Consider the following 127,539-nt stretch of genomic DNA (forward strand, 5'->3'; position numbering starts at 1 on the left):
TTGTCTCAATATAACTCAAGCAGAGACTACAAACATGGGGTATGATAACCAAGACCAAATAAAGAACACAAAAGGATGAGATTAATAGGTGTGTGATTGTCTCAATATAACTCAAGCAGAGACTACAAACATGGGGTGAAAGGCAAAGATTTAGCCTTTTTCTTTGCAACATATCCAAAATATTGATTTTTTTGGAGTACCACCTCCTAGTAAAAAACCCAGATTTTTGGAGTACACCAAACCTCCTTTGATGGAAAGTTCCTTGCAAGGTTAGAGGATTGAAGGAGGACATTATAGAAAAAGAAACAAGTGAAAAAACCAGAAGGGGAAGGTTTCTAGATTCTGCTATCTATGCAAGATTGGCCCAACCAGATTTTTGGAGTACACCAAACCTCCTTTGATGGAAAGTTCCTTGCAAGGTTAGAGGATTGAAGGAGGACATTATAGAAAAAGAAACAAGTGAAAAAACCAGAAGGGGAAGGTTTCTAGATTCTGCTATCTATGCAAGATTGGCCCAAGTAGACTGGCCCTAAAAGAGCAACAAGTTCATCCATCATCTCCTTTTCCAACTCCCTTAACCCTCTCCTCAAGCCCAGATCCCATAAATTATCAATAAAAACTGAAGAGTTCACTTTTCTTTTGTTTTCTGAAAGGGAATAAATAGTAGGGAACTTATCTCTAAGGCCCCGTTCGCTTTTTGGGAAGTTGCTTACCTAGGTAAATGCACATTATGCACTTACTTGACTCAGGTAAGTGCATTTATCCATGTTCTTTTATTTCTCAGGTAAATAGGAAAATGACCATTTTAGCCATAAAAAGCCATTATTAAAATGGACAATTTTGTCTCATCCCCAGGTGGGAAAGTTAAGTGATAAATCTGAAAAAATAAAATGGGTATCTTGGTGAATGGGAATCAAAATCCCATTGACCAACTTTCCCCCCTTCTCAAAATCCCCAAAAAAAAAACCCGAACAGGCTCCAAGGGGAATCTCCAACCCAATCATCTTCCCAAAACAACAATTTGTTTCTTGCATAGGCATCAAATTTGAAATATGGAAGGATGGAAGGCAAGATACCATGAATAGCTTTCCAAGGAGAACATTGAGAAGCCCTAGGGTCAGACCCGCATCCCAACTATTGTCCTACCAATCCATGTATGCTAACAATCACTCTATGCCAGTCTATCCTGTTCCATCAACAGCCTCCATAACCATTTTCCCAACAATACTGTATTCCTTAATTCTTGGTAAGCGATAGTAGTAATCACTTTTGCCTCTTAACAATTTGGCTCCCGCTAAGGAGGAAATTTCCAAGCCTATAGTTGATTTCAGTGGTTCTAAAGACTAAAATGCACCTTGATTAGTTGATCAATTTTGTTAGGAGAAACTCTGTCGAATAAATTTAGAAATTAAATGGAGTTTACCTTTTTGGATATGATGTAGAAGTAAGAACTTCAATCCTCATTACCATGCCTCAATGAGTGAACTTCCATTCTCATATGAGCTTGTCTCCTTTTCATGCTTATTCTGGGAATAGTTGCCTATAAGCTAGATCCATTGCTTGATCCCCAGTAGAAATGTGCCAGCTGTCTTCTGACCATGCAAATAATGTGTTGTGAAAATGCTGCTTTATGTTCTCTCTTGAGTGAGGGATTCATGAATAGGGGTGGCAATTTTTCACCCAACCCGCTGAACCCACCCAACCCACCCACTATCTAACCCACCCAACCCGCCCATTTAAATGGGTTGGGTTGTGGATAATCGTTGGGTTAATCATTACAAACATTAGTATTAAATCCTTAGCCTTTTTTTATTTATTCATTTGAATTAAATAATTTATAATTAATGCATTAATTTTCTATTAATTATTGACTAAATTTAGTTGTCTTGAATCAACACACTTCACCCAACATGAATCCAAATCAATTTGACCCAAGTCCGGACCAGTTCAATGCGGTCTGACCCGATCCAGGTCGACCTGAATCTGAAATAGACCTTGGACAAGATGGCTTGGTACTGCTTGCTTTGCCTGGTTTGGGTCGTCCGGTTCAACCATTATTCACACAGCCAGGGTCGACCCGACACAAGCTGATCTGGGTCAACCCGAATCCGAAATGGGTATGATCGGGCGGGGTCCAAACCCTAAACCATCATGCTTGCTTTGTCCGGTTTGGATCATCCAGTTTGGTTCATATCCGTTCAACCTTACCCGAATCCAGCCCGGTCCGATTTACTTATTTTGACCTGCTTCGGGCCAATCGGTTCGGCCCCAAACCCGTGCACAAACCTGATATGAGTCAACCTAAGTCAATCCACCATTGACTGAACCGGTCCAGTCTGGTCTGACTAGATTGAACCAGCCTGGTCGGGGTCTGGTCCGACTGGACTGAACCGGATCTAAACGGTTCAACCACTCTTGAACTTTATGTGATTACCTCGAAGACAATCCAATTAGATAGTTCAAGTTGGTCTGACTGGTTTGAACCTATGTGGTTCGTCAAATCAAATCCGAAACCCAAACATAGTTAAATGGCTTTGCTTCTTGTATAAAAATAACATGCATGTAATGTGATTTGAAACTTCACCACTTGTGTAAATAGCAACTACTATTACCACTAAGCTATGACTAACTTATTTGTTAAAGAAAGCTAGTTTTTTGTTTTAAGTACATAAATATAAGATTAATGGGTTTGGACGGATTGGATTGGGTTAAAGCAGGTTTGGGTTGAACCCAACCCATTTAATTTTATATAACTGAGTCATTAACGGGTTGGCGGGTTAAATGGGTTGGATTGAAACTCAACCCAAACCCAACCCAACCCGCCCAATTGCCACCACTATTCATGAACATGTGGGTGAATCATGGAGTGGTTGTTTGTGGATGCAGGCAGTGCACATTGGTCTAGGGCATTTGGTGCAATGCTATTAGGGATCTAGCAAATAGGTAACTGGCAGAGGTCTGGGTTGACTTAAAACATAGTAAAGAAATGAAATACTCACAAAATTTTGCTGAGAGCTGCATACTAGTAAGAAAAAGGATAAAAATTCAAAGCTGCTTCAGTGGAGAACAGATTTGGTCCTCACAGCCTTTTGCAGCCGGGCATTGGGAACATCTACGTCCTCCTATTTTTTTATGTCATGGGGAGATATTCCCAATACATGGCTACAAGGGGCTGTAAGGACTAAATCCGATTTTGCGTCAGTGGGCATGTCTTCTGTTATGTCTGTAACATGCATTGCTTTGTAGCTAGCTGCTTGGTAATTCTTGTTCTTCAGAAACCGTCAATTTCCTTTTTGTTGTGTTTGTAACATTTTTGTAACCTTTGCATCTCTCAACAGGCACAAAAAGCAGAAAGGGATGCCACAGATCTGAAGGGCTCCATGAGAAAGAGAATGGAATTCCTTGATTTGGATTGATGACATGTCAGTCTTGTGCAATTTTCCTGTCATGTGTTAATGCCATGTTGTCCGCAAATATTAGCGCGGTTGGTTGGTACTCGAGAAACTACTATGGGGAAATAATGTTTTGCTCCCATTTTCCTGTAATCTTGTTATTCCCCGAAGACAGGTTTGGTAAGCTCTCCTGAGCGATCCTGGCTGGCTGATTAGTTTAATGCAGTTAGAGAATGATGTCTTTAGTTATTTTAAGAGTTCGAAACAAAAATAATGGTTCGCGTTCGTTTCTCATGTGGGAATTGGCATTTAAGGGCAACCTATTGGAAAGTAGGATGAACAAGCTACCCTGCAATACTGGTTGGCTCCAATTAGCTACTTAAGAAGTTAACATTCTTTTCTCTTCATCCTGAAAGGTGAAGCAAGTTCCCCTTAAAAGTACTTTTTCGTTTCTTTAGAGTGATGCTTGATTTAACTATTTAAGGGCGAGATGTAGAGTAGAGATATGTTGACAATGAATTTTCGTACTCCGATACTCTCAGATTCCACCGTGTTAGCACTCTGTTAGATAACTTAAGAAAAGGCTCCCATGCGACTGTTATGTGCGTTTTTAAACGTTTATAAAACTCTAAACTGCTTTTGTATTATTTTATGTGACCATTTTGTAGGAAATTGATAAACTACAAGTCTATAAATTGAGGAAATACAACAAAAATTTAGAAAATTGCAGACAAAAAAAGAAAAAAAGAAAGTAGAAAATGTAGAAAAAATGCAAAAGGATAGAGAACTTCAAATGGGCATTTTCATAATTATGTCTTTTATCATCACCCCATTAGCAAGTAGGGGACAAAGTATTGGACTATGATAGTTCAGGATGGTTTTTTGTTCCAAATAAAAGTTGGGGGGGGGGGGGGGGTAGTGTAACTATGCCCAAAGATGAAAGTACTAGTTCCAAGGTGGTTAAATGGTTATCCGTAGGGGTTAGCAAATTGAACCAACCTCAAATCGGCCTTGAACTGACCTTACCCAATCTGTTATAGGGTAGGGTCTGGTTTCAAATTTTTGGAATCAACCACCACTCAAGCAAGTTCCGGGGTCTAGGGTTTATCCTACCTGAACCGACCTTGGTTGGCCTTGGTGGAACCTGCCTTGGAACCGAATTTTCCTTGAAATAAACCCCAAAATATTTTTGGGGATGTGAATATTTGAGCCCAAACACGGATGGTTAGAAAGGCCATGGTCCCATATGACCATTGAATTACGTAAGTTATTTGATCATTTGTTTTCGTTTTAATATTTGAATGTGCACAATAAATAAAGTAAAAGATAATATTTACAAATTTTAAATTTAAATTGTAAGTTTTGAACCACATAATGATAATCTGCATACTAAGTTACTTAATTTGATCAATAATATAGTATAAGTTTTAAACTATATATTATATTTATTAACAATCAAATTTTTAAAGAACACACTTTTTTTAAGGGAGTGGGGAAGTAAGGAAAGAATAGGTTCCATGAGTAGACCTCGGAACCACCAAATCCAGAACCGACATTCACAATGTAGGTTCTGGTTCCAAAAACCTAAAACCGACCCCTATAGGGTAGGTTCCAGGTTCTGCCATGGAACCGAACCGAACCGAACAGACCCATGCTCACCCCTAGTTATTCTTATAGTTAGTCCCGATCGTGATACTCATATCCGGGATATGGTTGCATGTGTTTTTTGCAGAGAGTTTCTGAATTTTTTTTTCTTTTGGCAAATGAAAAATCAATATGCTATGTTGTCTGTTTTGAAGCCTCCAACACATGAAACATTTCCCCACTTTAGTTTTTTATGTGTTATAATATGGTGTTTGAAATATAGGCAAAGTTTGCATATCAAGAATATCAATAATGTGAACCTTGTTAGCATATTTTTTCCAAACAATGAAGCCTTTTTCCATATCAAATTGCCTATATAAAAATAATAAAACAAATTAAAATAACTTTTCATGAGATTTGAACCATGACAACCTATAAATCTATAATAGAATGATATATTATCAAACTAAAATCTTAATTTTTTTTCCGTAAAAAGGATCTATTAAAAACATCATGGAAACATTTGGGTCCCCTTACTACAAATTTCCCAAAAACTTTGAGCTAGGTTCCTAGGGATGTAGGTGCTATTCACAAAAGAGTTTTGGAGTCTACCTCGCTTTGCTAGATCATGCGTTGGCTTTACTGTCTCTCTGCTTACATACAGAATTTTAATATTATCAAAAAAATAAGAGTAGCTTAGATATATGTTCATATAGAGCCTGTAGATCCCACATGATATTTTTCCTAGTTCCTTTCAGATTCATAAGAACCACCTTGGCGTCCGATAGCAAAAAACCTGCTTTAGCACCCATACAAAAAAACTTGCGCAAGCCTCTAATTACTGCCCAGAGCTTAGCTGCTGCTGGTGATCTTGCCATGCATGGTTGTCCTTCTGCAATGAGAAGAGGAGACCTGTGAGAGAACATAAACATTCCAGTGGATGCAGTTTGCATGGTGGTGCTCCATGAACCATCCACTAAGATGATTGGGAGGTTTGTGAGAAGAGCCTGATGCAAGTTCCAAACTGGTTGCAGTTGTAATGAGTTCAAAAATTTGAGCTCAGTTTCTTTAAAAGTGCAGTAATGTTCAGCCTTTTGTAGATTTTGAAGAAGGTCTGGTTTCACTTTATTAAAATTTTGATCATTTCTTACATCCCATAAACTTCTGAAGATAGCACAGATCTTTGCAATATAGTTGTGCTTTAAAACTTTGTTCTGCAAGTGAGTATTATGTTGCCACCACCATTGGATTAGATCCTCTTGTCCAGAGCTTAGAAAAGCCTCTAGCACAAGTCCAGCTTGGGCCTGCATCCAAACAACCCTTGAGAGAGGGCATTCCAAGAAGATGTGCTCTTGGGTTTCTGGAGATTCCTTATAGAAAGTACACAAAGTGTCCTCTCTTCCTCTACAGATCCATATTTTTGTTTTTGTGCGAACAACTTTATGGAGGAACTTCCACATGAAGATCTGACATCTATGGGAGCATGAACTCTTCCAGATTATGGACCAACTCACTATATTTGATCGAGTTTGTAACGGGGTTTCTAGAAGTGAGTGATAGGCTAGATTCATAGTGAATTCCCCATTCTTCATATCTTTCCAAAGGAGCCTATCAGGTTGCTGTAAAGTCCTTAAAGGAATGCTTAGAATTGCTTCGACACTTCTATCTTCAAAATAGTTGTTGAGGAGATCAACATTCCAGGTCTAATTGTCTGTGATTAATTCACACACTTTTAAGTGTGGAGGTTTTGGACTCAGTTCTTTTGACCGGGACATTGCTCTCTAGTTGGGGCACCCATGGGTCTAAGAATGCTGAGATAGTTCTGCCATCTCCAAGCTTCCAGAAAAAATGAGCTTTTAGTTAATTTTTTAATTTGATGATACATTTCCACCAAATCGAGTCTGTGGCTTTTGCTTTCAAGTCAAAGAAGCATTTTCCTTTGATGTATTTTGCCTCTAGTTGCTGGGCCCGAAGGCTGTCCCTGAGGTTTAAGAGTCTCCAGATTGATTACAACATTAGTGCTTTATTCATCAAAGAGAATCTCCTTATTCCCAGTCCTCCTAGGATTTTGGGAGAGCAGATTATAGACCATTCCATGTTACAATTTGTAGTTGTGTTAGATCTCCCTACCCACTAGAAACTTTTTTGCAGTCTATCTAGTTTTCTACAAATAACTATGGGGAGGAGGCTTGTTTGCATAGTGTACACAAGGATGATTTGGGTTGGGAGGAGGCTTGTTTGCATACTGCTCTGATGAGAGTAGTACGGCCTGCTTGGGAGAGTATTTTTGTTTGCTAGTGTTCTATCTTCTGAGAGATGCAACCAGCTAGATGTTTTGTTGGTGTAACTGGACCCTTTTTCTCTTTCTACTAACCAAGTTCCAAGGTATTTGGAGCTATAGTTTATTATTTTCATTTTAATTATTCTGCTCAGCAGCTTTTGGTGGGTTCTATGCATATTTCTACTGAACATGACTCCAGATTTTGCAAAATTTATGTGCTGCCCCGAGATTTGCTCAAATAGCTTGAGAGTGGTTTTGATCTGGTGGAAGGACTCAAGGTCAGCCTTGCAGAACAAAAAACAATCATCTGCAAACAAGAGGTGGGTTATGGGCTTTGAGTTTTTTGCAAGTTTTATCCCCTGGAATTTTGAGAGACTCTCTTCTCTATGTAGGAGGGCTGAGAGGGTCTACATTTCAATGATGAAGAGGTATGGAGAGAGGGGGTCTCCTTGCCTTAAGCCTCTTTTGGTGGTGAACAAGTCAAAAGATGATCCATTTAACTTGATTGAGAAGGATGGAGTGGAAATACATTGCCAAATTAACTCACACCAAGCTCCTGGAAAACCATTTTTTTCATAGATTCTATAAGAAATCTCCAACCCATTCGATCAAAGGCTTTAGCCATATCAATTTTCAAAGCTGCCCACTTCCCTTTCCCTTTCTGTGTTTTGAGTTGGTGGATGATCTCTTTTGCTAAGATTATATTATCTGTGATGCTCCTTCCTTTGATAACGACTGCCTGATTTTGTAGAACTAGGTCTGAGAGTAAAGGCTTTATTCTATTGGTCAGGATCTTTGTCAGGATTTTGTAAAGCACATTACTTATGCTAATTGGCCTAAAGTGTTCTGCTTTCTCTGCACCCCTCTTCTTTGGTATGAAAACAAGACTGGTATGGTCCAGCTGTTGTAGCAGTTTTTTGGAGTGAAAAAAATCTTTGGATCATACTTGTGATTTCATCACCAACTAAATTCCAATAGTGTTGGAAGAAAAATGTTGTATATCCATTTGGGCTTGGAGCTTTGTGGGGGTTCATTTGGAACAAAGCTAACTTGACTTCTTCTTTCTGAGGGGGTAACAGGAGTTTTTGACTCTCTTCAGCTGGGATTTCCTTGAATTGGAGTGCTTCTAAGAGAGTGGGGTCAAAATTCTCTTCTTGCCCTGAGTTGCTTAAGAAATGGTTTTTGAGGAGATTTGATATGACATTTGAACCAATGACCCATCTGTCTTGGCTTTCTTTCAGACTTTCTATAGCTCTCCATCTCCTTCTAAATTTTGTGTTTTGGTGGAAAAAATTTATATTTCTGTCCCCTTCTGAGAGCCATAGTTCTTGAGATTTCAGTTTCCAAAATTGCTTCTCAGCAAGGAGCCATTTATTATATTGAACTTCCAAATCAACTAGCCTACTAATTTCTTCTTGGTTGGACTAGGCTAGTATAATTTCTTGCTTCAGTTGTGATAGTTTCTTGTGAATATCCCCATAGGTGTTTTATTCCAAAATTTGAGATGGTTTTTCATAATTTTGAGTCTAGTTGCTATTGAGTGGGCTTTGGAGCCCACAATTGTTTGGTTCCAAATTTCCGCAACAATGCTGTCACAATCTTCCAAATTTCTTCAACAATGTTGTCACAATCTTTGTGATTTACCCACATTGGTAATAAATTTGGAACAAAAAACAGTTCCATTTCTAAAATCTTAATTGGATTGGAAGGAAATGAAATGGATCCAAATTCAATTTTGATATCAATGGATATGGTTTTTTAGATCATCATCATCTAAGCCTTGTCTTAGCTATATGAGGCTGGTTACATGAATCCTATTTTTATCATTCCTTTCTCTTTAGTGTAGAGAAAAAAAGACACTTCATGATGAATTTGGCAAAATCTATGAACCTATTTTTCTATATTCAAATCCAATTTAATCAAATTAAACACTTATAGTTGGATTCAGACAATCTGGCACCATTAGCATTACATGATACAATACCAATCCCAGTTTTGAGCTGAAGTCTAACCCATTATAGTCCTTTATAGTATGCCTGCCATCATGATGCATTAGTTGCGGGTCAAACTCCTTACCCATTGAGGGTCCATCTGGTTCATGGGAATGGTCCATTCTGATTCTAGATGGACATAGCTCACCTTGCCTTAGGCCCGAGACTACAAAATTCTCCCTCACTCTCAATCCAACCCCATAAAAGCCAGGAAAAAACAAATCTAAAACTAAAACAATAATCTAATTATTGCATTTGACAAATCAATTAGATCCTAAATGACCAAATTTTTAATCCTCTTCAAGAGATCATTAATATGAAAATGGGTACTTAAGGCTCCATTTTCAATACCTAAATCAATGCCTCCAATAGTTACCTTGATTTTGGTGTAGTTCATAAAAATTAAATTTGATTGTATAATATTAACCCATATCTTCACCCATTACTTAAATATGTACACAACAAGTGCCCTTACACCAAGTAGACGTTAACGCTGTTGTGCTTGGACATTTTTGTCTTATTGTTCATTAATATTTTACCCCAAAATCCATGATGTTGGACTCAAATTACCCCTTACTTTTTGTGATACTCGTTGATTGGTTATAAGATTTTTTGGTACCATATCCTTCCAGCATCATAGTCGAACCCATATATATGATTTGTGAAATCACATCTCTAGACTCTAGGTACCATCTGTATTTAAGGAGTTCAATTGATATACTCTTGTATGCAATCCCTAGATAGGTTTGCAGATTTCATTAAAAAAGTGCTCAGAATACAAGATATTACCATCAGTATCAGCTAGAGGCCCAGAATAGTTTAAGGAATTGACACAAAAAAAGAAGAAAGTTCCAGATTATCAACCAATCTGCTAAAGGAAAGATACCAATCCTCATAAAAGTCTTGACTTGACTGTGGAAAAACAGCTTTGCTCAATTTCTGTGGCCATACTTGAAAAACTTTAACCAATCAAAAACACCACGATGGATTTGAATCAATATCGGTTGATTGGTTATCAGTTTTTTATTTTTTTCATACTCGGACTTACAAACAAAATTTGTATTCTAGTTCATTTTGTTAATAAAGTAATAATATTTTAGTTTTTAGTTTAATTTATTAACAAAAAAATAATATCCAAGTTCAATCTAAATTTGGTCGATTTTTTGGTGTTTTTTCTACAAATTTTATTTTTCAATTTCTATAGTTTCTATAATTTGAAAATATTTTTTTTATTTTGTATGCACTTTCTACAATTTTTTATATTTTTTGTAATTTCTGTGTTTTTATGTATTTTACATTTAAAAATATTTTTTGAACTTTTTCCTTTTTTTTCATATCTAAATATTAAAATATTTTATATTTTTCTATGAAGATTAAAATGATAATATATTAACAGCCCTTAGTCTCTTTAACGCCAAGTTAATGACATGGTGAGTTTTAGACATTTTGAAAAATTGTGGTGAGTGAGAAATGCTAAAAACTCATGTTGAGTTTTTGACAAATTTCCTATAAAAATTAATAGAAACGAATTCCAATATTAATTACATTCGATCCAATGGTCCATTTAAAGCCTTACATGGAAGGTTTAAGTACAACCTGGGCTGAACCCAGTCCTGGCCCAAGCCCAAAAAGTTTTGTAATCTGCTCTATCCGTCAAATGGAGTTATGGAGGGTTCCAAATTCACAATTGTTGTTGGGAGGACATGATCATGTTGGAACCTTGTTGGGAGGACTGGAGGAGATCACATCATCACAAATTCGAATGCGGATCTCCTGTCCACGTTCAAATCACGGGGGTAGTGTGATGTGAGTAGACTTGGGCTCTAGTGGGCAGGATATCCAGTGTCTACAAATTCACAATTCTGTGAGGGGGGGCCGTCTTTTTCAGCTGGAATTGCAGAGAATCCTTGACTAGATCTAATAAATAATAACGTCTTTTGAGCTACAAGATTGTCCCCCATAACTTCTCATAACACATTCCCACCGTGTATTAAGAATGTCTTGCGATGATGACATCGTCATTTTTGATATTATCATCGAGATGTTCCCAATACACGGAACGAACGACAAGGGGCAATCTTGTGGGGCTGATTTTATCTCTAGAGATTTACTTGGATGCAAAGTTTGCGTGTGGGGTACGTTAGCCAAACTATACACTGACTGATAAATAACACATGTATGTAAACTCAGTTGGGTTAATTTGACCACACTGGATAAACTCCTTGGTTAGATGACTTAGATCGGCTTTCAGGGCACAGTCCGAGCACAGATCCACTATTCTCTCTCTCTCTGCAAGCAATGGTGGCGCAGAGGGGGCTCATCATATCTCTCTTAGTAATGCTTCTTTGGGTTCTGAGCGTCAACGCTTCTGTGCACGATTACGCTGGAGAGAGATTCATCAGCAAGGGAAATGCTTTTGTCGTCCATGGAGGCAGCGAGGGTCTGTATTCTTCGGTACCAAACAAAAACGAGAGCTCAAACTACGGAAATGGAGATTCTTATATACGGTATTATATGATCATATCTTGTCTTCCACTAGTCTGATTTAGGTTCTTGTTAATTCGGTGCTTTGGATGTAATCGGTAAGCGATTCGATCTCTGTTTTGGCTAATGGAGAGCTATGCTTTTGAATGTTGGGTTTCTTATTGCAATGTAGGGTTTTAGTGGTTGTTCGGTTGTGATTTGTGGGAATCTAGTGCAATGCAGGGTCTGTGATGGTGGATCTGGATTTGTGTAGTTGTTCTGGGGAATTGCTTTGTTTAGTTGGTTATTGTGTTAAGTTGCGTAATATAGATTTGTAGGGCCTCAGATGGTTGAAAGAATGTGGGGGAAGTCTTCTGAGATCATGTTTTGATTCAAGCCATAGCTGCCAGCCTGGCTTAGTGACGGCACAGAATGTGGGGGAATGCGTTGGTTTATTGCTTTCTGGTTACATTTCTCAATGGTGAAACTAAAGTGAAAGTAGAAACATCTTGTTATGATTTTCGTTCATAGCAGGATAGCTTAGTCACGGCACAGAATTGCTCTCCCCATTTCTCTCAAATGAAAAAAACGTTACCAAAGAAATAGAAGAAACGGTAGTTGTGTTGATTGAATTCTGTTGATGTACAGATTTCAAGGTTGAAGCACAGTTGCTCTAAAACTAATGGGTGATGGACATGTCATGAACCCACTTATCTTGCCACATAATTGTTCAACTATGCGGCCTGGAACCATCTCATAATGTGGAGTTTTGATCGATCATGCATAGTTAATGAAATTTCAGATTTCTTATGCTTTTTTTTTTATTTGTTGCCATTACTTTTCCTATATGCCTCCTCAAATGAAAGCAGGATTCCAAAACCAAATGAAAGCCTTTACCTTTATATTTGGCAAATAAAAAGTAATCTATGGAGTCCAAGTTCTAGTCAATAGAAAAAGGAAGGTACCACAAATTATTGTTGTGACGTTGTTGCATGATTCATTATTTGACTTGTATTGATTTGATTGAAACCAGTTTTGAAAAGATTACTTTCCGGAGGCCAAAGGAAGCTGCTCAGTCCCAAACTGGCTTGGTCCATGCCATTGTTTTTGAGGTAGAAGATCGAGATACAATTGGTGGTTCAGCCTATGGTGGTCAACGAGCTATTTGTTGCACTTCAGATCTTGCTAAGCTTGGTGCATGCACAGAAGGGGATGTCATACACCGCCCATCAACCCGACATGCCAACTGGCCTCAAGTGTTTCATGTCCCTTTAAATGGAGATGTTGCAACGCTCCAACTAAAGTCCATACAGATCACAGAAACCGGGATGTATAACCTGTATTTCATTCATTGTGACCCAAACCTTAAAGGGTTGGTTATAGAGGGGAAAACCATATGGAAAAACCCTACTGGATATCTACCTGGGAGGATGGCACCACTGATGAAGTTCTATGGGTTCATGTCACTTGCTTTTGTAGTACTTGGCATCTTCTGGTTCTCTCAATATGCAAGATTTTGGAGAGAAATTCTTCAACTTCAGAACTGCATAACCTTAGTGATTGCATTGGGTATGTTTGAGATGACATTATGGTACTTTGAGTATGCTGAATTCAACAAGACAGGAATCAGACCAACTGGGATAACCATATGGGCTGTCACATTTGGGACTGTTAAACGCACAGTTGCACGTCTTATCATCCTGATGGTTTCCATGGGCTATGGAGTTGTGAGACCTACACTAGGAGGTCTGACATCAAAGGTGATTATGCTTGGGGGGACATTTTTTATAGCATCTGAAGTGCTCGAACTGGTAGAGAATGTTGGCGTCATAAATGATCTTTCTGGGAAGGCAAAGCTTTTTCTGGTTCTTCCTGTAGCCATCTTGGATGCTTTCTTCATTCTTTGGATATTTACTTCTCTCTCCATGACTCTGAATAAGCTTCAGGTAAATACACTTCTATTGTGATTTATCTTTTGTGCATTCTCCTCTCAAACTCATCTTCATAATATATTAACAAGCTTAGTATTTTTTTCTAATGGTTGTAAAGATCAAGATGCTTGTATGTTTTAAATGGAAACGTATTTCTTGATATGATATGATAGAGCATTTATCAAAAAAATATAATATAGTAGAGCATAAGACTTCATGTTTCCTTATTCAAAAATGAAAAAAAAAATCAATGTTGCCAATATCTGGTAAATGGACTTATTCCATGCCAAACCAAGTACTCAATATTTTGTAAAGTACATTTATTAGTGGTTTGGATTGTTGTTGCATACTTGCACTAATTCCAGTTGTTCTGATCTCCTTGGTTGGGCTTTTGGTTGAATAGCTTGAACATGTTCTTATTTGCTTTTTAGACTGAAGGTGTTTGCAAAAATATTTCATGGTATGTTTGCATTAAAGAAGAGTAACTCTTTAATCAATATGATTTGCTTTCAACAAATGCAGAGAGCTTATTTCTAAAGCTTTTGAGGAGAGGAATAGCTGATATGCGGTAGTTTTCTGCTTGTGGTTGGTAACAGGCAAGACGAATGATGGCCAAATTAGAAATTTACAGGAAATTCACCAATGCGCTGGCAGTAGCTGTTATTGTGTCTGTTGGTTGGATCTGCTATGAGGTAATATTCCTTTGGTGCATCTTATTACATATTGTTTCTATATGGAAAAATTAGCTTGTGATCTGCTGAATTCTACTTCAGGTGTTTTGTGACAATTTAATGTTGCATTTCCTCTGTTCTTTCTTTAAGACAGTTACAAGACTAGCATTGCTATTTGGGACAGAGTGCTGGGAAATCAAGAAACAATTTCGAAGAGTGTAGCTCATATGGGGATGTTGAGATGGATGAGTCGCATGATAGCATAAAAAATGAGTGCATTAGAGAGGCTTAGGAGCATCTTGAATTAGTGATAAGATGGTAGAAATTTGACTGAGATGGCTTAGTCACATGCATAGACAACCAGTGACTATACTGGTGAGAACTGACTCAGTGCAAGTAGAAGGCTCCAAAAGAGCAAGAGGAAGGCTAAAGAAAATGTGGTCTAAAGTGGTAAAAAATGATATTAAAACTTTTACTTTGACATAAAACATAACTTTTGATAGAGAAAAATGGTGGAATAAAATTTGTATAGCCTTCTCCAAATGGTTGGAATTAAGGTTGAGACAAGAGTTTAAAAGTGGTGACACCTCTTGTGGGTTGTGGGCCTCTTTTTCTCTGTCTGAGTGAAGGCCTATTGTGTCCAACATCATGTCTTCAGTTAAGATCATTGAGTATTGACAAAAGAACCGGTGCATATCTGCAGATAATTTGGTAAATAAAGATGGCATGTTTCTGTCTTTTCTTCTAATACATTTCTTTCCATTTTATCCTGATGACTAAAGAGAAGAATATGAAGAACAAGCTGAGTACGCAAAAATGTTTTGTGTGAAACATTTTTCTGTACAAAATCTTTCTATGTAGACCACCTTTTGCTAAGCTATGGAGTGAGCTACAGCTGGGTAGCTGACCATTAATGGCCTAGTTCAATTATTTGATCAGTTTTTGATGTTCCACATGAAGTGTCTTAAGGAGGTGCACTTGGTATCTGATAAAAAGTAAGATTCTCATCACAAAACTGAGATTTAAAACATTGATGTTACTACTTGAACCTTATTATGAATTTATTTAAGCTTTCTAGGCTTGTTTAAAACTTTTTGGTTTTGTTTCACATTATAAATGTCTTTGTAGACATTAAAGGTTTTGTAGTCTTGGAAAAAAATGCAGATCTTTTTTCCTTAACTTGGTTTCAATTACAAATGCTTGTTGGAATAAAAAACCATGATATTGATTAATTTTATTTGAGGCTGTTTTTGCCTTTAAGTTTATTTTTTTATGTAATGACAATTATTTATGTAGCTTTAGACTTATCAAAACAAAAATGTAGTTTTCTTATTGGTAAGTGTAGTTATTTGTTACTTTTCTGATTTCCTTTTCCCCTTTTCATTTTAGTATTTTTTTCCTTTAGCTCTTTTTTTTTTTTTGAAATGTGGGAGGAGCCGAGTCTGAAATCTTTCAGCTAATACTTGTTGCCTTTCCTGCACCGAAAAAGATACAACTTTAAGAAAAATAAGCAATTTATGGAGGTTCTGTCACTTGCCTTTCTTCTTTTTGGAGCACTGTTAGACATGATGGAATGTGCTTATTGTTAAGGAAATCCATGGAAATTTTCAGAAAGGTTATGATTGATGCTCTAAAGCATTGCTAGATTTTTATCTTTTACTCTGTGTATGTTGTGTCTGTGCACGTGTACTCAATAAGCTCGGTATTTTGGTTTTTGCTTGTGTTGGAAAAGTGGGTATTGGACCTGCAACATTCTTGTACTAGAGTCCCTTTGTTAATCCCCTGTATCATTCTTTTCTTATGGAGTCCCTTTTTAATAATACTCTTTTTTTTATCAGTCTTTTTAATAATACTCTTCTTCCCTACCATTTTTTAAATCCAAATAGGAACTAATACGAGAAATTGTTTTCCCTTCTGCAGCTTTACTTTAAATCAAGTGATGTATACAATGAGCGGTGGCAGAGTGCATGGATCATTCCTGCCTTCTGGCAGATTCTATCTTTCTCTCTTCTCTGTGTCATTTGTGTGCTTTGGGCTCCATCTCAGAACTCTACACGGTAAAAAATCCTAATCCATCATCCACTCTTTTTTTTTGATAAATATCCATCCTCCAATCATTTTTTTTGATAAATATCCATCCTCCAATCATTTCTTTTCTTAATCTTCTGCATTTATTAACTTGATTAGAGAAAGCTGGAGTTACAAGGTGAGGAGAATAACATTTGGGAAGAATTCCATCCTACTGTGACTTCACTTGAAGAAATCTGGCTTAAAAGCCAAACTTATATTTGAGAACTGGGTCCACTGAGTCTAGATATTCTTTTGATTGTAATAGATGAATGATAAATTTATAGGAGGGCTACCTGGAGCAAAGTGAGCTTTCGTGGAGAGGGCTACCTGGAGTAGAGTGAAGACTGTCATATGGGGCTGTCAATGGATTGGATCTGGTTCGTGACAGGGTGTAGGGGTCCTATTCTGATTATTAATCAGGACAATATGAGGGACCTAGAACCAAACCAATTATCCGTGTTAAAATAGTTTATTTTATGTTTCATTTATTATTTTCTGTCTTGTTAGGGTCTGTTTAGTTGGTTTAAATTCTTTTTATTTTCTGTTATTGTACTTCACTTATATCAAGGGCATAAGGGTCTTTCTCCCCTTTTAATTTAGACGCCCTATAAATATCAATAGATGCTGGCGCCGCCAGCATTGTTCCATTGTCGCCAATCTCACCTCTTCTCTTCTTTCTTCTTCTCTTCTCTCTTATTTTCAATCGGCTTTATTGTCAAGATGGTATCAGAGCGGGATTATTGACTGTGAGAGCAGATCGATCAAGTTTCTCTCTTCCTCAACTTGCTGAATTTGGGTGGAACAGAGAACTGAATCTGGGTTGATCGAAACTGATCTGCGACTGGTACAGCTCTTTTTTTTTTTTTTTTCTTTCTTTTCCTTGGTCGTGTACCAAGAGAAAAAAAAAAAAACGAATGAATCTGAACTACTGAATGTCGTCAGACCCTTGTGAGGTTTATACCTCTTCTGTTTTGGATCCGGATCGTGTGATCCTGTACCTGTGAAAAGGTGACTATAGGTCACGGATGACCTGTTTTCTCTGGTTTTTGGCTTGATTTCATGTGTGTAAGGATCTCTCTTAATGATAAATGCTCGTAGACCTTCTGGAAAGTTAGTAGGTTGGGACTGTTAACCCGTACAGGTCTGAAAATCAGTTTGATCATACATTTTTTTCTCAGATTAAGTCCAAAACCGAAGTGTGTGTGGACTGGTCACTTGTGTGTGGAGCAATTTTTTTTCCTGATATAAGGAGGGATCCTAAGTTGAGTGTTGAGATTGAAATTCTGTTTTGATCATGTCTGTTAGAGTGCTCAAGTCAGGGGTATTTTGGTCATTCTGGTTTATCTTCTTGAAAGTGAAAGGTCTATTGTATCTGAGTTTAAGTTATGTGTCCCATCTTATATGAGGGACAAAACTGTCTTTCTTGTAACTCCAAGTTTTATGAATAAAATCCAAGTGGGTCGGCTAGGAGAGTGATTTTTTCACATTCTCTCTTCTAGTCTGGCCGAACATTCTTCTCCTTCTTTCTCTTTTCTTTCTTCTTTCTTCTTCTCTACTTTGACCTAGAATCAACTAGGGTTTATTCACATGGTATCAGAGCCAGGTTCCGATCCTGGGACCTGTGGGTTATGGGCCCACAGGTCCACACACACAACCACAAACTCTTTCACACGGCTTATCTCACTTATAGCACCACCAACCCCAGCTTTAAATACACATTACACACCACACACTAAGGCTGAAATCACTCAGTCTTCACATCAAACACCTGGGCTGCACACTGCAAAACCATTCACCACCACACACTAAGACTGAAATCACTTAGTCTTCACATCAAACACTTGGTCTGCACACTGCAGAACTGATTAAACACAAGGTCTAGGACACAACCACCACCACCACCAATCACCACGACACAACCACCACCAATCTACTGCTGTTGTGAACTTCAGCAGTCGACAACTCTTCTTTCAGCATACATATGAAGAGAAATGCAGAGGAATACGACTGAAATGCATATCAGTCACACCGAGCATCACCACAACCAACTTTTGAAGCAACAAGAAAACATTCACAGTCCCTTACTTGGACAAACAACAGTAGTGTTCATACTGAATAGAGGGTTTAGTATACCACTTCAACGACTGGAGGCATTCTCACCTCTAGACCCACAAAACGACAACTCCTTTTCAGCCCCTTATCAAACCTCCACTCAGGTCAATCGAAAAAGAAGAAGACGATTGTGAAAGCTGGCGGCGAACCCAGAAAGAGAACAACAACAAGAAAGAAATAAGGATACGACCTTATAGCTCTGATACCATGGGCAAAATCTGTGGAGGTGTTCTTGAAGGCCAAGAGGAAAGTAAAACATGTGAGGGAGGAGAAACCTTCCTCTAATTCTCCTGGGTTCAGTGATTGGGAACAAGATGATGCACAGATAATGACATGGCTTTAGAATAGCATGGAACCAAAGATTAGTGTGAACTTCATGTTCCTAGATACAGCTAAAGAGATCTGGGATCATGCTAAAAAGTTGTACTCTGGACAAGACAACACAATTAGGGTATATCAGTTATACCAAGAGTACTTCAATTTGAAGCTGCTAGTTCCTTATTTGAGTCATCTTTCATCGTTAGATTGTGAGTCATGTCAGTTGGGAAAACATCATCGAGTCTCATTTAGTCCAAGAATTGATAGTCATGTCTCTAGTCCTTTTGCTTTAGTTCATTCTGATGTATGGGGTCCAGTTAAAGTTGTGTCATACAATGGGTTTAAGTACTTTGTAATCTTTGTTGATGACTTTTCAATGATGGCATGGATCTACCTTATGAAAGACCGTAGTGAATTGTTTTCTATTTTTCAGAAATTTCATGCTGAAATACGCACTCAATTTGGTGTTCATATGAAAATACTTCGCTCCGATAATGCCAAAAAATACATCTCCTCACCATTTCAACAATACCTAGAACATCATGGAATAATTCATCAAACTTCTTGTGCCTACACCCCGCAACAAAACGGTGTAGCTGAACAGAAAAATAGACATCTTCTTGAAACTGCTCGGTCCTTGATGATCAATATGCATGTCCCAAAGCATTTTTGGAGTGATGCTGTTCTTACATCCTGTTTTTTGATAAATCGGATGCCCATGTCAATCCTTGGAAGTCAATCCCCTTTCTCTGTGTTGTTTCCCACTTTGTCTCCATTTCCTCTCACCCCAAGAGTCTTTGGTTGTGTTTGTTTTGTTCAACACTTGGGGCCTGAAGTAGACAAGCTAGATGCTCGAGCTACGAAGTGTATTTTTCTTGGCTACTCGAGGACTCAGAAAGGGTATAAGTGTTATAACCCAAAATTTCATAAATCGTTTGTGTGCTCTGATGTCACCTTCTTTGAATCAGTTCCATTTTTCTCAGATGTCGGGGTCTCTTCTTCTCCCTCTGTGGTTCCTCTTCCTGTACCGGTTATGGACCCTCTCCCCGTAGCTCCCATTCCTACTGCAGATGCATATCATATGCCTGTTACTATAGAGAGGCCGCCAATTACTCAAGTGTATACCCGCAGAGGTGCTTCGGCCCCTCCTCCACTTCAGCACCTGTCGACAGATCCTGCTACTGCTCCTTCTCCCTCAGATCTTGATCTTCCTATTGCTTTGCAGAAAGGTAAACGTACTTGTACTTCTCATCCCATTTTAGACTATGTTTCCACTGCTCACCTTTCTGCTTCTCATTGCAAGTTTATATCATTACTCTCATCGGTTCCCATTCCCAAGACTGTACAGGAAGCCCTTACCTCCCCAGGGTGGAGGCAAGCCCTGGAAGAAGAACTCTCTGCTCTACAACATAATCACACGTGGGAACTCACCACCCTTCCTCCTGGTAAGCACATTGTTGGGTGTAAATGGGTCTATACAGTGAAGCATCTTCCTGATGGCAGTGTGGAACGATTGAAGGCACGGTTAGTGGGCAAGGGCTATTCTCAGTTATATGGTGTGGACTATATGGAGACATTCTCTCCTGTGGCTAAAATTGGTTCAGTTCGGGTGTTAATCTCATTAGTTGCTATGTATGATTGGCCTCTTGTGCAACTTGACATAAAAAATGCCTTCCTACATGGTGATCTTGTTGAGGAGGTGTATATGGAGCAACCACCAGGGTTTGTTGCTCAGGGGGAGGCTGGTAAGGTGTGCAGGCTCAAAAAGGCAATCTATGGACTGAAACAATCTCCACGTGCATGGTTTGGCAGGTTCAGTGAAGTGGTGAAGGCCTTTGGGATGAAATAGTGTCAGGTTGATCATTCTGTGTTCAGCTATAACTCAAAGGATGGGACAATCTTGCTAGTCGTGTATGTAGATGATATTGTCATAACTGGAAGTGACAACAATGGCATTGACAGGCTGAAAAAATTCTTACAGGACCACTTCAATACGAAAGATCTTGGGAAGTTAAAGTATTTCCTAGGGATTGAGGTTGCGAGGTCAAAACAGGGGATCAACCTATGTCAGAGAAAATATGTTCTTGATCTACTTGAAGAAACAGGGTTGTTAGGTGCTAAACCAGCAAAGACTCCTATGGAACTCAATGCCAAGTTAAGTGTGGATGCCGGTGAATAGTTTGATGATCCTGGAAGATACAGAAGGTTGGTGGGAAAGTTGAACTATCTGACCATTACCCGACCAGATATATCATTTGCTGTGAGTGTGGTGAGTCAGTTTATGCAACATCCTCGGGTTCCTCACTAGGAAGCTGTTCTGAGAATTGTTAGGTACCTAAAGGGTGCTCTAGGTCGTGGTTTGTTATACCAAAAGGGGGGAACTCTTGAGATAGTAGGATACACAGATGCTGACTGGGCTGGCTCTATATCAGACAGGAGGTCAACCACAGGGTATTGTACCTTCCTGGGTGGCAATCTTGTAACTTGGAAGAGCAAGAAGCAAACAGTGTTGGCAAGAAGTAGTGCAGAAGCAGAGTACAGGGCTATGGCCCATACCACATGTGAACTAGTATGGCTGAAGAACTTATTACAGGAGATGGGGTTCTCAATTGACAAACCCATGAAACTATACTGTGATAACCAAGCTGCTGTTCACATCTCATCCAATCCCGTCTTCCATGAAAGAACTAAACATATTGAGGTGGATTGTCACTTTGTGAGAGAGAAAATGATAAGTGGGGTAATTACTACATCTCATGTGAGCTCAGGAAATCAGTGGGCAGATCTCTTCACAAAGGGATTGTCTCGGGGAAGAATAGATTACATTTGTAACAAGCTGGGACTATATGATATATACTCTCCAGCTTGAGGGGGAGTGTTAGAGTGCTCGAGTCAGGGGTATTTTGGTCATTCTGGTTTATCTTCTTGAAAGTGAAAGGTCTATTGTATCTGAGTTTAAGTTATGTGTCCCATCTTATATGAGGGACAAAACTGTCTTTCTTGTAACTCTAAGTTTTATGAATAAAATCCAAGTGGGTCGGCTAGGAGAGTGATTTTTTCACATTCTCTCTTCTAGTCTGGCCGAACATTCTTCTCCTTCTTTCTCTTTTCTTTCTTCTTCCTTCTTCTCTACTTTGACCTAGAATCAACTAGGGTTTATTCACAATGTCCTTTGAGAATTCTGCTACTTCGGGGGTTTCAGGAAGTCAAAATGGAGTGAGCGGGGAAATGGATATGAGCTTCCCCATGGCTGTTATTCCTTTCGACGGTCTAAACTACCTTGAATGGTCTAGGGGAATAAAACTCTACATCACTGCTAGGGGGAAAATAGGATACATCAATGGGAAAGTGAAGAAACCGAAGAACGGAAGTGCTGAATATGATAGGTGGAACCAAGAAAATAGTATGATGATGTCATGGCTCTTGGTTTCCATGCTGCCACAGGTAAGAAAGACATCATGTGGACTGAAACTACTTGTGAAATATGGGAACAAGCAAAGTCCACCTATTCAGAGCAGAGACACTGCCAAGATATACCAACTGCAAGTTGAATCCACTACTTGCAAGCAGGGGGAGAAGAGTCTCTTGGTGTACTATTCAAATCTGACATCAATCTAGAAAGAACTGGATCACTATCAAAATGTGAATTGGAAGTGTGATGAAGATGCAAAGGCATATAAGTCTCTTGTCTCTCAACAACGGGTATTTGCTTTTCTCTTGGGGCTAAATCCTTCATATGAGTCTATCAGGGTGAATTGTACAAAGGGGGAACCAGTTGCCCTAGTTCAAGAGGTTTATGCCTTAGTCCAGTCAAAGGAGAGTAGAAGTGTGATGAATTGTACAGAGGGGGAACCAGTTGCCCTAGTTGTCCGGGGAAGTACAGATACTAATATCGAAGGTTCCTTTAAGAAGGGTGATTATCATAAGAGAACAGATGACCAAAGTAAACTTTGGTGCACTCACTCCCAGAAGACAAGACACACCAGAGATACATGTTGGGATCTCCATGGAAAACCTAAATAGGCACAGGATTTGGGTAAGAAGTCAACAACTGATCTGGGTAAGAAACCAATTCAGCAGAATCAGAAAAAGTATAACTCAACTAATATTGGCATCTCAAGAGACTAGCCCCATGGTAACTCAGGAAAGGCATCCCAGTTCTGACCCTAAGGAAGAGATTATCAACTCCTTTCGTGACCATTTGGAGTTATATGGTAGGACTCTTCACAAGATGGATTATAGTCCTACTCTTACCTCCTTTGCGTCTACATTAGGTAACACTGCCACTGCTTTCCATGTGTCATCTTATACATTTGATTCCCCTTGGGTAATTGACTCTGGAGCCTCAAACCACATGACCAGTAAGTCAAATTTATTTCAGGCATATAACCTTCTATTTGGGAGAGATAAGGTGAGACGAGCTGATGGTTCATTCTCCACCATAGCCGGCCAAGGAACCATTATCTCACCCACTCGGTCTTACCCTCTCTAATGTGTTGCATGTTCCTAAATTGCCTATAAATTTGCTTTCCATTAGTAGTATTATTCGTTCCTTGAACTGTTCAATTACTTTATTTCTATCTTCATGTGTGTTTCAGGATTTGGCCTCGGGGAAGATGAGGCCAAAACCTGAAACATGGTGGATGGTCTCTACGTGTTGGAGAACAAAGGTGGTCTCGTGGCTACAGAGTCCTTGAGTTCGTCCAGTGAGAGTCAAGCCTATTTATGGTACAGTTGTCTTGGTCATCTTTCTTTTGAGTCAATAAAAGTTGTGTTTCCAAAGTTGTTTAAGTTTTTGTCAGTTAGTCAGTTGCAGTGTCAGACATGTCAATTGAGTAAATATTGTAGAAGTTCTTTTCCTTTAAGAAATAAAAGATCTGAATTTCTGTTTCATATTGTCTATTCTGATGTTTGGGGCCCTGTTACTCTGCCTACTAAGGCTGGATACAAGTACTTCATTACTTTGATTGATGATTACTCTAGATATACTTGGGTTTACCCTATGCGATCTAGAGATGAAGTGCCTAAAATTGTGAGTTTCAATGCATGGTGTTCACTCAGTTCCAAACTGAAATTCATATTTTCTAGTCGGACAATGCAAAGGAATACTTCCATAGTGATCTCATGGAATTCTTTGCTTCGAGTGGATCTCTTCAGCGAAGCCCTTATGCTAGGACACCCTAGCAAAACGGTGTTGCTGAAAGGAAGAACCGTCACATTCTTGAAGTAGCTCGTGGCTTATTACTCCATATGAATGTTCAGAACAGTTTTGGATAGATGTTGTTCCAAAACAGTTTTGGATAGATGTTGTTCTGAAACCATATGCCATCTCGGTTACTAGAGTATAAGGCCCAACATCAGCTTTTGTTTCCTTCAACTCCGTTGTCCCCCATTCCAATGCGTGTTTTTGGGTGTCGTTGCTTTGTTCATAACCTATCTCCTACTCTGGGTAAACTTGATCCTCGTGCTATTCCTTGTGTTTTCCTTGGTTACCCTTTATCTCAAAAGGGCTATCGTTGCTATGATCCCACCTCTCGCAAATACTATGTCTCTGTAGACATATCCTTCTTTGAGAATCAACCTTTCTTCTCGGTTTCTCCTCAGGGGGAGAGTGGGGTTGAGGAGAAACACACCCAGGCTCAGACTCAATTACCTCTTCTCGATCATCCTCCATTCCGTGTCTTTCTTCGCCGCCACAAAAGCCAGCGGAGTTCAAGAACTGTGGAACTTGACACTATGCAACCAACATCATCGGATTCTCCGGAGGCAGATCATTCTCATCCGCTAGGTACACTTGTTCCTATTGATATGCCTGAACCTCTCAATGTTGATTCCCCTATCATTGATGATCTTGATGTTCCTATTACCAAGAGAAAGGGTGTTAGATCCTGTACCACTAATCACCCTATCTCTCACTTTGTGTTCTATGACCATATTTCACCTTCATGTCATGCATTTCTCTTGTCTGTTGATAGTATCCCTATTCCTAAGAATGTGGCAGAAGCTTTATCCAAACCTGAATGGACAGATGCAATGAAGGAAGAAATTGATGCATTGTACAAAATTGGCACTTGGGAGTTGGTGGATCTTCTTGAAGGGAAGAAACTAGTGGGTGTTCATAGTGAAACACAAGGCTGATGAAACTATTGAAAGGTACAAGGCCAAACTGGTGGCAAAAGGCTTTACACAGGTATATGGAGTGGACTATGCAGAGACATTTGCTCCAGTAGCCTAGATGAACTCTATCAGGATTCTTCTCTCATTGGCAACAAATCTTGATTGAGAACTTCACCAATTGGACATTAAGAATGCTTTCTTGAATGGTGACTTAGAAGAGGAAGTGTACATGACCCAACCTCCAGGTTTTTGTGCCAAAGGCAGTGAGCAGAAAGTGTGTAGGTTAAAAAAATATTTATATGGGTTGAAACAATCACCTCGGGCTTGGTTTAGTAAGTTTCACTTGGTAGTTCAAAAGATGGGGTTCCAACAATGCCAGTCAGACCACACTCTGTTTGTGAAGAAAGGTGGAAGTATATACTGATGTTGATTGAGTAGGGGCAATCGATGACCGAAAGTCTACCAGTGGGTATTGTACCTTTGTAGGAGGTAACTTGGTCACCTGGAGGAGTAAGAAGCAAAGTGTGGTGGCTAGATCCAGTGCTAAAGCAGAATACAGGGCTATGTCTCGTGGAGTTGCTGAAATCGTGTGGATAAGAAACCTATTAGGTGAGCTGGGCTTTGCAGTCAACAACCCCATGTCACTCTATTGTGACAGTAAAGCTGCCATCAATATTGCTGCTAATCTAGTCCTCCACGATAGGACGAAACACATTGAAGTGGATAAGCATTTTATTAGAGAAAAACTTGTGAGTGGAGAAGTATGCACTCCATATGTCAGCTTAGAGGAACAACTTGTAGACATCTTCACCAAGGGTCTTCAACATGTGTGGCGTAATGATTTGTGTGACATGTTGGGCATGATTGACATCTATGCTCCAACTTGAGGGGGAGTGTTAAAATAGTTTATTTTATGTTTCATTTTATTATTTTCTGTCTTGTTAGGGTCTGTTTGGTTGGTTTAAATTCTTTTTATTTTATGTTATTGTACTTTGCTTATATCAAGGGCATAAGGGTCTTTCTCCCCTTTTAATTTAGATGCCCTATAAATATCAATAGATGTTGGCGCCGCCAGCACTATTCCATTGTCGCCAATCTCACCTCTTCTCTTATCTCTTGTTTTCAATTGGCTTTATTGTCAAGAATTTGTGTTTTTCAACTTTATTAATTGGGACAATTGGGTCTGACCCAATTAGACCCAATTATACATGGCACCTATAATTACCGATGATAATAACAATTCCCGCTCCTCTATCTCCGTGGAAAGCAAGTCATGAAGTCTACCGAATCTTTCTTAATTCTCAGGTTTGATGTGGGAAGGTGTGACAAAATACGTTTCTAGGACTTATGGATGGGGCCAAGTCCACTTAAAGACCAATTCCCTGAACTCTTTTCCATTTCTCGTTTCAAAGGAGAGACCATCTCTAGGCTGGGAACACCCTCTCCAACTGGTTTAAACTGGAATTTGGGGTTTAGAAGAGGGTTAAGGGAAAATGAATGTTTGTCTTTGATTCTCCTACTTGAAACCTTAAAGCAGGCTTCTTTGGGCTCTTCCCTTGAGGATTCTAGAATTTGGTTGGCCTCTCCTGATGGCTTCTTTACTTGCTCATCCTTCTTTAAATCCCTTACCTCATATAGCTTTCAAGGGGTAGACTTTCCCAGTTAAAGAAAGTTGGAGTAAGCCTATCCCGCTCAAAATTCAAGCTTTCTGTTGGGAATTGTTCTTGGTAAGGTAAATACTTGTAACATGCTGTAGAAAAGAAGGCCTTTTGTTTGCCTCTCTCCTCGCATGTTCTTCCTTTGTAGGGGTAATGGCAAGACTTTATCTCATTTACTTTTCTCCTATCCTTTTGTGCTTAGAATTTGGGATTTTTTGTTCTCTTTTTGGCTGCAGGAGGGTCCCACCCCAAGATGTGAAGGGTCTCTTCAATCCTAACTTCTTGAGGCAGCCAAAGAAAAGGGGGAAGGTGGTGTGGGAAGAGAGGATAAGAGGAATGGTAGAATTTCCTTGGAAAAGAGCCGGAGTTTGGAAGAGGTGATAGACAATAACTGATTTTTCAGGGCCTGGACCAAAATAGGACAGAATCAGGATAGATTGGAAACCTCCAGAAGGCAACAAAGTAGAACTGAACTGATGGCTCTATTGCAAGGCCTCAGGTTAGCTAAGCAGCTGGGATTTAGGATGATTGAGGTGGAGTGAGATTCACAAGTAGTCGTATCCTGGGCTAAATCCAATAGGTGTATTCCTTGGTCCCTAAAGCATATTCTGAGGGAAGTGGAAACGATTGCAGAAGAAATGGTGGCTGAATTTAAATGGGTTAGGAGTCCAAATGGTTTAGCTGACACCCTAGCTAAACAAGGGGCTATGAGGCAAGAACTGTTTTGGGCATCCTTGTAATCTGGAATAGCAAAGTGGACTAAGAAGTTGTATTTATCATTTCTTCATTCCAAATTTTAATAAAATCACTTTTCTATTGATAAAAAAAAAACAATTTAGGACTTCATTTTGTAACTGTTTATATGTTTATAAAATATGTATTTTTAACCATAATTATCTTATGTACTGTTTATGAAATTCTCTTTTAGATATAAAATATAACAAAATAAAGGAGAATCTTTATGTATTATTAACTATATAATTGATTCAGGTCTGAATTGTTTAGGAACAGAAAGAACTAGTCTCAACCCAATTATTAATAGGGGCAAAATCATGGAACCAGAACTGATATAATTGGTTCAGTCAGTCGATTTTGTTGGGTAGACCCCAACCCATTGACAACCCTACTGTCATGAAAAGGGTTACGTAGAGTAGAGTGAAAGGTGCTAGAGGGAAAAAAGCTAACTGTTGCCTAAGTGTGAGCCTTCATGGAAAGGGATGCCTATCACCAGAGTGAGAGTTGTCATGGAGAGGGTTACTTGCCATTAGATTGAGAGCTGCCCAAAGTAAAGCTGTTGAGACATCAGCTGCGGAAGCATGGTGGTATGTTATGATCCTAAAGGTTAAATGGCTTGGCTTGTTGCATTCCAACTTTAAGGCTTTTGGCGAATTGGTCAAGTACGGAACATAGGCAGATCTCTTTTTATTCTTGGATTATTAGGCAAAATCTCTAGGGCACCATCCTAAGCATTAAAATTTTCTAAAATATTCTCCAAAAATCTTTTAAAAATTAGGCAATTTAAAGATGTCAAACAACTGCTATTTTAAGAAAACAAAATTACTATTTGTAGCAATTTACAAACTTGTTATTTATAATCATCATAATCCAAGCCTTGCCCCCCATCTATAGGGGTTGGCTACATGAATCCTGTTTTGCCACTCCGTTATGTTCAGTAGTAATTCCTGTTATAGTGTAATTTCACCAATCAAATAATTCTTGTAATTACTATTCATTATAAAGTTGGAACTTACTAATTATGGTGAAGACCATATCTGATAACAGGAACCCTAAGAGGAGGCAGAGATTTAGAAATAGGGAGATGAAACTAACAAGACTAACAAGGAAAAGATTGAATACATAAAAAATAAATAAATAAACAAACATAAACTGAATGAAGAGTGACCAAGAACAATATTGTATGATAGCAAAAGGAAGAACAAACACCAAAAGAACTTAGCTGTTAAGATCTAACCATAATCAACTTTACATCTAATTATTATCAACATAGTCTTCATGCTCTGATACCATTTTGTTTTCTAGTTCAAAATGACTTCTTTAAAGTATTCTAGGAACCAAAAGAGAACAGAAGCTAAAAAATTAGATCGAAGAGAGAGAGAGAGAGAGAGAGAGAGAGAGAACTGATTTATAAATCTCATCGTCATCATACCAACTGAGTGGTGGTTTGGTTGATACGTAAACTGGGTAGTCCCAGAAGATATGTGGTTTCGAGCCCCGCTATCGGCTCCAACCACACCTTTGAGAAGAGTTATTAAGATTGTTGCTGAAAAGGTGCTGTGCTATGCCAAGGAAAAAAATGAAATACGGCCCCTATGGGGGCACAAGACAATGATTCAATACAAAAAAAAAAAAAAATCTCGTCATCATCATACTATATGGGATGAGCTACAGGAATCCTATTTCACCATTTTGATTATATACTTAACCAAGATTGTCAACGGATATATCATGTTTACACCTAGTTTCTGGGGCTCAATATTTATGAATACTTATATCTTGTCTAATTTTCATTGTGCCTTGCACATATTTTTTGGTAGTATTAGTCGTTAGAGCGTACCGACTTATAAGTGTTGGTATTATGGTATATTCCGTGCAAGTGTCCATCTTACCTTTCGTGTCTGACACCACTACACTAAAGATGAAGATGATGGTGTTGTTTTTTCTTATAGGGAATGTATAGTTATCCGGCCATCATAGCTTGTTTACTGCATAGAATTATCTGCTCGAAAATGCATATGGCAGTTTTAATGTTGTTTCTTATGGGCATGACAGGTATGCGTACTCTGAGGATACAAGTGAGGAGTTCGACAAGGAAGATACTTTGACCCTCATAAAACCTTCCACTCCTCTACCTAAGGATGTTCAGAGCTCATTGGAAACCAGACCTCTGCATAGTAGTGATGGGACACAGGATGAGAATCTGGAGGAAGACAAAACAGAATAGGAGTCGGCCCACATCAATCATTACTACGCTTACTTTCGTTGTCTCTCCGACTCGTGTTGTACCTTTAGATTAGCTGCTTAGCAGATGCCATAGAGGGAAGATTTCAATTGGAATAGATGACGGGGAGATTTTTTTTCCTGCTTTTGTATCTTTATTTTTTGTTAATGTTTACTACATGGGTTCAAGTTGTACCGTCGTGATCATTGTATCGTTACTATGTGATTTTTTTTAAGCGGTCGTTACTTTGTGATCAAGCTTCGGTCCATTTGTCTGTCATTTTTTGCTTGGTAAGGTTACGATTTTATTTTTCCTTGTTTTCTTTTTCGTGCATCTAGCGCTCATCTCAGGGGAATTGGATTTTCACCTTCCTGAAAGAGATGGATGGCTCCAACGACCCATTCTTCAAAAGTCAAAACATGAAAATATGAAAAATTTGTTCCTTGCTTTTACCAAAGTTCTCTATTAATCAGAAGTTCTTGCCTAACAATTATCTAATTACCCTGAAAAAAAGCGGTATTGTGCAATTATCAATAATGCTTCATTGATTTCCCTTAGTGTTTTTTCCCTTTAAATTTAATAATACTAAATAAAATGGAGCACTTTTTCAGCCATTGATTCATCCATGATTCCCATGTTCATGATAGAACTGGCTTTTGTTGCAGACTTGCAGGCCTTTTTCGGTGGTGCCCAAAGATCAGCAACAACTGTCAAAAGTGGGTTTCAATTTTTTTCAAGGGTGGACTGAAGGTATTAAAAAAATTCAAGTGCTCATTAAACATTCTTACATTGTGCTTACCTGATCTAAATTGAAAGAGGACAAGTGGTTTACCAGTATATCAAATATAAATTTTGGGATCCATTGCGGTAATTGAAACTAATTCAGTCTCAAATAATTGTAATTCTTGACGATAACCCAAAGGCAATGCCTGTTATGACTTAAGAGTAGGTTAAGTATATGTTTGGCATCAATGCTGCAGATGCTGCTGATGTGTGGGTTGGAAGCATCGTTTTCTGATACATTTTTTGTTTGGAATCATTGCCGCCAAGTAAGATGTTTCCTTGAACAACAACTTTTTCTGTTTGGTACCAATGCTCCAAAAAACATTTTTTTGTACTTCTACCCATTATCCAGTGTCACATTACTGCCCTATTGACAGCAACAAGCTGCAGCTCCAAGAAACGCCAAATTTGGCAGTACTCTAAGCCATGCCTTCCCAATTTCTAAGGCGTGGCTTGAAGCACCGTTTTCTATGAAAAAACGGTTCCAAACAGATGGCTATTTCCTGGAGCACTGTTTTTTCTTATGTGGCGCTGATGTTGCACCATTTTTTAGAGCAACGGCAACGATGCCAAATGGATGCTAAGGGTATGCAACCTCCGGCAAAGTGAAATACAAGAGGTATAAGGGGATCCTCTATCTGATAAATGGTTGAATTAGCCATGTATCACAGTCTGACAACTCTCTCTCTCTCTCTCACACACACAAATAATACTTTAGTAGATAGTGCTAAGTAATGCCCTAATGCGAGGATTGATAATTCACTCTTTTGATTCTAACTGAAATATTAACATAATCACATAATTCATAGAGGCAGAAATCTGATCAAAGGATTGAGTTTGAACAAACAAGACTGACATGGGACCCAAGACTGATAGTAATTAAACCCAGGAAAGATACATCTTCCGTGTTGTCATTCCTTATTCTTAACAGTAGCAAGTGCATAGCATCCAGACTACAGATCACCCGAAAAAGAACAGCTCAAGTACAAAATCCCATTAGTACTAAAGATGTGCAATTTTCAGTCAGGTAAAGTGAGGTAAGAGATCCAATTTTCCTTTGTAGGAAAGAGCGATACAAGTTCAGAACGTTTTGCTAACTCAAAGTCCTCAAATTGAAAAGCAGGAGCGCAGGTGCACCCAACAAGAGAGTAATGGCTATCAACCTCCCTGGCTGGAGCCTTCACAAATGAATTTCCATCTTCAGAAATGATAATGTCCATTGTTGGGAATGAACCAAACCACACATTGGGGGCTACAGTGTATTGTGGTCGCTGGCCAGATTCTAGGTCATTCCCAAGGTTGGTCATCTTTATCATCCCATCATCGCTCATCTCCAATACCTGACAGAAAAGTTGTATTTTATTGTGGAGGGGGAAGGGGGAACTTCTGTTATTTAGGGAATCCTTTGTGGTTCTTCCAATAAAAAAAAAAAAAAAACACTTGTGGTTTTGATCTAATTCTAAAATATATTTAAGTTTTTGAAGAGAATAGTTGAAGAAGAAAGGGATATTTTATGGTAAAAGAATTTATATTGTTTCTAAGAGATAATATATTTCACATATCATAATCTAAATCTATTTACTTTTCCAGGCAATATTAACTACCAAAAACAAAATATAATGCAACGTTCTATAAGAAAATCAAAATTGCTACTTCATGTACTGATTTCTCTGAACTATCAAAAAGCATATCTATTCAGAACCAGGATGGTTGTTCAGTTTCACTAAGACCATCTAATTGGTAGGCCACCTTTCTACAAGCCATCTTATTGGGACCAAGGAACTTAATAAGGTAGGATGATCCATATCCCATTAACAAGTACTCCAATCTACTCCATCATATAAAAATTTATGGATCAATGATTCACCCATCTGAATTGTGGGTGGGAATGGCCTAATTCAGTTGAGCAAAACAAAATCCCATCCACGTACCGTGAGAGGCTCTCCCATGTAAAAGTGCCAGGTTTCTGCACATGGGATGCGATGGAGATGCGAAACACTCCCTGATGGAAGCAAGAAGTAAATGCATGTGTTGATAGGGCGCTCAATTTTATCTGCACATAGCACATAAGCTTTACTCAGATGGCAAAATGTTCTAACCACAAATAAGGTAAAGGATAATAAAGGAGGCCCAAATATGGAACATTTTTTGTCTTCAATCCTGAGAAATTATTGCAAAGACCTTGAGGCTAGGAAATATAGCACTGTCCAAACTTTAAATTGGTTGAAGCTTGGGAACATAATAGGTCCAAAACAAGCTGGTTTACAACCTTCACATTTGATCAATTATAGTAACTAGTCTAATAGAAACTGAGTTCCAAAGTTTCCACATCTGATGCAAATGTGATGTTACATATCTCCGTAATAATAAATCATGCCATCTCACATTTTCCCTATAAAATAAAATAATATCATAAGCACACTAGATACACAGGCAGACTCACAAACTCATGCAATACAAACAGAGCTCATCTGGGGGGATGTATGTAATTCAACATCAGAATCTACCAAAATTTTAAACTATAGAAACCAGCCATTAATCAATGGCTATCTATATATTTTTTTTCATCTAAAAAAAGTATTACTATAAGAAAGGGTGTAGCCCCATGTACAATGCAAGCATAACATGGCATAAACAGCTCAAGGCAGAATCAGACAAGGGGCCAGTGTACTGAAAATTTTGACTTCAGAGCCTCAGAGGGACGTACCTTATACATCATAAGCCATGTGGAGTTCTCAAAAATTGGAGGGGGGGGAGGGGGAGGGGAGAGAAGCATGGCTGCCCCAGCATACCCCCTGCCACCTGCTTAGGGCTATAGGAAAAAGGCATATCATCTAGCATCACTCCTAATTTCTATAAAAATGATGAAATTTTAACACCTTAAACTTCTTAAACATGCTATTCATCTAAGAATATGCTATCAATAATCTATTGCTAGCCAAGCCCAAACCAATGGTTTATTCATTTAAAGACCTAAGAGCTTTAACAGATTTTATCTGTTTAAAACAGCTGAGTTGCAGAAGCTACATGAGCTAACCATAAGAATGAACATCCAAATTATTTTGTGGATAGTTAACTAAAGTGTGGTAAGATGGTAAGCCCTGATCAGAGAACTTGATGAAATGCCAATCAAAACAGATAACAGAAAAATTAAATTAGTATGTGAGCACAAGTACCTATACCCATTTATCTACAATATAACTAAGACCAAAATCCAACACATCAGATTAAGAAGAATGTAAGCCAAAACATACTCAAACAGCTAGCAGTGAACAAACCTAAGTTCATGAACAAGTACCAATAAGGTCAAGAGAAACTTCAAGATATAACCAGAATCTATATCCAATTTTATGAACAAGTTTAACTTGTACTAGAAACAAAATGATTTTGGTCCAAATTAATTAAATGTTTCTACACTGATCATATAATTGAAGACCATCACGTTTTGCACTTCACAGGTTGATAACGCATCATGTCCACTGGATGGTTTAAAGACCCATATCAATATTATCTTCGACTTAATTCCCTATTTCAAGAGGTCTCCCTGTAATCAGACTATATTTATCACAAACATAAGCACCAAACACACAGAAGAATGAATAATCAAATCGTTCACATACAAGAAGACAGGCACTACTGCACTTCACAGCACTAAAATTTGAATACCAGAATCCAGCAAAAAGAAAAACAAAAGGTAGAAGGAAAAATTACATATACCCAGATCAAGAAACAAAACAAGTGTCCCATTAATAAGGACCCAGAAATGTACACCACCAGTAAGAGGAAAAAAATTATTTTCTTTTTGTGGATGTTCCGAAAGGAAGCTATCTTACAGATCAGTTTAAGAAAAAAAAAGTGGGATTTTCTTGGTGCTTACACTGCGGTGGAAGTAGAGATTTGGGGAGAATGATCGAAGAATCTCTGAAAGTTTCTGAGAAGAAACCTCCTTCCGGGTGAGGTTGCAGAGTCAACATTGTTGCAATCTCCGAAGCTTTCTTAGTCGAACTCATGTCTCCTCTCTCTCTCTCTCTCTCTCTCTCTCGTGTCGTTAGTGAAGAAGAAAAGAACGTACCTGGGGACTACTGCCGCTCATGAATACATACATGTATGTTCAGTTGTCAGTTGTGCATACTGCATAGGTAGCTGCCGCTCGCGGGGACTAATCACCTGTTCTCATAGAAACAGGAAATTCCTATTCCCATCAATCAGATGCTATACCGAGCGAGCTGAACGGACAAATTAATTGATTATATTTAAATGGATATCCGATCCGTTTATAATTGGATCAAATATGGATCCATTCCTGTCGAATGCCAATTTAATTGATTTTCCCTAATTGAAATATATGAAGATTTCTGGCATGAGAAATGTTGGAAACCTGATAAAGTTTTAAAAGTATTTTACCTTTTTGTTTGGTGATTTGGTTGTTTTCAGGTCGGAGACAAGTGGTGCTAGTTTTTGATGTCCATTATTTTGGGTTTAAGTGGGACCTTATTAGCTTCTATTGTTGCTGTTTCTTGTATTCTTCTGGTAAGCGTTTCGAGTTTAACGATGATTTGAATGGTCGTTGAAGCTCTAGTTTATGTTAGATTACTTGTCGGAGACATATCGGAACTGGTAGGTGGATATATCAAAGTTTGTGAAAGGTAGATAAGACTTAAGAGCTGAAAAGAAACCCTAGGAGGCTAGGTTACCTATTGAAGTTCCTTTTCTATTCTTCCGCTTGAAGAAAAAAACGAAAAAACATAGAACTCCAGATTTTGCCGTAGTATGTTTTCCTAAGAATCCTAGAATTTTGAGAAATATGCCTGTGGAGTTGGAGAACTCGTCTACCATTACTGTTTCTATAGCTTCAACAGAAGCTTGTGCGTCTTCGTCTGGCAACCAAGCAGCCCTGCCATCAACGACAACAAAGAAAAAGTGCAATCTTCCTGTAACCCCAGGTAAGATTAAAGATAAACATCTAATTAATATAAAAAAATTGCATCCCTTTGCCATGTTTCTTTCCTTCATTCTATTTTTTATTTGGGTTGCAGATCCAGAAGAATAGGTGATCACTCAGTCACCAAAAACTCTAATGACAACAAATAGATTCGTGTTCGAGCTCTGCAATAAGGGGTTTGCCCCGAGCCTTCATGTGTTCATCACGATCCGTCAAGAGCCTTGGGCGATCTTACGGGAATAAAGAAACATTTCTATAGGAAGCATGGAGAGAAAAAATGGAAATGCAACAAGTGTTCGAAGGAATACGTCGTCCAATCCGATTGGAAGGCGCATTCAAAGACATGCGGAACCAAAGAATACAAATGCGGTTGCGAAACTTTGTTTTCTAGGTTTCTTTTCTCTTCCTTAATTCATCTCTTTACAAGTTCAGGCTTTGATGGTGGTGTTAACGTTGTTCCTGTTGGGGAAGAGAGATCGGGGGAGAGAGAGAGAGGGAGAGAAGCAGTGATGTCTGGGGAAGATGAACAATGTTTTTCTCCCAATTGTCTGAATAGTTATTACAAGGGTAGTTTGGGGATTAAAAAATATTACAACGACGTATTTCAACAGAAAGCTAACAGAAGGGGGTCTTTGTCTCACGGTCATAGTATAGGGGGGTCTTTGTCACAGACCCCATAGTATAGGGTGGTCTTTGTAATTTACCCTTTTTTAAAAGAGCCCTTAGGCTAATTCATTGCACTAAATCGTCGTACAAGCATGAAAAAAAGGGGAGAATGATGGTTTAGTCCAGGGTCATAGTTTTTAGGCCCAAAGTACATTTGGGTAGGTGTCAGCTTGGAATTGATGCCAATTCATGGGCGGGCATTGGTGTGTAGAGTGGGAGTATTTGACATTTTGAATATTTATAGATTTGCAGTGGAAATCAGAAATCTACAATAGGCCTGCCCGTACTTTTCCATGAAAAAAAAAATAGGAGAAACTGGACCAAAAGGTATCCTTATACTACTCTATTATACCTATATGCGGGGTGAAGGAACCCCAAAATAACAGTTCTACGTATAGTGCTACTAACATACAAGACGAGTGAATTGTTGAAACTTGAAAGTCACAAATTGTAGAGCACGACGACATATATATAAATATCAATGTTAGGAGACCGGATCTGCTTCTCACATAGGGCGCCTCACAATGACCTTACAAGCACATCCCAATGTGCATTGAGAACATCTTTCGTACTTATGTATTATTATTTACGGAAGATGTTTCCAATGCACGGTGAGATGTGTCTGAGGTTGTTGTGAGGTGCTGTATGTGAGGAACAGATTCCATCGGTGCATTAAATTTTAATGGGCAGTTAATGATTTGAACATACCATTGGACAACCAATTCAATGTTTTCACTGCTTATTGTTCTTATGATATATGAGTGTGTTTTGAATAATTGATAAATAAAAATAGAGGTAAATTGTAGATTAATACCCTCTACTTTGGGGATAGTCTCATTTTAATATCCAAATTTCAAAATGTGCCACTGTAATACGTGAATTCCTGAAAACTATCAATTTAGTGTCCGGTGTTAGTAGTTTGTTAGTTATCTGATGCACGTGATGTCACATGTGATTTATAACATTTCTAAAATTTAAACTTACTTTTTAGAAGAAAACACTATTCATTGTCTTCTTCTTTGAGACTAAACTAGAGTAGCAATGAAGAAAGTCCCAAATCATCATTGTTTATAGCCATTACCTAAAAAATGTTTCCCCTATGGATTTTAATATGTTTTTTTGAGCTCGTGTCATTCTCAAATAAATAAACTTATTAAAAAAAATTATTCATTAATCACAAGGACCATTAACAATAGATGAAACAAGAAAAAGAGAAAGGAAAAATTCTCTGCTTACTACCTCTGGTAATGGTCTTCTCTTCTTCTCTGGATATGAGATTGTAAAGAAAAGACATTTTTGTCTTTTTATATATAACGTAACGTTAGTTAGCGATTGAGACTAGCCCTAAATTATAGAGTACTAATCTGCAATTTACCCTAAAATTAAAATAGATGAAAATGTATTGATTGTACAAGTATTTTGAGGTTAGGGAAGAGAGAGAGATGGTTAGCAATTAGGGGTATTTATGTTCAGTCCAGATCCCCTACACTTGTGCTAATGCATTGCAATAAGCAATGTAAATTATTCATCAATATTCAAGGGGGTCTATTTGGTCAAGTCATAACCATCCACCATCACGTTTGACTACTCTGAACCCAGATGGCATATTGGCACTTGCCCACATCAACCAGAGGTTTCTGATCCAAGGGTTGTAATTCATCCCACTTGATCAGTAATATTCAAAATTCAGTGATTTGCGAAGGGCGCAGGCAGTAAATGGTAGAATAATTTTGCCAATTATACTAGAAGCATTTCATATGCACAATAGAAGGACCAGACTCTATGTACTCATCTTTGACAATCCACATCTGCAACAACCCCCACCACCAAAAAACAGTTGATGATGGTTCAGTTAATAGTTTAAAACACGAAATTAATAATACTAAAACAGCCTGAAACTGAGAGAAATTAAATCACCTGCTCAAAAGTGCTGAGTGAAGCCAAAATGGAGGCACCGATCCACACACGCACTGTACTTCTACTTCCAGCTCGATCAGGAGCTAGCCACCAGTCTCACCCTGATTGAAGGAGGTGCCTGTGAGGCGCCCATTTGTGAGGAGTAGATCCCGTCACCTCCGGCAAAACCAGCCTACGTATACACACCGGAATTAAAATTAATTATATTCCTTCATTAGCTACTAGCTATTAATTTTGGATTGTTGACGACTTAATTTAGAATAAAAAAGAGATGATGATCATCGCTCGCTCACCTTTACAGAGCCAGATCCATTGTCACAGGCAATTATATATTTATATTGCACTGCTCGAGCTTCGTTGTAGATCGAAATTCATCATGCTTTATTGTAAGTTGTAACTCGACGGACAAGTAATTAATTAAGGCGCGGGAGGGGAAGTTGAAGGGACTAGAATGCTCACGTTTATTTTAATATAAACAAGAGAATGCCAAAAAAAAAGGACCTTTTTTTCCCTTGTTCCTCCTCCTTATTCACAAACGCTGCATGGGCCATTGGGCCTCCTCTTGCCTCGATCTCCTATGGGCTGACGATCAAAGTATAAAATTTCTCAAAAAAGCCCAACCGCAAGTGGATGGAAATTTTGATGAAAGCTGTTTAATGTGACAGTTCTGCTAGAGCTAGTGCTAGTGCTAGATGCCGCATACATGTGGGAGGAAAGGATTAACAAGCTAGGCCTTGCAAAAATTTTACACTTGGTTGCTGGGCTGGGTTAATGAAAACATCACATTTTGATCTTCTAAGTCCTTAAAATTAACAACTATTAAGAGCTAACGGCCTTAGATTTTTCAAAAATGCTCTTGATGAGGGCGGATTTGGCCCTCCAATGACATTGTGACACATGGCATCTTGAAACAATTAGGTGACATCCGGAACCATTAGACAACAACTTGCCTTAGCCAAGAAGATGGTGTCCCAGCTGGCGGCCTGGCACAAGCGCCGAACTAGCGACCTGGCACAGGTGCCGAACTGGCGACCTAGCACAGGTGCCGAACTGGCAGCCTGGCACAAGCGTCGATCTGGCGACCTGGCACAGGCGCCGAACAGGAACTGGCGACCTGGCACAGATGCCGAACTGGCAGCCTGGCACAGGCGCCGACCTGGCGACCTGCGAGACGTGCTCGCCGACAAATTCAGCATGCATATCGCAACACTCCTACGATCCTTGGAAGTTGGCCCACATACCGAACGATCCAGAGGGTGGTCAACGTGCATGGCGGTTGCCTCCAGGAATCTCGGACCACTTAGGCGACCTCTCAAAAATCTTGGATACGGTGCGTGAAGCCCACGCCAGACAATGCCTATATAAAGGCACCAACCCCAATGGCATGGAGGGGGGGGCAAGTAAGCATATTCTACCTCTCATACTTTATGATTTTTAGCTCGCATTCTACTATGAGAGTATTGACTTAAGCATCGGAGCGACCTTGCCGGGTTAGCCACCCCGGGTCCTCTGACATTGATTCCTTGCAGGTATCTAAAGAATTATGAAGCTCAACAATCAATCCAGCTCGGCGGTCTGGTCAGCTCGGCACCTAGTTCACTCCCAACTCGCCCTGGTCAGCTCGACACCTAATCTGCAGCTCGGCCCAATCAGCTCAGCACCTAGCCTGGCCCCAGCTCGGCCTGGTCAGCTCGGCACCTAGTCCACTCCCAGCTCGGCCTGGTCAACTCGGCATCCAGGTCCTCACCCAGCAAAATTCTCCACTTCGGCCTCTGAGTCATCGACCACTTGGAAGCAGACCGAATGACGAGGTACTTAGCCAAAAATTGATTCATCAATTGGCGCCATCTGTGGAAAACGCTACAAAAAGCTAAGTTCTCATCTTTTGAAAGGCTAAGTCCTCTTCTTCCAGAAAGCTAAATTCTCACCTTTTAGAAACTAAAGCTCTTACTTTCTAATTTCCATTTTTTATGAACTCAAAGACTAAGCAGGAAACTGATGGCCAATAGCTCTGCCGACTTTATTCAACTCGGATAAAGCCTCATCAGTCCTCTTTGCAATGTGCCCTCTACAAGATGAGTTCTTCGTGACTCCCACAGGAGTTGGCAGCCAACGGACTGCATGGACGCCCTTGCTGGTCGAGCCTTCGAGGGCTCCCACGCGAGCTGGTGACCTAAAGTCATTAGTGTTGCCCCCATAGGTTGAGCTCCCAGTAGCTTTTTGTAGGAGTGGGTGACCGACGTCACTAACGAGGCTGATGCAGCGCAGCCATAACTCTAAAGTGTCAAGCTGATAAAAGACCTCGGCACCACATAAGACTCAGTCGCCTCTTCGGCATGGGCAAAATCAAGGGTAAGGAGAGTGGATTGTGAGTCGCTCCCATAGCCCAAGGGCTAAAGTACCGAGCTGATAAAAGATCTCGTCACCACATAAGACCCAGTTGCCTCTTCAGCATGGGCAAAATCAAGGGTATGGAGAGTGGACTACGAGTCGCTCCTAGAGCCCAAGGCTACAAACTCTTGGACTCTTCCGACCTGAGAAGCAAATTGGATCGACGCTTACGAGCTCATCGAATTAGTCATTCCAGGCCAAAAGGAGCAATCTACTCCCTTCGCCGAGTTACTTTCAACTTGAGAGTGGGGGGCCAAATGATGAGGGTGGATTTGGCCCTCCAATGACATTGTGACACATGGCATCTCAGAACAACTAGGTGACATTCGGAACCACTTAGGCAACAACTTGCCTTAGCCAAGAGGATGGTGTCACAGCTGGCGGCCTGGCATAGGCGCCGAACTAGCGACCTGGCACAGGCGCCGACTTGGCAGCCTGGCACCCTATGAGACGTGCTTGCCGACAAATTCGGCATGCATATCCCAACACTCCCACGATCCTTGGAAGTTGGCCCACGTACCGAACGATTCGTAGGGTGGTCAACGTGCATGGCGGTTGCCTCCAGGAATCTCGGACCCCTTAGGCGACCTCTCGGAAATCTCGGATACGGTGTGTGAAGCCCACGCCAGACAATGCCTATATAAAGGCACCAACCCCAATGGCATGGAGGGGAGGCAAGTAAGCATATTCTACCCCTCATACTTTATGATTTTTAGCTCGCACTCTACTATGAGAATACTAACTTAAGCATCAGAGTGACCTCGTCGAGTTAGCCACCCTGGGTCCTCTGACATTGATTCCTTGCAGGTCTCTAAAGAATTACGAAGGTCAACAATCAATCTAGCTCGGTAGTCTGGTCAGCTCGGCACCTAGCCTACCCCCAGCTCGGCACCTAGTTCACTCCCAGCTCGGCCTGGTCATCTCGGCACCTAACATGCAGCTCAGCCCTTTGGTCAGCTCGACACCTAATCTGCAGCTCGGCCCAGTCAGCTCGACAACTAGCCTGCCCCCAACTTGGCCTGGTCAGCTCGGCACCTAGTCCATTCCCAGCTTGGCCTGGTCAGCTCGGCATCCAGGTCCTTACCTAGCAAAATTCTCCACTTCGGCCTCTGAGTCATCGGCCACTTGGAAACAGACTGAATGACGAGGTACTTAGCCAAAAATTGATTCATCATCTCTGATCTCACAAATCCAGGGAAGTTTGAACTTTAAACCATGATAGTCAGGACTGGAGTATAGAACTAAATTTTGTTATGCGTACGTTAATTCCTTTGGGAAACAAGAAACGATGCGTTCTTTCAACATTTAAATCCTAGAATAGATATAGTTCCACGCCAAGTGCTCTATTTTGTCACTCTGTTTAAAAATGCTCACAATGTATCGAACAGGGATAGACAGGGTAACAGAAGTTGGCAAAGTGTTGGATTGATGCCCTCTTGCTCTTGGAGACAATAGTGATGATGCATGCCTACATTTCTTTTCTTTATAAAGATGGGCATAAAACTTTTAAGGCTGAAATATTTAAGCTTAAATTTTCATCCCTGACCAACCATTGCTCATTGCTCTGCTTTTCATTTACATAAACAACAATTAAATATTTCCAATGACTGTGTAGTCTAGATGGTAAGTTAGCATTAATTAATTCCTCCCTTTGAGGAGGTGCGGATTCGAACCCATAGAAATGCAGGTTCTCAGCATCCTGTATGTCTGTCATTGTCTCATTGAAAGGAGCGGAAACTAAATGATATATCAAGTATTTCTGCCTGAAAAGAAAAAGGAAAAGAAAAAAAAATTATGTCTATTTTGAAGAAAACAAAGGAAGCATCAGAATTTGAGTTCTTTGAGATAGAGGTGGCTAGCGAGCTTTGAATTTTCTATACAGTCATGTAATGTAAGAAACCCATCAGAAATTGTGTGCATTCGTTTTTCCTACCTATATATTGATGTGTATCTAATTAACTAATTACTTGGTCGCATCTATGGAAGCACCAGCTCAAAAATGATTGTTAGTATAGCTTCGCCTTCTGTATGCTTAGATATGCCCAGTTGGTGGAAGCATCAAGCATATGTACACCGCCTAGACCATCCACTGAGACTGCAGACCGCCTCCTGTATGTCAGAAGAAAAGAAATATATATATATATATATATATATATAAGAATTGATTCAATTAATTTAATCCTCTAGACCAAGAACAACTCATAACTATGCTATGCTTAGTTTTTAATTTGCCTTTCTCAAATAAAAGTTAGAGTAATAATCTTCATAGGTAGGGTTGTGTAAAAGTATGGGCTTTGGCCTATTTGACATGTGCTATTAATTGCAACCGGTTCCACCAATTGGGATATAAGGCAGTGTTTGGCTTCACAAAAATAAGAAAATACAGTAAAAGTTGTGAACTGAAGCTCTATAGTGATATAATTCATGTGTTTGATATAACACATGAATTAAGGGAAGCACTCCTGACCTATAGGATTCATTATTCTCTAGTAGTTAAAAAAATAAAATTAAGCAAAGGGAAATAACACTGGTGGTTCATCTGAGATACAGATCCATCAGTACTTTAAGGCACATATAGCTAGCTAATAAAAACTTAATTAAAGCATGAATGAAATTAATTAAGAAAATATATAGAGAGAAAAAGCATTCGAGAAGGAAAAAAATTGCTATTAAAACTATACGAGCAAAAGGAAATAATAATTTGAATTCTATACCTTTGAAAGAAGTAGATAAATGTAAGTTACAAAGAAATTTCATTGCAAAAATAAATACAAGAAAAATCTAAACTTGCAAAATTATAGGAAAGCCAATAAAATAAAACATTGCCTAAACCAATAAACAACATAAATCTAATTCCACTTTCAACATTTGACAAACATAGCCTTTATTCAGAACCGGTTTTCTCCATTAATCCACTGATACGATTCATGCAAATAAGAAGAAAAAAAATGCCCAAATAAAACCAGTTTTGGTTGGATGGGCATCCTTCCTATTGTTTGGTTTTCCCAAATATATACGTCGCCTTATCCCTATCTATTTCTATTTTGCAATTCACATGCAGTTACTAGCTAGTTTATCATCTGTGCAGGTTTTGAATCCATGTCCTCCTCATGTTTACATTTCATTTGACTTGATATCAGGCAAAGATTTGAAGGAATTTTTGTTTTGTTTTTACTTTCATTTCTAATTATTTTTATTTTCCTGGTTTTCCGTGGAGGACGAAAGAAATTCCTTAATTATAGTGCATGCCAAATGCCATTGTTCCAGCAATGAGTGGTACTATGAAATGGTGAAGGCAAAGGTATGATTTTGATGCCCAGCACCAGCACCAGCAGGGTGCAGGAGGTTTGGTGCACCGGAAGGAGACAACAATGGCAACTGGGCATACCCATCTCTCCTCATTGATAATGATGATGGAGTAGTAGCTAATTGCAGTGATCTACCTTCATTGTTGGATCCCTCAACCTGCACCTCCTCTATTCTCCTGATGGCTTCTTTCATATCAGGCCGTTGTTCAGGAACGCTCTCCGTGCAAGCTGCACCGATGTGCAGGAGCCGTTCCATCTCACCAAGCGAATTTGTAGCGCTCGCAATTTCTGGATCGAACAACTCACGTTCCCTCTTCTCAGACATTGCAGATAGCACCCATTCCACCACATCTGTCCCACCCTTTCCATTGTTTAGATATTGACAAGGGAATTTTCCTGTTAGTATCTCAAGAATGACGATGCCAAGGCAGTATACGTCACATTTTGGAGAGACGTGGCGATATTGTAAGGACTCGGGGGCTTTGTAGGCGAACATGGCTTGCGCGCCTTGGGTGGGACTCACCACGGCGCAAAACCCATAGTCGGACAGTAGTGGCTCGCCGTCATTAGGGTTGAGAAGAATATTACTAGACTTGAGGTTGCCATGTGGCAAGTCAAGTGAAGCAAGTTCTGTGTGGAGATAACCCATTCCTCGAGCAATTCCTTGAACAATCTTTAGACGGGCAGGCCAGTTGAACTCTGCATGGGAAGGTCCACGATCGCCTGATATATATACATACGAAAAACAAAAAATGCATATGTGCATTTGGTTAACAAAGTATTTATGTATGGAGATTGCAGATTAATTTCACTCTCTCTCTCTCTCTCTATTGATACTGATCAATTTCCCAACCAAACAACAAACATGAATTGGAATAAGATAATCTAAATTAAAAGAGAATTAAGAAGAATAATTAATGAATATTAATTAATTTGATGATGATGGCAAAAGAAGATCAAGAGGCATATATTAATATTATATACCATACCATGTAATAAATATAACAAGCTTCCTTTGTTGATGTATTCGTAGACCAGCAGCTTCTCCTCCTTTCTATAATAGTAAGCCAAGGGAGTCAAGACGTTGGGGTGGCGTAGTCCCCCAATTCGCCTCATCTCCATGTCAAACCCGTCCTTTCCTACTCTATTCATATCTTTCATCCTCTTCACCACCACCGTCACCCCATTACTCATTACTGCCTTGTATGCCGACCCCAATCCGCCCGTCCCCAACACCTCCGCCGCCGCCTTCATTAAATCCGGTAGCCCGAAAACACCCTTCTCATCATTCACTATTACCAGTTCGCCCATTGATGCTGCACTTTTACCATTCTGTGACCCTCTTTTGCTTGATGAGTCTGCCCCTCTCCGAACAGAATCGCCCTTTTTGCTATGGACCGATGACGGGACATGCACTTCTACTGCGTGATCTAGGTTCTCCCTCCCCAGAACGTTGAACTTATCCTCCCTTTTTCTCAGGATGAAAATTGCACCCACCCCAAGCAAAAGAACCACCATAACCAACGTCAGCGCCGCAGCTGCCACATTGTTGTGTTCTGGTGCGTTATTTGGGTTTGATCTGTTCGATATTGCTCCGATTGAATCCTCCGCCATTGCATCTACACCACATTTCTTGCCCACTTGTGACCCGCAAAGCCCGCCATTGCCCGCAAAGCAACTGCTGCCGAATTTTGATAGGCTTGCTGGAATCTCTCCTTCCAGTTTGTTGTTTGACATGTTAAGGGATACCAATGATGGTTGTCCGATATCTGGAATATGCCCTGAGAAATGATTGTCCTCGAGATGCAGTTCAATGAGATGAGACAGCTTAGCCAATGACTCTGGAATTTTCCCTGTAAATTCATTTCCAGATAGCCAGACCTTCTTTAAGGAATCCATATTCAAGAAGTAATTGGAGGGTATTCCCCCCGAAAACCGATTCCCAGATAAGTAAATGACCTTCAAAGCAATGAGGCGATTGAAAGCGGGAATCGGGCCCGTGAAAGCGTTGTTCTTAAAATTAAGAGTACGTAGGCCCGGGATTTCATTCAAGGCTTCTGTATCAATATTTCCTGAGAGACCCATAGAGGCTAGCCGGAGGCCAGTGACGAAGCCATTAAAGCAAACTACACCAGCCCACGGGGTATTCCCAGTGCAAGGAAATGAATCAGTTGTCCATGAATCGAGTGCCTTAGTATTGACGAACGATTTTTTGAGTTTGAGGAGCGCCTCCACATCCGACGATGATCCTAATGCTAGACGAGATAAGGAAAAGAAAAGAAAAAGAGACTGACAAAGAAAGCGAACAGCGGCCATTGCTTGGCCGGAAATTTGCGTCCTCCCCGGGAAGGAACGGGCCGCTGTTCCAAGGGATGCAGATCAGAAATTCTTTCCCGGTGGGTATTTGGTTTTCTTTATCTTGTTCCATTCCCGTCGTGGTGTGGTTTTTGGAAGGGCTGTGATGAAGGAGGTGGCCAGTAGAAGACAAACTAAGAATAGGACGGGTTTGAGGCAAGAGAGAAATGAGGAGGACCTGCCTCTGACTAAGTCAGCGAACAAGTACTAAAATATTGGTTGATTAACGTTGGTAGAATTTTGGTGTGGTGGCTGTGGCCCCGCCCACCGACCCACCCTCAAATCTGATCAATAACCTTCAGCCCTCATCTATCTCATTACTCAATCATTAGGATTAGGCCCAGGGGCACAACTGGGGCAGGGCTCATCATCACCATTGATAACTTAACATTTTCTTGAGGCTCATGTGTTTTATACTTTTATTTATGAAAATTCCAGCACACTACACATTTGTTCTTATCGTAGATATATGCCTATATTTTTACTAAAAAGTAAAAACCTAGCTTACATTTTTTTTTCTCAAACGTCTCTCTTTATTTTCGCTTATTGTTGGAAGTTGGAATGCACCGCCCACCGCAGGAGCTTGTACATTGTACTCTACCGTTCCAATGTCTTTCTTTAATTACTCATTCTTTTTTATATCTCTATCCATAATTTCCGAAGTATTAAATTGAGCCAATCATATGAATCCTTTTCTGATAAGTGATCTCATGGGCTATTTTATTCGCTGATCGGCCCACATGGGCTACTTTGTTTGCCTACCTCTTCTTTAAGTGATCACTGGCTTATTTTGCTAGATTTATCAAACTTATATATTAAAACCAATGTTTTCAACCCACCGTTGATTCGGCCGGTGGAACCGTTCGATTGTTATCTGGTCAGGATTTTGGATAGGGTTCAGTCAAGACCTGTCAAATGATAAAAAATCGTTGATTTAGTCAAGAACTATTTGATCTAGCCAGTTTGACCTTTGATCCATTCAACCCGGTGATTAGGTTGTGGGTTGTACATTCAATGCATGTAAAATATTTAGGGGCCATAACTTTGCATTCCGATGTTTGATTGGGTTGATTTTTTTTTTTTGGATAACTTTTTGAGATCTATGCGTCCCAAAGCGCCCTAGGCACTTTTCCCTGCTATTTTCACAAAAAAAAAAACCTTTTTTGGCTTCAAATTGCAATTTTTAATATTTTTATAAATAAATAATTAAAAATTAAATTAAATATAAAATAATACATATAATATATCTAAAACATATTTATACATTATTTATTGTTAATATATATATATATATATACATGTGTATACATACATACATACACACACACACATATATGTGCTGATGTGGCATGGTCTGAACTATTCAACCTAGCCGATTGAACCAGTGACCAACAACCCGAAGGCACAAACAGTTCGGCCTTTGGGTCAATTTTTAAAACATTCTATTTTCAAATATTACACTACAAATATTCAAACGCTTCAATAAACATTTAGGTAGAGGTACAAAGAAAGAAAATCTCTGATACAGTACATTAGTTCTTGGTTTCTATGTTAGGTCATCCTATAGATATGTGATGTAGTAAAATTGGGTTGCAACATGGGCGGGCTCGAGTTAGGGATATGTTATAACTTGAATGGGCTCAGGCTTGATGTTTTGTAAATTTCTCAAGTCGGATATCCAAATTGCAGTACTGACCCAATTATAATGAGAACACAAGACTCAAAATATGAACGAAATCAATTATGAATCGGGACAATCGGGCCTGATCTAATTACAATTTATATCTTTAATATGATAACATGGAACTTCGTTTTTAATAATATAATCTTAATAAAAAATAATAACTTTATATGTTGATAAACCAAGTTCTTTTAAGTTTTAACTCTAAAAGTATCTCATATACACTATAAAATTTAACATTTAGACATAAAATATAACAAAATGAACTGAGACTTTTATATATTATTAATTACATAATCAGTTTAGGTCTTAATCGCAAGGTTTTAGAAACCAACCCAGAAATGGAACCGTTTTAGGCACCATTTTTGGTTTGGTGGTTCAACCATCTGGGTCAAATGATTTGACCCATGACATCATAAATAAATTAAAAAACAAAAAATATTTATATATAATAATAAATACCATAAAAATTAAATAAAATTCAGAAAATATAGGAAAAAGGGCATCATATGAAAAGCTAAAAATGTTTAAATATAAAAATAATAAAATAAAAAATCCAAAAAAATATAGAAAAAACACATAAATTTGCAAAAAAAAAAAAATGCAGATATGTTTCCTAGTGTATGAAGTATTATTTTGAGTTTTTAACCTTCTAAGGTTATATGATGAATTTCATGATTCATGCCTCACTTTTATGCAAAAGTAAACCTATAACATGTATCCCACAAAAATTGCAAAAAAGAAAAGAAAAAAATACAGATATGTTTCATAATTCCAAGTGTATGAAGTATCATGTATCCCACTAATCATATTAGTTTCATACTTTGAATTTAACCCACTAATCATATCATTTCAATGGAGTGAAACAAAATGATATTCCATTCTTTTCAAAAGTTGGATTATTTCAAATGAAGTATTGTATACCTTCATTTGATGACCTAAAATTAAAATAGCATCCTCATGAATCTACCCTCTTATTCTTTTTGCTAAAAGCTTTACTTTCACTCAAAGCTTTTATTTTTATGTTCTATGCATGAGATTCATAAATACAAAATATGAAAATAAGACAAAATGGTTTTCAAAGAGACTCACCTTACGCCAACAATTTTCCATAAAGTAATGGCCCATGGTGAGTTACATCAGTGGGTCAAAAAGCCTTTTATGACTCCCTCTTTAGGGTGTGTTTCATCTTTATCTGCATCTAGATGGCCATGTCCTGAATTTTCACCCAACATCTCATTGAAAAAATTATAGTCATCTAAAAATAAATAAATAGACAAAATTAGAATTCTATACACATTAGTCATAAGGTTCAAGACTCAAGGCTAGAATATAAAACCAATAATATGAGATGATATTAACCAAGTTACTTTCATCCCTAAATCTTTTGTTTGCTTGAAATTCCAATATTAGATTTGTTGTACCATCACCACAAAACATATTATCATTTTCAACATTGTCAAGTAGTGGAGGATTCTTGTCCTCATGTACCACCCAATCTACCAGAATATCAATATGATCATCTTCAATTAGGTCAAACTTTTGAATTTGTCTCATACAAGTTATTATCACAAATGAAAAAGTAAGATGTAGTGACATAAGAAATTAGAAATACATTAGATACTAATAACTAATAAATAATATGCATTATGAAACATAAAATATATACCCATCCATCAAACACAAGTTATAGTGAACATGGGATGTGATTCTACAGTAATATACTAGTTTAGCCTTTTGAACAAAACATGTGGTATGATATAAATACAAAGTTTAAGCTTCAAAGAATACAATAATATACTAGTTTAAGCATCAAAGAAAAGTAGAAAACAGGGGGATGCAATTATGCAGTAGCTCTCGACTCTAATGGAGTTTCCACAGCTCAATACTTATTGGCTGATATAAGTGGTGGTTTTTGGATATGATCATATGAGAGAAAATGAAAAAAAAATGCAAGTTTTTTTACCTAATAATCGTTGTTGTAATTCTTCCACAGTGGTCGCTGATAGTCGTAGCAAATCTTGGTCGCCAAAGGTTGGATGTTCGAAAGCATAGGTGTCGGTGTTGTTATCGTTCCCTTCAAGAGATGTTGGACCCGTGGAGTATGGATTTTTACCCCAAACCAGAGTCTTCCACCATGTTCGTCAATTGATGCTACAAATATTGGTCGCTGGCAAGTGGTTGTTCGGACTTTGGTTGAATGTTTAGAAGTTGGGACATGTTTGTCATTTTATTTTTTTGTTTTATTTTAGTTTTAAGATAAAATAATAAATCAAAATAAATTTAAATGTCAAACCGCTAACTGTTGCCCAAGTTGAACAGGTCGACAGTTCGACTGTCTAGGTCAATAATTTTTTTAACAATTTCAACGGTTTTGGACTAGACGATGATTCAGGGTAAAAATGGAACCATTCAAACGACCGGTTTCCGGTCTAAATGGTCCAACCATCTAGGCCAATGATGGTTCGAAAACCTTGTTTAATCGATAACAAAAAACCAGCCCCAACCTAATTATATTTGGGAAACAAAACTTAGAAGCAGAACTGAGAATCAGTTCAGCTCCATTGGTAGACCAATGTGATAACTCTTCCTTCGTGTGCATAACAGGTCATGTTTTCAAACAATTGAATAAGTTGGTTTTCTTTTTCTTTCAACTACTTAGTGTTCACTACTCTATTGGAAATTGCAACTATTGCTTGCATGTTTGACAGCATGGTTGGTTTTGTTTTTAAGAACAAAAACAACTATTATATCATTAAAGTTGTATTGTTTTTATTAAAATTATTTGGGAAAATTCATGATCAGTATCTTGAATTTTATGGGTTGTGTCAAGTCAGTCCCTGAAACTTCAAAACGTATATCTACAGTACCCTAAACTTTCAAATTGTGTCTAATAGGTCCCTATTCGTTAACAGATAAGTGAAATAACAAAAATACCCATTAGGTATCATCTAATTTTCTTTTTCTACCACTTCCACATAAACCAATTCATGAGCTTAGCAACTTGTAATGGTAGCACTTAAGATGCAACGATTGTGAAGGAGAATCTTTGCTTTCATTAATGTTGAGTTCCTACGGTCTTCTTTTGAATGTCTACGGAGCAAGAACTTCAACAATTGATCGGTGTCTGGTTTCATAACCCTTATCCTCCTTTCCTTCTTTTAACACTTAGATGAAATTAGTAAAGTGGTCTGTAAAACTTAGAGATGTAGAATTGACGAAGAGAAATATTGTTTTTCTTCAATATAGGCAATTTTTACAAGGAGGTGACATGGTATTTACAAAGGAAACCACCAAAACATATTCGCAACTGAATCAGTGACCGATTAATGGATGGTAACAAACTCATTCTCGAGAGTGAGGTTTATTGCAGCCTCATTGCATAACTTCTCAGGTGAGGTGCATCATAGCTTCAGTGCTATAGCAGCTTCATCGCATAACTTCTTGAGTGAGGTTCATCGTAGCTTTAGCGCAGGAGTAAAGTTCATCGCAAGTTGCTTTATTGCAACTTGCGTCATCTGGGTATTCTCTCTAATACCCCCCCCCCCCTTCAAGTTGGAGCATGAGGGTTAAAAATGCCCAACTTGGGTAACAAAGATGCAAGTCTATCTCGACCAACTGCATTAGTGAAAATATCTGCAGGCTGAGCTGATGTAGGTAGATGAGCAATAGTTATAGCTTTGGACTGAAGGTGTTATCATATGAAGTGGAAATCTATTTCGATGTATTTGGTATGCTCATGGAACACTGGATTAGCAGCGATGTGGAGTGTTGCCTTGTTATCATAGTACAACTGCATCGGTTGTGGATGAGAAAGACCAAGATCCGAGAAGATTTGCTTCAGCCATAATAGTTCACTGGTAGTGGCTGCCATTGCATGGTATCCTGCTTCAGTAGAAGAGCGGGCCACTGTTGCTTGCTTCTTGTTCTTCCATGACAAAGGAGATTGTCCTAGAGTTGTGAGATAGCCGGTGACGAATTTCTGACCGATTGGGCAACCTTCGAGTCACAATAAGCTCGCAATTGGAGATCACAATCAACCAGAAGAAGTATACCTTGTTCAAGTGTAGCTTTCAGATATCAGAGGACGTGCATTGCAGTATCCAAATGTCGTTGTCTAGGATCACTCATAAACTAACTTAGAATGTGAATTGAATAAGTGAGTTCTGGTGTCGTAATGGTGAGATAGAGGAGACGACCCACAAGTCGTCTATACTGATTGGGTTGAGCAATTGGCTCACCAGATTCAGGTCCCAAATGAAGTTATCGCAACTTCATCACATAACTTCTCGAGTGAGGTGCATCGCAGCTTCATCGTATAACTTCTTGAGTGAGGTTCGTCATAGCTTTAGCGCAGGAGTAAAGTTTATCACAAGTTACTTTATCACAACTTGCATCATTTGGGTATTCAGAGTAATGTAGAACCTATTAGAACCTATCACAAGTTTATCACAACTTATCATTTTGAAATTATTTAATGCGCACGTTATGTCTTGAGTGATAATGAATTAATAATAATAATAATAACCTATTAGACACATTTTGAAAATTCAGAGTAATGTAGAACCGAAGACTGACTTAACACAACCCCAAATACAAGGTAAATTCTTTTCAAAAACAAAACCAATCAAATGGTTAACACACGCTCTTAGTGAGTAGTGATAATATACCGGCAAAGTGGAGCAAAATGGTGATGTGCATGGCATTATTTTATTATCAAATTGGAAAGAATGGTGATTGATCCCTAATGGCTGAAGGCCGAGGTCACTCATTCGGTTGACTTTAAAACCATTGGCTCATCAGACATTAATTACCTTAATTATCAAACAGGATCTAACTTCATTCCACTAATGCAACAAAGCCCCAAGTAAAACTGATCATAACAAAAAGGCCCAAGATATATGTATGGTAAAAAAGATAGAAAGGTTTAATATGCTTTATTTGGAAGATATTCCCGATGCAAGGCTGTAGCTGTTCGAATGGACTTTGCTCTGACTGAATCCTGCCTCTTATTACAGTTGGTCTGATTATATGTATCTTTTTTTTGTTTTTTCTTTTGTCTGATTATATGTATCTTTTTTTCGTTTTTTTTTTGGACCAGACCCGGAGTCACCCATTCATGGGTTTCACTTCACTACAACAAGCTATCATCTAGCTGTGATGTCTGCTGTGTAAGGATGAGTGCTGAATCTGTAACTGTAAGTAGGTCTAGGTGGTGTATTGAGTAAGGATCTATATTTGGAATTTGGATCTATTATTTTAGAAGCTCATCAGTGGGCGGTTTCCAAATTGTCGCAGGGCCAATTATCTGAATTCGAGTTCCACTGGAATCGAGAGGGAGTGGTATTCTTCTATATTCCTAAGCAATAATAAGAGTAGTTTCGTAATATAATTCCTCTCCCACACACACAGTACAGTCTGTTTTCAGTTCAAACCATACCAGCGATTCGTTCTGGTTTTCTCTCGTTATATCTCCCCTTCCATTCCATGTACTCTATCTCCAAACTCTCCCCATACAGACGCACCTTCCACCCTAATTCGATCCCCAATTCCTAATCCTCGGCTCTCTCCTCTCCCACTGCCATACCTTTGATTCCCCTCATTGAGACCTGTCCGTTGCACTAAGAATCACTAACACTGTCACCCTCTTGACTCTCCCCTCCCTCCAATTTCAGTTTCCGAGAACCCCATAGAAGCGCTTGCTCTGATCATGGTGGAGACCTTTTTGGGCCGGTTCCACTTCCACTTCGACAATCGAAGGCTCGACTTCAAACGGTGGATTTCGGCGCTAATATCTTCGCACAAGACGCTCTTCACAGTCCTCTGGATCGTTGCCTTCGCTTCGATCTTTGTCTGGCAGCGGAGCATCGTCGATGGGCTCAGGATTTTCGGTCGGGCCCACCCTGCTCGGCCGATCCCGAGGCTGCGCCCCGTGGCTTTCAATTTGACGGATTTTGGTGGCGTCGGAGATGGCGTGACCGTGAATACTGAGGCGTTCGAGAGGGCCGTCACTGCTATTTCGAAGCTCGGAAGCAGAGGCGGTGGCCAGCTTAATGTGCAGCCGGGCCGATGGCTTACGGGGCCCTTCAATCTCACTAGTCATATGACTCTGTTTCTCGCTGAAGATGCTGTTATCCTTGGGATTCAGGTGGACTTTTCTTTTCTTTTTCCTCCTTTATTTTCTTACAAGCTGCTGTAAGTGTCTTTGATTTGGTTGGTCTGAGGATTGGAGCCCCTTCTTTGCGATTTAGTTTAGTGAGGGTTACTTAAGTTGGTTCTCTTAGAGTCTTTGAAGAGATATACTGTTTCATAGAATTGGTAGACATGAATCCATAGGTAATTGTTCAATCTCAGAGGTATTTAGGTTACGAGTGATTTCCACAGGATGGGATGAGGGATGTCTTGACACAACGATAATTGACGTTAGCCTTACCTGTGTGTGACTGTTGAATTTTTTGCTTTGAGAAGGAAAAAGGAAGAGAGGAAAAAAAAAGGTAAGAAAGTAATGTGGCTACTGGCTACCTGTTATTTCACTTTCTATAGACCTAAGATGTTTGGGTCCAAATTTTCTAGAATGGCATGGATGAAGAAATAATTGTTTAAGGCTATTAAATTGACTGATATGCTTGATTGCTTGGTACATTCGGAGTATTGTCGGTATATAAACAGGAAACGAGAGATAAATGTATTGGAGAATTTGAGAGATTTGGTTGATGTAGAAAGACAGGTAGGTCCTATTGGGAGCCCAATGTTGGTCACAGCCATTCGGAGTTCTGAGAGGGGTGAACTGGATACGGTCCCAACCATGGCATTTCTTTTACACAAAGTAGCTACTCTTAGATCCAACCCTGCATTCTCATATTTGTCAACCCGAGAGTTTACCATTCACCATGCAACAGCCCCTGCAAATTACTCAAGAACTAAAATTGTAGATGTAGGAGGTAAGAACCATCTGAGGTGTGCTACTTAGATCTAGGATGGAAATTTTTCTATAAAATTTTGTCTGCAATCTTAGAATTGTGAAAACTATGGAGCAAATCAATTTGAATGGGTTTTGATCCGCTTGGGCACCAAATAATGGACACACTTTTTCATAAGAGAAAACCTGAAAGTTCTAAAAATTGGGTTCTAGATGGAAGTTTGGTTTAGGACTTGGTTCAACAAATTATAATGGAGAATTATGAGAGATGGCAGTTAATAAGGAGGTAAGTGTGGCTGAGTGCTTTCAGCGGCTGAATGGGAAATTTGGTGTGGGTGCCACAGTTTAGAATGAATTTAAATGACTGGGAAGTTAGATCTATGGTGGAACTGCTACAAAAACTTCATAGCACTCAGGTGAATCCTTCCACGGCAGAGAGTAGCGTTTGGGTATGGGAGAGGTCAGGAAAGTTTTTGCTAAAATCCTTTACTGATCATTTGGAAACAAAAGATGGACAGAGGTCCCTATTAAATAACATAGTCAGGGGTAGTAACATCCCATCAAAGGTTGCATTTTATTGTTATTATTATTTTTTTGGTGTGGACCGCCTACCTGAACGGAATACTTACTAAAGATAATCTATCAAGGAAGGATATGTCTGTGTCCATTTAATGCATGCTGTGTAGGGAGTAAGGCCTCAACTTGGGCCGGGTTAGCCTGAACCCAGCTCTGAAAACGGGTTAGGGTTAGGGTAGAAACATATGAACCTGATTTTAACTTTGGGTTGGGTTAAGGTTGAGACTTTGACCAACCCGAACCTGACTTAACCATTTGCATATATAAATATTATACAAATATGTATTTGTACATTAAGTACTTATGTATATGTGTATTCACTATTCATGCATGTATGGATATGCTTCTATGCATCCATAAATGTATATATCTATATAGTTATGCATCCATATAGTTATGTATTTTCACCGCAAGTATTTATTGTAAAAATGCATTTATCTATCCATACATGTTTGCATGTATATCGTATGTCAAAATATTAAGTTTAAAGTTATTCTTTTTTTCCTCTAAAACATCATAACAATGTTCTTTTATACATAATAATGCTATTATGCTAATACTGAATTAACATGTACCCTTAGGCTATGTTTGGATTGAAGGAAAAAGCAGGGAAACTTATACAAGGTTTGTAAAGGTGTCCCTTCCTTTCCCTACTTTTTCCTTCAAACCAAACACAGCCTTAGAGTCTAGGAAATAAGTACATTTGGCAAAAGGAAGTAGAGAAGTTGGGTCAACCTGAGCCTAACCTGAACTCAACCCAAAGTTTTAGGGTTTGGATTTAACAACTCAGATTGGGTTAGGGTTGACCTCAACCTGACCTAACCTGGCCCAACTTGGCAACTTGCACCCCTAGTGGGGAGGAAGCCAAATCTGTGAATTATCATTTGCACTGCAGTTTTGCTCAGGCCATTTGGGGGCAGTGCTTGGAGCTGTTTGAATTGAAGGGTTATCATCCATAAGCTGTAGTGGATTTTTTAAAAGGATGGAGGTTGGATGGTTTGAGCAAGAGGAGAAGAATTTCTTGGAATATGGTTGCATCAGCTGTCTTCTGTATCCTATGGCAGGAAAGGAATTCCAGAATTTTCAAGGATAAGGCAGCTTCAGTAGACAAAGTTTTCCAACGGATTCTGGGCAAACTACACTCTTGGCTAGCCATTCATAAGTCTTTCAAATGATGGAGTCATAATACATTTTTAGGGCAATTTCCTTAAACTACCCCTACCGATTGCAAAATTGACTAACTGTACCCTTACTGTTTACATATTGTCTTAAAGTACCCTTACTGTTTCTAAAAATTGACATCGCCGTTAAGTGCTAAAGGAAGGAAACAAAATATCGAATTTGCCCTCTACTATTCCTCAAATTTCAAAATAAAACCCAACTGATGAGCAGTTCCGATGATGATGCCTGATCCCTTTTTCTGGCGAACTGTGTGTTTCGCCGCCAGAAGATGGTGAAGACAGTGGTGTTCCCCTAAGTTGGGGTAGTTCCCCTTGGAAAGCTATCATGAAAAATTTCTCTGTTTTCATGGAAGGGATTTCAGTCAAGATTGGTAAAGGGGATAGAACAAAATTTTGGAAGGATCCTTGGTGTTTGGATGGGACACTGAGTCTTTTCCTATACTTTTTCAGTGTGCTTCTAACCAAGAAACTCCTGTGGCTGAGTACTGCTGTTCGACTGGTGGATCTCTTACTTGGACTCCCATCTTTAGGAGGGATTTATTTGATTGGGAATTAGAAGAGGTTGTGGATCTGATGGCTCTTCTTCAGAAGCAGAAGATTGATCTGCAGTCGGAAGACAAATGGTGTTGGAAATGGAATTCAGATGGTGAATTTACTGTCAAATCCCTTGCCTCTAAAATCTGCTATTTGGGTCTCACTGATTTTCCTGCTTCACAGATCTGGAATTCTATAAGTCCATCAAAAGCCAACTTTCTGATTTGGACGATGGCCCTTGACAAATGTCTTTCCAGAGTTAATCTGGTGAGGCAGGGCATCCATGTTATGGATCTTTCCTGTAGTCTTTGTGGGTACTATGCTGAATCAACAGATCACTTGTGTATTCATTGTCCATTTTCCTCTCAGATTTGGGGACACTTTCTCAAAGCCTTGGATTTCAGTTGGGTAATGCATAGATCGGTTAAGGAGCTTCTCTGTTGTTGGAATGCGAAAGGCCTAAGCAAGAAAGGGAGCCTGGTGTGGAGGAGTATTCCTGCTGCTGTCTTATGGTCCATTTGGGCTGAGAGGGGTAGTAGAATTTTCTGTAATAAAGCTAAAAGTCCTGAAGATATCATTCAGAAAGCTGTGGGCAAGCTGATATCTTGGGTGTCTGTATCTGAGGATTTCAAAAGTCTGAAATTGTCTTCTTTCCCTTTCTCTAACTCCTGGTGGAGAATGTAACTGCTGTGGTTTTCAGGCTGCCCTTCTGGGTCTGAATCCAGCTTGTATGTGCTTTTGATTTGAATAAAATTACCTTACCTCTTCCAAAAAAAAAACACTGTCTTGTTCTTTGTGTTTATCTGGGAGCTAAAGCCGGTGCTCCATTTGATAGATCATCGGTTCTCCACTGATTTTCATTTATCCCGGTTTATTATAGAGAAAGAAGGCTAAGAGAGAAGGGACTCTTTGTGAAACATGGGAGAGCAGAGGTTGGGGGGGGGGGGGAGAGAGAGAGAGCGGAGAGAGACCGGAGGAAGAGGGGGAGATCTGAGAACTTCAACAACAAGTACTGTATCGTTTCCTGTTCAGAGGACTGTCCGGGACTTATTTGCAGCGGGTGCTACTGGTTGTTTTCTTGAGGATCAAGCATGGCCAAAGAAGTGAGGATCAATGTTCAGCAGGTGCTGCTGGAGCAGGTTTTCTGAACGATGATGAGGGGGACGAGGGTAATATTGGGTTTTGAAAAAATTTTATAGGTCAAGTGGAGTCACATGTGCATAGATCGTGACGGAGCATTAACGGATGCTAATGGTAGGGGTAGAGCTAGTCAATTGTCAGAAACAGTAGGGGTAGCGTTAAACAATAGTCAAACAGTAAGGGTACAGTTAGTCAATTTCGCAAACAGTAGGGGTAGTTTAAGGAAATTGCCCTTTTTTAATATGACTTTTTTGTGTAAATTGCAATGGCATATCTTACTAACACTGCAGGGGCAGTTTTTTTGCATTTGTACAGCCTCTTATTGAACAGGGATTTGTTGAGAACTAATGAATTTACCTTTACCTTTTATCGAAAAAAAAAACTTAAGGGAGCTTGCTAAGTTTGAAAGGGTGAATTGGTCCTGCACAAAAAGACAAAAAAATCCCAAAGAGAAAGTAACAAGGAAAGGTAAAACTCTCTATAGATGTTTATGGTACATAGGATCTGAAATATCTCTCCATACCTTATTTTAATACATTCATTCTCCAAAAAAAAAAACAGAAAAAAGAAAGAAGAAGTTGGGTGGATTATAACTGTTTCTATCTTAGCTGTATACAAGTTATTGCTTGCTCTAGTATTATTCTATGAACACACTTTTTAACAGGATGAGAAACTGTGGCCGCTGATGCCTCCATTGCCATCATATGGATATGGGAGAGAGCATCCTGGACCCCGATATGGAAGTCTTATCCATGGCCAAAATCTAAAAGATGTTGTCATAACAGGTTAGACAATTTTCTTTTATCATTTCTAGTTTTTCTATTTCACTTGGGGTTTATGACAGTCTTTTTTGTATTGTCAGCCAGCCTTGACTTGGAAGATGACAGAACTAGAATTCTAAAACAAGTATTTTCTTTCATGGTGTCATGAATATGTCAGAGCTATGCATGTGAAATCCTGACAAAGTATAAATTCAACATTACTCTTTTCATTGATTGGGTGGACCTAGTTTTCTAAGCTTCTGGTTCTTAAGCACAAAATTTTGGAGAGAGGAAAACATGCATGCAGGAAAGGAAAAAAGATTAATTTCTAATAATTCTGATAAAAGTATCATCTTGGTACCGGAAACTGTTAGTGTCTTATGCATCAAACTGCAATGGTTGGCCAATGTTGGGTCTAGGTTGTGTTTTAGCTCTTTATAAGACAGTCTAGGTTGTTGGCTGGTAATGTATTTTCACATGGATAGCAATGCAGATAGGTTTAAGAAAGCGATGACAAAAAAGTCAAAAGAATAAACTCAAGAGAAGGTTGCAAGTAGCTGTTGCAGTTAAAGTCAGCAATCCAACTTGTTATTATCAGCAAAGAAGATTTTATTAATTATGAAAATTAAAAGATTACAACAATCTGGGAAGATTCAACCTTCCCATAATACAAAAAGAGTTACACTTTTGCCCAAAACATTTGTTGCCTATTAACCTCTTGTTTTGCTAGAGTATTTGTCATCCCATTTGCAGTTCTTCTCACCCACTTAAAAGCAATACTTCTCTCCCTTAATAGGCTTTCAATTACCCTAAAGGCGCGCTTGTAGATCCAAGGAATTTGATTATTGCATCTTGTCCAGGCAACCGCCTGGGAGTTTCCCTCCACTCCAATTGCCGGAACCCATACTATGCAAAACCTTTGCCCATGCAATAGTGCCATCAACTCAGCTTTCAGTGAGTTACCTCATCCTATGGGGCCTGAACATAAAGCCAACACCTTACTAGATGAATCCCAAAATACAACCCCCTATACCAGCCATCCCTTGAATACCTCAAGAGCTCCCATCAAAATCCAGTTTTATTAAGTTGATTGTAGGAGGTCAATTGAAGGGGACTTTAAGCTGATAATTGGTTGGCTTAGAGATCCGGATTCTGTTGTGTGGGCATATAGGAATGCAATGAAAAGATTCAAAAGGATGACATCAAATATGACAGTAAGAATTCAATCGGAAAGGAGGTTCACCAATGGTATAGCTGATTCTTTAGCTAAGCAAGGGGTACAAAGGAATCATCTGTTTTGGGCTCAGTTGTAACGGTGTGATGCTTGGGTGGGCAACTTCTTGTGCCTCCCCTTGGGAAATCTTTGTATAACTCTTTTCTGATGTCCTTCTAATAAAATCCCCTTCTTTCACTTATAAAATAAGTTGATTGTTGGAGGTTTCCGTTCCATGATTACTCTCTTCTTTAGTAGAGTGTGTCATTTCTGTCCAAGTTCTCACTTCCAACTTCCAAGAAAGTTTGAAAGACTTCCATTGTCTTTACCCAGTGTGCAACTTTTATCTTTATGGAATCTATGGTTTCCTCCTCAGATCCTGCTCTTCTCATTGAATATCCTCCAGCCTCCAGTTCCCCTCTTCCCATATGCTCCAAACCACTACCACACTAACTCTTAATAGTTCCCTCATTGTCCTTCATCTTTTCTTTGGCTGCCTTAAGAAGTTTGGATTGAAAAGACTCACCACGTCCTAAGAAGGGATCCACTTGCATCTAAAAAGAGAACAAAAATGCTCCCAAACACAGAGCACAAAAGAACAGAATATTAGAAGATGGAGAATGGTCTCACCGCTTGCTTTACAAAGAAGACTTGCAATCTTTTTGATCCTACAACTTTTAGGTGGCCAAAGAGAAGAGGAAGAGTTTTGTGGAGGTGTGTTAGAGCTGCTTTGGTGTGGACTGTGTGGGTGGAATGAAATGGTAGAATCTTTAATGACAAGGAGAGGGATCAAACATGTGTGTTAGAAAGTAGCTTATGTAGGGCCATAAGTTGGGTAAAATCCTTGGATCTGTTCTCCTCCTACACTTTTGATGACATAAAGAGAAATTGGGAACAACTAGCTAAAAGTTCCGCAGTCAGAAGCAAGACGGTGGTGGATTGGAAGTCTCCTGATGCAGGTGTCATTAAACTAAATTTTGATGGCAGTAGTTTGGGCAACCCGGGGCCATCTGGAATAGGGGGAGTCTTTAGAAATGATGAGGGTCAGATTGTAGTTCTATTTTCTGGTCCTATAGAGTGGGGAGACTCAGTAAATGCAGAACTTGAAATGTGTTACAAGGAGCAGAATATGCAAGAGAGTTGGCAGTGGAGCATTTAATGATTGAAGGTGATTCCAAATTGGTTGTTGGATGGCTAAAAGAACTAGAGACGGCAGCCTGGCCGTACAGGGGGGCTTTGAGAAGATTTAAGTGGCTGACTTCAAATATTTCAGTCACAGTTCAATGGGAAAGAAGATCGGCAAATGGGCTGGCAGACCTAGCTAAACAAGGAGTACATAGGAATCAGCTCTTTTGGGCTCAATTGTAAGCTTTATGATGTAGTTTGGAGGCTGCACCTCACGCCTCTTAGTGGGGAATTGTATGATGTATACTTAATTCTTTAATTAATAAAATTTTCATTATCATTATCTATCAAAAAAAAAGAGGGGAAAGGCATTTGTTTGGCTTTGGCCTTCTTTTTTGCAGCATGTTATAGGTGTTTATCTTTCCAAGGAAGACTTCCCAACACAGAGCCTAAATCTTAGGAGGAATTGGCTTGCTCCAAAGATCTTTTACTGAGAAGTTCACCTCCATGGGACTAGGTTGTGTGAAGTTATTGAAGGAGGCACAAGTAAAGAAACCATTAGAGGATATTGACCAGACCATAGTGTCCTCTGTGTTTTGGTCCAAGAAAATTGATTCTAACCTGGTAAATAGATAAATAAGGGATTCACATTCCATTTCCCTAAGACTAAGACCCCTCCTAAACCCTAAAGTCCTGGTTTATTCCAGAAACAAAATAAATCCCAAATTTTGTGATGGGATTAGATTTGTAGTTAGAGAGAGCATAAGCAAAGTAAGTTGAATCTTGAGTGGGTTTTCACCTATCCATAAATCTTCCCAGAACAGAACTCTGTTCCCACACCCCACATCAAAATGAATATGGTTAAGAAATATTGGGTAAACCTCTTGTATTGCTTTCCAAGAGGAGAAGTTGAAGTTGAATGAGGAGCCACCTTTGCATCCTAGCAATTATCTAATCACTCATGTATTCTTTCAATTACCCTGTGCCACACCCTTTCTCTTTCTATAGGAAATCTCCATTACCATTTGCCTAGAAGTTTTGTATTTCTATGGATCATATTGCCTATTTCAAAGCCCACCCTTTTCTTTAGGCTTACTAACTTGTTCCCATTTCACCAAGTGATTTTTCTTCTCATCCCCTAATTCCCACAAGAAATCCCTTCTAAACTTTTCTATGTCTGGCTATTCTAAATTTCTAACCAGAATACGAAAGGTGGACAAAAAGTAGATAGGAAGATTATCCATAGTAGTTTTGATTAAGGTTATTCTCCCACCCACTGAGATGTAGTTTAGTTTTTTTTTTTTTTTTTTTTCCAAAGGGCCAACTTTTTAGCAAATCTCTCTATTGCCAGTTTCCAAAATCCGTTTATTCTTGGGATCCCACCCAAGGGAAGGCCTAGCTGTTCTAGAGGCCAACTTCTAACCTCACAAACTAAGAGCCCAGAGCCCTGCTATCCTATGAATTTCTTCCTCTTGCACATTTATCCCTAGAACACAACTTTTCCCCAAATTAACCTTTAAATTTGAAACACTCTCAAAGGTGCAAATAAGTTCCTTACGATTTCTTAGGGAGTTTTGTTTGTATCCATCTCAAAAGGAATTATATTGTCAGCAAACTACAAGTGTGTTACTGGAACCTCTTCAATCAAAGTGGATGATCATTCTAATCAAGTTATCTGGGTCAACCTTGATGATCATTCTACTTAGAACCTCTTCAATCAAAGTGAATAGGAAAAGGAATAAAGGATCTCATTGTCTCAAAACTCTTTTTCTCTTTTTGCTAGGAAAAAATATCTAGTAGCTCCATTATTAGGATCAAATAATGCACTGAGCTTAAACAACCTTTTATCCACAATCTCCACCTTTTGCCCAATCCAACTTTCTCCATGATTTCAAGAAGGAATTACCAATCCACTAAATCATATGCCTTCTCTAGGTCTAGTTTGCAAATGAACCCCTTTTCCCCACCTTTCTTTTTCTCTACTACACACTCATTTGCCATTAAAATCTGGTCTACAATTTGCCTACCCTCAACTAGGGGTGTCAATTGGACTGGATTTGGTCCAATCCGATCTAGTCCAATGTGAGTCCATTATAAATGGACCAGGTCCAGTCCAATCCAATGAATGTTTTGGACCAATTTGGACCGGTCCAATTCAATGTCTGGACCGTCCAAACTGTTCAAATTTCTTTTGATTTAGATTGGTTTCAACCCAAGCCCGGTCCATTGACACATATATTCTTATCTTATATCAATGGACTAGATATTGGCTTTAATCTAACCCAATCCAATATAAATTTGTTACGGACGGACCAGGTCCAATCTAATCTAATAAATATTTTGGACCGGATTGGTCCAATCCAATATGTCTTATTGGTCCATCTAAATTGATTTTGGACTGGACGGGGTCCAATGCAAAACCGGTCCATTGACACCCTTACCCTCAACAAAGAAACCTTGGGAATTCTGAAATTATTGTGGATAGAACCTTTTTCAATCTGCCAGACAAAACTCTTTCTATGATTTTATAAAGACTTCCCAAAGATCCTTTGGGGTTTTGGCTTCCTTTTTAGGCACCAATGGAATAAAAGTGGCATTTGCTTCTGGAGAAATCTCCCCTTTTGGTGGAAAAATGAATTCATCAAAGAGAAATCATATTTCAAAGTTACCCAACAGTCCTGATAAAAGGCCACAGAAAATCCATTGGGACCTAAGGTTTTTTGATCTTTCCATAGAGAGAACAGCCTCTCTTATTTCCTCCAGACTGAATTTCTCTCCATGGTCATAGATTGGATAGTTGTCACCCTATTCCATTCTAGATCTGGGAGTTCTATACTCTTTCTTCCAATCTTGAAAAGATACCCTTAAAGTGATCCATGAAAATCTTAGTTCTTCCTCCTCCCATTTTCTAGGGAGTGAAAACCTTGTATTTTCATCCCCCTCCAATAGCCATTTACATCTAGATTTTTGTCTCCAAGAAATTTCTTCTTTCCATCTATCAAAAAAAAAAAAAAAAAGAAATTTCTTCTTAAAATCTCTTCTAACCCTATCTTCAACTTCCACCATTCTTCTCTTTCCTTCTTAGTAATTTTTCTCTAAACTTCTTTTTTTATCGAAAACCTCAATCTTTGAAAATACTCTCTTTTGGGCATCTTCTATGTCTTCCAAACTGATCTTTATTCCAATCTTTGATCTTTTCTTTTAATTTTTTTTTTCAATTTTCTTGTAAACCTTACACCCTTTCTCCTGTTGTATGGTCTTTCATCACCCCACCAAGAGTTGATTCTCTCTTTGAAGGAAGGGTACTCCACCCACATATTTTCAAAATAGAAAGGTGAAGAGCCACGAAACGAACTCTCCTGTCCTATGCAAATAGGGCAATGGTCTAAGGTTACTCTAGGCAAAGCTCTTGCAACTATATTTCCCCACAATTCTTCCCAATCTACTGAAAATAAGAAACTGTCCAGTTTTGAGCAAATTGGGATGGCTTGGAAGTTTGACCAAGTAAAATCGGCTTGTAAAAGAGGTGGTTCCTTTAACTCAAGGAAGTCTGTTAGATTATTAAATTCCCTCATGCTCAAGGTAAATCCTTGGTAACTTTTGGGCACTGGGCAGTAGTTGCTGAACCAATTTTTCTCAATCCAACTTTTGGATTGAGCTGGATTTTGGATATATTGAAGTTAAAAGAATATATAAGCCATACAAACATAGGGCTGATCAGACAAGTGGTTGGCCTTCATCAAGCCACCTTTTGAATGTCAGATACTGAGGACTGTCAGTAGTGGTCACATTCAAATCAAAGTTTGACCATTTGGACCCCACCAGTTGAGTAGGCCACGAATCCAGTAATTTCTGCTAAAGTTTCATCAACTTTAGTCTAATAGTTAGTTAATTAGATTTGAACGACAAAGAGGTCTGTTTTGTTATTTATTACTGTCAATTTGTCAAGGGTAGTTTAGGGAGTTTATAAAGAGTTTTGTAAGGTTTTAGGGCTGTAAAAGATCACAAACACTGTTCATGTGCACTCATATTTTATTATGCCATTTTCTCTGGTTTTATGCATTTAAGTTCAAAATTCTTCAATTGACTGTAGATGAGTATTTTTGTTTCTCTTCTATTAGATTTCTGTTTAGAGCTTTGTTGCATTAGATGGCTAGGTAAGTTTGGTGCTCATCATGAATTCAATGATCTAAAAGGGGTAGTTCTTTTGACAATAGGGCATAATGGTACCATTGATGGACAAGGTCAAGCATGGTGGGTGAAGTATCGTCAAAAGCTTCTCAACCACACTAGGGGCCCACTTGTGCAGATCATGTTTTCACGTGACATCCAGATATCCAATATAACTTTGCGCAACTCTCCTTTCTGGACATTCCATCCCTATGATTGCAAGAACGTAATTATCAAAAATGTTACCATCTTGGCTCCTATTTTTGAAGCCCCAAACACAGATGGGATAGATCCTGGTGAGTATGCTTTGTTCATGTTTTTCCTTACTGTCTATCAGTTTCTCCTTTTCAACAAATAAATATATATGATGATGCTGAAGTGATGTCTTAGGCATTGTATCCTTTTCCTCTTCCTTGTTGAATCATGAAAATGAAAAGGGATTGCATTAATTATTAGTGGAAAAGAATATGATGTATAAGAAGAGCATCAAACAAAAGGGGAAAGCCCATCTCAAAGTTGTACAAGCTACGGTAGAGAAGCCTCCCCAAGGTGAGAATTTACTATACACATAATTACTTGAAATGCATGCTCTAGCTAAGTTAGTTGCCATAGCATTCAGCCCCCTTGGATCAACGAGGATATTGTATCTCATTTAGTGCATGAGACAGTCACCAAGTGTTCTACAATCCTTGTACTAGCTGATACCTTTTGCAGAATCTCCATCAATAAAGGAGAAGACCTCCAGATATATACTCCCAAGTCCAACTAGAAGGGGCATAGCATCTGTTTAGTGGAGTTAGCAACTTCTATGTGATTCCAGAAAGCCCTAAGCACGTTCCTTGCCCTATTGGGAACAGAACTGCTAATCTTTGATGACCTCTGCTTACCTAAGGAACTATAATCAATGGGGCCAGATCTTCAGGCTTTGGAGAGAAGAAAGTAGCTCTGCCTGGATTGAGTTGCCCACTCCAATGGAGGCAAGAATACCAGAGAACAACCTCTTCCTGATGATCTCTGATGACTCACACTATTCCTGAATTTCCCAGATTACCAACACAACCACCCCAAAAGGTTTGTTTATGGGTGTCCAAAGGAGGATACTAATCCCTGGAGACTACTGGTTTTCTAGTAGAGGAAGAAGTGGCTGATTGCCAATTTCTGATTTCATCATCTGTAGTGAAAAGCACACTCTTGGCTCATTTTTTATCCAATGGCCAACTATGACAGTGATTATGCCCTGCCTTAAGAAATACCATCAAATTTCAACCAGCACTCCCTTAAGGACTCTGTCCCAAACCATGTGTAAGCCAACTGGCTTCAGTGAGGCGGTGGTGGTGGTTTGACTCTGAAGGTCCGGGGAATGGCAATGGTTACAGGGGACAAGAGAGAGGCAGTGCGAGATCAAGAGGGAGGGGAGAGTGAAAATCCAGGTTTCTCCTCCCCCATAATGGGTTTGTTATTTATGGGTCCCCATATGGGTATGGGCCCTATTTATAATGATTTTGGGTTCTTAGAATTCTAGAAGTTTCCTATATTTTATCTTTGCCCAATTTGCCCTTGAACATTCCTGAAGATTAGCACTTAAACTGATACAAATAGCTTTGCTTAAGTGAATAATTGATCTGAATCGGTCCAGTATCTTACACCATGTTTGTAAGTGGTAGGGAAAGAGATGAGTATAAGATCTAAAGAATGTTCTGTTAAATCTCATTGACCAAATTTCTTTTTGGTCTGAAAAGGACTCTGACATAGATAATGAGCATAAGACTGACCTTATTTTTGAACTTTCTTTTATTACCTCCCTCCCAAAGGACCAACAATATGGTCTGAACCTTCCTCCCCTCAGTTTTACTTTTGACTCCAAAGCTTCTTGATAATTGGCTCTTCGATCTGGGCCATATGCTTAATCTAAGCCTGAACCTGAAAACAAAGCTAACCCAAGGAAGAAAATGTGGTTTTAGTTTTAAACTCATTGTTTCTAATTCAGATCACTTTTTTGTCTATGCAGATTCATGTGAAAATGTGGTGATAGAGAACTGTTATATAAGTGTAGGAGATGACGGAATTGCAATTAAAAGTGGTTGGGATCAATATGGAATTAATTATGGTCAGCCATCTGCCAACATTCTCATCAGGAACCTTGTTGTTCGCTCCATGGTGAGGTGAGCAGCTTTCCACCTTACATTTTCTAGTCAGCATGGAAATGCATAAATTCATGCCCTGAGGGTAATGGCTCCTGTATTAAAACATCAGGGGCAGAGAGAGGACTGTTATTTTGGGAGGTATACTGTGTAAACCTTACATTTTGGAGAGGGGGGTCCCTATCTTATTTGGTGTTTTCAAAACTTGCATGGGTCCACTCATGTCATAGTATGTATATGATGAGGCAGGGAAAAATATGTCATTATACTGTAATTGCATCTGTATAAGATATGCATGCATCCATGTCCATTTATGTCTTCTGTTACAAGCAATAATTTGCAGATATAATGTTTTTGTTTTCAGCATCTGATTTTAATATTTATAGATGTAACCATGTGTGCATATACCGAAACACATATGAGCAAGTTTGCGTTGGTCTTAATGGAAACAATTTCCATTTATATGGAACCTGGTGGACTTTTGCTTGCTAAGGGCTCAGCCACTTTAGTTTGGTGGAATAAGCTTTGTAACTTTCTAGAGAGTCCCTGTGAAAAAATCTCCCTCGTAATGTTGTGATAGATTATAGCAACCAAACATATTGTTACTAAGTTGTTCATCCAGCAATTGTCAAGGAATGGAAGGCCTATTTGGTCTTTTTCCTCCCTTTCTTAGTGTGTGGAGTGGAATCAGTGTTTTTTTTTTTTTTTTTAATTTTTGGAGAGTTTGTTTTAAATTAGGGAATTGAAGGCCAATTTGGACTTTCCGTTTATTAGTCCCTTGGGTAAGGGGCTAAACTTAGACCTAGGCCTAGGCCCTGCCCGGTTCACACTCTGGACCTAAAATATAGACCCAGGCCCACTGTTAATTTCTGGGCCTGGTGCAGGCCCGGACATGTCAGGCTAGGAATGATTACTTCCATAGGTAGCTTCACAATGTACAAGATCACGGAAATACATAGGATTATATTCAATTAATAAAACCTCCCCTATGCGCAGAACTTGGACCACAGTAACAACAAAGTTAGGTTCTCCATTCACAAACTTCATAACTCTTAAAGCTTCAAACTGCATAGAAACTCAATTCCTCTCAACAAAAAACATCTTCCAAGATAGAGTATAATTTATATATTGTAGTGCAATTTATATCGATTATTGCATGCCATTGTGGTACTTTAGCCCCATTAGTGCTTATTAGTTGAATATATTCAACTTCAAGCATGTTTCGAGGTTTAGCCATGGGTGAAGGGGGGGGGGGAGGGGGGGGTTTATAATTCTGTTACATTGTAGGAAATAATAAACACTCTAAACCGTTCAGACATGTGAGTAACTAAAATATACCTTTATTGAACTATTGGCAGTGCTGGAGTATCAATAGGCAGTGAAATGTCAGGTGGAGTCTCAAATGTTACAGTGGAGAACCTCTATGTCTGGAATTCAAGAAGGGGTGTTCGGATCAAGACAAGTCCTGGAAGAGGAGGATATGTTCGTCATATAACCTATCGGAATGTGACCTTTGACAATGTTCGGGTGGGGATTGTCATCAAGACTGACTACAACGAGCACCCTGATGGAGGGTATGACCCCAAGGCCCTTCCAGTCCTTGGAGACATAAGCTTCACTGCAATCCATGGCCAGGGTGTCCGTGTCCCAGTGCGAATCCATGGCAGCGAAGAGATCCCTGTGAGAAATGTCACCTTCCGTGACATGTCAGTGGGGATAACATACAAGAAGAAGCATATTTTCCAGTGTGCGTTTGTTCAAGGTCGTGTCATCGGGACTATCTTCCCCGCTCCATGTGAGAATTTTGATCGCTATGATGAGCAAGAACGGCTTGTTAAACGCTCAGTTTCCCAGAACATAACAGACATAGATTATGATTTTTGAGAGCAAGAATGTGGTAACTGATTTTTCTATCTTTGTCTTGTGGTGCTTCATCATTTGTTTCCATTAGATCAGACGTCTTGGCTTCTGATTGGGTGAGGGGCACTTGGTAGTAGCGAGTTTCATCTTTTCGTCAGAATTTTAACTTTGCTGCTTCTTTGCAGCCGAAAGAGAAAAATTGATTTACTTCTTCCGGATATGTACATATACCTTGAATTCATTTGTTTATATAAAATACATTCTCACACGCCAAAAATTTGCATTGTTAAATTATTTTATGAATGCGTAATTCAGTTCAGTAACCTTTCAGGGAGATTTTTTTGCTTCTTTGGTCTTTTATGCATTTATATTCATTGTTAACATTGATGATGTTATTGAATCCATGGAGTTCGGCTTTGGTCAATGCACGGTTGCATGATGCTGTTCGAATGGTGTGAGCACGGGCATTGCACTGACCGAAGCCGAACTCGAATCCATGAGCCCAGGTTATTGTAGTTGTTCAACGTTGACATTTTTTTTTATCAATAACACTTTCATTAAATCATCAGTAGAAAATTTACACGTGGAAGATAAACACACTTATTTTCCAAGAGCTACAGAGTTTCAAGAAAGAAAAAAAGAAAAAAAAGACACTAACGTTACAGCTTAGCCCAAAACAGTGAATTCCTTTCTGCTCTTTGTTCAACGTTGACATTCAGTTAAGCTACTTCACCTGTTCAAATGGCACGGCAACTTAAAGTTCGCAAGTTGTTATTTATTTTTTTATTTTTTGACTCTCAGAGACTAGTATGTGTACAATAATTGTGGCAACTGGCAAGTTGTAAGAGGTACAGTGCATGAGGGATGAGGAAGTCTCGGATCTCATCCACTCCAATTGAAAGTTTTAAAATAATTAATAAATTATTAAATGAAAAATAAAACATAACAATTTAAATAAAGAAAAACAAAAGTTTAAGTATCTTTCCAACCATTTTCATCATATCTATACATGTTTTTTATAAATAAATAACTAATATAACAAAATTGCAAAAAGGTAATATAAATAATATATATATATATATATATATATATATATCGGATTTGATTCTCTCGGATCGGATAAGGAGGTGATCTGAATTTGATTTGATTTATGATTGAATCATATATCTGATCCAAAGATTCGAAATGGGAATATCCAAATCCGACAAGATAGGATGAAAACTTCTGAATGATCTGATCCAATTAATTATTAAAAAAAAAGTGACTTTTTCATCAGTAAGGTCATGATTGATTTAAAAAGGAAGTGTAGGGAAAGGTAAGGAAGCCTATACAAACCTTATATAGGATCAAAAACAGCCTAAAAGTGTAGTTATAGTTCTTATCAAAAGGGTATATTATAGTTACACATTGCTCCAAGCCTCCAAATACTTACTCGTCCTTGTTTGAAATTTTGAATAAAGGAAAAATTCCCTATTAGTATCTATTAGTATCTTGTACTTTGGGCTTAGTGCCACTTTGGCCCTCAAATTTTAAAATTCAACAATTCAATACACAAACTTTCAAAATGTACCTATTTAATACATAACGTTAACCAGCCATTAAGTGGCATTTGAAAAAACACATGCCCTTTGAGTGTTATCTAACTTTCTTTATCAACCATCTACACGTTGACAAAAAATGAACAGTGCTAAATCCTTGCCTCTTCAATTCAAGAAAATTGGAGTCACCAGAATGTCCATTGAGACGTGAAAAAAAGAGAAAATGATTTAGAACTGTTATTATTATTTTTTTTTGTCAATGTTTGGATGGTTGATAAAGAAAATTAGATGATACTCAAAGGACATTTATGTCTTTTCAAATGTCATTTAACAGTTAATTAATATTAGGTATTATATTTTTACATTTTAAAAGTTAAGGCACTGAATTGTCGTATTTTAAAGTCGAAAAATCAAAATGACACTAATCGCAAAATACATTGGGGAATTTTTCCTTGAGGCTGAGTTTGGAAAGAGTTCAAATACAAATATGTAGAGTGCAAAACCTTATATTTTGTATGTATTTACACTGTACATATTCGCATTTATACTCTTAACTAACCAAGTCAATTTTGCGGTCTCGGTCAAACTGCTTCTTTGATCTATAATGTATTTTCTCGGATAACCACTGTATTTCAGCTGATTGAAGGAAGAATATAATTAATTGGATAATCAAAAATTCTGATTTGTCAGACGAAGATAATGGTGAATTGGTGATGGAAAGGTTATAAAGATGCCAAAAGCTAATGAGGTGGGTTTTCATCAAATTTGGTTTTGAACTTTTGATTGGTCAAGGCTTTTTACGATATCGTGTCTTTCTAATATTATAGATTTTTTTTTTATATTAATCTGAATATTAACATTTATACATGTTAAGATGTTTTATTACCTAATAAATAAACCTTGAAAATCTATACATGCATATATACACGATGTGATATGTATAGTATGGATACTTTGAGCCTTCTAAACGTTGACAGTTGAATGAAAAGACAAAAGAAAGCGAACCGAACAGTTTTGATTTTTGAAGAGTAAAAGAAGATGACATAATTTATAGTTTGCCATGTGAGGCTGTTTTGGGGTCGGTCCCACTTGAGTCGACCCAACCCCAATCAATCCGCTGTCCGCATCATCTTCTTCAGTCGGCCATTTGCAATTCAATTACAAAACGTGTTCTATTCTATCCCCCCAAATCCCAATTTCTTCATTTCTTTACATACCTTGTGCCCGGAAAGAATCAGAGGATTGGGACCCAATCACAGAAACGCTCTATGGACTATGATGTATATGCATCCACGACAAGCGATTCTCCGTATCAAACAGATACTGTGGGGTCAAGGTTTACTTTGGTTTCGGTTCTTTTGGGAATTGGGACCTGCTGGTCTGGATCTGGATGGGAATGCTGCCGTGTTAACCGGGTTACGGAACCAACTACAACTACAAAGAGACACTTGTATTCACACTATATCCTTACTCTTGTATATGTCTTAATTGGCAAGTAAATTCATGAAATATATGGGGTTAAACAGAAATTTGATTAAGTTTGGGTTTTTAACACCAGTTTGGATTCAGACGAACTAATGTATGGGCGGTTGGCTCTACCAAATCCCATCTAATTTGTGTAATTATTAGTGATTGAGGGGGTATTCTATAGTATAGATGAGAAATTGGGTGATGTGTTTGTAGATGAAAATACACCATCTTCAATAAGATAGTTGTTTTGCATTGTAAATAGGTCTGTAAACAGTATTCGAAAATCCGAATTTGAATTCGAGATTCGGCATAATCGAATCGAATTCAAATAGTTCGAATCGAATATTCGGTCGAATTCGAATATCATTTTTGTACTAATAAATTATCGGATCAAATTCGGATATGCATTGATCCGATCTAATAAATATCCGAACCGATTATATATATATAATATAAAGATTATATATTAATATATTATATAATATATATTATATTATTATATAATATATATTATATTATTATATAATATATATTATATTATTATATAATATATATTATATTATTATATAATATATATTATATTATTATATAATATAAAGATTAAAAAAAATAAAATAAAAAATAACTAATGACCATCGTCACTCATCTGTCACTCCCTTCGTCGTCATCGGACGCCACTCGAGCAACCACCATCGGTCCGTCACTAGTCATCGCCCTTCATCACCGTCGTCACTCATCTCATCACCTCTATCTCTCTTTTCTCAATCTCAATCTCAGTGATAGTGAGACAGTCAATCACCGCCGAGAACCCATCACTATTCACCTTCTTTTCTCAATCTCATTGACAATGAGACAATGAATCATCGCCAGCATCACCTTCTTGTGCTACAACCCACAATTGTCGTCGGGAACCCATCTTCTTCTTTTCTTAGTCTTAGTGTGAATCGTCAGCATCACCTTCTTTTCTCAATCTCAGTGTGAATCGCCAGCATCACCTTCTTGTGTTGTAACCCATGACTGCCGCCGAGAACCCACGCCTGCCGTTGTCCCCTGCCTCTTTTCCCAAGGTAATTTTCAAATCACAAATTTCTAATAGTGATTTAGATAATGATTTACTGGTTTTTGGGTTTTTGGTTATGATGTAGATTCACACTTTCTTTGCAAAATGTATACAGTGTCTATTTGAATCGAATCTGATTCGAATCAAATCGGATTCGAATTCACATTCGAAAAGTCAATAGGTCGAATTCGAATCGAATTGGACATTCGATTTGATAATCGAAATCGATTCAAACTCAAAGATTTGATATCCGTTGAATATAGAATCAAATTTGAATAATAATGTTCATAATCGGTTTCAAATTCGAATCTAGCCTGATTCGATTCGAATTCGATCCATTTACAGGCCTAATCGTAGACAAAGATGTGTGAATTGAACCACACCACACCTCCGTATGTGTTCTACAAGATTTGCTGCATTTTGGTCCACACCTTATGTTATGATTCCATGCATCTTAGTTACAATATGGATTAACACACGATATGATAGTAATGGGAAATTGGGAATGCTTATCTCAAAATCTAGCTAGGTGCATAAGTTCTTACTAGTGATGACGATAGTTGTTGCAATGGCAGATAACGAGGGTAGGGGTGCAAATGGATTGGATCATGATCCGATCCGAGTTCTGATTATATCTAGTCGAATTCGGATCACCCCTGTTTGGATCTTCGAGTCGGATAATAGGATCGTATGTATGTTATTTATTTATTTATAAATATATTATTTATATTGTATTTTTGTAACTTTTTATATTATTTATTTTTTATAAAAAAACATGTATATATAATGAAAATAATTAAAAAAATACTTGCATCTTTTGTTTTTTTAAATTGGTATATTTGATTTTTCTTTTAATAATTTATTATTTTTTAAAGAAAACCCAATCGGATTTGAATTCAAATCATTGCCTATCAGATCTGATCAAATCGAATTTGCAATGAACAATGTCTGATCAGATTCGGATATACCCTTATTCGAATTCGATTTGATCTGTTTGCATCCTTAATGGTGAGAAATGGTGAACAATGGCCAGCTTCTACCTAGCAACGGATTAGTAGCAGCAAGCCTTGTAATGACCAATGAAACCAAATGGTAAGAGGGAAATATTGCACAAGAAAATAAAAACAAAATGATAGTGGAAAACGGAGATGAATCACTTACATCTGACAGTTCAATCATGTAATGGTGTTCGGAGTAGCAACAGTGCCCGATGTGAGATAGAGAGGTAGAAGACGCGAGCTTCACAATGGCGAGCCCTAAATGCAACAATAATATATTGAGAGTAGTGTGAAGCATGAAAACATATTGAAGATAAATATTTACAATAAAAATGGATTGTCCACGAGAAATAACTGTAGATGATATTTTGCCTTGTGGCATAGACCAATCCACAATATAGTATGATTTAATCCACCATGGTGCAACCGAACCACTAGTTTTGGGGTGGCGTGTTTGAAAACGCAAGATCTCATGGTGCATCCACACCACCTGAGTCAAAATGAATGTAAAGATACTTAAATTTAAATAGGAAAGCAACAATTCACTTTTGCTAAGATAATGTGTATAGTGCAGATTGTTGTATCCCTACCAGGATGTTACATCAGCTAACTTAAGGTGGGGTCATATAATTGTTACAAGCATTAACCATTGGATGGAGACAGAGAGAGTTAATACCTAAGAGTTTTTCATAATTTTATTGCGATTTTATAGTTTTTTCTTTTTTTTGTAAAATTTCCAACATACATACATACATAAATATAAATATAAATATATATATATATATATATATTTTTTTTTTTCTTTTTTCATTTGTGCACCAATGGTTGTTTGCTCCTATTTTGTGGTTTTCTAGATTTATTGTTAAAAACATGGTTTTTAAAAACGAAACGGTCAGGAGTCCGGTTACCGATTTGAACAGTCCGACCGTTTGACCTGAACAACCAGCCCATTATGACAAAAAATAAAAAATTAGAAAATGATCAAAACCGTTCGAACAATTAATTGGTTGGTTCAGCGGTTTGCTAACCAAAATAAACGGTTTTGGGGGAAAAAACAGTTTTGGAGGAAAAGGAACCGGTTAGGTGACTGATTCTCGATTTTTCCGGTCCGATTTTGAAAACAGTGGTTAAAAATGTGCTTGAATTGGAGTGGTCACACTTCTGCGGTTCAGGGTGAACCAGGCATTGTTAGGGTTTCTGTTTGGATGAATCATGGCGGGGGTAGGGAGCAGGGAGTAGGGAACCTAATTAATCAATGTAATGGCAACAACCACCAAACGACCGTCTTGTCAAACAATTTCATGTATTTTATTAACTATTTAATTATTATTATTATTATTATATACTTTCACATGGTCTTGTTGCATTATTAATGTGCGTATGTATTGATATAAATATATAAAATGATAATAAAAGAAGAAAAACAATTAGCCTTATTCTAACAGTTGATTGAGTCAAAATGCATAAAACGTGGAGAGCGAAATATTAGTATATTTTTCCTTTTTTCCCTTGTCGAATTAATTAATTACATGGTGGTGGACCCTGGCACCCATTTTTTCATTAGTTGGAATCGCGTTATCAGACATTCTTCCTAATCTTTCCTAATATTATAAAAAATTTAATAATAACCATTTTCATTTTTTTATATTTTATTTTGATAGGCAACCACTTGCTTGGTAACTTGGTTCTACCAACTCTAGTTAATAAAGATAGATGGATAGTTTGGTTGCGTTTCTTGACTTAAGATAAGAGGGTCACAACTATGGGGGGTTTGTCACTTACTGTTAGTCGACCCAAGTCCAAGCCCAACCCAATGCTTAAACTCGTGCAGTCACGCTGACCCGACCCCCCAATCCCCTGAACGATCTTCCCAACCCGAACAAATGGCTTCGGCCTTTGGGTCATTCTCTGTTCGGGTCAACCCACCACCATTCTGATTATGACTCACAATACATGTACTTGTGAGAGTGGTTAGATCAGATGAGAATCAGTTGTTCTGTCTCGCAACTCGCAAGGAAAAAGCACAACAACAGTGAACACGTGATTCTTGTGGTCGACGGTGCCCGAAAGAAAAGCTTAGCCTCTTAACCTAAATTCACACCATTTCATTTCGTAGTATATATGTACATGTGCACCATCAATTTGAATATAAATGCTTGGCCTTAAAAGAATTAAACTGAAAGAGAAGAAATTCAAAATGTTTTGGCTTAACAGAACAGAATGGACAATGGAGTCATGACGGATGGACCACCAGGTCCACCACTATACTACCATACCAAACGACGAAAAGTCGAAGCCGCCCATCAAAGAAAGATCAATGCAATCACGAGGAAAACGCTTTATCCCTTCCGTATCCCAATATTATCTTGCCACGTCTCTTCTTTGCGCGTTTCCCAATTTTCAATGCTTCTCTCTCTTCTCGTCCTTATTTGCCACGTTGGCATTCACAGAAAACGTGTTCTTCACTCCTGACCCTTTCGTCTTTCTTCTCTTAAGTTCACTTGGGTGATTGGCTCTGTGTGGGGCTCCTCTCTACTTTCTTTCTTTGTCGGTAGTTGGCTCGCCACCTAAAAATTTCATCTTCTTTTTTTCTCTCTCTCTCTCTGACGCCGTTAGTTACCGTCTGTTAATTTCAGTGGGTGATCTTGTTTGACACGTTATGATACCGTCAACGTATGAATTATCTATCGATCATGATTTGATGAATTGATGGCTCCACCCAACTTCACATTAAGAAAACGAAAATCCAGATTAGATCCACCATCATGATCGGATAGTATGGAAAGCACCATCAAGGTGCATGTGGGACCCCAAATATAGCAGCATGTTGTATGTCGTTTTCTACGTCTCCGTCCGGCGTCCGGCGTCCAGCTAGCTTACCTAAATTTAGTAGTCAGTCATATATACAGACTAAAAAACACAAATACTACTGAGTACTAGCTCGTGCGTATTTTAACAAAGAACACGTGTTCGAGTCAAACTAGACTTGTTATAAGTGGGAATATCAACCGGTGAGTCCGGAGACGAGATAGCTAGGGAACCGAGGCATCTAGAATTTGCGTTTTTACAAGTGGGAAGACTTGATTGAGAAGACTGGATTTTGAGGGATTTTCTGATCGATTGTATTGTTTGAGTGGTCGGAGTCGGACAACATGGCAAGTTCGCCGGATTCGTCGGACGTGACGGTGGGGAGGTACCAGGCGCGGAAGACGACCGAGAGGTCTAACTTCTTGCAGACGTGTAGTCTTCTGAGCCAGTACATCAAGGAGAAAGGCGGCCTTGCTGATCTCGGCCTTGGAATTAGTTCCTCTCTTGATGGCAAAGGTACTACCTTCGATAATTTTCCTTCTCTCTTCTATTCTTTCTACGATTCAGTAGTAGTTCGCGTTGGTTACTAGATCTGTTGTGTTTTAAATTTCCTCCCCTTTAAGTTTGGATTTTTTTTTTATGATCTTGCCGTTGATTTATTCAGAATTTGTTTTCGATAGGGTGTCAATTTCTTCAGAAGAAACTCCTCTTTTCATGACCTTATAATCTTTATTTTTAAGAAACATTGTGATCATTCAGCTTGAAATGTTTGACGGTAGAGGCCGTTTTAAAAGTTAAAACTTAAAAGAATTATAATGAATACCTCTCTTTAATCTTCTCCGAATGGAGAATGTCTTACATCATTTTTAGCCAGGCAGAGAAGAATCTGATGTTTTTGGCTATTTTGTTGGTCCCTTATGGTTCAGGAAAACCCAATATGTTTAATCAGAAGGCATCGATGACGACAACCATGAATTTGTTTCCTCAACTTGCCGGTTTTGGGAATTCTTCTTCTGAAGACCAACCTAAGACACCCGATTTCAGGTATCATTTGATTCACAAATACGTACAGAGAACATGCAGCTTCAAGCTTAATGAAGTTCTCTTCGTTTAATTAGTTAATCACGATCCGTTTTGGGTGAAACAGACCGGCGGCAAAGGAGAACGAGAAAGCCCAGATGACGATATTTTATGCCGGAAAAGTGCTTGTGTTCGATGATTTTCCGGCAGAGAAAGCAAAGGAGGTCATGCTTTTTGCAAGTAAGGCAAGCTCCCTCGATTCCAGCAGCTTGGCCTCTACTTCCGGCGGCGACCAACCGAACTCCGGAGGCTTTGCCTCTTCCTGTTCAAATGTCGTTCCGATCTCGGCCAAGAATCCTAACCAAGACCGAGTACAGTTGCCCCCTCAACCGAATGGCTCAGGTACCCCTTTGGTTTCCCTAAAATTTCTTGCTTTGCGTACTGAGAATTTCATAGGCATTAAGAGCTAACTACTACTATATATGTTTCCTTACGATTTGCAAACCTTTCTTTTCTTCTGGCAACAAATAACTAAAGCTTTTGTTTATGATTGTTTGTATTTGCAGATCTGCCGATTGCAAGGAGAGCTTCCCTCCACCGTTTCTTGGAGAAGAGAAAAGACAGGTGAATACATTATCTATGTACTTCCAACGAACAAATCATATATATGGGTTCACGGAAACCAATCAATTAACACTGATTGGAATCAGATTGAATTGTATTGGGTTTTAATCTTATGGTTTTCTTTTTCTTTTTTATTGTAAAAATTCCAGGATTAACACGAAAGCACCCTACCAAGTGAGTAGTAACCCGGGTGAGCGGAAATCTGAAACTGAAAGTAATTCCGGCAGCTCCAAACCAAGTGAAAGCAAGACATGGCTCGGCCTGGCTCCACAATCTCCACAGCAATTTAACTTCCAACTATAGACATTTAACTATTTTATATAGGTACTTCACTGTCTTATCCTGGCTGGGTAGTGGCTAGTGGGTATCCCCGTCTCTGATATTATTTTCCCTTGTCAACTCCACCCAGTTTTGTAATACATGCATGTAATATGTATAATATATATATATATATATATATATGTCATTATTGATGTTTTTGAATTACGTTCAGTCCCACTCCCCGACCATTCTTCTACATCTCTTTCGTGTACTTCATAATGATTATATGAAAATCCGTTTCACTTGTAATTTCTAGCCTGCCAGCCCTACTCACTGATTCCAAAATATCAGAGTAGGGCCAATATTGATTCCTGTGACTGTGAGGAGGGCTTCAAAACAAACCACAGAAGATGCATCAGATCAGGCTCCTAACTAGCTAGTTGGATTCAGGAATCAGATCGAACCTTCTTGTCAATGATTTGTGTGGTACTATTGATTTGAGGAGCATCCATCCTCCTCGATCTCCTTGTTTAGTTCGGCAGATTTACCTTGTGGTTGGTTTCATTTTGTTTTCCCTTTAGGCTTTAGTTTGGTTTGTTTTTGGTCTTCTCTTGTTTCTTTTTTACTTTGAGTTTCGCCGTGTTGTTTCTTGTTTTCCCTTTGTTTAATAATGTATGGCTTTATCTACCTAATAATAATAGCCCAACAGTCAAAAGCTTAGGCAAAACTAGTAATGTTCCATATATTTGAATTTTTTGCTTGAGTTTTACCAAAAGGCCATTTTTGGCCCTAAATATTCAAAAGGATCACTTTCACCCTGAAATTATGATAAAAATGCCACATTTTAAGCTAAAAGTAGACAACCTTAGAGATGTTGTCGATAATTCCATATTTCCATTAAATAAATAATAAAGCTCGCTAATATGGCATTGCTCAAATTAAAAAAAAAAATAAATAAAATTTTGAAAAATTACACATGGGTCCCATTTAAAATTTTCACCTATTCACATGCTATCAAGAATAAAAACAAATAATTATTTTTTAATAATTGGTAATTAATAAAACACATGGTTTTCAAAATCGGACCAAATCGGATGGTCAGACCAGAAAAACCAGTAACCGATCAGCCCCCAAGTCTGGTTATACTATAAACCGGAATTTTCTTAAAAACGTTGAAAAAGTTAGAAAACCGTTGACCCGGGTGGTCGGACCGTTAAACCGTTCGACCCGGGTAGTAATTCGTGGGTTATCCTTTTTATTTTCACTGCTTTAAATAAAATAAACAAAAAACAAAAAAAAATAAAATGATTTCAATATCCCCATCTCAAATCGAATGTTTAGGCCCTTTAGGGTTAGACCCCCATTTTCGTTCTAACCCTTCCCTCCTCTCAGCCCTCACACCCAACCGACCACCTACGGCAGCCAGCACCTTTGGCATCCGACGGTGACACACACAGGCCGATGGCGATTAACGGCGAATTTGCAGCGGTGGTCAGCGTATTTTGTAGCACTTCCAGGCTCCATCAGTAATAGTTGTGGTAGGCGAATTTGCAGCAACGGGTGACGAATTTGCAGCGGCTGTTCGGCAAATTTGCAGCGGCAAGCAGGGATTTGCAGTGGCAGTAACACCACCATTGGCGATTCAGCAGCATTTGTAGCAGCATTGGAATGATTACAAGCTTGACTGATTTTCTGTTGCTAGTGGGTATCCCCGATTTAATTGAGCGCTTAGTCCTTGGCATTGGAATCTTGGTCATCGTGACCACTGTTGAGCTCATCCGCACACATGTTGTGATTCACCTTCTTTTGTCACTTGGCACTGGATTACCTCTAGTTCTTTTTCGTGCAGTCTTTGGAATTAGAGATGATGATGAGGATTTACAAGTAAAGCTAATTGAATTCAGTCTCAAATTCTCAATTTATGGATATAGGATGATCTAGTTTTATTTTCTTTTTTTATTTAATTTTATGTTATTTTTATTATTTATAAATATATTTTTTATTTTTAATTTATTTATGACATCACGGGTCAAACCGTTCGACCCAAACAGTTAAACCGTTTAATCGGAAACCAATCCCCCTGACCGGTACTGTTTCTGATTCGTTTTTAAAAACCTTGATAAAACAAAATAATAAAGAAATTTTTACCCAAAAAAAAATCCTCTTGCACATCAAATCAAAATTCCTCATTCTCGTCTCCCTCCTTTGAGCGCCACCAACAATGGCGACAATATGCCAAGACATCCCCAGAGCTCTCTCTCTCTCTCTAAAATCCCCTTGCCCGCTTCCCATCCAATTTTTTTCTAAATCTTCCCACCCAAATCCCCTCGCTTGTAAGATTTTTTCTTAATTGTTGTTAGCAATGATTGTTCCTTGTTCCTTCTTTGATCTTAGATTATTCGATTTTTATTTTTTAAATTTGTGTATAGGGTCAAAGAATGTTGTAGCCTTGTAGGTTGTGGCTCCACCGTCGTAGGAACAAATGGGCGAATCAACTATTGGTGATGGGTAGAAGTTTTTGCTAACACCTTTGTTATATACCAGCTCATGGGTGATCCTTCCATTGGCGATGTGATTTTATGGAATGAGAATGGTTCCACTTTCATCATTTGACGCTCAGCTGAGTTCACCAAAGATCTAGCTACTACCAAGCACGATAATTTTTTTGAGCTTCCTTCAACAGCTTAATATATGCATAAGTAACCTTCTTTCTAAGAAGAAAGAAGACATATTTGTTTTGTGCTCACTTTTGACCCTAAGAAGAAAGAAGATTGTTTATTTGGTTCCATTAGAGGTAAGGTAGAGGAGAGAGCAAGGGAAGAAAAAGAATAATTATTTTGACTTGAGTAGTACTACATCAGCAAGCCATATTATTTTATTGGATAAATCTCTTAAACTATCCCTACTGTTCACGGAATTGACATGCGGTATCCTTAATGTTTAGCTATTGTCTTGCGATACCCTTAAGTTTTTTGACAATTGTCATTGTCATTAAATGCTAATGGAAGGAAACAAAAAGTCAAATTTACCTTCCACTATTCTTCAAATTTCATCCTCTCTTTTGCAACTCCCGAATTACAAAAGTTTGGTGATCACACAATACTAATCAATACCCACCCATTCACCGTAGCAGATTTGAATGTTGTCGTAGATTTCCAATGCCTCGGGAAAACTGGAATCTTCAAACTTCCGTGTGTAGGTATATAGTGTTTGCTCAGTCCCTCAGAGCACAATAAACACCGCATTGATACCACATGGATGCTTGCGATCAGTCTGCAGCCAATCTTCCCTCTGTGATGAACCTTCAGAGCATCGCAAGTCTGCGGTGAACACAACGCATCGCAGGACTACGATAAACCCACGGGTCATCGCACACTTGCGATGAACATATTCCTAAGCACAAACCAAAGCAAACCCAGGTTGAACCTGCGATGAGGTTCGCATGCACTCAGCCCCACAATAAACTCTCAGTCGATACAGCACCCCGGTTCACCAAGAACTGAGCCCAGATGTTACATTCGTGCGTAGCTTCGAAGGAACAAAAGTGACAGAGCGCAACATAGGTCTAGTAAGACGTCGCCCGCCAGACAGTGACGTCATTAGCACAACGTCAGTTAATAAAGGCGCATAAAGGATAGTAGCACACATGGGTTATGAGGATCTTCGAGTTATAGGAAAGCCAATCCTTAGAAATATCCCCATAGGAGCACATAGTGAAATCCCAACAATGCCCTTAATGATTGATAGCAAATCCAATATTCCATTTCCTATTAGCTCCTTCCTTTTATGATCTCGTGATCTCCCCCATAAATAGAGATCCTCCTCGTAATAAATTCATTCAGTCATCGAGCATCCTCATCATTGATTCCCAACTTTGGCTTGGCGCCCTAATTTCAGACTCAATCCCCTTTACCCACGGTCTTTCTCTGTCTTTTAAAGAGACCGCCTTGTCAATTTAGCCACCATCTCACCTACACCGTACATGTCTTTTTTTTCTCCTTTGATTTTTGTTTATACAGACGGATTCAAGGACCCTTGTCCTCCCCCTCATCGTTACAACTTGCTTGGACCATCCTTCACCTCCTATCATCTCTCTCTTTCTCTCTCTCTCCACCTATCCCTCTATCTTCCTCTTCTTCCCCTTGTTGATCTCTGTAATTATCTTGGAAATAGAGCACCGTCACCAACATTGAAGCTCTCAATCACCCTTCCAAAGATATTTGTGTTGATTTCCTATTTACGGCAAAGATCTGATTGATAACAATTGGTGAGACCCAAAATGCTGACGTGCATCGCTTGTTCGAAGCACGTTGAGCCTCGTCGGTGGCTGCCAAACTGAATAAGTTATTTTCACGGAGGAAGAAGAGCCCAAGGAGTGGGTGGCATAGGTTGAGCCTTGCCGGTGGCTATCGTCGCCTGCAACGGCTATGTCGAGAGGGAGAGAGAACGGCAGATGTGCTTGCGACGAGCCCTTCGTTCTCTCTCCCTCTTGGCATAGCCGTAGCAGGCGACGGCAGCCACTGGTGAAGGGCTCCCTCCCTCTCTTTCTCTCTTCCTCCCCTTCGTTTTCTCTCTCTCTCTCTCTCTCTCTCTCTCTCTCTCCCCCCTTCGTCCCTGTTTGATTGCAAGCTCCCCATATCACCTCGCCGCTGCATCTCTGGTTCAGTCGATGAGGTGCTTACAGTTGTCGCCGGTGGCACCGGCATCTACATACCAGACACAGCGAGGCTACCAATTGAATGAGGTGGCCATGGCAATCAGATGATGACCACCTTTCGGCTGGCGTATCACCACTGCAGGATGATGATGATGGCCTTGTTCAACTTCAAAAATTTCACCACTGGCGTGTTGCCCCTATAAGTGAAAGGCATGATTCATCCTGGCTCCTTCACCAAATGTTAGTTCTCCTCCAGCTGAGGTCGTCCTGCTCTCCGACGAAGACAGGTGGAAAAACCTCAAGCAAAGACAAGGCCCCCGCCTGTGCATGGATGGAGCCTCGGTAGGAACCACCTCCTCCTCCGTTTGCACAAAGACAGGGCTCAAACTAAAATATGGAGCATGATCTGATGTGGGCAAAGAAATGGGAGCCTAATTTGATGGCGGATCATCCAACGACCTTCAAACTGGAATCTAGAGCCCGATCTGATGTGGGCTTGGCACCTTCCATCTCTTGGCAAAGCCCGATCTGATGGGTGAATACCGTGGCAAAGCCTCACGTTGCTCTTGGAACCTTCCATCTCTTTCCCAAACAATGATGGAATCCGATTCAAACTCCGATGGGTTTCACCGCCACCGTTGTAACTTCCAACAGCAGTGGTGAACAATAAGGGAACGGTTGTAGAGTGGTTCGCTATAGCTGCCACCAGGGAGAGGGACGAAGGGCAAATTGGGTTTTGAAGAAAATTTATACATCACCTGGTGTCACGTGTGTATGAATTTCAACAGAACATTAACAGCAGGGGTAGAGCTAATCAATTGTCTAAAAACTTAAAGGTACCACATGTCAATTTCATAAACAGTAAGGATAGTTTAAGAGATTTACCCCTATTTTATTATTTGTCTAGCATAAGGATAAACAACATTTTTAATGTGATCACTTTTGGGTTTAATATGACCTTTTCACCATGATTTGAGGGCAAAAATGACACTGTTTGAATCTTTAGGGTTGAAAGTGGTTTTTTATAAAGTTCAAGAGTTGCTAGAGTCAAAAATCCATTTTTATTCCAATCCAAACATCATAAAATGTTTAGACAATTATTATTCCTCCAATAATGGGACGGCTGTGTTTATATAAAGTATAGGGTAAAAGATTTAAACCTATCTTCATATTTATGCTCAATATTAAGACCTCCCTTTGTATGGCGATCTGCCAAAGATCTGGTTGCTTTCATTACTGGTATAATCTATACATCCAGTAGAATCTTTCTCCAATTAATTCCCTCTGGTTTGACTTACCAATTCGACAAATGTACATGGACCTTTAGAATGCATCTAAAGCACTTTTGGAGAGAGAGAGAATGTGTATGCGCCATTAATATGGCAACTATGAATGACCCCAATTTCTTATGGTAAATTTAAGGTTGGAGAGGAAGTGAGGGGAAGATGGAGAGGGAGGGGTGGTGCCCTAATGTTGGGGAGTTCTGTCATACCTTCTCTTTGTTCTAATGTTTTGGACTACTTATACCTTGTTTTGACTATTACTTGATGAGCTAGATTTGGTCACTGGACTGGACCGGGTTGACTCGGTCTCAGTTTGGCCGGGTGGTTAAAAGTTAAAACCAAGTTTCTGGAGGGACATGCTCTTACAGAGAGATAGATGCATGGCTTGCTTAACTTGATCTTCGGCGGCTGTAGCATTCCAGGCCATTGGCGGTCCTATTCTCTCTAGAAATCTGAATCAAATTAGGTGGCGTATATTTGTTGAAGCTCTCCATAGTCCATAGCTTTAAGCTCATCTTTTTGGGTTACCTTCACCCGTGGAATTGAGGATGCTTCCGGCCTACTTCTCGTTGGTAGCTATGGATCTGTTGAACAATATGGTGGCTTCCTTCAGATACCTCCATCCATGGCGGTCGTCTTCTTCTTCGAAAGATATCAACTTGAGTTTCTGATTTCTTTCTTCCTCCACTTTCAGTATTTCCAATTTGTTCATCTTCACACTCATGAACAATCGGGATGACGAAGGAGAAACACAAATTAAAGTGGAAAGAGAAGAGAACATTGGAGAGAAAATTGCATTTTTGTAGGGATGAGCAAAAAAAAAAACGAAAACTGAACCGATTGGAAAATCGATCAAAACTGAACCAAAAAATCGGTTAACCAAACTGGTCGGTTCAGTTTTGGTTTGATATTCTTAAAAAACGACAGTTCTGGTTTGTTTTGGTTAACCTTTTAAAAAACTGACGGTTAATCAAACCAACCTATATATATATATATATTTAAATCAAATAAAAAACCGCCTGTTCAGTAGTTCCCCCTTTCCCCTTCTTCGTATCTTCGAAACCTAAACCTAATACAATAATACCCTTTCTCACTCTTTTAGTCTTTGGCAATCATAGTTCCCCTTGCTTTCTTCCAACGTCAGTCGTCCTCCGACCAACAGCTTCTCCCCCAATGTCTTTGTCTCTGTCTCTCTCTTCTCTGTGAGTTTATGTCTATGTCTCTGTCTCTCTCTTCTCACCTGTCATCTCTGTCGCACCAGCCACCAAGCGACAATCGTTTCCTCGCCAGCAAGCAAGCACCAACACTGGTTGCTGCCTCGTCGCTCTCCCTTTCCCTTATTTTCTCTCTGACCATCCGTCTCTCTCATCTCCGCGGCTCTGCCAGGCGCCACCTCTCAGGCTCTCACTTCAGGCGGCAGACAACAACCACCAACCAGTCCAGCACTAGCAAATCGGCCACCACTTCATCTTCGCCCCTCTGTCGTGTTTGTTCTTTCTTTTATTTTTTATTTTTTGTATTTTTAGAATGAATGAATGTTTGTTGTATTTTTCATTTCAGCTAGAATGAATGTTTTTTTTAACTGTTAGAAATTTAAATGAATGAATGTTTATTATATCTTTTGCAGTATTATATTTTTCATATGCCTAAACAGTATTACATTTTTCATTTTTTCGGATTGTTAAGACAGAGAATAAATGAATGATTGAATGCTTTTTTTGGAATAAATAGTAGTCTATTTTTGGAATATCTATTAGAATAAATAACAAAGATAATTCTTGATTTAACATGGAGAATTGGAGATGAGATGATTCCTTATTTTATTTCTACTTTTTTGGCTTGAATAGACATAAATCATATGTCTTTTTTTTCTGAGATATGGGGAAGAGAAAAACGAGCCGGAAGGCCAAAGCTTCATCTTAACTGGAGAACAATGCAAAAACCAAAACATGAGGGAGGATTGGGTATTCAAAATTGAACTAGAGATGCAAGAGGGAAGGTTTTTTCTCATTTTTTAATCTTGAGTGCATAAAAAAAATCAAATCCACCGGTTGCATTGGTTCGATTTTGGTTCACGAGTTCAGGTGGAATATGAAAACGAGTTCAGGTCATCATTTAGAAGGTGTTGTGTACATGAGATGGCGGAATGTCCCCTGCACCAACGGCCTAGATGTCTATGCCTTTAAGGATAGGTTGGATTTAAGAAGGAATAATTTGAGTTCAGTCCACGTAGGAATTCATAATGTGGTCATTTTGCAGTTAGGGGGAAGATTCTCAGTGTTTATATGGGGTGGGGGATGGAATGGATTATCAAAACCATGGTTTTTAAAACTGACCCGGTGACCGAACTGGTCAGGGTCCGGTTACTAAGTCGAACGGTTTGACCGTTCGAACCGAATGCTAGGCCCAATCTGGCAGAAAAATAAAAAACGATCAAAACTATTTGAACAGTTAATCACCTGGTTCAGCGGTTTGCTGACCAAAATCAATGGTTTTGGGGGGAAATCCGGTTTTTGGGGAAAACAGAACCAGTCACCTGACCGGTTCGACCATCCAGTCCGGTCCGGTTTTGAAAACCATGATCAAAACTCAAAAGGCCTAATAAAAATTAGGGAAAATTTCTGATTAGTGCATTGAATTTTAGGTGTTGTGTCAAGTGAGTTCCCAAACTTCAAAATGTGTATGTAGTATCTCGCAGAATGTGTCTAATAGGTCATTGTCATTAACATTTATTCAGCTCTCTGTATCATATGATGACATGTGCCACTTGAAACTTTTAAAATATCAAAACTATCCTTTGAAAGAAGACACAGTTCATTGTCTTCTACCTTGAGATTGAAGAGTTGTGTCATTGCTATAATGGTGCCAAGAACAGATTTGAACGAACCAACGACGGTGTTAGGAACTTACCAAGTTCCGGTGATGGTAGAAATCGCCATTACTATAGTTTCCTATGTATTCTTTAATTTTTTTATTTTATTTTATGTAGCTGATGAAAAGTTCTTGTATATTCTAAATTCCATCTTGGATAGTTGCTACAACTTTCCTATCTTAGCTAGGATGTAAGGGGAAATTATGTAAATCAAGTTGAAAAAGCAACATAGTTTACTTGGAATCAATATTTAAACGGAATGAGCTTTGTCTAAATTGGTTTATGTAGAAGTGATAGATAAAGAAAATTAGATGACGCCTTTGGGTAGTTTTGACATTTTCAAAATTAATCGACGGACAATTAATGACAGAGACCTATTAGGCACATTCTGAAAGTTTGGGGTACTGCATAGACACATTTTGAAGTTCGGGGGACTGACTTAACATAACCCCTAAAGTTTAGGGTACTGATCATGAATTTTCCCTAAAAATTATATAATCACGTGACATGACGTGCAAACAATTTATAACAGTAGGCTAACAGCAAGGAAGATTTTGTGAATTATCAAAAAACTTGAGCAATTTAGTAATTTTTTAGATAGTAGGTATTTTAAGTAGGGAAAAATTCCACTTTATTACCCTGAACTTTGGGAGTAGTGTCAAGTTAGTACCCGGACTTTCAAACGTGTCACTTTAGTACCAAAACTTTCAAAAAGTGTCAAGTTGGTAGGGGTGCACCGAACTGTGAGTTTTTCTTTTTGGAACCAAACCAACTTGGTCGATTTCTTAATAATTCAAACCAAAACAGAACCAATGCAACCAGTTAAGAGTGGCCACAAGCCGAGCTTCTCACGAGCTATTCGAGATCGGCTCGTGAAAAGATTGGCTCAGCTTGGTTTAAACCGAGCTTTGAGTCGAGCTTGAGCCTGATACATAGGTTGGTTTGCTAATTGAGCTGAGCTCAGGCCTAGTGAAGCTCAGCTCGTAAGGCTCACAAACCTAGTATAATAAATAAATATTTTTTTATTATATACATACATAAATACATATGCATACATACATATACATTTAAATATATAATATATATATATAATAAATAATTTTTATTATATATAAAATAGTATTTTTTTGCATATATGAAAATACAACAAACTAAACTATTAATCAACATTTATTTAGTAACTATATAAAAAAATACACTATAAATGAACAAACACACTAATATTTATGCAAAAAAAAGAAACCTACAACAAGCTGAAATGAAAATACAACAAACTAAACTATTAATCAACATTCATTTAGTAACTGATGGTGCACAATCCGGCCGGTCCTAGCTGTCAACGACTTTGCCTCTGACTGGAGCAACAGGGGGCCTAAAACGGAGAAGAAAGTGGGGAATCTCCGGGGAGGAACCCAGTGAGATTGCTCCGAAGCTCAAGTTAGTATTCTCTCAAAGGCAAGATAAAACCAAATGACGCAAAGTTCACATACCTTGTTCTTGGGGGGTAGAGAGCCTTTTATAACCACCTCACGCACTCACTCCTAAGCTTCTGTCAGGTCGGGTATGATTACTTCCGTGCTTCTGCTAGTTCGGGTGTCATTACCTCTGTTGGGGCAGAACCGCCACTGCTCTCTTTGCCGGAGCCATCTCTGTAACTGGAGATGGCGGTGACAGGTGGCCGTTGAAGTGCAGTTGTCAAGCGTTAGATCCCAAGTCAGTCAGGTGCGCCGCCCCCGGATACGGACTCCTTTGGTGTTAGGTACGGTGTGGTTTGTTTAGTTCGGCGTTCTGGAGGTGAAGTGCTGGAGTGGTGTGCGAGGTGAAGTCTTGAGTTAGGATAGAGGTGTGGCCCGAACTGCCATGGGGCAGGCCAGTTCGGGTTGTTGCCCTTCGTGTTCGTAAGGCTCGGGGCCTAAGCGAGAGCTCGGGCTCCTTACGGGGAGTTCGGGCTCCTTGCAGGGAGTTCAGACCGCTGGTTCCTCCTTTCGGAGCTCGCGCCTTGGCGAGCTGTTGTCTTTGCCACGTGTTGAGTGGTTACGAGGTCAGGCCAAATCTTCCTTCATCAATTGCCCCCCACTCCTCGTGCTAAGGGTCTTGCCCTGGCGCGGGGAGTTCGCGAGGTGGCGGGTGGATTTGTCCCGTACATCAAATTGGTTTACTGATAGTGCGAGGTGCGCGTCATCAGGATTCTTTCAGGTTTCTCAAGCCCCAAAAAGACGGGAAACGCGCCAATCTGCCTATAAATGCTAACAGACGTAACAACGCGCGCCTTATTTCAAAATTCAAAAAGCGCGCCGCTGGGAGACGTGACAGCGGGCGTCCTTTCAAATTTAAAAACGCGCTGCTGCCGCCTTTAATGTGAGGAGACGTGCGTTGGCGCTCTTTTCAGTTTCGAGAGACGTGTGGCCAGTCACGTCTCAGTCTCAGGAGACGTGCGGTCAACGCAACTGTGGGCCGTCGGATTGGCTTTGATCTGAGCCGTTGATTCTCGGTTACTGTGGGTATAAATAGTGGGGGACCCCAGTTGCTTTGTCACTTCTGCGTTTTGCTTCTTGAGCTCACGTCCAAGCCTTTAGCTCGCGTTCAAGTTCCTGTAGTCCGTTCAAGCATTTTTCCGGGTGAGTACTTTCTTGGATCCCATCTTCTCCTCCCAATGTCTAGCTCGGATAGCTCAGACAGTTCTTCAAGGGGGTCAGATGCAGGTTCTATGAACCGAGTTGCATCCCCCGACAGTCCTAGCGAACTGGAGGTAGAGCTCGAGGAAGAGTTTGAACCCGTAGGCTGAGTTGCCTTGGGTAGTTTGGCGTCCTCCTCTCATCAAGGTCGGATGTTAGACAAGTTTGGGCCCTCGACCATGACGCCTAAGGGGCTTCACTCCCTAATTACCCAGTTCAACTTGCCTAGGGAGTACACCTACTTCATACCCTCGGGTAGTTTCCCTTGGGAACACGGTCCTAATGAGATCGTGATATTCCGGGAGCATCTCGTTGCGGGGTTGCGCCTGCCCTTCCACCACCTCATTGTCGAGGTTATGAACCACTTCAGCGTTACTGTCGGCTAGCTTCACCCGAACTTCATTCGTAACTTGGTGGGGACAATCTCCCTATTTTGCGAACAGGGCTTGCCTTTAGACCTGGAGATCTTCTCTTCCATTTTAATGCTTAAGAAGCAAGCGGGTCCCCTTCCCAGGCGTATTACCTGTCTCCTCGCCCGGGTTTTAAGCTTTTACATGAACTTCCCAACAAGGTCCCGGCGTGGAAGCGGGACTACTTCGGGGTGCGAAGTGAATTGGGTGGCCGTTCCAAACCGGGTGGGGGATGGCCGCCCCTAACGCCGGTGTTACGCTTGATAAGGAGACGGCGAAGGGCCTCCGGCAATGGGCACGGCTTGGGCTAAAATGCCATCATTATCTGTCGGAGGCCAAGCTCATTGAGGCCGGTCTGAGTTCGGGTAGGTTCTTTACTCAGAGGTTTGTCTTTTGTTTTGCTCTGTTCTTTCGTTTTTTTCTGATGCTGAGCTCATTTTTCAGGTGTGGACTTAGAGAGGACTCGTAGTGGGCACCTATTTCATGGCATGAAGAGGAGGAAGCGAGTCGCCAAATGAACTCGTGCCGAGCTGCCCCAAGATGCGGAGCCCGAGGTACCAGACTACCCGTCAGTGGATCCGCCCAAGGAGCCTGAGATGGCCCCTCCAGTACATGAAGCGGCAGGGGCCCCTTATGCCGAGGCTACTTACACGAGGGCTCCCGCTTACTCTGAGTCTGCTTATACGCGAGCTGGGCCCTCAGGCTCGGGAGACCAAGGCGAGTTCAGGAGCGTGTTGTCGCCGAACCACGCTCTTCAGAAGTGTAGGGAAGCCATCTATCCTGAGGAGGTCGCGGCATGGACCGAGCTTCCTTTGAACCAGGTAGCTTGTCATGTTGCCACTCATGCCATGGTGGTAAGTCAGATTTCTTGTCGGGCTCTTTGCTTTTATCCTTCTTGCTGTCGTTCTTTTGATCACTTGTTCTTTCCTTTTGGTAGGTGAATTCTTCTATCCATGCCTTGGCAGCCCAAGTGGAAAGGAGCTCGAGGCAGGCGCGAGCTGCCAAAGAGGCTTTCCGTGTTGCCAAGGCGACTTCCCGAGCTGCTGAGGCGGCTGCTCGCGCTGCGCAGGCCAGGCAGGCGAGGTCTCAGAGAGATGCTGAGGCCATGGGAGTTGTGGTGAAGCATATGGCAGACCTGAGACTGGATTTGCAGCATCAGGTTGAATACCTTCAAGAGGACATTAGGGAGAGGACACAAATCTTTTCTCAAGGCATCGAGGATGCCAAGAAGAAGGCCGTCGATGAATACATCGCCTCGTCGCGCTTTGATGACCTGATGGTGGACTCATACAAGAGGGGTTTTAAACTAAGCCGGTGGATGATCCGGAATACGTACCCCGAGCTTGATATTAGTGTGATATCCACTTCGTGCATTACTCAGGAGATGGCCGGCGCCGTTGATGGTGAGCCGAATTCTAAGGACGAGGCAAGACCTTCGGGTATTGTTGAAGTGCCTTCTGATGGTGAAGAAGTACCTTCGGGCCTGTGAGCTCGACATGTATTTATTATTATTATTATTTTTTTGGAAATGTACACTCCCTTATTTTGAAATGGAATTACTTTCTTTTGGTTAAGTGTTGGTTGTTCTTTCTCCCAAACTGACCGTATTTGCCAAACTTACCATATGCCCGATCTGTTTTTTTCCCGGGTTACTGCACTCGCGCGGCCTGTTTTGGTGTTAATACTTAGCCTCTGAGATGTCGATGCCCCTATTAGTTTGTTGTCAACACTTCGCCTGAGCCTTTGGTTGGCACTTTTCCTTTGCTTGCCTATGCCGAGGTTTCTTCGTTAGCTCGGCATCCTAGCCCTTAGGCTCTGGTAGCGACTTTGTCCACTTCGCTTGGTGGTCTATAGGTAGTATCGCCTTAAGTTGACGATGTTCCACGCTCGGGGTACTTGTTTTCCCTCTAAGGTTTTGAGCTCGTATGCCCCCCCGAGCGCTCTCTTTACTCTGTAGGGCCCTTCCCAATTTGGTCCAAGTTTGCCCACGCCGGGTTCGGGTGCCATGATCTTACGGAGAACTAGGTCACCGACGAGGAAGCTCCACTTCTTTACTCTGGCGTTGTAGTACCGAGCTACCTTTTGCTGGTAAACTGTGGTCCAGATGTGCGCGAGGTCTCTTACCTCGTCTAGTAGGTCGAGGTTGGTACGTAACTCATCTTCGTTTGTTTGATCATCGTATGCTTCTAGTCATAGTGTAGGTATTTCGATCTCCGCCGGGATTACCGCTTCAGTGCCGTAGGTGAGGTTAAAGGGGGTCTCTCCCGTGGCAGTTTTTTCCGTAGTTCGGTGAGCCCACAGAACACTTGGTAGCTCGTCCGCCCACAACCCTTTAGCTCAGTCTAGTCGCGCTTTCAGTCCGTGGAGGATGGCTCTGTTCATTACTTCTGTCTGACCGTTTGCCTGCGGGTGTGCGACCAATGTGAAGTTCTGACGAATTCCTATGTCTTGGCACCATTCTTGGAACTTGATATCCTTGAACTGTTTGCCGTTGTCGGAGATCAGTACTCGAGGTAGCCCGAAGCGACATACTATGTTCTTCCAAAAGAAGTTCTGTATGTTTTCGAGCTGTAACTGTTGCTAGAGATTCAACTTCTATCCACTTTGTGAAGAAATCTACCGCCACCACTAGGAACTTCCTCCCACCTGTTGCTGGCCCCAGGAGGTCGATGCCCCATTGCGCAAAGGGCCATGGACTGGTGAGGTACTTGAGGTCGGCGGCAGGCTGATGGAGGATATTGGCATGTTTCTGACACTTGTTGCATTTTCTGACGAGCTCGACGGCCTCTGCCTTCATCGTTGGCCAGTAGTACCCTTGTCGAAGTGCCTTTTGAGCGAGGGCCCTGCCTCCCAAGTGTCCGCCGCACAGACCTTCATGAGTGTTGCAGAGTACGAGCTCAGCTTCGGTAGGTCGCAAGCAACACAGGTAGGGCAACATGTAGGACCGTCGGTACAGTCGTTCGTCTATTATGACGTATTTGGCTGCCTGGCGTTGCACCCTCTTGGCTGCATTGCGGTCCGCAGGGAGGGTTCCATCTAGTAAGAAGCTCCCGAGTGGGTTGATCCAGCTCGGCTCTGCTTCAAGGACGGAAGCGACCTCCTCTGCCCCACCGAGAATGCTAGGCTGAGGTAAGTCCTCTATGTACACGGTTCTCATGGTGTTGTGACCCGTGCCGGCTAACCGGGACAGGGCATCGGCCTCAGTGTTCTCTGACCTCGGTATTTGCCTGATGAAGTGTGACTGGAACTTGAGCAGGGCCTCCTTTACTTTTGCCAAGTAGGTGATCATAGTCAGCTCGGGTGCTTCGTATTCGCCCGTAACCTAGTTAACCACAAGTTGGGAATCGCTGCAGATAACTGTGTTTTGCTCTTACTTTTTGCGCTAGGTTCAGTCCGGCTATCAGTGCCTCATACTGCGCCTCATTGTTGGATGCTGCGAACTCAAAGCGTAGTGCGTATTCCAATTTCGTGCCACCTGGGCCGCGTAGCACTATTCCGGCCCCGCTGCCCTGCTGGTTCGAGGAGCCATCTACGTGAAGGATCCAGGGCTCCTCATCCCAGTTCGCGTTTATCCTAACCTGGAAAGATGCCACACTGGCTACTACTTCACGGGGTTCAGACTCTATTGGCTGGGGAGCTCCGTTCTCACCCGAACTGGGGATCTCGGGCTCAACCGGCCTAGGGGCTTCGAGGCTTAACGTGCACTCGGCGATAAAATCTATTAAGGCTTGGTCCTTAATAGCAGTTTGTGGCTTATACTGGAGGTCATACTCACTGAGCTCGATGGCCCATTTCGTCAGCCGACCGGATACCTCGGGCTTGAGTAAGACTTGCCTCAGAGGTTTGTCAGTCAAGACGATGACAGTGTGAGCCTGGAAATATGGGCGGAGTTTCCGAGCTGCGATTATCAGTGCATATGCTAGCTTTTCTATCTGCGGGTACCTCGTCTCTGCTCCCTGCAAAATTTTACTAACATAATAGATGGGTCGTTGGACCCGATTTACTTCTTTTATTAGTACCGAACTGACCACCTCGTCGCTTGCCGAGAGGTACAGTTCCAAGACCTTGCCCTCCTTGGGCCGGGTTAAGATCGGCACACTAGCGAGGTAGTTTTTTAGCTCGTCGAACGTGAGCTGGCAGTCTCGGGTCCATTCGAACCCTTTGCCTTTGATTGCTTTAAAGAAAGGCAGGCAACGGTCTGCCGATTTGGACATGAAGCGGCTCAGAGCGGCTATGCGGCCGTTTAGCCTCTGAACCTCTTTTACTTTTCGAGGTGGTCTCATATCTAGGATGGCCTTTATCTTGTCCGGGTTGGCCTCAATACCGCGCCGGTTGACGATGAACCCTAGGAAATTACCCGAGGTGACACCGAAGACACACTTCTTTGGGTTCAGTTTCACGCTAAATTGACGCAGAATTTGGAAGACAGAATCTAAGTCTTGTATTAATTCCTGTGAAAACTGCGTCTTGACGACCATGTCGTCTACATAACATTCTATTTTCGTGCCAATTAAGGGCCGAAACAGCTTATTCACAAGTCTTTGGAAGGTCGCCCCAACATTCTTCAATCCGAAGGGCTTGACCTTGTAGCAGTACAGGCCGAACTCGGTTATAAAGCTGGTTTTTTCCTCATCGGACTGGTTCATCCTGATTTGGTTGCAGCCCGAGTAGGCGTCCAAGAAGCTTAGCAACTCATGTCCCGAGGTCGCGTCCACTAGGCGGTCAATTCTGGGGAGGGGGAAGCAATCTTTCGGGCAAACTCGGTTCAGGTCGGTGTAGTCGACGCACATGCACCACTTGTCGTTTGCCTTTTTCACCAGCATTGGGTTGGCTACCCAGCTCGGGTAATGAACTTCCCTTATGAAGTCTGCTGCAAGGAGCTTTTCGACCTCCTCATCGACCGCCCTCCAGCGCTTTGGGGCTAAGTTGCGTTTTTTCTGTCTAATGGGTTTGACTACAAGGTCAATATTAAGTTTGTGAGTTATAAGGCTGAGGTCAATACCGGGAATATCGGCCGCGGACCATGCAAAAATATCTAAAATTTGAAGTAAAAAACTCACCAGTTCGGTTCGTAGAGGTTCCTTGACGGAAGCACTGATCTGTAGTGTTCGAGCCGGGTTCGTAGCCGAAGTTGGGATTGCAACCGTTTCCTCTATGGGCGAAGCTCGCTCCTCGCCTTGCTCCGTAGGCCGCTCCAGTTCGAGGTCATCGGCCGCCTTGGTTTTTCCCAACATAACACTTGCGGGACTCAAGCTGGTCGCCCCGCGCCACCCCCACACCGAAGTCTGTAGGGAACTTCATTGCCAAATAGTAGGTGGAGACCACTGCCCGCAGGATATGTGTAATTGGCCGCCCTATTATGACATTGTATGGGGAGGGGGTCGCCACCACCAGGAAATTGTGGTTGAGTCTGACCGCACAAGGCCATGTGCCGACTTCCACAGGTACTGTTATTTTCCCGAGGGGTCTGACTTCCTCTCCGCTGAAGCCCACCAGAAGTGTTCGCGGGCTTCAGCTCGCTTCTCTGCAACTGTAGCTGGTCAAATGCCGACTTGAAGAGGATGTCTGCCGAGCTGCCCGAATCCACAAGTACGCGCCTGACCTCGAACTCGCTGATTCTTAGTTTTATGACAAGTGCGTCATCGTGGGGGTAGTGGACCCCTCGCGCATCGTCTTCCGTGAAGAAGATCGGTTCTTCCATCTTTGGCCTCTTTGGAGGGTTCTGTTCTTCTCGGGCTGCTTCGCGAACTGACATCCGGGCCGTTGCCGAAGTACACCCTACTACCACCGAACCTCCCACTATCACATGGATGGTTCCTCGAACTGGCCTCTCTTCCGGAGGCTGTCGTAGCGACGGTTCGGCTGGCCTGCTGCTGGATTCGGGGGCATCCCTTCCGTGCTCCCCTTGCCGACCTGCCTTATTGTTATTATTATTATTCTGTACAAAATTTCTCAAGTATCCGCGACGGATGAGTTCCTCTATCTCGTCCCGGAGATTATTACACTGTTCGGTACTATGACTGTGATCTCTATGGAAACTATAGTACAAGTTTTTATTTCTCTCATTTGGGTTCCCCTTTAGGCGAGGTGGCCATTTTACGTATGGGGCGTCTTTGATCGTCATCAAGATCTCGGTCCGCCTCGTGTTTAACGGTGTGTAGTCCGTCCGAACTGCTAAGGGAGCTTGGAATGGCTGGCTCAGCTTCGGCTCCCGGGCCGGGTTTTTTCTGTCGACTGGGTTGGAGGGCTCGCCTTCCCTCTTTCTTTTCTCGATCCCGCTTTCGGTCCTTTGGTTGATCTCTTCCTCTATTCTCATGAACTTATCCGCGAGCTTGAGGAATTCGGCCACGGTTGCGGGCTGGTTAGCTACCATGTGCCATTTGAACTCCTTATGTGCTACTCCTCTCTTGGCCGCCGCGAGCTGCACCGCGGGGTCCAATCACGGTATCTGCAAGCACGCATCATTGAATCGCTTGATGTAGCCCCGGATGGACTCTCCTTCCCTTTGGACTACTCCAAAGATGCTCTCCTCGGTTCTGGGGCATTGCTTGCTGGTGACAAAGTGTGCGGTGAAGACCTGCACGAACTGGGTCCAGCTTCTTATCGACCCGAGGGCTAGGTTCCTGTACCAAGTGCGGGCCACCCCCTGAAGGTGGTGGTGAAGGCCACACACATGCACGATTCACTGGCCTTTAACTAGATGCATTTGGGACTAGAAAGCATCAACGTGGTCGTTAGGGTCGAAGGACCCATCATATTTGTCCAAAGGTGGGAGCTTGAAGTCTCTGGGCATGGGGACTGCCAGGAGTTCTGATGCGAGGGGGGAAGGAATTGAGAGAATCGAGGCGGCTTTTACCTCTTCTGAGCTTGTCTCTTCTTTACCTCTGAGCTCGGGCAGGACACGGGTGGCAGTTCGGCAACTTTGCTGGTGCCTTCGTTGTTGAGTGGGCCTGGTGCTGGCACTGCTGGCCTCTGTGTTGCCGAGCTCGATTGGCCCGGGCTGTTGGTAGTCTGCCGCTAGGATGCTGAATCGATTCTCTGTCAGCGGGAGCTCAGACTTGGAGTGCCGAGATACTGACTTGGCAGGCGAGGTGCCCGACCCGCCGGTGAGCTGCGAGGCGGGGGTGATTTTTCTTTCCCCTCGGCTTGGGGATAAGGGCTGGCTCTTGTGGGGGTTCTGAGGTTGGGAGGCCTCTCCTCGGTGACGGCGTCCACCCTGAGGGGAGGGCTTAACCGGCTTTGGAGCAGGGTGCCGAGGTGGAAGCAGTGGTTGGTTCAGAGGCAGTTGGGGGAACTGCTGCTGATAGTGATACTGAGAGATGTGGTGCAGTACTTGGTGCTGCTGGAGATGATGTTGTTGGAATTGTTGCATTTGGGCTTGCATTGCCCCCATGCATTGCATCAGATCGTCCAACTGGTTCTAACTGGTCGCCAGGGGGACAGTAGTTGGTTCAGTAAAGGTTGTTTCGACAGGAAGAGGAAAGGGGACGCTCATGGCAGGAAGGTTTACGGGCGCCACTGTTTGTGGCGCATTCAGGCTGGAGATCCCATCCAACAGAAGGGGGATAGTGAACTGTCCGATGCACACCACGGGGACTTGAAGTTGTTCCCCGGTGGTGTTCATCTCCGTGCCACATCCGGCATTGCTGGAAGAAGCCATGAGTGTTGGGTTTTTTGGAAAAAAGAGGTTATGAGAGTTTTAGAGGGAGGCTTTTAGAAGCGTTCCCACAGACGGCGCCAATTGATGGTGCGCAATCCGACCAGTCCTAGCTGTCAACGACCTTGCCTCTGACTGGAGCAACAGGGGGCCTGAAACGGAGAAGAAAGTGGGGAATCTCCGGGGAGGAACCCGGTGAGATTGCTCCGAAGCTCAAGTTAGTATTCTCTCAAAGGCAAGATAAAACCAGATGGCACAAAGTTCACATACCTTGTTCTTGGGGGGTAGAGAGCCTTTTATAACCACCTCACGCACTCACTCCTAAGCTTCTGTCAGGTCGGGTATGATTACTTCTGTGCTTTTGCCAGTTCGGGTGTCATTACCTCTGCTGGGGCAGAACCGCCACTGCTCTCTTTGTCGGAGCCGTCTCTGTAACTGGAGATGGCGGTGGCAGGTGGTCGTTGAAGTGCGGCTGTCAAGCGTCAGATCCCAAGTCAGTCAGGTGCGCTGACCCTGGATACGGACTCCTTTGGTGTTAGGTACGGTGTGGTTTGTTTAGTTCGGCGTCCTAGAGGCGAAGTGTTGGAGTGGTGTGCGAGGTGAAGTATTGAGTTCGGATAGAGGTGTGGCCCGAACTGCCATGGGGCAGGCCAGTTCGGGTTGTTGCCCTTTGTGTTCGTAAGGCTCGGGGCCTAAGGAAGAGCTCGGGCTCCTTACGGGGAGTTCGGGCTCCTTGCAGGGAGTTTGGACTGCTGGTTCCTCCTTTCGGAGTTCGCACCTTGGCGAGCTGTTGTGCCGATCTGTTGCCTTTGCCACGTGTTGAGTGGTTACGAGGTCGGGCCAAATCTTCCTTCATCAGTAACAATACAAAAACAAATAAAAAATACACCTATATATTTATGCAAAAAAAACACTATAAATTATATTTATGCAAAAAAAACCTTAAACAAGCTAAAGGCTTGAAGTCAAACTTGGATAACTGACCGTGTGTTATGGGCTTTCTTGCTCACCCCTACAAGTTGGTCATTGTCATTAACTGACCGTCCGTTATCTATTGAAAATGTCAAAACTACTTTTCAAAAGAAGACACTGTTCAATGTCTTCTATCTTAAGATTGAACCAATTATCTTTAAAGTAAAAGAGAGAAAAAACATGAAATATGATAGAGGGAAACAATAACCGAAAGAAAATAAATAATTAGACAATAATGTGTTTTAGATCTAAAGGTAGAATACAATGATTTCAATAATCTACACCTAAACCGGTTTGGTCACAAGGCAGAAGACAATGAATAGTATCTTCATTTGAAGGGTAGTTTTGATATTTTCAACATATAACTGCCAATGGGTTAAGATATTGCAATGACAGGTTTTAAAATTAGGGCACTTTTTGAAATGTTAGGTATTGCAATTAAATATTTGAAAGTTCGGGTACAAACATGACACTATCCCCAAATTTCTGATACTAAAGTGGAATTTTCCTTTTAAGTATTTTACCTTTATCCGAGTTCCCTCCACGTACGTCCCAATCTCAAAACATTCAAACCAAAAACAATTTCAAACTCTCAAACCAGTTCATAGGCACATTACATTAAAACGTATCGAAGGCGACCAGATGCTCTGGAATTCAAGGGCATCGTTTTATTCAAAACATGCCCTTAAATCCTAAGCTGTCCTTGAAATCAAGAGTTCCACAATCCAATATCCTAACACTTTCAATGACGGACGACGACGACGACTTTCAGAATCCCGTCGCTGCCATTTCTCGCACCCGGAATTTCAATATTTCATCATTCGGGAAACCCACCAGGACCAGTTCTTCACAACCTCTGAAGCCCTTTAATGGTACTCGCTCATCAAAGAAATCGAAGACTTCGACCGGTACTGGCAAAGAGAATGTCAGAATCACAAAAGGGATTGGTGAGATAAGAGGAATCAAGGCAAAAAATGTTTGCCATGAGGTTTCGACGGAGTCGAGAATATTGAAATCAATCATGGGTTACAGTTCTATTGAGCGCAATGAGGTAAAGGGCTCTGAATTTGAGATGGGTTGTTCGTCAAGTTCAGTCGAGTCTAAGATGGTGGGTTTAAGCAGGGATCTCTGTTCTGGGGATGATGATGGCATTCGGGTTGGAGTATCTGCCGAAAGCAATGACAGAACAGGAGATAAATCCGATAAAGGGTTAGTGTTTCCCTTAATAGAAGCTCGTTTTCCTAGATCGAGCTTGAGTTCCATTTCTAGGTGTGATGATGGGTGCTTGAATGAAGGTGTGTTTGGGGAAACTTCGTGCAAAGTTGGAAAAGAATTCAAATTAGATGAAGGATATTCATCAAATTCAACTGAACATAGATTCGCGTCGGGAACAGATTTCATCTCAACTGTCGATAATGGTTGTTCTGATGTGGACGATTGTGGGGATTTTGTGCCAGGTACACGGCTTAACGTGTTAATGAGTTTATGTTCTGAGCTTGATGAGGATTTAAATTCAAATGGATATGTTTCTCGAGAAGATAATGGTGAAGGCGATTATGTGGTTGAGTGTCCGTTATGTGGATTTGACATTTCTGTTTTGAATGAGATGCAACGACTTATCCACACCAATGATTGTCTCAATAATAAGGAAGCACAGCTGGTCCCCAAAGAAGATTGTTGTGTCATAGATGAAAAAAGGAAGTTACTAGGAAATGATTTTCCATCATATGGTGGCGTTTCTACTGATCACAGTAAGGAAAAGGGGCTTAAATCCGAGACATGTTGTTCGTCTAACTCAATTGAGTTTAGCTTACCAGAATCAAGCACACAATACTCTTTCAGGGTAGATAGTGCTTGTAGTGTTAATGCTAGTCTTGGAGATAGTGTCTCAGCTGGAAGTGATGATAAATGGAAATGTAAATCAGATAAAGGTAGAATCTTGCCTTCAAATGAATCTTGGGCTATGGATTTGAACATGGATTGCAATTCTAGGGTGGATGATGAATGCTTGAAAGATGATATGTTCAATAATAGCGTTCCAGCTTGGTGCAATGGGAAAAGGGGGTCCAAGTTGGAGACAGTTTATTTATCAAATTCCATTGAATCTAGATTGTTGGCATCAAGGACAGATAACAGGTCTGTTGTTGATAAGTGTTGCTTGGATGAGGGCAATTGGGTGGATTTTGTTCCAGGTTATGATCAGGAAGATCATTCAAGTGATGTTCTATTTGAGTGTCCCTTATGTCAAATGGACATTTCTGATTTAACTGAGGAACAACGGCAGCTTCACATCAACAATTGTCTTGACAAAGTGGAACAACAACAATTCTGCACTGATGATTGTCATGACAGATATGTAACTCAAAAGGTGACTCTCTGTCATTTTCCTTATATTCTAAATTTCTGATTAGATTCTATCATACTCTTTTGATTGGTAAGGTTAACTCCATCAGAAAAAAAGTGGTATGCACTTCAGTTGTTAGAGATTCTATTTTTGTTCTATTTTAGAAAAAAAGGTTATCTGTCTTTATTTGAAGATGGGAGTTTGGAATAACCCATACACTTAAAACCAGGTGCTATGTCAGTGTTGGGTACCAAATTTCTAGTGTAAGTTCGGTATCACTGTTAGGCGCCTTGTTCATGTTGTGTCTAGTGGATTTGCAACTTAGGTACCTGATTTGAAGATTTTCCACTGCAACCCTTTAAAAATTTAACAAGTGCTTATCCTATGCCCACCCAAGTTGCACCCCTAGTGTCTAGGTAACCTAGGAAATAACAGTTTCAGGGCTTCTTTCTTTCTAAATTTAAGGATTTGTCTTAATACCATTTTTAATTATTAGTGTAAGTAACCATAAAAAAAACTGTGTAAGTTTCTATCCTAGAGGCTGCTGTTTGGTGCAATGGAAAATCTCAGGCTGACAAGCATGAAATGCTACTTTGTGCAAGACATGCCTAAGGTTAGGTCCATATCCAGTTTACTCCTGACCCTCCCAAGACCCTAGATATCTGGGATCAACATTAGGAAATGTAGGGCTGCAATTTGGGCAGGGTTGAGCATTTGCCAAAATTTTAATGGGGCCAGCCTGTGTAAATTCTTCAAGTCAGACACCTGACTTGCACCCCTAGGGCAATGTCTCTTTCGTGTGTGTGTCTTTCTCTCCTGAGAGCCTCTTATTCCAACCTTTTGTTATTAGTATTCTAAATCAAGTTATCAACCTTTACTTAACATGGTTTTATAGTAACCACTAACTTATAATGGTTTGAAATCTGAAGTCATTGAGATGTTGATTATGCACTTCTATATAAGGCATGCAAAAGATGTTGATTACTGCAATTGAACAATGTAATGTTACCAAGCAGGATAGCTTTCGCCTTTTACCTTTGTTTGAGAATGTTAAAGAAGATGCCAAAAAACAAGAATGTCAAAGTAGAAAGCAACAGATCATGTTATTAGACATTGTGGATATTTCTTCCTTTTAACATTTTTTTTTTGAATGGAAGATGGGGCCATGGGGGTATCTTGCTTGTTTGTTAGTTGGAGAGATAGGATTCGTCTAGCTGTGTATATTTTTGTTAAATTGTTGAGTATTGTGTGTGTATATATATATATATATATACATTGCTGACATGTATTATCCATTATATGGAGTGATATTACATTTCAATGTTCTGAACCTGCATTCTTCATTTTCTTCATGTGGACCTGCAATTTTTCCTTGTGATGTTATATTGTTATATAGACTTAATGTCCATAAAATTCTAAATTGACCTATACTATACAAGCATGAGGTATACATCAATATGCCTTCCAAATGTTACTTCGCATTTATGAATTATGATTGCACACTGTGGAGGTTAGCTCTAAGTGGCAGTTTACCATACCAGCATTATATTTTTGTTTTACAAGCATCTTGGACCCTTGGACATTACAACTAAATCTGACAAATTTTCATGTTTCCAATATGATGCCATTTTTGGGATGTAAATGGTTGATGGCATGAAACCTGGATCTTCTTGCAGGTTGTTCCTCCCAGTGATGGCATGGAATCTAGACCTCCTGGCAAGCCAGTTGATGTTTCCCCGGTTCTAGAGTGGCTACAGAGGCTGGGCCTATCAAGATATGAAGAAGCTTTTGTCAAGGAAGAGATTGATTGGGACACCTTGCAGTGGTTAACAGAAGAGGTAAGCTTCATTCTTTTCTGATATGTTGTGTGTATGACCAGTGTTGTATGAACATGTCCACAGGAATCAGAAGCTGTTCCATGTCCTGGAGTCTGACTTGGCAAGGAGAAATATCATGGACCCACAAACATGTTTATAGAGAGCTATAAACTATTTAAATAATCCATACTTTTTCAAATTCGAACATTATATGCATATAAGTAAAGGACTAGAACTTTGTCTTTGTTACTTAATAATGGTTTCTAGAAAAATGGTGTTCATGTGCATATTATCTATTCAGTTATGTCAAATAAGCAAGTTGATAAAGGAAAATATTATGTTTAAGTGTCCATCAAGAATCTATGGAGTGTTGGAATCCTATGTGTGTCTGACATGGACACTTCATCCACTTTGGAGGGTCCATGCAACAGTGTACACTGTACAATTCGATAAGGATGCTGCATGAATTTGATTCAGAGAACAAGGTGCTGAGTTTTCTGATTACCACAGATTTATTCAACCAACAACCAAAAGCTGTCATTTTAAATTTTCTTTTTTGAGAAACTTTATGATAGATAATATTTGATGTATTTATTATGCTTGATTTTTTTGATAGATATTATTTTAATAATTGTATTTTATTAGAAGTTTAAGGGATTATAGCAGTTAAGGGCAACTTTCGGCCCTTAATATCAATAAAAGTAATATATTTAAAAAAATTTCAAAAATGGGTTAACTTTTTGAAAATAATATCAGTTAAGGGCAAAAACACTGTTCATCTTCTTCCTCTTGCAATCCATTCACCGGCACCACTGTCCACCGCCGCCTCCGGCAATGCCTCCGCCTATCTCCACCACCTCGGCCTCCACTTCCGACAACGTTGCTGGAGGTTGGGGGAGGCAGAGGCGGCGGCGGCGCTGGTGGTCATTCCTCTGCCCAACGCCGCCACCTCCGCCTCCGTCTTCGGCAACGTTGCCGGAGGTGGGTGGAGACAGAGGCGGCAGCGACAGCGCTGGTGGTCATTCCTCTGCCCTACGCTGCCACCTCCGCCCACCAGCACCGCCGCCGCCTCTGCCTCCACCCACCTCAAGCAATGTTGCCGGAGACGGAGGCGGAGGTGAGCGGAGGTGGTGGCGTTGGGTAGAGGAATGACCACCAGCACCGCTGCCTCCGCCCACCTCCGGCAACGTTGTCGGAGGCGGAGGCAGAGATAGGCAGAGTCATTGCCGAAGGCGGCGGCGAACGGTGACGGATGGCGGTGCCAGTGAATGGATTGCAAGAGGAAGAAGATGAACTGTATTTTTGCCCTTAACTGATATTATTTTTAAAAAGTTAACCCATTTTTTATTTTTTTTAAATATATTACTTTTATTGATATTAAGGGCCAAAAGTTGCCCTTAACTGCTATAATCCCTTTTTTTTTCCTGAAAATAAAGGATTTTATCTAGGGATTAGATGTATACCTGAAAATGTGTTCTTCCAGACAAAATTGCTTGCCTGCATTCAGTTATGTTTGCACCTAGAGCTGTGGTTTGTTTACTTACATAGTTGCTATCTACTCATAGCCAGTGTTTGGAGAACTGGACTGGGCTTTGAACTGGAAAGGTGTCTTCCAAGTTTTCCAGTTCAATTAGGTTGTCTCGTTTTCAAAACATTGCCTGTTGCATATTTTCCTTCTCATTTTGTGTACCAGATTGCTGTTGTGATTAATCTAATCCCATCTTATCAATATTATTGCTGCAGGACCTACTCAGTATAGGTGTTACTGCACTTGGCCCTAGAAAGAAGATTGTGAATGCCCTTAATGAACTTAGAAATGGAAGCACAAGTGGGGAAGACATACACGCTGGTGATTCTTCTAGAATTACACCTAAGGATACCAGTAAGCTTGCTGGGAATAAGTTAATTACCGAATATTTTCCAGGTTCTTCTATTAATAGGCCAAGACAATGTGCACTCATCAAAGGCAACCGTAAGTTAGAAAGAAGCAATAAAGATTCTGGTCTTGGAAAGATCTCAGTCAGAAATCACAACAAGAATGGAAAACTAAGAGATCTTCCTTCTTGGTGTTGCATACCTGGAACACCTTTCCTAGTGGTATAATGCCCTTTCATCTAAATGCTCTTTTGGTTGCCATTCTATATGTTTAACACACTTGTGATTTGTTGTAAGATTCTCCGTTTGCTTTTTTTTTTGCTTTTGTAATGTTATGATCATTGTTGTATAAGGTTTAGCATGATGAGACAATGACCACTATGCCATGGAACCTATGTCCAATATTTTAACATTAAAACTTTACATGGGTTTCACCTGATGGTAACAGTCACTTCAAAGTTGTTTTTTAGCAAATTGTCGGTAAGAAAAAATAACAAATGATAAAAAAACAACAAAGGACCTATTATCTTTCTGTTCAAGGTAACCATATTTTGTAGCTTGAAGCAATATTTTTTTTCCCAGATTACAATAAATTCTTAACCTCTTGCTTTCTTATAATTAAATTCCAACTTTATACTATTAGTGATCATTCTATTGGATTTTAAATCATAGGAGTGAATGAATTGCACCATTGAATCTTCATACAGCATTTTTGACATAGTTGTTTTTCTATTTTCAATATTTGCATAATTTATTTTTCATTTTGAACCTTACCATTGCAGACTTCAATTCTAAGACCTGGCATTGATCATGCAGGATGCTTTTCGGTATTTAAGAAGGGAATGTTCCCACTGGTTTCTGACTCATTTCCATATAGATCGTAAGTAAATTATACCATGGGTAATCCAAACATTATTTTCTTGGTTATTGCACCATTCAGTTTTCCACTTTTATTTATTGGGGTTTTTTGAGGACCTTGATTAATATTTAGGAATACATGGTAATCCAATTAGTGAATCTTGATGCCTATTCATCTACTAACTTTTTCTTTGCATTACTTGCTTTAATTTTTGAAAATTAGATCCATCATATCTTTGTCTTTTTTTTTCTATTCTTTTTATAATGAAGATTTATATTTGTTATTAAAAAAGAAGTGTTGTCCATGAGAAGGTCATACTACAGCATGTATATAATATGGCACCAAGTTTTTTGCCTGTCATGTCGTGAACATCCATCAACAACTTGAACAAGGGAGTAATGGGCCTCCCAAGTAAGAAACAAAGAAAAAAAAAATAGTTGACTCCTAAACCAAGATTAAGGCATGATTCTAGGCATCCAAGGGAGGGAGAGGGAAGGTATGAAGCACCCCTTTCCCCTTCTTATCTTGTGCATGCCAATTCTAATGAACACTAAAAAACTTAAGGATTTCTCCTATCTTTCAAATTACAATTGATGGAATATCATCTTCCATTCTCCAATCCCCTCTTTCCCTCTTTCTGGGTGTGGGAAGCCCTTCGAGGAGCAAAGGGACGAGTGCCTACACATCCATCCCCTCTTTATCCAAGACTTCCAACAATCTTACTTGAGGGGGGAAAGGGATTGTATCATAGGGAGCACACTACTCGTGGACTTCCCGTCAAATTGGGTTCAAGAGTCTAAAATCAACATAAGGAATGCAAAATTCAAACAATAAAAACTAATAATAAAAAAAAGAAGATAATTCTAATTCTTGAATCAAAGGATAAAGAAGCTACTCATGAGAAACCTACTAAAGACAAATGCAATCTTAGGTAGACATGCTAGAAAAAAAAACATAATACCCAATCCAAAGAAAGAGCAATATCCAAGAGAGATTAAGGAAGGATTCAACATGCATTAGTCTATTGGAAAACACCCAAATCACTAGGCATCCATAGGAAAGCCAAATTCAGGCTACCATTTTCAGTCATTCTTGAATGAAATAAACACAAAAAAAAAGAAAAGAAAAAGATAAAGACAATATAAATCACCTAAATTCAGTCTAGACAATTTATCTATGAGAAAACATAATTAAGCAATGCAAAAGGAAGAAGAAAAAACCTAATTCTGGATAGGTTAATCCCAAGCCATTAGTTACTATATGGGTTGTACAATCAAAGGCCAGCTAGACTGTGGGCTTGTCGATAAGTCCTAGGGGCATGCCTTGCAAAATGTTTTGCCGGTAATCCTGGATTTAGTGTGAAAGGGGTAACCTTGTTGTGTTGAAACTGTTATCAAGAGCATTGAACCTTCACTGAGATCACCTGCGTTGACTCAAACTGGGGTAGTCACAAATCCAAGTGTCTTGAAGAGAGAGAGAGAGAGATCCAAGCTAGCACAGTGTGAGGCATTGTGAAACCCTAGTACTACGCCAATCGATCAAAGAAAGGATTGGAGGCCATCCTCGGCCGTTTAATTTCCCAGTTGTCCCCATCATCTCTCTTATCGTTAGTCAACCCATTGAACTAATCAATCAGGCCTTTCCTTTGTTAAGCCAACCCGAATTCCTCAAGATGCACTTTGCAATGATTGAGAAAATAATTCATAAAAAAAGGAAGAGAAAAAAGAGAAGAAGAAAAAGAAGGGGAGAGAAGAGAAAATACAAAGAAAAGAAAAGAAAAAACACAAAAAAGCAAAAAAGAGATCTTGGTTTAGGAGTCAACTATTTCTTTTTCTTTGTTTCTTACTTGGGAGGCCCATCACTCCCTTGTTCAAGTTGTTGATGGGTGGCGGCTCATCTCATAGCCATGAAGTGACATCCAATCTCAATGGGATGTTCACACATGTGATGGATCTTATCAAGAAAATCTAGGTAGATCTCATATCATTGGATGATTATAACCAAGCCATCCTGAGTATCCTAAAAATCTAAGAATATATTGACTTATGTGTCATTTACCATAGCTTTGACTGCCCAAAACATCAGAGTTTGGATGTTTGAGATGACAAAATGTGGTTTTCTATCCTTGTTATGGCTGCAAGTTTCCTATTATTTTCTTGCCTTTTCTTTGGCATTAAAGTTAGGGCTATAAGCAGGTCTGATTTCCAACCACATCTGAATCGTGAATCATGATCCAATTATTAAAAGCTAAAATTCAAATCTAATCGGATCTAGGGGTCTCTGGGTCTCGGATCATGTTTTGATCCTATTGGGTTTTGGACTGAATTCGGATTTAATCTGAGTCCACACCATGAAAGTTAGGACAATAATCAGGTCTGATTCAGATTGGATCCAGTGACATCTGAATGTGATCCAATTGTTAAAAGCTTAAATCCAAATCCAATCAGATCTAGTGGTCTTGGATCATATTTTGATCCTATCAGATTTTGGTTTGAATTCATATTTAACCTGAGTCCATTTCATTATCTTTAAAAGGAAAAAAAAACTAATCACTTTTTAATTTATACATATGTATTAAACTTATATAAATATAAAATACTGACTTTAGTAATTATAAACCTTATACAATTATACATGTAAATATGTATACATGATATATCATATAAAATTTAGTCAAGCAAATAAAGTTTTTGATTGATTTCCTCTAGGGAGAAAGGAGGGATGCTTACCCACCAGATATTTTTACAAATGATTTTTTTTTTAAATCTTGACATCCAATTGGATTGGATGCAAATTTCAAAATCCGAATCCGATCTGATTATGTAAGTGGATCATCTGAATCCAAAGTAATCGGATCAGATCTCAGATCGGGCGTTCGATTAATGGACTCCATTGACATACCTAATTAAAGCCACTTGGTTGTTCAATTGAAGTGCAGTACTGTATTTCTTTGTGCAGATTATCAGGGCCTTACTAGAGGCTTCTGTTATGGGAAGATCTACTGCTCTTCAGTCACAGCACGACTTTTAAACCTGAAAATCGGGATTCCATGGGATAGATTGCAAATCTTACCGCTCAACCAGAAGATTAGCATAGCAGGTGTTGGTGTGACATGCTTGGATGCAAACCATTGCCCAGGTTCCATAATCATTCTCTTTGAACCGCCAAATGGTAAGGTGGGTATCATTCGTCTATTTTGGCTAGTTGCTGTCGCTCTATTTTTTTTTAATTGTGTCCTTGTCATTTGGGGAAAATGATCCTGCTTACTTTTTGATTCAGACAGTTCTACACACAGGGGATTTCCGATTTAGCAAGGAAATGGAGAGCATGTGTGTTTTTCAGGGCTGCCCCATCCATACTCTTATCCTTGATACCACTTATTGTAACCCCCAGGTGAGTGAAAAGATACATGTAGCTCTCATCAAACAATATATGCTTTCTGCTGGATAGAAGGTAGGAGCGATCATGGGCTGGACTGGTTGGGGCTTAGCACCCATGATAAGGGCTATCACCTGGGTCTAGGTCTAGCCTGACCTGCACCCTGAGCCTGAAACATAAAGCTTTTGGGCCTATAATTTTCAATACATTATGTTAAATATTTAAATATACTAATTTTCTATTATAAGACAATATATGTATAAAATATATAGCTTGGAATTTTGTGGGCTGGGTTAGGCTTCCTGGTTGGACTAGAAATGATCACCCCTATCTGAAGGTCCCTGACTCAGGCACAGTCAACATACTAGAAGTTGGAAAATATATTATTAAATATAATGGTGCAATTGAATTGAGCTTTAATCAAACTGTTCAGCCTCGAGTTCTATTAGGCTTGATTCAAGGTCAATTCTAATTGAGTTTGAACCTTAGGGTAAGTTAGACTAGTTATTCGAACTTGAGTTTGACCAATAAAAGGTTCAGCTCAAAAGCTCAGGAGTCTAGCTTGATTATATAACTATATATATACAAATAAATATATTATACAATATAGAAATATTTTATAATATATAATATAATACAATATATTATATATTTTTAAAATATAGAAATATATTAGTTTTTTGAGCTTTCAAACCGAACTCAAACTTGAACATAGTAGTCTTTTAGTTGAACCGAGCCAAGACATCCCAAAGTTTGGCTCAATTACACCCCTAATTAAATACATTTTTTTTTAGCTCAGCCTGATGAGAAGACAGTTTTTAAGCCTCCAAGAGTGTATGTGAATTGATTGTGACTTTTATCTGTTAAATTAGGGAAAGAAGCTGCAGATTATCTAAAAAGGAACCATGCATGAATATTATGCCATTATTATTATGATTTTTTTTATTAATTTCTGCTCGGGAATTATCTTCTTTAAAGGTGCAAGTTTTTCAATCCTTTATCACTACATCATTCCATCTCTCTTTTTGGCTGAACTGCTATATTTATTTCTCTTTATTGCAAATGAATTTTTTGCACCTATTTGGTGACCGATTTCTCTTGGATGATGGGAAAGAGGAAAATTATAAAAGTGAAAAGGGAATGATAGGTTTCCTATAAAAGAAAAAGGAATAATGGATTGGAAAGAAAGTCATTTGCCTCAAGTACCTATTTCTCTTTTATTTTAAAGTATGAATCAATACAATAAGAGGAAAATCACAGCTTGAGTTTCAAATTTCATCAAGCATCAAAGTATTGAACCAAGAGTTGCAACAAAAGAAGAAGTATGTTCATTGAGCTAAATCTTTTAGAAAAACCAAAAGGAATGTGACCTCTCTTGCTAATGTTTTTCAAGAAACCATGTAGCTTGCTAACTTTATTGATTCTAATATGTGTGAGGTTGCAAAATAATGGGAGGATAAGTTTTAAATCCTTTTTTTTATTGTAGTGGTTGGGCAAGCTTTTTCCTGGTAGTACCTAAGGTTAGAGGGGTAAGCCTTACCTAAATGATATACAAGCCTTTTATGCAAGTGCTCAATAATTCAATATCTCAAACATTTATTTAATACTCTGCCACTAGCCATGCCTTTTAAAACAGACATGCATGCACATGAAAATTCTATAGATGCTATGCTTGAAGGTTAGTCTTTTAAAAACAGGGTCATTATGTAAATTTCAATTATATTTTATTTTTGATAAATATTTCAAGTATAGTTTATTACTTTGGTAAGCTATTCCATGTGAAGGTTTGAGAAGCTGTAGGTTTACCCTGAATTGTGATTCCATGCAGTATGACTTTCCAAAACAAGAAGCTGTGGTACAGTTTGTCATTGATGCTATCCAAGCTGAGGCTTTCCACCCAAAAACTCTATTTCTGATTGGTAGCTATACAATTGGTAAACTCCCTTCTATATTTCTTAAGGTTACTTCAATCAAATTTCTAGTTCCTGTACTGTTACTAGAATTTGATGTATTAATGATATCAACCCCCCCCCCCCCCCCCCCCATTCCAACAATTTGAATTACCACTCTCATTTGTCTTTGCTTGCCAACAAAGGGAAGGAAAGGCTGTTCTTGGAGGTAGCTCGTGTACTTCGTAAGAAGGTGTATGTTGGGTCAGCAAAGTTACGCCTTCTTGAATGCTTGGGACTTCCTGAGGAAGACATGCAGTGGTTTACTGTAAATGAACAGGAGAGTCACATACATGTCGTGCCAATGTGGACAATTGCAAGCTTCAAGCGAATGAAACATATATGCAATCAATACTTGGTGAGGCATGCACGTTCTTTATTTCATACTTCAAACAAAGATGTTAAATATGATAGGGCCCTTTTGATAACAAGGAAAATTGTCTTCTTTTTAATAAATGGTAAATTCCATTTAGTCAAAAAGAGGGAGAAGTTCCCCTAGATACAGGAAAAAGAAAGCAGAAGCAAAGGAGAAAACAAGACACAAAGGTAAGAAAAGAAAACTAAAAAGCAACATTAAACCACTACACCCCCATAGAACAATAAAAAAACGATACAGTCCTATTGCCTCTTAAACTGATCCTCTTTGAGACCCTCAAACACCTCGAGGGAAGTTGTCCATTGCATGAGGTTGTCTTCTCTAGCCCCCTGCTGAAGAATGCTTCCCTTCAACCATTTTGGAGCTTCCCTTCAACTGATGCCATTCTATCAGAATCTACCCCACTTCCTGAGCCAACAGCAGATGAAAAAGAATCATACCATTGGGCATCTTTCTTGCTTTCAGTGCAACCACCATACCATATTGCATGCACAAGTTTGCTTGATTTCTTCTAGGTGGAAAGGAGATATGCCTTAACTACGGGGCATTATTTCCAGTGATTTTTCCTCTCGACATCCCCCACCCCAATCAGACACTGTGTAGGTGGTCATCCTCCTGGCTGCTACATTAAGCCTCCCCCTCCCCTTCTTTCCATTTATGTTTTATTTTTATTTATTTATTTACTTACTTTAAATTCTTTAGATCCTTTTTTATTTTATTTAATTCACATATATGCTGCTCATATCAGGGTAGGTTCAATCTTATTGTTGCATTCTCTCCTACTGGTTGGACATATGGTAAAGGAAAGAAGAAAACTCCAGGGAGAAGGTGGCAGCAGGGTACCATTATCAGGTGATGCTCTTAGTTTATCTTATTTCCTTCAGTCTAAGGTTGAATCTGTTAGAATGCCAAGGTTTCTTTAATAGTCAACATTTTACTAATTTACTTGTCTTTCAGGTGCATGTGCACTCCCATTTTTTCCTAGTACTGTATGTTATGAGAGTCCCGATCACCTGCCCACGAGAACTCTGTCCACACCTACCCACAATACACTATCCCTCGTGAATTGGGAACATCTCCCCCTGCATAATACTATGCAGAGGATGAGATGTTCTCCATGTGTGGCTCCAATAAACGTGGGCAGAGTTCTCGTGGGCAGGAGATCCGGACTCATGTTATGAGGGCAAACATATGCATTTATCTATGTTTACATACCTGAGAGTCGATTGAACTTGTGGTCTGCTGTCACCCTTGTTCTTATAACATAAAATTGTTTATCCATGATATCGATATTGTTAGAGTTAGCCAAATGAGGGGTAGATTAGTCTTTTCAGTTAGTTTAAGTTATGTGCTTATGTGGCAGTTCTAATTAGACTTCCTGTCCCATACTTAAGTGGGGGTAGTTTAGTCACTGTACTTAATTAAAACCCCTAATCCATATTATGGTCGACTGGTGGGGTTTAGGCTACCAAGTTCGACTGATTTGTTTTCTTCTTCTTCTGCTCTTTCTCCTTCACTCTCTTCTAGTTCGAACTGTTGAAGCTATTGAACAAACATGGTATCAGAGTAGGACATTGCTCTCTAAGTCTGCTTCTCTCTTATCGTGACTCTTCTTTTTTTTTTCTGGACCGAAAATGGAGAATACAGACTCGACCTAGTCCTGTGAACACTTCGGTCTTTCTTCCTCTTCTCAGAACTTGATTGTTTTTCAAGAAAATAACTTCAGAATTAAGTGGATGGTCGACTGAAGCTCTCCATCGAGGTTGGTTACTTTTTATTTTTTTTTCTGTGTTGTTGGTATTTCTAGGTTGAAAACCTTCAAAATTTGCTCAGACTGATCAGAATCTAAAAAACTAGGTTGTTTGTAGCCTTGGTTCTTGGCAAAAAAGTCCAAGGACAGGTTGTGTTTATAGTGACCGAATGGTGTAAGGGTATGTTTGACCCTTTTGTGTGGATTTGTAGATTCAAATCTGTAAGGTTTTGAAACCTTTGTTGGTCATGAGTGACCTGAATCAACTGACAGAGTACTACAGTGGTAGTAGTTGATGGTTTTGGACTTGTATTGCCCTTTGAAAAGGTCAGATAGACCTGTACCATGTGTGACAACTATGGTCGTGTGGTGGTGCTTGTGATGTTCACCCTCTATTGAGCAGTTTCAAGAGGGCTCGTATGTAGTTAGTTGAGTTGCCGAGTTACTGTCATTGTGATTTATGGTTCTGTGTAATCAGTAGTGGTGTGAACAAGAACAAAAGTCCGTGTTTTAATGCTGGAAGGAGTGGCCGAATTGTCTACATCAATTTTCTGCCTTGTTATTGTTGTCTGAATGCTAGTTTACCTTTTGTTCTTTAATCTGAAATGGTCGCCGAACTTGTATGAAACATCAAGCTCTTAATCTGAATGGTAGTTTACATCAGTGGTGATTGATTGTGAACCTATTATCTGTGTTTGGAGACTGCTGTAGTGTTTGAAACATCAAACTCCTGATAGTAGTACTCGGTTGGTGACTGGGGATTCAGCATCAGAAGTAGCATTGGGAGGGCATCATGGCAGCAACTGGAGATGGTTGTAGTGATCAGAAACCTAGTGTGATGATTCCCTCTAACTATCTAGGTGTGCAGATGACTTCAATTAAACTTAATGGTGAGAATTATGCGCCATGGGCCAAGTCAGTGGAACTTGTTCTCAAGGCAAAGAGGAAAGTGAAGCATGTGAAGGAAGATAAACCATCAATTGACTCTCCAGGGTTTGATGACTGGGAACAGGAAGATGCCCAAATCATGACATGGTTATGGAGTAGTATGGAATAGGGTTGTTCATGGGTTGGGTTGGGTCGGTTTATTGGCATTTTTCCAACCGACCCGACCTGGTCGGTTTACCTAGAAATGAAACCGAAACTGACCTACTACTAAGTAAAACCGACCTGGTCGGTTTGAGTCGTTTCGGGTCGGTTTTGTGAATGATTTGATGGATGCCTGGAAATTAAAAATGATTTGATGGATTAAAGCTGAAATTTTATATATCAGAAATTTTATATATAATATGTATATTTCCAAAATAAAGCTGAAATATATATATTTCCACAAATATATATCTGAAATATATATATATATATATATATCTAAGTCGGTTCGGGTCGGTTTGGTTTCAGTTTTCACACATGAAAATCGAAACCGAACTGAACCATCGGTTTGTGTTTTTTTGTAACCCGAAATCGACTGGTGTTGAAGAAAAATCAGCCAACTTGGGTTGGATCGGACTAGATTGGTCGGTTTAGTTGGTTTGGGTCTTGTTATGAACAACCCTAGTATGGAACCTAAAATAAGTACCAACTTTATGTTCTTAGATACAGGTAAGGACATATGGGAACATGCCAAGAAGCTTTGTTTTGGGCAGGATAATACTACGAGGGTATATCAGCTCTATCAGGAGTATTTTGATTTGCAACAAGGGAATAAAACCCTAGAAGAGTACTATGCCAGTATGAGAAACCTCAGAAATGAATTCAATGTCTATCATCCCTTAACTCTGGATGTTAAGGTTCAGCAACAATAGAGGGAGCAATTGGATGTCACTAGGTTCTTAGTGGGGCTAAAATCAGAGTATAAACTAGTGAGGGCCCAAATGTTGGGAGGCTCTACTCTTCCTACACTTGAGGAAGTATTTGCAAGGCTTCGCAGGATCTCTTTCGGTTCTACAGAGAGTACCACACTGTCTGACAGATTAGGATTTGTGGTAGCCAGAGGAGGTGGATGTGGTACTAGAGGGGGAGGACATTGATCTCGAGGAGGTCGTGACTTAGGGGAAGGACATTCGATGAATTTTTGTTATGATCTCCATGGCCCACCGCCCACCTTCTACATGGGCTAATTATGTAGTAGCTGGTGGGGTTGATTTCAATGATAACCAACAACCAGATCTCACACCTTCCACATCTACATATGTTTTCAAGGAGGAGATGATGAGTATACTGCGCGATGAGTATGAGAGGTTCCTTCAGGCTAGTTCACAACATAATACAACCACCTTTGCTCACTCAGGTATAGCTTGTCTGGCATCCAAACCCTTTCCCTGGATTATTGACTCTGGAGCTTTTGATCACATGATTGGGACTCCAGGTGTGTTCTCTTCCCTCTTTGAAACTTTCACATCTCAAACTATTACCCTTGCCAACGGTTCCTCTTCTCCCATCAGTGGTGTTGGTAATGTTGACACGACTTATCTTTCATTATCATATGTTCTATCCTACTACCACCTTGGAATCTCCTTCAATTATTAAGTTTTGCACTCCAAGTTGATAAGCAATCTGTACCCCCTATGCCGCAGCTAGGAGTTCAGCCCTCACAGAGTCTCCTATTACCACCGGTCCCAAGAAAGGGCAATGATGTTGGTGTTTCATTTCTCAGTACACCACCAATCCCAAAGGGTCCTGGGTTACCCTGACTATTTCTGTCAAAGTTCAGCTTAACAAAACCCTCTACCGGCGGAGTCCAAGTTACTTGAACTCTAGGCTTCCTAGAGGAAGTGAGGGCAATTGCAGACCAATTCCTCATTAAATCCTCAAAGGAGTAATCGTCAAAGAGCTTTAAGGATTTCACCACAAAATAATCCTTGTAAAAATACATTCTTTGACCTCAAAAATGCTTCTTTCCTTCTCCTAAAAAATTCTGGAATTTCTCTATTCCCAAATAGTCCAAAGGAGAGCTGCTCTTATACACTTCAACATAATTCTCCCTCTTCCTGTGGTCCACACAAAGGTAGATGGGGAAAACAACAAATTTATCTCAGTTGGCAAGTTCCACCTGCACTCGAACAAATCAAATACCCAATTCCAACCACTCACATACATTAAAATTAGTAATTCATCCTTATACATTGCCAATCACTCACAAAAAGAGTGTTGACCCCAATCAAACTAGAAAGTTACAATACAGCCCAGAAAAAGTTCTCCCTGAAGGCCCCCTGTTTTGCCAAACCATCAACCACAGAGTTGGCTGATCTCCTTACCCATTTGAAGATTATCCCAACCTCCCTTGCTAAGCACAGTATTTCCCTTATCTATTGTCTTAAAGTCTATATACCCAGATTTTTTGTCTACAGCCATCCTATCAATAGTTTAGAATCTCCCTCCACCTCAAAGTTCTGAAATCCCCATTGGTTAGCCAATCTCAAGACCTGTAGTAGAGCCATAATTTCAGTTCTAAGAGAGTCTCCCATACCTATGTGACCAGAATATAGTGCCATTAGTCTGCCCTCCCCATCCTTGAAGACTCCCCCAACTCCAGAGGGTCCTGGATTACCCAAGGAATATCCATCGAAGTTTAATTTTACCCTTTGTTGTGCTGCAGGAGTCCAATAATTTGAAACACAGACTATCTAGTTGAAAAGTTTGCCACTGCTGACCACCCCCTTAGTATATCATCCACTCAAAAGTCTTTGAACAAGTCAATAACTTTCAGCTAGTGTATAGTTTTAATGGCTATACAATCAATGACTTATTCTTTTGATCTTTCTACCCCTTGGAAGATTCTATTATTCCTTTCCTCCCATATAGACCAAAGGATGGCTGCTCTTGTTGCCCTTCACTTCACTTTACCCCTTTTCTTTGATAGTGAGAAGAAACTTGGGTAAAAAATGCTTACCACATCCGGAGGAGGGGTCCACCTACAGCCAAATAGGGAGGAGAACCAATTCCACACAGAGGAAGCAAATGGACAAGATATTAAAAGGTGTGCAATTGTCAAACCATTTCCCAAACAAAGGCAACAAGCATGAGGAGAGAGGTAGTGATTCAGCCTCCTTGTAATTTATCCATAGTATTGATTTTCTAGAGCACCACCTCCCAACAAAAGGCTCTTATTTTTGGGGGTACAGGATTACACTAGACTTCCTTTGTAGGGAAAGAAACTATCGGGTGTGAGGAGTGAAGGAGGGTAGAGTACAAGGAAGCACAGGTAAAAGAGCTAGGGGAACATCTAATAAATCCTAGTGTCCTGACAAGAAGGGTCCAAGAAAGCACTGCTAATAAAGGCAATGAGATCATCTACTATGCCCAATTCATATTCCCTTAATCCTCTCCTTAATCCCAAATTCCATGAGTTTACATTAACACACTAAGAAAGGCAATGAGATCATCTACTATGCCCAACTCATATTCCCTTAACCCTCTCCTTAATCCCAAATTCCATGAGTTTACATTAACACACAGAAGAAATCACACTCCCTTTGTTGAGGGATAAGGAGTAGATAGGTGGAAAGCTGTCTTTAAGAAGAGTATCCCCAAGCCAAACATCTTCCTAGAAATGCACTCTATTGCCAGCACAAACATCATACTTGATATAGAAGAGGAAGGAAGGTAGCAAGCTGTGGATTGCTTTCCAAGGAGATGCCCTTGATGCCTTGGGATCAAGACCAGCATCCCATCCGTTGTCTGCCATACCATGGATACTTACAATTACATTATGCCACAAATTTTCTTGTTCCATAGGAAACCTCCATAACCATTTGCCCAACAGTGCCAAGTTCTTGAGTTTGATATTTCCTATCCCTAAACCTCCACTATCCATGCTCCTTGACACCATCTCCCACTTTACCAAATGATCATTTTTTGTATCCCTTGGCTCCCACAAAAAATCCCTCATAAAATTTTTCAATTTTTGGCCACTTTTGTGGGGGTCTTAAAGGTAGAAAGTTAGTAAACCGACAAATTAATCAAGGTTGACTTTATTAGAGTTATCCTACCCCCTAAAGAGATGTAATTTCTCTTCCATCCCGCAAGCCTTTTTATGAACCTTCCCACTATTAGATCCCAAAATCTATCAGAATTTAGGTTCCCTCCCAAGGGTAGTCCCAGATATTGTAGAGGCCAATCTCCTATTTCATAACCCAACATTCTAGCTAGTAGCTAGGTTTTCTACCTCCCCTCTCTCTTTATTTAAACTTGCAACACAACTCTTGTTCCAATTTACTTTGAGATTGGAAACCCTTTCAAAGTGTGTCATCAACCTTTGTAGGTTGGTCATTTCCTCCCTTTCCCCTTCACAGAAGATAATATCATATGCAAATTGTAGATGGGTAACCACCACATTATTCCTCCCAACTCTCCCTTGAAATCAGGTCACTAAACACATCTGCTATTAGAGTAAAGAAGATGGGAGATAGGAGGTCACCTTGTCGAAGGCCTTTAATAGTTGGAAAGAAATCTCTAGCTACTTCATTGACCAATATGGAATAATGACAGGAGGAAATACAACCCTTTATCCATTTACTCCATTTTGCTCCAAAACTTCTTAGACTCAAAACTTCTAGAAGAAAATCCCAGACCACCAAATCATAAGTTTTCTCCAGGTCCAATTTACAAACTAGGCCTTTTTCCTTTCTCCTTTTCCTGAACTCCACACACTCATTAGCAATGAGGATTTGGTCTATTATTTGTCTTCTAAACACAAAAGCCCCTCGATTTGGAGAGATTAAAGAAGGAAGGACTGTTTTAATTCTCTCAGCTAACACCTTGGAGACAATTTTATACATGCTACTTACAAGGCTTATGGGTCTAAAATCTTTTGGACGAGAGGCATCTACTTTCTTAGGGATCATGGCAATAAAAGTAGCGTTTGCCCCTGAGTTTGTGGGAAAAACCAAGGTGCTAGCTAGTTAGGTCCATTGTGTTTGGAGGTTTGAAATCTGGCCCCCTACTGCTACTGCTACTACTACACAACTATTGCTCCTGCTGCTTCTTTTACTGCTACTGCTACTGCTACTGTATATATTTGCTGTTTAGTTGAGAATAGCACAATGGAAGAAAATGGATAGCATGGAAAATGAGATTAGTTATCTCCTTGGCTGTTTGTTTATTCCTGAATTCAAATATATCTTTTGTTACAAAAATAATTGACTAACATCTTTGTATTTACATTATAAGCAGAACTAATTTGCCTTTTTAATAACTTGTAGGTATGAAGTCCCATATAGTGAGCACAGTAGCTTCACAGAACTAAGAGAGTTTGTTCGGCTTGTATCTCCTGACAACATAATACCAAGCGTGAACAATGATGGCCCAGAGTCCGCTCATTCAATGGTTGCCCTTCTGAACTCTTGACCTGAAGAGTGAACCATAAAAATCTGAGAGATTAATTTTGAAAGAAATGGAGTTTTGTTTAGATTTATATTCTCCAATAACATTGGAAGCATTGTGTAGGAGGTTATACTCAGAGCATGAGAACTTGTTTTAGTTCTCCATATGAGTTGAGTTCCAGACATTATTGGTGGTGTATGAACCAGCAACCATGGTTCTAGAACCAACAAACCTCCCTTTTTGAAGTTTGAACACACCAATTTCTCATTTTCTAACCCAGAAAATATGGTTTTTTGATGTAAGCATGAAATGGAAGTTTAATGGTGTCTCACACAACAATAAAGCTCTAATCATATATATATATATATATATATATATATATATATATATATATATATACACGTTTGCTCAATAGTGATAGTATGATCAAAGTAGTGAACATATACAAATGAGCGCACAATCAATATTCACATATTATAGGAGCCATGAAGAAAATAGCATATTTGTATCGTCTGATTCCAAAAAAAAAAAGCATTGCCATTTCCTAAAAAAAGGTAATTTTTTTAATCGTCCCCCTTTTAGAATTGTGAATTGATTGGTGAAATAGCAATGTGAGAGAGCCATATATCTGGTGGTAATGGTGAAAACTGAAAAGGAGTTTAGCCATATATACGAGGAGATTTTTTTTCTTTTTCATTTTTTCTTGTCATGGAAATTTTTTTTTGGAAGATAAACAGAATATATATTAAACTAAAGAGATATTTACAAACTGCTCCACTTTTGGGATCCCTTCAGGATAGGCATTATATTCAAAATAAGATAGAGGATGAGTTTTTGCCTGTTGGGATACCTTGTGAGTAGGAATATTAAAAGTACAGTTTATATGTTTAAACATAACAGTAAAATGAAGACTGGAAATTAAAATCTTGGTTCTTTGGAAAAGCCATCGGCAGAACCAAGGTAACAGAGAGTCCTTTTGAAGAGCTTGGATTACTAGAAGATTGTTCGAGCAAATACAGATGTTCCTTTCATTCCATTCTTGAAGTTTCAAAAAGACCTGCAACACAATAAAGAGTTCAGCGTGATCAATGGCAGTAGGTTGAGATGGTCTTCCTCCAATAGCTTTTAAGCACTGAAGAATTGTATTCAAGATCACAATTCCAAATGTAAAAGAAGAGTTATAAAGTTTGCCTGTATTAGTGAAAATGATTAGATCAATAGTACAATTGAGAGAAAGATTTAAAATATTGTTATGAGAGGTAGAGGACAAAGAATTTTCCATAGCAGTGGACTGAGAAGATTTTCGAAAATCTTTGTTAATTGTAGATAGGATGTGCATAGGAAGGATCTGTTCATTTTCAAAAATCTTTCTATTTCTTGCAGTCCAGATGTAATAACAGGCAATTGCAAACTAGTTTAAAATTTGGAGGAAAAGTTGATTATCTTGAATTTGGTTACAAAGGTGATTAAACTAAGTTGCCCAAGAATCATGAGGAATAAGGCTTAGATCAATATTCCAAGGATTGCCAAAGAGGACAGAACGACCAAAGGAGCAATGAATAAAGAGATGATCTATGGTCTCTTCAAAATGGTTACAAAGTATACAAATTTTATCTGCAGGATCAGAGAAAAGAACACTTCTGACTGGGATAAAGTTGTTGAGAAGCCTCCACAAGAAAAGTTGATATCTTGGAGGAACCGACAACTTCTAGATTTTGGATAGGCAAGATTTAACATCATCGGGGATTGCAAGAATAGAGAGTGTTTGTTTAGTTTTATATTCCTCCTTAACAGTAAAGTTCCTGGATTTATGTTGTAACCAAATCCAGTGAACATCATTAAATGAAGGGAAGATAGGAGTTTGTAATATTTTCATAGCTTCTTTTCTATCGAAATATTGTTGAACTATGAGAGGATTCCAATGACCTTCTGAAAGAATGGCAGAAATATGAAGATTCCTCAACTGAGGAGAAATGGGAAAGGGAAACCAGTAGAATTTTTGATTAGTTTGGACCCAAGGGTATTGGGAGATTAGGAAGTCAGAATTTTCACTAACCTACTTCAGATGCCAATTCTCGAAGCTTTGGACAGACTGACTTCCAACAAGTAGAAGCATTAGAGGAAGTGGTGTAAGGAAAGATATTCTCTGGTTTATTTGATTTCTAGATTTGGGCCTAGAGTTTGTGTTGTTCATTCAAAAATTTCCATGCAATTTTCTTTAGGAGGGCATGATTAACCAAAGTCAAAATTTTAAACCCCAAACCACCAAAAACCTTTCATAAGGTCAAGATATTCCAAAAACACCAACAATAACAGTGTTTATGAGAGTCTGAAATATTCCACCATAAATTTTTAACTATTTTAGTGATTTGATGAAGAGTTTTCTGGGGGAATTGGATTAGACTCATTGAATGGATATGAACAGCTTGCAGGACCGATTGGATCAAAACCTTTTTCCTAGCTTGATTTATGGCTAATGCTCTCCAACTGTTTAACTTAGCTTTCAGATTATCTAGAACATAGCTAAGTTGGTTATGTCTATTTCAGGATCAAAGGAGAGGAATGCCAAGGTATTTCAAATTCTGGTTGATGGAGCCTATATGGAGTTGTCTTTTGATCATTCTTTGATGGTGAGGATAGATATTTTTACTAAAAAAGAGCTCAAACTTTTCAAAATTTATTAGTTGCCTAGAAGCATTTTGGAATTTAGAGAGAATTAAGTTCAAATTATCAAACTCTTCTCTATGGGCTCTTAAGAAAAGCAGAACATCATATGCAAAGGAGAGATGTGAAAAAGTGGGAGAATAGGGAGATAAAATTATTCCTTTAAGTTTATTCTCAGCTTCCGCTTGACATAATAGATGACTCAGCCCTTCCATGGCTAGAATAAAGAGATAGGGAGATAAAGGATCTCCTTGACGTAGGCCTCTAGTGGGACAAAAATGACCTTCCGAAGTGCCATTAATCAGGATAGAGTAAGAAACCGTGGAGATGCATTCTTTAATGAAGTGATAGAAATCCTCAGAGAAACCTAGTGAAGACAGAACACTTAATAGGAAACTCCACTCCAGACGGTCATAGGCTTTTGACATATCCAGTTTAACGGCAATGTAGCCTGTACCCTGCTTTTTATGTTGCAGGTAGTGAAAGGCCTTCTGGGACAGAATGGTATTATCAGACATGTGGCGTCCAGGGACAAAAGCTACCTGATTAGGAGCTATACATTTATCAAGAATAGTACGAAGCCTAGAAGCTATCAGTTTGGCTATGATCTTATAGGTGACATTGCATAAGCTAATAGGCCTATAATCTTGGACTTTTGTACAATCTATTTTTTTTAGGAATAAAACAGATAAACGTGTGATTTAATCTCCTCAGTAATTTCTTATTCCTAAAAAATTCTTGAATCACCTGAACAATTTCAGATCCCATGAAGTCCCAACATTCCTTAAAGACCAAAGTTGGCATCCCATCTGGGCCAAGGGATTTGAAACTTCCTATACTGAAGAAAGTTGATCTGATTTCTTCTTTAGAGGGGATGCGCAATAACATGGAGTTGTCCTCTTGAGAAATTATTGGTGGAAAAAGGGATTGCAGGTCTTCAATTTCCTGGGTTTCTTGGGAAGAGAAAAGATTCAAAAAATAATCCACACAAATTTTGGCTATCTTCTGATGAGTTGATTTCCATTGATTAGCACTATCCTTGATTCCTTCAATGTAATTCTTTTTTCTTCTACAAATAGTACTCTTACGAAAAAAGTTGGTAATCCTGCCTCCCAAATGCAGCCATGTGTGGCGAGAATTTTGCCTCCAAAAGCTCTCTAACTGCCAAGATGCCTCTTCTAACTGTTTGTATAGGCTTTGAATTGATAGGTGGTCTTTTGATTGTTCAACCTGAATAATTTATTTCTCCAAAGTGTCTATTTTTAATTTGGGATCAATAAAATGAACTTTCCTCTACTGAATTAGATTTTTTTTTTAAATTTCATTAATTTTCCTAGTTAACCAAAAAGCTGCATAGCCATTCACTTGAATTTGCCACCCTTCTTCTAGTACATGTCTGCAAGAGTCATCTGAGAGCCACATTTCAAAAAATCTGAAGGGTTTAGGTAATTTCTAGTGTTAGGGGTGCAAATTTAAAATTAAAGGATGATGATCAGAACCCCATTTTGATCCTAAGGAGAGAGAGGTATCAGGGAATAATTGAAGCCAATCCAGAGATAAGATAGCTCTTTCTAGAGTTCTCTGTATGTGGCCTATGGTTCTTTTATTTGTCCTAGAAGAACCTCCCCCTTGGAGGTTAAGTTCCAGAAGATTACGATTAAAAATTATGTTTCTATATTGAGATGAGGTCAGGTGATTACTGTTAGAATTGGAAGAAAAAGGAGCATAAGTATCTATAGATACAACTTCATTAAGATCACCCATTAAAAGAAAAGGAAGATTAATAGTATGTAACAAGCTATTCATATCTTTCTAAAAAGCATTCCTTCTATGTCTAACTGATAGACCATGAATAAATCCTAAAATCCAATTTTCAATAGAGGAGTGAATTTTCAAAAACACATACCTTGCATGTGAGCAAAAAGCAGAGGCATTTAAAGCAACTTTCCAAACAACTGCTAATCCTCTTGCTTGGCCTTCAGGATTAATGATGAAGGAGTTAGGGTAACACAAAGTATTAATTAAAGAATTTAATTTAGAATAATGGATTTTGGTCTCACATAAAAAATAATATTTGGGTTGAACCAGGAGACCAAATTCATTAGTCCTTGAACTGCCTTGGGACGAGAGGCCCCACGACAATTCCAACTTATGATTAACATGGATACGGGTGGGGCTGAATTGGGCTACCCACCTCCGCCCACAGAGATAAAAAAAGAGAAAAGCAGTAGAAAGTAGAAAGTACCAACTCCTGGTGCTCTGTATCTGAATCCACGTCTCGAGGAGAAGCATTGTCCATATTTATGATTCGAGCAGGAGAGTCGGTAGGATTTGACATATTAGGATGATAAAAAATCGGGATAAGATTTGGGTTAGACTCAATCTGGAGACCCAAAAGAAGATCTACACGAGGTCTCTTACCTCGGATACCAGAAGAAGGCCTAGGATGATCATCTAAAATACGATTTAGCAAAGATTGGGCACTTTCCGTCAGGTGAAAAGTAGCTGCAGAGACTCTGACATGAGACAGATTGGAAGAGGAGGCTATCACCGAAGGATTTGGTGACTGGGTAGTTGGAGAAGCATGATTCAGAGCAGGAGTCATAGGGTTAGTAGGTGGTGTGGAGAAATCTTCTTGGTGAAGACTTGCATTTTGGGAGGTGTGGACGATGGCAAATCAACAAAGTCTTTGAATAGAGACATTTTCCAAGTGCACCACAGGGTTTGTTTAGCTTTTAACCATGGTCCAAGGTGATCTATAGTCCTTCTGTTGAAAAACTGATCATAGGACAAGTTGTTTGTGTGGGGCATAGGTTGCGAACAACGACGGAATTGATGGCCAATCCTTCCGTAGATGTAATAGGTCTATGGAAGATCTTCATAACGATAAGTAACCCATTGATGTATGGCAACAAAGCAACCAAACTTGAGAGGTCTATCTACTGAGATGATTACCTTTGCACGAATATAATTTTGCACAACTGAGATAAGCCTAGTGTGTCCTATACGTTCGAACAAAGGTCGGCCAACATCCACTGAGAGAGTTTCAAACGGTAGATCATGTAATTGGACCCAAATTTCTATCTGCTGGATATTCCAAAAATACTGGGGCCTACCAGGAACCTAGGGTTCCATGAGAATCCACTGATAGTCCAAGGACCTTCATTATGGATTCGATTATAGTCATCTTCATAGCAAAAGTTTAGACAGAAGTGATCTCGGTGGAAAGGTGCTAATAGTAATCTATCTAGGTTAAGATTCCACAACTCATATAGACCTTGGACAACATCTTCAAATTGGTCAGTCAGTATGGGAAACAAACGACAGATGAGGGAGAGGTTCCAAGCCTCATGAACATTGGAAGGGACCAAAGATTGGATATTTACCACTTCAACAGCTCCTTGGTCATTACCTTGGAGCATGTTTTGAAAAGCCTAGTTAAGAGCTTCCATATTCTCCATGAAAAAGGAAGGAAAACAAATGATAAGAGAAAAAGATTATAAGGAAAGACACATAAAAGAAGAGAGTAAGGAGGGAGAGTAGATAGTAAAGATGGAAGAGAAACAAAAGTAAGAAAGTAAACTGCCTACTTCAAAGTGAATTATGTAAAACCTGTAAACTAGTTCGTGTAACAATAACAAAGTAACGAGAATATGTAACAAGTAACAATAACAAAGTAACGAGAACATGTAACGAGAATCAAATAAAGATTTCGAGATACTTCTTGATCTTTAGTTCTATTGAACTTGCATGAGAAATAAGTGCAATGTGTCCTACACGATGGAGAGTGTCGCAATAAATCTCTGCTTCGAGAGGAAGATATGATGAGCGTCAAATCCTTCCGCTAAAATAAGGGCCTGTTCGTTTGCTCTGAAGTCTGACATCTGAAAGTGTAATAATTACATTAAGAGATATATTGGTATTGGTGAACTTTTCTTTCCTCTAAACTTTGAATGAAGAAAATATTGTTCTGAATTCTGAATTATAAAAACTATCAAATATCCATTTTGGCCCTATATATGAGAGTTTTTGTTGTCTTTTTGGGAGTATCATTGGAAAACAAAAAGTTGTATGATTATACTTTAAGAAATAAGAGATAAGAGGAAATGAACGACTAATTTTCTCTTAAAATTAAAAAATTACTCTGATTTTCTCTTAAACTTAGCAACTGGCCTTAAGTTGAGTGAACCTTTCTGTAAGATTTTTGTGTTGCCATAACTGCCTGTTGCTCACAGCTGTCCTTGGATTTTTCTCGCGTGCCTTGAAAATGATACAGCTGCATTTAGTTGCTATAGGCTTTGTACAAGATGTCTAAACTCTAAACCAATCGGCGATCACAAACCATAATTATTACTGTCCCATAATTCGACCAGTATAAACCAAAACAATATTATCATACTATGATGTCTACATGTATAAATTTAACAAATAAGTAGATGTATGGTCAAATTACGGGTTAAAAGCTTAGAATATGTAGATTTATAGTCAAATTACGGGTTAAAAGCTTAGCTGTCAATTATTATTGGGTGTTATTAGGTCGGACCCTATGGGTTCTAGACTTCTAGTGCGGAATTGGTTCTGCACATTTAGACCGGACCTGACCCATTTAGACTAAACCTGAACCACTGTTTATTCAGATAGATGTCCAATTTGAAGCAAGTTCACTGCCGATTCAAATCTTAACAAAAGCT

General features: G+C 39.7%; 7 protein-coding genes and 1 long non-coding RNA gene across 16 annotated transcripts in view; 6 read left to right on the forward strand and 2 right to left on the reverse strand.

The window, feature by feature from the left end:
• The window catches only part of LOC104609283 (sm-like protein LSM1B), a 9,586-nt gene extending 5,756 nt beyond the window's left edge, over positions 1 to 3,830 (forward strand). For both annotated transcript variants that reach the window (XM_010275558.3, XM_088890822.1), the window contains exon 6: positions 3,339 to 3,830. In XM_010275558.3, the coding sequence (XP_010273860.1) occupies positions 3,339 to 3,416 (78 nt within the window). In that variant the 3' untranslated portion in view covers positions 3,417 to 3,830. The remainder of the gene's footprint in view (positions 1 to 3,338) is intronic.
• Positions 3,831 to 11,433: 7,603 nt separating this feature from the next.
• Positions 11,434 to 29,804, forward strand: LOC104609284 (uncharacterized). Of its 2 annotated transcripts, XM_010275559.3 has the most exons (5): positions 11,434 to 11,755; positions 12,745 to 13,657; positions 14,239 to 14,334; positions 16,234 to 16,370; positions 29,379 to 29,804. In XM_010275559.3, exons 1-5 carry the CDS (start codon positions 11,547 to 11,549, stop codon positions 29,548 to 29,550), a joined length of 1,527 nt encoding a protein of 508 aa, XP_010273861.1. In that variant the 5' UTR covers positions 11,434 to 11,546; the 3' UTR covers positions 29,551 to 29,804. The 2 variants fall into 2 exon arrangements, with proteins under 2 accessions (XP_010273861.1, XP_088745549.1); XM_088889423.1 differs by lacking the exon at positions 16,234 to 16,370 and having other exon boundaries at positions 11,436 to 11,755.
• A 1,302-nt stretch (positions 29,805 to 31,106) lies between these two features.
• Positions 31,107 to 34,448, reverse strand: LOC104609285 (uncharacterized). Its single transcript, XM_010275560.3, has 3 exons — positions 34,208 to 34,448; positions 32,262 to 32,383; positions 31,107 to 31,670 (listed from the first exon to the last, which is right to left on the reverse strand). Exons 1-3 carry the CDS (start codon positions 34,338 to 34,340, stop codon positions 31,350 to 31,352), a joined length of 576 nt encoding a protein of 191 aa, XP_010273862.2. The 5' UTR covers positions 34,341 to 34,448; the 3' UTR covers positions 31,107 to 31,349.
• A 582-nt stretch (positions 34,449 to 35,030) lies between these two features.
• Positions 35,031 to 35,660, forward strand: LOC148790541 (uncharacterized). Its single transcript, XR_016077165.1, has 2 exons — positions 35,031 to 35,273; positions 35,367 to 35,660. It is a non-coding gene; the product is annotated as an uncharacterized LOC148790541 (long non-coding RNA).
• Positions 35,661 to 37,324: 1,664 nt separating this feature from the next.
• On the reverse strand, positions 37,325 to 45,990 carry LOC104609387 (pollen receptor-like kinase 3). 4 transcript variants are annotated; one of them, XM_088889329.1, is made up of 4 exons: positions 44,544 to 45,990; positions 43,690 to 44,277; positions 37,856 to 38,027; positions 37,325 to 37,746 (listed from the first exon to the last, which is right to left on the reverse strand). In XM_088889329.1, exons 1-3 carry the CDS (start codon positions 45,868 to 45,870, stop codon positions 38,008 to 38,010), a joined length of 1,935 nt encoding a protein of 644 aa, XP_088745455.1. In that variant the 5' UTR covers positions 45,871 to 45,990; the 3' UTR covers positions 37,325 to 37,746; positions 37,856 to 38,007. The 4 variants fall into 4 exon arrangements, with proteins under 4 accessions (XP_088745455.1, XP_088745454.1, XP_088745453.1 ...); XM_088889328.1 differs by lacking the exons at positions 37,325 to 37,746; positions 37,856 to 38,027 and adding exons at positions 41,767 to 42,009; positions 42,214 to 42,355 and having other exon boundaries at positions 44,544 to 45,989; XM_088889327.1 differs by lacking the exons at positions 37,325 to 37,746; positions 37,856 to 38,027 and adding exons at positions 41,767 to 42,009; positions 42,180 to 42,355 and having other exon boundaries at positions 44,544 to 45,989.
• A 6,639-nt stretch (positions 45,991 to 52,629) lies between these two features.
• LOC104609286 (putative polygalacturonase) lies at positions 52,630 to 69,544 on the forward strand. Of its 2 annotated transcripts, XM_010275562.3 has the most exons (6): positions 52,630 to 52,788; positions 52,889 to 53,738; positions 58,605 to 58,725; positions 65,257 to 65,505; positions 67,218 to 67,371; positions 68,709 to 69,544. In XM_010275562.3, the coding sequence occupies exons 2-6, from the start codon at positions 53,301 to 53,303 to the stop codon at positions 69,232 to 69,234; spliced, it is 1,488 nt and encodes a 495-aa protein (XP_010273864.1). In that variant the 5' UTR covers positions 52,630 to 52,788; positions 52,889 to 53,300; the 3' UTR covers positions 69,235 to 69,544. The 2 variants fall into 2 exon arrangements, with proteins under 2 accessions (XP_010273864.1, XP_088745886.1); XM_088889760.1 differs by lacking the exons at positions 58,605 to 58,725; positions 65,257 to 65,505; positions 67,218 to 67,371; positions 68,709 to 69,544 and adding an exon at positions 56,717 to 57,581 and having other exon boundaries at positions 52,643 to 53,738.
• A 7,734-nt stretch (positions 69,545 to 77,278) lies between these two features.
• LOC104609287 (protein TIFY 10a-like) lies at positions 77,279 to 79,716 on the forward strand. The gene is made up of 5 exons (XM_010275563.3): positions 77,279 to 77,600; positions 78,011 to 78,128; positions 78,232 to 78,506; positions 78,671 to 78,728; positions 78,878 to 79,716. Exons 1-5 carry the CDS (start codon positions 77,429 to 77,431, stop codon positions 79,029 to 79,031), a joined length of 777 nt encoding a protein of 258 aa, XP_010273865.1. The 5' UTR covers positions 77,279 to 77,428; the 3' UTR covers positions 79,032 to 79,716.
• A 20,339-nt stretch (positions 79,717 to 100,055) lies between these two features.
• LOC104609288 (sterile alpha motif (SAM) domain-containing protein) lies at positions 100,056 to 120,556 on the forward strand. 3 transcript variants are annotated; one of them, XR_016077929.1, is made up of 11 exons: positions 100,056 to 101,883; positions 103,536 to 103,697; positions 105,420 to 105,773; positions 106,368 to 106,431; positions 109,369 to 109,586; positions 109,690 to 109,803; positions 111,617 to 111,722; positions 111,884 to 112,095; positions 112,862 to 112,965; positions 113,761 to 113,875; positions 120,064 to 120,202. XR_016077929.1 is itself a non-coding variant. In XM_010275564.3 (10 exons), exons 1-10 carry the CDS (start codon positions 100,195 to 100,197, stop codon positions 120,206 to 120,208), a joined length of 3,168 nt encoding a protein of 1,055 aa, XP_010273866.2. In that variant the 5' UTR covers positions 100,056 to 100,194; the 3' UTR covers positions 120,209 to 120,556. The 3 variants fall into 3 exon arrangements, 1 of the variants encoding a protein (XP_010273866.2); XR_016077930.1 differs by lacking the exon at positions 113,761 to 113,875 and having other exon boundaries at positions 109,694 to 109,803; positions 120,064 to 120,556; XM_010275564.3 differs by lacking the exon at positions 113,761 to 113,875 and having other exon boundaries at positions 120,064 to 120,556.
• The last annotated feature ends 6,983 nt before the right edge of the window (positions 120,557 to 127,539 follow it).

This window comes from Nelumbo nucifera, chromosome 6 (genome assembly GCF_055504915.1).
Source record: "Nelumbo nucifera cultivar China Antique chromosome 6, China Antique-T2T, whole genome shotgun sequence".
Taxonomy (NCBI): Eukaryota; Viridiplantae; Streptophyta; class Magnoliopsida; order Proteales; family Nelumbonaceae; genus Nelumbo; species Nelumbo nucifera.

Coding starts and splice junctions, on each gene's coding strand:
- LOC104609284 (XM_010275559.3), top strand. CDS start 11,547: ATGGTGGCGCAGAGGGGGCTCATCATATCTCTCTTAGTAATGCTTCTT. Junction 13,658..14,238: donor TGACTCTGAATAAGCTTCAG/GTAAATACACTT, acceptor GGTTGGTAACAG/GCAAGACGAATGATGGCCAA. Junction 14,335..16,233: donor TTGGTTGGATCTGCTATGAG/GTAATATTCCTT, acceptor TCCCTTCTGCAG/CTTTACTTTAAATCAAGTGA.
- LOC104609285 (XM_010275560.3), bottom strand. CDS start 34,340: ATGAGTTCGACTAAGAAAGCTTCGGAGATTGCAACAATGTTGACTCTG. Junction 32,384..34,207: donor ATCTCTACTTCCACCGCAGT/GTAAGCACCAAG, acceptor TGCTATGTGCAG/ATAAAATTGAGCGCCCTATC. Junction 31,671..32,261: donor ACATGGGAGAGCCTCTCACG/GTACGTGGATGG, acceptor CTTTTCTGTCAG/GTATTGGAGATGAGCGATGA.
- LOC104609387 (XM_088889328.1), bottom strand. CDS start 45,870: ATGGCCGCTGTTCGCTTTCTTTGTCAGTCTCTTTTTCTTTTCTTTTCC. Junction 44,278..44,543: donor CTTGTTATATTTATTACATG/GTATGGTATATA, acceptor TATATATATCAG/GCGATCGTGGACCTTCCCAT. Junction 42,356..43,689: donor TGAGGGATCCAACAATGAAG/GTAGATCACTGC, acceptor TCTGACATACAG/GAGGCGGTCTGCAGTCTCAG.
- LOC104609286 (XM_010275562.3), top strand. CDS start 53,301: ATGGTGGAGACCTTTTTGGGCCGGTTCCACTTCCACTTCGACAATCGA. Junction 53,739..58,604: donor CTGTTATCCTTGGGATTCAG/GTGGACTTTTCT, acceptor ACTTTTTAACAG/GATGAGAAACTGTGGCCGCT. Junction 65,506..67,217: donor CACAGATGGGATAGATCCTG/GTGAGTATGCTT, acceptor TTGTCTATGCAG/ATTCATGTGAAAATGTGGTG.
- LOC104609287 (XM_010275563.3), top strand. CDS start 77,429: ATGGCAAGTTCGCCGGATTCGTCGGACGTGACGGTGGGGAGGTACCAG. Junction 78,129..78,231: donor CCTAAGACACCCGATTTCAG/GTATCATTTGAT, acceptor TGGGTGAAACAG/ACCGGCGGCAAAGGAGAACG. Junction 78,507..78,670: donor CCCTCAACCGAATGGCTCAG/GTACCCCTTTGG, acceptor TTGTATTTGCAG/ATCTGCCGATTGCAAGGAGA.
- LOC104609288 (XM_010275564.3), top strand. CDS start 100,195: ATGCCCTTAAATCCTAAGCTGTCCTTGAAATCAAGAGTTCCACAATCC. Junction 101,884..103,535: donor ACAGATATGTAACTCAAAAG/GTGACTCTCTGT, acceptor ATCTTCTTGCAG/GTTGTTCCTCCCAGTGATGG. Junction 111,723..111,883: donor GATTGGTAGCTATACAATTG/GTAAACTCCCTT, acceptor TTGCCAACAAAG/GGAAGGAAAGGCTGTTCTTG.